The 132,859-nt window shown below is 41.6% G+C and overlaps 27 non-coding genes and 1 pseudogene across 27 annotated transcripts; 23 read left to right on the top strand and 5 right to left on the bottom strand.

The window, feature by feature from the left end:
- Positions 1-1,767: 1,767 nt before the first annotated feature.
- On the bottom strand, positions 1,768-1,840 carry TRNAV-CAC (transfer RNA valine (anticodon CAC)). The gene has a single exon. It is a non-coding gene; the product is annotated as a tRNA-Val (tRNA).
- A 649-nt stretch (positions 1,841-2,489) lies between these two features.
- TRNAV-CAC (transfer RNA valine (anticodon CAC)) lies at positions 2,490-2,562 on the bottom strand. Its single transcript has one exon. It is a non-coding gene; the product is annotated as a tRNA-Val (tRNA).
- Positions 2,563-4,658: 2,096 nt separating this feature from the next.
- Positions 4,659-4,731, bottom strand: TRNAV-CAC (transfer RNA valine (anticodon CAC)). Its single transcript has one exon. It is a non-coding gene; the product is annotated as a tRNA-Val (tRNA).
- Positions 4,732-16,691: 11,960 nt separating this feature from the next.
- Positions 16,692-16,832, top strand: LOC142469339 (U4 spliceosomal RNA). Its single transcript, XR_012789023.1, has one exon. It is a non-coding gene; the product is annotated as a U4 spliceosomal RNA (small nuclear RNA).
- Positions 16,833-17,970: 1,138 nt separating this feature from the next.
- On the bottom strand, positions 17,971-18,044 carry TRNAN-GUU (transfer RNA asparagine (anticodon GUU)). Its single transcript has one exon. It is a non-coding gene; the product is annotated as a tRNA-Asn (tRNA).
- Positions 18,045-18,690: 646 nt separating this feature from the next.
- Positions 18,691-18,831, top strand: LOC142469338 (U4 spliceosomal RNA). Its single transcript, XR_012789022.1, has one exon. It is a non-coding gene; the product is annotated as a U4 spliceosomal RNA (small nuclear RNA).
- Positions 18,832-19,969: 1,138 nt separating this feature from the next.
- On the bottom strand, positions 19,970-20,043 carry TRNAN-GUU (transfer RNA asparagine (anticodon GUU)). The gene has a single exon. It is a non-coding gene; the product is annotated as a tRNA-Asn (tRNA).
- Positions 20,044-21,169: 1,126 nt separating this feature from the next.
- On the top strand, positions 21,170-21,310 carry LOC142469356 (U4 spliceosomal RNA). The gene has a single exon (XR_012789039.1). It is a non-coding gene; the product is annotated as a U4 spliceosomal RNA (small nuclear RNA).
- A 15,462-nt stretch (positions 21,311-36,772) lies between these two features.
- Positions 36,773-36,845, top strand: TRNAV-CAC (transfer RNA valine (anticodon CAC)). Its single transcript has one exon. It is a non-coding gene; the product is annotated as a tRNA-Val (tRNA).
- A 646-nt stretch (positions 36,846-37,491) lies between these two features.
- Positions 37,492-37,564, top strand: TRNAV-CAC (transfer RNA valine (anticodon CAC)). Its single transcript has one exon. It is a non-coding gene; the product is annotated as a tRNA-Val (tRNA).
- A 1,176-nt stretch (positions 37,565-38,740) lies between these two features.
- Positions 38,741-38,813, top strand: TRNAV-CAC (transfer RNA valine (anticodon CAC)). Its single transcript has one exon. It is a non-coding gene; the product is annotated as a tRNA-Val (tRNA).
- A 1,006-nt stretch (positions 38,814-39,819) lies between these two features.
- Positions 39,820-39,892, top strand: TRNAV-CAC (transfer RNA valine (anticodon CAC)). The gene has a single exon. It is a non-coding gene; the product is annotated as a tRNA-Val (tRNA).
- A 646-nt stretch (positions 39,893-40,538) lies between these two features.
- On the top strand, positions 40,539-40,611 carry TRNAV-CAC (transfer RNA valine (anticodon CAC)). Its single transcript has one exon. It is a non-coding gene; the product is annotated as a tRNA-Val (tRNA).
- Positions 40,612-42,507: 1,896 nt separating this feature from the next.
- TRNAV-CAC (transfer RNA valine (anticodon CAC)) lies at positions 42,508-42,580 on the top strand. The gene has a single exon. It is a non-coding gene; the product is annotated as a tRNA-Val (tRNA).
- A 1,006-nt stretch (positions 42,581-43,586) lies between these two features.
- Positions 43,587-43,659, top strand: TRNAV-CAC (transfer RNA valine (anticodon CAC)). Its single transcript has one exon. It is a non-coding gene; the product is annotated as a tRNA-Val (tRNA).
- Positions 43,660-44,304: 645 nt separating this feature from the next.
- On the top strand, positions 44,305-44,377 carry TRNAV-CAC (transfer RNA valine (anticodon CAC)). Its single transcript has one exon. It is a non-coding gene; the product is annotated as a tRNA-Val (tRNA).
- Positions 44,378-45,745: 1,368 nt separating this feature from the next.
- Positions 45,746-45,818, top strand: TRNAV-CAC (transfer RNA valine (anticodon CAC)). The gene has a single exon. It is a non-coding gene; the product is annotated as a tRNA-Val (tRNA).
- A 2,805-nt stretch (positions 45,819-48,623) lies between these two features.
- On the top strand, positions 48,624-48,696 carry TRNAV-CAC (transfer RNA valine (anticodon CAC)). The gene has a single exon. It is a non-coding gene; the product is annotated as a tRNA-Val (tRNA).
- A 647-nt stretch (positions 48,697-49,343) lies between these two features.
- Positions 49,344-49,416, top strand: TRNAV-CAC (transfer RNA valine (anticodon CAC)). The gene has a single exon. It is a non-coding gene; the product is annotated as a tRNA-Val (tRNA).
- A 2,086-nt stretch (positions 49,417-51,502) lies between these two features.
- Positions 51,503-51,575, top strand: TRNAV-CAC (transfer RNA valine (anticodon CAC)). The gene has a single exon. It is a non-coding gene; the product is annotated as a tRNA-Val (tRNA).
- Positions 51,576-52,221: 646 nt separating this feature from the next.
- Positions 52,222-52,294, top strand: TRNAV-CAC (transfer RNA valine (anticodon CAC)). Its single transcript has one exon. It is a non-coding gene; the product is annotated as a tRNA-Val (tRNA).
- Positions 52,295-53,830: 1,536 nt separating this feature from the next.
- TRNAV-CAC (transfer RNA valine (anticodon CAC)) lies at positions 53,831-53,903 on the top strand. The gene has a single exon. It is a non-coding gene; the product is annotated as a tRNA-Val (tRNA).
- A 1,366-nt stretch (positions 53,904-55,269) lies between these two features.
- Positions 55,270-55,342, top strand: TRNAV-CAC (transfer RNA valine (anticodon CAC)). Its single transcript has one exon. It is a non-coding gene; the product is annotated as a tRNA-Val (tRNA).
- A 287-nt stretch (positions 55,343-55,629) lies between these two features.
- Positions 55,630-55,702, top strand: TRNAV-CAC (transfer RNA valine (anticodon CAC)). The gene has a single exon. It is a non-coding gene; the product is annotated as a tRNA-Val (tRNA).
- A 1,536-nt stretch (positions 55,703-57,238) lies between these two features.
- On the top strand, positions 57,239-57,311 carry TRNAV-CAC (transfer RNA valine (anticodon CAC)). Its single transcript has one exon. It is a non-coding gene; the product is annotated as a tRNA-Val (tRNA).
- Positions 57,312-58,677: 1,366 nt separating this feature from the next.
- On the top strand, positions 58,678-58,750 carry TRNAV-CAC (transfer RNA valine (anticodon CAC)). The gene has a single exon. It is a non-coding gene; the product is annotated as a tRNA-Val (tRNA).
- A 4,390-nt stretch (positions 58,751-63,140) lies between these two features.
- LOC142469215 (DDB1- and CUL4-associated factor 7 pseudogene) lies at positions 63,141-90,457 on the top strand (annotated as a pseudogene).
- On the top strand, positions 68,030-68,102 carry TRNAV-AAC (transfer RNA valine (anticodon AAC)). The gene has a single exon. It is a non-coding gene; the product is annotated as a tRNA-Val (tRNA).
- Positions 90,458-132,859: the final 42,402 nt, after the last annotated feature.

A 132,859-nucleotide genomic window follows, 5' to 3' on the forward strand; every position in this document is an offset into this window, starting at 1 on the left:
TGTTAAGCAGATGTGATAACCACTACACTATGGAACTCTTAAAATTGTTTCCTGAAACAGCTTTTCTGTCCGCAAGAAAGCACATCAGATTCATTTGTGTGTGCTCGAAACCTTGCTTAAATTGAGCTTACATTTTCTGTTTAATAATATATATTTCAAAAAGTGCACTTGAACAAACAAGAATCTTACTCTATTTGTTAAAGAAAAAATTGTATAAAAGGATTCTAAAACCATAACCAATATTTCTGGATACAAGATTTCTGTTGCCGTCACAATATCTTGTTTGAAAACGTACATTTATGCATTAAAGACCAGACAACTACATAGTTCCACTGGGTTTAGAACCCAGGACCTTCTGCGTGTGAAGCAGACGTGATAACCACTACACTATGGAACTCTTAAAATTGTTTCCTGAAACAGCTTTTCTGTCCGCAAGAAAGCACATCAGATTCATTTGTGTGTGCTTGAAATCTTGCTTAAATTGAGCTTACGTTTTCTGTTTAATAATATATATTTCAAAAAGTACACTTAAACAAAAAAGAATCTTACTCTATTTGGTAAAGAAAAAATTGTCTGAAAGGATACTAAAACTATATCCAATATTTCTGGATACAAGATTTCTGTTGCCGTCACAATATCTTGTTTGAAAACGTACATTTATGCATTAAAGACCAGACAACTATATAGTTCCACTGGGTTTTTAACCCAGGACCTTCTGCGTGTTAAGCAGACGTGATAACCACTACACTATGGAACTCTTAAAAATGTTTTCTGAAACAGCTTTTCAGTCCGCAAAAAAGCACATCAGATTCATTTGTGTGTGCTTGAAATCTTGCTTAAATTGAGCTAACATTTTCTGTTTAATAATATATATTTCAAAAAATACACTTGAACAAAAAAGAATCTTACTCTATTTGGTAAAGAAAAAATTGTCTGAAAGGATACTAAAACTTTATCCAATATTTCTGGATTCAAAATTTCCGTTGCCATTACAGTATCTAGCTTTCGAAAACGTACATTTATGCATAAAAGACGAGAAAACTACATAGTTCAACTGGGTTTTGTACCCAGGACCTTCTGCGTGTTAAGCAGATGTGATAACCACTACACTATGGAACTCTTAAAAATGTTTTCTGAAACAGCTTTTCAGTCCGCAAAAAAAGCACATCAGATTCATTTGTGTGTGCTTGAAATCTTGCTTAAATTGAGCTAACATTTTCTGTTTAATAATATATATTTCAAAAAGTACACTTGAACAAACAAGAATCTTACTCTATTTGGTAAAGAAAAAATTGTATGAAAGGATTCAAAAACCATAACCAATATTTCTGGATTCAAGATTTCTGTTGCCGTCACAATATCTTGTATGAAAACGTACATTTATGCATAAAAGACAAGACAACTACATAGTTCCACTGGGTTTTGAACCCAGGACCTTCTGCGTGTGAAGCAGACGTGATAACCACTACACTAAGGAAATCTTCAAAATGTTTTCTGAAACAGCTTTTCTGTCCGCAAGAAAGCACATCAGATTCATTTGTGTGTGCTCGAAACCTTGCTTAAATTGAGCTTACGTTTTCTGTTTAATAATATATATTTCAAAAAGTACACATGAACAAAAAAGAATCTTACTTTATTTGGTAAAGAAAACATTGTATGTAAGGATGGTAAAACTATAACCCATATTTCTGGATTCAAGATTTCCGTTGCCGTCACAAAATATTGTTTGAAAACGTACATTTATGCATAAAAGACAAGACAACTACATAGTTCCACTGGGTTTTGAACCCAGGACCTTCTGCGTGTGAAGCAGACGTGATAACCACTACACTATGGAACTCTTAAAATTGTTTCCTGAAACAGCTTTTCTGTCCGCAAGAAAGCACATCAGATTCATTTGTGTGTGCTCGAAACCTTGCTTAAATTGAGCTTACGTTTTCTGTTTAATAATATATATTTCAAAAAGTACACTTGAACAAAAAAGAATCTTACTCTATTTGGTAAAGAAAAAATTGTCTGAAAGGATACTAAAACTATATCCAATATTCCTGGATTCAAAATTTCCGTTGCCATTACAGTATCTTGTTTTCGAAAACGTACATTTATGCATAAAAGTCGAGAAAACTACATAGTTCAACTGGGTTTTGAACCCAGGACCTTCTGCGTGTTAAGCAGATGTGATAACCACAACTCTATGGAACTCTTAAAATTGTTTCCTGAAACAGCTTTTCTGTCCGCAAGAAAGCACATCAGATTCAATTGTGTGTGCTCGAAACCTTGCTTAAATTGAGCTTACGTTTTCTGTTTAATAATATATATTTCAAAAAGTGCACTTGAACAAACAAGAATCTTACTCTATTTGGTAAAGAAAAAATTGTATGAAAGGATTCTAAAACCATAACCAATATTTTTGGATTCAAGATTTCTGTTGCCGTCACAATATCTTGTTTGAAAACGTACATTTATGCATAAAAGACAAGACAACTACATAGTTCCACTGGGATTTGAACCCAGGACCTTCTGCGTGTGAAGCAAACGTGATAACCACTACACTATGGAACTCTTAAAATTGTTTCCTGAAACAGCTTTTCTGTCCGCAAGAAAGCACATCAGATTCATTTGTGTGTGCTCGAAACCTTGCTTAAATTGAGCTTACGTTTTCTGTTTACTAATATATATTTCAAAAAGTACACTTGAACAAAAAAGAATCTTACTCTATTTGGTAAAGAAAAAATTGTCTGAAAGGATTCTAAAACTATATCCAATATTTCTGGATTCAAAATTTCCGTTGCCATTACAGTATCTTGTTTTCGAAAACGTACATTTATGCATAAAAGACGAGAAAACTACATAGTTAAACTGGGTTTTGAACCCAGGACCTTCTGCGTGTTAAGCAGATGTGATAACCACTACACTATGGAACTCTTAAAAATGTTTTCTGAAACAGCTTTTCAGTCCGCAAAAAAGCACATCAGATTCATTTGTGTGTGCTTGAAATCTTGCTTAAATTGAGCTAATATTTTCTGTTTAATAATATATATTTCAAAAAGTACACTTGAACAAAAAAGAATCTTACTCTATTTGATAATGAAAAAATTGTCTGAAAGGATACTAAAACTATATCCAATATTTCTGGATTCAAAATTTCCGTTGCCATTACAGTATCTAGCTTTCTAAAACGTACATTTATGCATAAAAGACGAGAAAACTACATAGTTCAACTGGGTTTTGAACCCAGGACCTTCTGCGTGTTAAGCAGATGTGATAACCACTACACTATGGAACTCTTAAAATTGTTTCCTGAAACAGCTTTTCTGTCCGCAAGAAAGCACATCAGATTCATTTGTGTGTGCTCGAAACCTTGCTTAAATTGAGCTTACGTTTTCTGTTTAATAATATATATTTCAAAAAGTGCACTTGAACAAACAAGAATCTTACTCAATTTGGTAAAGAAAAAATTGTATGAAAGGATTCTAAAACCATAACCAATATTTCTGGATTCAAGATTTCTGTTGCCGTCACAATATCTTGTTTGAAAACGTACATTTATGCATAAAAGACAAGACAACTACATAGTTCCACTGTGTTTTGAACCCAGGACCTTCTGCGTGTTAAGCAGATGTGATAACCACTACACTATGGAACTCTTAAAATTGTTTCCTGAAACAGCTTTTCTGTCCGCAAGAAAGCACATCAGATTCATTTGTGTGTGCTCGAAACCTTGCTTAAATTGAGCTTACGTTTTCTGTTTACTAATATATATTTCAAAAAGTACACTTGAACAAACAAGAATCTTACTCTATTTGGTAAAGAAAAAACTGTCTGAAAGGATACTAAAACCATATCCAATATTTCTGGATTCAAAATTTCCGTTGCCATTACAGTATCTTGTTTTCGAAAACGTACATTTATGCATAAAAGACGAGAAAACTACATAGTTCAACTGGGTTTTGAACCCAGGACTTTCTGCGTGTTAAGCAGATGTGATAACCACTACACTATGGAACTCTTAAAAATGTTTTCTGAAACAGCTTTTCAGTCCGCAAAAAAGCACATCAGATTCATTTGTGTGTGCTTGAAATCTTGCTTAAATTGAGCTAACATTTTCTGTTTAATAATATATATTTCAAAAAGTACACTTGAACAAAAAAGAATCTTACTCTATTTGATAATGAAAAAATTGTCTGAAAGGATACTAAAACTATATCCAATATTTCTGGATTCAAAATTTCCGTTGCCATTACAGTATCTTGTTTTCGAAAACGTACATTTATGCATAAAAGACGAGAAAACTACATAGTTCAACTGGGTTTTGAACCCAGGACCTTCTGCGTGTTAAGCAGATGTGATAACCACAACTCTATGGAACTCTTAAAATTGTTTCCTGAAACAGCTTTTCTGTCCGCAAGAAAGCACATCAGATTCAATTGTGTGTGCTCGAAACCTTGCTTAAATTGAGCTTACGTTTTCTGTTTAATAATATATATTTCAAAAAGTGCACTTGAACAAACAAGAATCTTACTCCATTTGGTAAAGAAAAAATTGTATGAAAGGATTCTAAAACCATAACCAATATTTTTGGATTCAAGATTTCTGTTGCCGTCACAATATCTTGTTTGTAAACGTACATTTATGCATAAAAGATCATGACAACTACATAGTTCCACTGGGTTTTGAACCCAGGACCTTCTGCGTGTGAAGCAAACGTGATAACCACTACACTATGGAACTCTTAAAGTTGTTTCCTGAAACAGCTTTTCTGTCCGCAAGAAAGCACATCAGATTCATTTGTGTGTGCTCAAAATCATGCTTAAATTGAGCTTACGTTTTCTGTTTAATAAAATATATTTCAAAAAGTAAACTTGAACAAACAAGAATCTTACTCTATTTGGTAAAGAAAAAATTGTCTGAAATGATTCTAATACCATAACCAATATTTCTGGATTCAAGATTTCTGTTGCCGTCACAATATCTTGTTTGAAAACGTACATTTATGCATTAAAGACCAAACATCTACATAGTTCCACGGTGTTTTGAACAACGGACCTTCTGCGTGTTAAGCAGATGTGATAACCACTACGCTATGGAACTCTTAAATTTTTTTTCTGAAACAGCTTTTCTGTCCGCAAGAAAGCACATCAGATTCAATTGTGTGTGCTCGAAATCTTGCTTAAATTGAGCTTACGTTTTCTGTTTAATAAAATATATTTCAAAAAGTACACTTGAACAAACAAGAATCTTACACTATTTGGTAAAGAAAAAATGGTATGAAAGGATGGTAAAACCATAACCCATATTTCTGGATTCAAGATTTCTGTTGCCGTCACAATATCTTGTTTGAAAACGTATATTTATGCATTAAAGACCAGACAACTACATAGTTCCACTGTGTTTTGAACAACGGACCTTCTGCATGTTAAGCAGATGTGATAACCACTACACTATGGAACTCTTACAAAAGTTTTCTGAAACAGCTTTTCAGACTGCAAAAAAGCACATCAGATTCATTTGTGTGTGCTTGAAATCTTGCTTAAATTGAGCTTACATTTTCTGTTTAATAATATATATTTCAAAAAGTACACTTGAACAAACAAGAATCTTACTCTATTTGGTAAAGAAAAAATTGTCTGAAAGGATTCTAAAACCATTACCAATGTTTCTGGATTCAAGATTTCTGTTGCCGTCACAATGTCTTGTTTGAAAACGTACATTTAAGCATAGAAGACAAGACAACTACATAGTTCCACTGTGTTTTGAACAACGGACTTTCTGCGTGTGAAGCAGATGTGATAACCACTACACTATGGAACACTTAAAATTGTTTCCTGAAACAGCTTTCTGTCCGCAAGAAAGCACATCAGATTCATTTGTGTGTGCTCGAAACCTTGCTTAAATTGAGCTTACGTTTTCTGTTTAATAATATATATTTCAAAAAGTACACATGAACAAAAAAGAATCTTACTCTATTTGTTAAAGAAAAAAATGTATGAAAGGATGGTAAAACCATAACCCATATTTCTGGATTCAAGATTTCCTTTCCCGTCACAAAATCTTGTTTGAAAAGGGCCATGCAAGTAGCACAAATTAATTAAGTTGACTGTACAAAAATAATTCCACTTATTTCTGTTTCCGTAAAACTGAAATACTTCAGACGAATGTTTTTGAGCAGAAAAAGTTAGTTTATTCTTACTATTGTTACTAAAACATAGGAAGGGTGTTGATCCAGGGAGATATTCCGATTGCCAATTCTTGGAGTCAGGAAGGAATTAATTTTTACCCTTAAGAGATTACATTGGATAATTTGTCACAGGGTTTTTTTGTTTCCCTTCCTCTGGATCAATATACCGTAAGTAGAAAAAAGATATGTCGACTAAATTTGTTATTGGTTAAACTTTATGTATGCATGTCATTTTCTAATCTCATGCTCTATGTTACTATGTGTAGCCCTTTTTCTGAACACTCCCAAAGGAACTACTGGTCGCTGTACAACACCTGCGGCTCCAGGAGATCTGAGCCTCCGCTAGCTGGGAGCGTGGGGTAATACTCATACATTATCACTTAGCACAGCGCCTCCACTTACCCAGGATCCCCGTGATGTGAGATTCCCCTGGGCAAGAAACATACAAATAACTAGCACACCGTGTGTATGATAACCAATACCTTTTACTTGAGAACATACACACATATATCAGCAATAGAATAACAGGTGCCCCTCTACAGAGGAGACACTAATAACCAAGGCGTCTCACCAAACGCTTCCCCCAACACTGAGTGATCGAACCCAGTGTTTCTAGAAGGTCTGTGAGCAACTTTTTTACACAACGTTAACAACACATTTGAAGCTCAATATTTCTGGGCTGAAGCGGGAAGGATAGAGCAAGTGTGCACTGTAAAGGGGAAGTCTGTGGCAACAACAGGGGTGGAGAAAAAGTACTTTCTACCCATGTTTAGGTTCAGCGGTAAAACTGCAAGTTTCTATGGAACTGAAGCTCGGCTTGTGACTGTGGTTTTCCCGTCATACAAAAATGCTGAAATTCGACTTATACAGTGTTGGTGCTTATTAAACTTGGTGAATTCTCTCCTCTTGGCTGTATAACAGTTTGTACAGCAAAGGACAATACATTGCTATTTGTAGAAGCAAAGATATACGCGATTTCACAATGTTTCCCTAGAAGGTCTGTGAACAACTTTTTTACACAACGTTAACAACACATTTGAAGCTCAATATTTCTGGGCTGAAGCGGGAAGGATAGAGCAAGTGTGCGCTGTAAAGGGGAAGTCTGTGGCAACAACAGGGGTGGAGAAAAGTACTTTCTACCCATGTTTAGGTTCAGCGGTAAAACTGCAAGTTTCTATGGAACTTCAGCTCGGCTTGTGACTGTGATTTTCCCGGTCATACAAAAATGCTGAAATTCGACTTATACAGTGTTTGTGCTTATTAAACTTGATGAATTCTCTCCTGTTGGAAGGTCTGTGAGCAACTTTTTTACACAACGTTAACAAAACATCTGAAGCTCAATATTTCTGGGGGAAACTTGCAGTTTTACCGCTGAACCTAAACATGGGTAGAAAGTACTTTTCTCCACCCCTGTTGTTGCCACAGACTTGCCCTTTACAGCGCACACTTGCTCTATCCTTCCCGCTTCATCCCAGAAATATTGAGCTTCAAATGTGTTGTTAACGTTGTGTAAAAAAGTTGCTCACAGACCTTCTAGGGAAACATTGTGAAATCGCGTATATCTTTGCTTCTACAAATAGCAATGTATTGTCCTTTGCTGTACAAACTGTTATACAGCCAAGAAGAGAGAATTCATCAAGTTTAATAAGCACAAACACTGTATAAGTCGAATTTCAGCATTTTTGTATGACCGGGAAAACCACAGTCACAAGCCGAGCTGCAGTTCCATAGAAACTTGCAGTTTTACCGCTGAACCTAAACATGGGTAGAAAGTACTTTTTCTCCACCCCTGTTGTTGCCACAGACTTCCCCTTTACAGCGCACACTTGCTCTATCCTTCGCGCTTCATCCCAGAAATATTGAGCTTCAGATGTGTTGTTAACGTTGTTTAAAAAAGTTGCTCACAGACCTTCTAGGGAAACATTGTGAAATCGCGTATATCTTTGCTTCTACAAATAGCAATGTATTGTCCTTTGCTGTACAAACTGTTATACAGCCAAGAGGAGAGAATTCATCAAGTTTAATAAGCACAAACACTGTATAAGTCGAATTTCAGCATTTTTGTATGACTGGGAAAACCACAGTCACAAGCCGAGCTGCAGTTCCATAGAAACTTGCAGTTTTACCGCTGAACCTAAACATGGGTAGAAAGTACTTTTTCTCCACCCCTGTTGTTGCCACAGACTTCCCCTTTACAGCGCACACTTGCTCTATCCTTCCCGCTTCATCCCAGAAATATTGAGCTTCAGATGTGTTGTTAACGTTGTGTAAAAAAGTTGCTCACAGACCTTCTAGGGAAACATTGTAAAATCGCGTATATCTTTGCTTCTACAAATAGCAATGTATTGTCCTTTGATGTACAAACTGTTATACAGCCAAGAGGAGAGAATTCATCAAGTTTAATAAGCACAAACACTGTATAAGTCGAATTTCAGCATTGCTCTCAAATCACACCCCGCTCCTCCACCCAGAAATAAAGAAATCACGACATTTAATGAAGACATGTTGAATCTTTATAGCAAAGTTGTGTATGTGTGATCAGATGAGACGGTGCAGTCTCCCACCCCATCCCTCCATGCTGATTGGTCACAGTATGGTCATGTGTGCATGCTCAGCGCTTTGGGGGGGGGAAATTGTCTCTCCAAGCGCTGAGCTTTTGTGAACGTTGCATCATCATTTGCTTTCACTACATTGAATGGGCATAGCGCGCTCAGCGGCACCGTGGTCGCAGCCTTAGGATACGGGTGGTGTGGTGGGTGTGGGTGAGCTAATCCGCAGTGAAGCTAATTCTTGATTGTGATTGTGCTTCTTCCCAGTGACCAAATACAGGCATGTTTGCAAATATAAGTGATTATTAACAATCCCACGAGAAAATTAAAGCATAACTGTCAGCAAATACACACGAGTGCATGCATTCCCTACCTGTCTTTGGAGTTAGGGGGTATTCCGAGGTCTACTGTTTGAAGCTTTCTAGTCAGATCTGGAACAAAGCAGGTTAGAAATTGTTTTAAAGCCTCAATACATTATTATGTGTAGAGCGCTGGCTACTTGTTTGAATTTATAGTAGCCTATTATAGGGTTTTCAAAAGGAGTTTGGTTAAGTACCACATGTGAGTCCTTGTGAGCTCAGAACGGAATCTGTTAGAGCAGCGGTGCCCAAAGTGGAGACCGCTGGATTTTTTGGGGTGGTCGTGTGCAGTTGCAGATGCCACGCGCTCTTCCCCGAGGCATTTAAATGAAATGCCGGGGGGATCGTGTGAGGCCTCTGCAACTCACTTACCGGGATTCAGAAGAGTTTCTGTGACGTGTCGCCATGTCAACGCGGTGTCAAATGACACCGCGGTGTCATGCGGAGTGACGTCATATCTGTCTCCATGGCAAGGTGGTCACGTAACCCTGCACCGTCATTCGACGCCGCCAAACAAGTTAAGGGGTGCGCGACAGGTAGCGGTTTAAAAATGTTTTTGCTTAGGGAACACAATTATATTTTGCTATTCTGCTGAACCCCAACCATCGCCCCTGTAGACACACTGTAATGCGTAGCTCACCACAAACGAAGCGCGACCGCGGTGTTGAGGCAGGGAATTGAGATACGCTGACCCACAGCCACGCGGGCACATCTAGAGTGTAGAGTAGTCATTCAGGCCAGGTCAGGATTATAGATATTAGAGTAGTTGAGGTACTTTCCAGGTTCAGGAGTGGAGAATTGCGGATCGTCAGTGTGCGTAGTCAGGTTCAGGATTGGAGAGTATCGGATAGTCGGGGTAAGTAGCCAGGTGCAGGATAGGAGATAGTCGGATCGTCGGAGTACTTAGCCAAGGTCAGGACAGGAGCCAGGAGAGAGGTCAACAAAGCCGGATCAGGAGTAGAGAGAAGCGGAGTCCAAAGTACAAACAGGGTTCAGGCAACAAGAGGTTAACAGCAACATGGTCAGGCAAGGCAAGATTCAGGAACTAGAAGGGGCAAGGCACGGCGTCACAACGACTATGCTCAGCAAAGGTAAGCTATAAGTGCAGGGTATATAAAGGAGGAGGCTCCAATAGCAAGCAGGGGTGGAACCAGGAAGTGAAACCTAATAGGCTGCTGGCGCACGCAAGTGTGCCCAATGATGCAGCCTGATCAGGTAGGAGGTTGCTTGCAGCCCGCGAGTGTCACAGCTTTCAGAGGGCAGGGTTTAGGGAGAGTGTTACTCCCACGCCGGTTCTGCGAGCCGTCAGAGCGGGGGCGGAGCCTGAAGCGCGTGTCACACACACAAAGGAGAAGCTTGCAAATTGTAAGTGAATTAAAATGGTGATTCTAACGGTTTATTTTGTCTCTGCACTGAGAAATTAATTCTGCTTTAGGTATCATGTAGGTGAGTGACTGGGTGGGTAGGTGACTGCCAGGGTGGGTAAGTTTGACTGCCTGGGTGGGTGAGTGAGTGAGTGACTGGGTGACTGAGTTACTGGGTGGGTGAGTGACTGGGTGGGTGAGTGAGTGATTGCCAGGGTGGGTGAGTGACTGGGTGGATGAGTGAGTGATTACCAGGGTGGGTGAGTGAGTGATTGCCAGGGTGGGTGAGTGACTGAGTGACTGGGTGGGTTGGTGACTGAGTGACTGCCAGGGTGGGTGAGTTGGGTGGGTGGGTGACTGCCAGGGTGGGTGAGTTGGGTTGGTGACTGCCTGGGTGGGTAAGAGAGGTAAGTGGGTAAGTGAGTGCCTTGTGAGTGCCTAGGTGGGTGAGTTAGTGATTGGGTGGGTGAGTGACTGCCTGGGTGGGTTATTGAGTGACTGGGTAGGTGAGTGAGTGACTGCCTGCCTGGGTGAGTGACTGACCTTGACCGGATGGATTCTGCTTCCTGGTTCCTTGCTCGCCAGATGCATGGGGAGGGTGGGGGGGGAGAGGCATGGGAGGGGGGCAGCTGGGGGGGGGGCGATACTGGTGGGCTAGTTCCATGGCTGTAGGTGGGCAAGCGGGGGGAGCTGGGTTGGCGCACACGGGCTCCCAATGGCGCTTCCCCTCCATCCCATATTGGGGGCGAGGGGAAGCAGGGGGGGGAAGCAGGCCCACAGGCAGCAGGCCGGACACCCTGCTTGCCCTGCGCATGCGCGCCGGGACCTTGACTCTGCGCATCCGCACGGGGAATCGCCGCCATTTTTTTAAAAATATAACTGGCCCGGCCGGGCCCCTGATTCACATGACCCGGGACACCAACCCCGGCAGACCCCCCCTGTTGGCGGGCCCGTCTGGAGGGAGGGTTAATCGATCAGACATGGGAATTTTTTTTTCTTCTCCTGAGTGCTGAAGGGTTGACCTCTCGTTAGCAGCGATATGTATAGGTATGTAGGAGCTCAAATGCTTGGTCCCATCATTTGTCCATGTAGACGTAGACAAGTGGGGGGATATATGCGTTAAGAGTGTAGTACTCGGTCTTGGCATAAATTGACTTAATAATACCTTAGGGTGTGGGACAAAAGTATTATAACTTTTCCCCCTCCTTGGGATGGCCCATAGAAAAAGATTGAGTACTGTACTCACTGTTACCCCTTAGTGTCCACAGGCGTGCAGCCTCATTAGAAGTCCAAAGATATCCAAGAGTAGTTGTGTATAGGCGCACAGCAAACAAGGAACAGGTCACGTGGCGAATGAAAAATATTTATTGATGCTGCATTAAAAAAAATACAGAGTATTGTACCCTCCACTGTTTTTTTAATGCAGAATCAATAAATATTTTGAAGTGAAACTTCTTTAGTGGCACCTATCTAATGGGGTAAAACGGGAGAGTTGGGTGCGAAATGTGAAACGGAAGTGACGTCACGGCTCCCCTCCACCCCCCCGTGTCTACTGTGACATGCGGCGGATGCGGCGACAGCCGCCGGCGCCGCACCTAACAGCCGCCGCTCCCCGACACACACCCGCTGTGACATGCCGCCCACACACCCGCTGTGACATGCGGCGGCGGCGGCGCTCCTAACAGCCGCCGTTACCCGCACACGTCCGCTGCCATGGGTGTAGCAAGATGGCTGCCACAGTGCTTCCGGTGCTAGAGTGAAAGGTGTACTGTAGCAAGAAGGCAGGCGCGGGGATTTTAAATCAGTCAGCCACTGCTCACAGCCTTTCTCCTCCCTACCTCCGCTTTCCTGTGTCCCGCTGACTGAGCGCCGCCGGGGTCGGAGGAGGAGAGGAGCCCAGGGATCATGGAGGGTAACCGGGAGGAAGCAGAGCGGTGTGTGCGGATCGGGCGGGCAGCGCTGGAGGCCGGAGATTGGAAGAGAGAGCCCGGCGCTTTCTGAGCAAAGCGGGTAAACTGTCAGTGTGAGGGCATTTGTGGGTGAAGGGGGAGGGAGCTGCTTACCTTACGGCAGCCCGAGCCGAGAAAAGGGGGGGGGGAGGAAGGGGAAGAGTAGCAGGTCCCGGGTCCCTCCGCTCAAGCCGCACCCTCCTGCTGACTGAGGGAGCGGGGCCTAATTAGCCTCACCGAGCAAAGCAGGAGGAGGCCGGCGTTCTGCTCTGCCGCCGTGATCTGATGTGCAGGGGGGAGGGGAGGTGATGTGAGGTGAAGTGGTGCAGGGGGGGGGTGATGTAAGGTGCAGGGGGGGTGATGTAAGGTGCAGGGGGGGGTGATGTAAGGTGCAGGGGGGTGATGTAAGGTGCAGGGGGGATGTGTGATGTGCAAGGGGATATGTAAGGTGAAGGAGGGTGATGTGCAGGGGGGGAGATGTACAGGGGGGATGATGTGGAGGGGGGGTGATGTGCAGGAGGGGTGATGTGCAGGAGGGGTGATGTGCAGGAGGGGGGGTGATATGCAGGAGGGGTGATGTGGAGGAGGGGTGATGTGGAGGGGGGGTGATGTGCAGGAGGGGGGGTGATATGCAGGAGGGGTGATGTGGAGGAGGGGTGATGTGTAGGAGGGGTGATGTGGAGGGGGGGTGATGTGCAGGAGGGGTGATGTGCAGGAGGGGTGATGTGGAGGGGGGGTGATGTGCAGGAAGGTGATGTGCAGGAGGGGTTATGTGCAGGAGGGGTGATGTGCAGGAGGGGTGATGTGCAGGAGGGGTGATGTGCAGGGGGATATGTAAGGTCACACTCAGTCACACGCACACAGTCACGCGCAGTCACACGCTCGGTCACACGAGCAAACTCGATCACGCGCGCACACTCGGTCACGCGCGCACACTCGGTCACACGCGCACACTCGGTCACACGCGCGCACAGTCGGTCACACGTGCGCACACTCGGTCACACGCGCGCACACTCGGTCACACGCATGCACACGGGGTCACACGCGCGCACACGCGGTCACACGCGGTCACACGCGGTCACATGCGCGCACACGCGGTCACACGCGCGCACACGCGGTCGCACGCATGCACTCGGTCACACGCGCGCACTCGGTCACATGCGCGCACTCGGTCACACGCGCACACGGTCACACGCACACACTCAGTCACACGCGCACACTCAGTGCAAATAGCTAATACAGGGTATGTGTGCCGAGCACGCGCATTCTAAGTAAAATTTATTTGCGTTTTTTCAATGAACTTGTATTTTGATTTTTAATTAAAACATCACCAACACAAATACAATTTCTGTGACAAAATTCAAAGAAGTTTCACTTACTATGCGCGTGCACAGCACACACAGCTGTTCGCCACGTGACCTGTTCCTTGTTTGCTGTTGGATATCTTTGGACCTCTCGTTAGTCTGGAGGTTAGCCTCCTTTTTGGTGCTCTTTCTGCTGTGTCTGAATAGCTTGTGTGTGCACCCTCAAAAAATACACACTTTTATGGGAGTATTTTTCCGCTAGGGGTTAGTTTGGCCTTTCCATTAATGGCGAGCATCATTTGCATTCAGCCATGAAAAATTCAGCAGTGAAGAGCCTTCTGCAGTTTGACTAATTCTGGGTCTCTTTGTGCCAGAATGGTATTTAAAGCTATTCCTATCTGGTATCACTGTACTCAGTGGGCCCAGGGCAATAACATCTTGTTTTCCTTTCTATGATTAGACAGGTGGGAAGAATTTTGTTGCAAACTCACATTAAATAAGTTACAGTCTGTAAAAAGTAACATAAACCCTCTACTGTACAGTGTACAGCAAATGCAAATATCACTTGTGAGCACAGTCACATGTACAGACAGGTCTGCATCCCTTCTTTTCACCATTGTTAGTGATGTAAACTCCAAAGTTAGCATAAAATGATGAGAAAAATGTAAAGACTGTTGTGTTCAATAAAAATTCCTGGTCAGCATTTTTCTTGGGAGAGATATGAGTAACCCATGGCAGAGTCAACTTTGCAGTTTAAGATGACTTGTTAAAATAAAATGAAGAAAATATATTTTATATATTTTCATACATGCAAATGAGCACACTGTGTCACTTTTTGCCTCAATAACCATTTTTAACATGGTTCCCTATAGGCTTAAGCTTGCTGCATGGTCACAGCTTTGAGCACAGCCAGGGTGACACAGTGACACAGTGTACTCATTTGCATGTCATTTCCCAGAATCCCTTGCTGCAGTGGAAGTGCTGTATGCTGGGTGATAATGGGGAAAGGCGGGGATGCAGACCTGCCTAAGACATGCAGGTGAGCATACAGTTATATTTGCTTTCCTGTGGAGGGTTTTTGTCACTTTTTTTACTCACCGTAACTTAACTCAGTATGTGTACATATATGTGTACATATATGTGTACATATATGTGTACATATATGTGTGTATTATACTAGTACCTAATAATAATAATAATAAAAAAAGAATATTACGGCATTGTATAATGGTGAAACTAATCTCTACACACGTTTAACATCACACACACCAAAATGCAATGAATTCAATGTATATTAATTTTACAATAGCTGCTTTTTTAACTATTTGTGTGTCTTATTTCCTAAAAAATATTTTGTGGTAGTTTAAAAATTAGGATTTATAAATTTATATTCATAACCATCACATTTTATCTATTTACATTTTTAACACACAAACTATATACTGTAGTGTCGAATAAACTCGGCTATTTCCTATGAATAAATCAACCCTAGAACCATTTGTAAACCAGCAGTGCCATCGTGTGGTCTTTCAGTGAAGTGCACATTTGTAATTTATTGAAACCTGGAGTTTACTGTATTTTCATTGTGTCCCTTAATTTATATTTTTGACCAATTTAATTATTTTTAAAGGGGATTTTTAACTAATTTTTTTTTAAGAAAAGAGAATTTATGATCACTGAAAAGAAGACATCACACTTACAAACTAAAAGACAGGGTAAAGCAACGGACATAAACTTAAAATAAGACAATGTGCACTAAGGTAAACGCTAGCGTATTTAACTCTTGCTGGTTAATTTAGATATATTCACTGATCTCTTATTCATAAGCATAAAATTTTATCTTTCAAAACACAACAGAGACCAGTTACCAATTGCAAATACAAATCATTCCCAGAAGATAGATACACACAGAGGACTGACATGATGGGAAAAATATTCAGAAAAGATCAGAGAAAGTGTGTACCACATTCAGTCATATGTAACCTGAAGTAACTAATTAGGGAAGCTACAGAAATCATCAGTATTCGGTTCTACTAAGGTGCATACATGCACATCTCTTTCCTGATAATATTACAATAAAATGAACAAAGAATAATAACACAGTGAATTTTATTAGTGCCAGAAATAAATGATACTTCTATTTCAAACACAAACACCATCAGAAGAGAATCAGAAGAGTGGTACTGTTAGAAAGTTGTACTGACTTATTGCTGCATTTGTTTAATAAAACATAGTGTGAAATTTGTGTGGGAAAGATAATCCTCTACCTAACTATATACAAATCTCTTTCTAGATAGATTACCCTAATCCTTATCAATCTCCTTATCAATCTCCTTATCAATCTCCTTATCAATCTCAATTTCTACAAATAATTATTGCAGCAAATATGGAGCAAATACAACCGAAGCAGATATTTAATAGAAAACAGCAAATTATTATGTGTTAATATGGATTTTGTTTAATTTTGGTAGATCTGGGGATTTTTTGTCACTATCTAAATACAAGGTTACATTTTTATTTATTTATAAAATGTTTTACCTCCTGGTAAAACATTTCTTATAAATACATTAATAAATAAAATAAAAATACATTTAAAGACAGAAAAAACGAAAATAATGTATTTATCCGCCTTTATATTTTTACAAATGTGCCCTTTATTTACTTCTCTCTAAACTATTGTTACTATGCAGCATAGTGAGCAAAATGAAGGAGCACCTGGAATAAATACATATTGTTAAATAATTTTATCTTCCTGCATGGTGTACACTGTAATTGGTTCTTAATGACTGACTTCTTGTTAGCCTTTACATGCAGTTACAATGCAAGTGGTAGTTTTGCAAACTGCAAGAGAGTCTTTACAATTCACACTTTAAAATTACCATATTAACTCCCACAATGCATAGAGCTGAATCAGTGTCTGCATTTGGCTAGCCACCAGTGTAATGAGGGCTTCTTGTGGGCTGGTGGTTACTAAGCCAGTAGAAAGTTAACTTTGTGCAGTGGCAGTATCATAGCCCATGAGGTTAATCCGAGGCGTGATTATTGCTAGTTGAAAACTTTTCCCAATACCCCGCTGTGATGACTTGCAATATAGTCAGCATTAGCAATTTTTGACAGTCTCACGAGAGACTGATATTTGTGTCTAAATATAGATAATGCCATTCTTTAGGAAACTGTGTAAAGCTGGAACCAGGCAAGATGATAACCACCTACCCCTATGATGCAAAGTATCACTAACAAGAGAATAAAATGCCCTTATGGAGTATGCCCCAAGAAAAAGAATTGGCCAAACATTTGTGGAAGACTGTATGGATTACCGCGCTCCTCTTCCCTTTACAAGGGTAACTGCTGCTGGTAAAACCAAAACAAATCCTGCTCTCCTACCAATTTGGGCTCAAATATACTAGTATCAGGTTTACATTTACAAGGTATGTCTCTTTGACAAAGGAGTCATCAGGTTGCATCTTTTGACCAAAACATGATTCAAGCCTGCCCACCTCATCAAGGTCTTGAGCAAGAACCTAAACGGAACATATGTCATTTCTTAATGTCCTGTGGACTAAACTTTGTGAGATACGTGAAAATGCCCTGAAGACTGGCATACAAATGAAAAATGTAGGAGGAGCCCCTGGAATAAGTATGCATTGTAAAATAATTCAATAATAATTGTTATTGCGCAGTCAGGCTTTCAGGTCAAACCAATGAAACATATACCTAATGATGAAATTAGTGTCATGTATAAGGATATATTAGAGTACTGAGTGTTATCACAGGATTGCAGTTATTAACTGTTAACGCATCTTTCTATCTATAAATTGACATATCTATCACATGTGAGGCAATCTTAGGTGGGAAATAATTGTACGCTCTCAATGACCACACTCGACCTATTGTCCCCAGATGTTTCCAATCCCATCTTGGTTTGCAGATAATCCTGTGCTCTTCACTAGGATTCATCTATCACCAAATATTTCTATTTCCACCACAACAAAAGCAGTATTAATATAGTTCTTGTTCTGGCATCACGTTTCTCAAGCAACTTCACTTAATAGATACCAACACTGATGCATAGAAAAAGAAGTCTTTTGTTTAGTGCATGAAACGACAATTAGTCATCAGACATTCTATTTTAAAATCTCATTAAATGTCTTGAAGGAGATAAGTGGGTATAATATAATCAGGGATGTGAATGTTTTCGGGGTTTTCCCGGCTACTTGATTCCATGGGCGGAACTAGTCAAGAAAAGAGCTGTCGGGTGGAAAACAGACGTCCCTGGGTGGGCTTGAACCACCAACCTTTCGGTTAACAGCCGAACGCGCTAACCAATTGCGCCACAGAGACCTTGGGTGTTATGTCGAAAGTGGTTATAATAATGTTCATAATGCACAAACCATGTTGATGATATATTTCCCTACCAAACCTACCATGAATGAGTCCATACTATCTGCATGACGAGTGTGTATATCTGATATGATCTCGTTGGTGTTAAGAGGGGGTTACCCACCCGGGTGCTGAAGATTTACATATATAAAAGCAAGTACATGCCATGTCCCTGAGCTACTGAAGTTGCTCATTTGATCTGTATGGATTTTATTTTTTGAAGTCTAAATGTGTGACTTTCACATTTGACATGAATATCACTGCGAGAAAACATTTCTTTTTCATATGAGATCATGTTTTCGAGCAACTTCCAGTAGGTTTGAAATAGCAATATTCAATCATAATTGTTATTTCACAGTCAGGTCACTGGTAAGAGAGGAGAGATCATGTATTTGGTCCCAAATACACCTCTGGCTGAAGCGTTTGCATGCAGATACACTGCAAGTGGTTGTTTGTGGAACTGCAAGAGAGTCTTTCTAGTTCACAGTTGAATTACCATATTAACTCCCACAATCCATAGCACTGAACCAGCTCCTGCATTTGGCTAGCCACCATTGTAATGAGGGCTTCTTGTGGGCTGGTGGTTTCACTAAGCCAGTAGAAAGTTAACTTTGCGCAGTGGCAGTATCATAGCCCATGAGGTTAATCCGAGGCGTGATTATTGCTAGTTGAAAACTTTTCCCAATACCCCGCTGTGATGACTTGCAATATAGTCAGCATTAGCAATTTTTGACAGTCTCACGAGAGACTGATATTTGTGTCTAAATATAGATAATGCCATTCTTTAGGAAACTGTGTAAAGCTGGAACCAGGCAAGATGATAACCACCTACCCCTATGATGCAAAGTATCACTAACAAGAGAATAAAATGCCCTTATGGAGTATGCCACAAGGAAAAGAATTGGCCAAACATTTGTGGAAGACTGTATGGATTACCGCGCTCCTCTTCCCTTTACAAGGGTAACTGCTGCTGGTAAAACCAAAACAAATCCTGCTCTCCTACCAATTTGGGCTCAAATATACTAGTGTCAGGTTTACATTTACAAGGTATGTCTCTTTGACAAAGGAGTCATCAGGTTGCATCTTTTGACCAAAACATGATTCAAGCCTGCCCACCTCATCAAGGTCTTGAGCAAGAACCTAAACGGAACATATGTCATTTCTTAATGTCCTGTGGACTAAACTTTGTGAGATACGTGAAAATGCCCTGAAGACTGGCATACAAATGAAAAATGTAGGAGGAACCCCTGGAATAAGTATGCATTGTAAAATAATTCAATAATAATTGTTATTGCGCAGTCAGGCTTTCAGGTCAAACCAATGAAACATATACCTAATGATGAAATTAGTGTCATGTATAAGGATATGTTAGAGTACTGAGTGTTATCACAGGATTGCAGTTATTAACTGTTAACGCATCTTTCTATCTATAAATTGACATATCTATCGCATGTGAGGCAATCTTAGGTGGGAAATAATTGTACGCTCTCAATGACCACACTCGACCTATTGTCCCCAGATGTTTCCAATCCCATCTTGGTTTGCAGATAATCCTGTGCTCTTCACTGGGATTCATCTATCACCAAATATTTGTATTTCCACCACAACAAAAGCAGTATTAATATAGTTCTTGTTCTGGCATCACGTTTCTCAAGCAACTTCACTTAATAGATACCAACACTGATGAATAGAAAAAGAAGTCTTTTGTTTGGTGCATGAAACGACAATTAGTCATCAGACATTCTATTTTAAAATCTCATTAAATGTCTTGAAGGAGATAAGTGGGTATAATATAATCAGGGATGTGAATGTTTTCGGGGTTTTCTCGGCTACTTAATTCCATTGGCAGAACAAGTCAAGAAAAGATCTGTCGGGTGGAAAACAGACGTCCCTGGGTGGGCTTGAACCACCAACCTTTCGGTTAACAGCCGAACGCGCTAACCAATTGCGCCACAGAGACCTTGTGTGTTTTGTCGAAAGTGGTTATAATAATGTTCATAAATAACTTACCATGTTGATGATATATTTCCCTACCAAACCTACCATGAACGAGTCCATACTATCTGCATGACGAGTGTGTATATCTGATATGATCTCGTTGGTGTTAAGAGGGGGTTACCCACCCGGGTCCTGAAGATTGACATATATTAAAGCAAGTACATGCCATATCCCTGTGCTACTGAAGTTGCTCATTTGGGGGCCTATGCAGAGAGCAGCGCTATTTCGAAATTCGCCATTTTTTGGAGAAAATCGCGCAGAAAGCAGCAGAAAATGGCGAGTTCCGAAAAACACGCCAATTTTTCTTTTCTAGTTATAAAACTCGCCTCGCGGCTGGCGAGAACCTCAATCTCGCCAGTTTTAAAAATATCCGTATGCAGAGAGGCGCGAACGGCATCTAGCGGCTGTTCGCGCCAATAAAATGGCGCGATTGTCTCAGTTTTAACTCGCCAGAAAAAACTGCCGCTCGCGGCCATTGCAAAGGGAAAAAAAAAGCCGCGAATTTGTTTTAACACATTTCTGAAGCGCGCATCTCGCCAATTTAAACTCGCCACACGCATCCATGTTAAACATAGCAGAATTCGCACTTTTCTGCATATGGAGATTAAAACTCTCCAAAAAAGCTACTTTTTAATAAATTCGCCAATTTTAAAATTCGCTGCTCTCTGCATAGGCCCCACAATCTGTATGGATTTTATTTTTGAAGTCTAAATGTGTGACTTTCACATTTGACATGAATATCGCTGCGAGAAAACATTTTTTTTTCATATGAGATCATGTTTTCGAGCAACTTCCAGTAGGTTTGAAATTGCAATATTCAATCATAATTGTTATTTCACAGTCAGGTCACTGGTAAGAGAGGAGAGATCATGTATTTGGTCCCAAATACACCTCTGGCTGAAGCGTTTGCATGCAGATACACTGCAAGTGGTTGTTTGTGGAACTGCAAGAGAGTCTTTCTAGTTCACAGTTGAATTACCATATTAACTCCCACAATCCATAGCACTGAACCAGCTCCTGCATTTGGCTAGCCACCAGTGTAATGAGGGCTTCTTGTGGGCTGGTGGTTACTAAGCAAGTAGAAAGTTAACTTTGCGCAGTGGCAGTATCATAGCCCATGAGATTGATCTGAGGTGTGATTATTGCTAGTTGAAAACTTTTCCCAATACCCCGCTGTGATGACTTGCAATATAGTCAGCATTAGCAATTTTTGACAGTCTCACGAGAGACTGATCTTTGTGTCTAAATATAGATCATGCCATTCTTTAGGAAACTGTGTAAAGTTGGAACCAGGCAAGATGATAACCACCTACCCCTATGATACAAAGTATCACTAACAAGATAATAAAATGCCCTCATGGAGTATGCCGCAAGGAAAAGAATTGACCAAACATTTGTGGAAGACTGTACGGATTACCGCGTTCCTCCTCCCTTTACAAGGGTAACTGCTGCTGGTAAAACCAAAACAAATCCTGCTCTCCTACTAATTTGGGCTCAAATATACTAGTGTCATGTTTACATTTACAAGGTACGTCTGTTTGACAAAATAGTCATGTGGTTGCATCTTTTGACCAAAACATGATTCAAGCCTGCCCACCTCATCAAGGTCTTGAGCGAGAACCTAAACGGAACATATGTCATTTCTTAATGTCCTGTGGACTAAACTTTGTGAGATACGTGAAAATGCCCTGAAGACTGGCATACAAATGAAAAATGTAGGAGGAGCCCCTGAAATAAGTATGCATTGTAAAATAATTCAATAATAATTGTTATTGCACAGTCAGGCTTTCAGGTCAAACCAATGAAACATATACCTAATTATGAAATTAGTGTCATGTATAAGGATATGTTAGAGTACTGAGTGTTATCACAGGATTGCAGTTATTAACTGTTAACGCATCTTTCTATCTATAAATTGACATATCTATCGCATGTGAGGCAATTTTAGGTGGGAAATAATTGTACGCTCTCAATGACCACACTCGACCTATTGTCCCCAGATGTTTCCAATCCCATCTTGGTTTGCAGATAATCCCGTGCTCTTCACTGGGATTCATCTATCACCAAATATTTGTATTTCCACCACAACAAAAGCAGTATTAATATAGTTCTTGTTCTGGCATCACGTTTCTCAAGCAACTTCACTTAATAGATACCAAAATTGATGAATAGAAAAAGAAGTCTTTTGTTTGGTGCATGAAACGACAATTAGTCATCAGACATTCTATTTTAAAATCTTATTAAATGTCTTGAAGGAGATAAGTGGGTATAATATAATCAGGGATGTGAATGTTTTCGGGGTTTTCTCGGCTACTTGATTCCATTGGCAGAACAAGTCAAGAAAAGATCTGTCGGGTGGAAAACAGACATCCCTGGGTGGGCTTGAACCACCAACCTTTCGGTTAACAGCCGAACGCGCTAACCAATTGCGCCACAGAGACCTTGGGTGTTATGTCGAAAGTGGTTATAATAATGTTCATAATGCACAAACCATGTTGATATATTTCCCTACCAAACCTACCATGAAGGAGTCCATACTATCTGCATGACGAGTGTGTATATCTGATATGATCTCGTTGGTGTTAAGAGGGGGTTACCCACCCCCGTGCTGAAGATTTACATATATAAAAGCAAGTACATGCCATGTCCCTGAGCTACTGAAGTTGCTCATTTGATCTGTATGGATTTTATTTTTTGAAGTCTAAATGTGTGACTTTCACATTTGACATGAATATCACTGCGAGAAAACATTTCTTTTTCATATGAGATCATGTTTTCGAGCAACTTCCAGTAGGTTTGAAATAGCAATATTCAATCATAATTGTTATTTCACAGTCAGGTCACTGGAAAGAGAGGAGAGATCATGTATTTGGTCCCAAATACACCTCTGGCTGAAGCGTTTGCATGCAGATACACTGCAAGTGGTTGTTTGTGGAACTGCAAGAGAGTCTTTCTAGTTCACAGTTGAATTACCATATTAACTCCCACAATCCATAGCACCGAACCAGCTCCTGCATTTGGCTAGCCACCAGTGTAATAAGGGCTTCTTGTGGGCTGGTGGTTTCACTAAGCCAGTAGAAAGTTAACTTTGCGCAGTGGCAGTATCATAGCCCGAGATTAATCTGAGGCGTGATAACCTACCCCTATGATGCAAAGTATCACTAACAAGAGAATAAAATGCCCTTATGGAGTATGCCGCAAGGAAAAGAATTGGCCAAACATTTGTGGAAGACTGTACGGATTACCGCGCTCCTCCTCCCTTTACAAGGGTAACTGCTGCTGGTAAAACCAAAACAAATCCTGCTCTATGCATAAAAGACAAGACAACTACATAGTTCCACTGGGTTTTTAACCCAGGACCTTCTGCATGTTAAGCAGACGTGATAACCACTACACTATGGAACTCTTAAAAATGTTTTCTGAAACAGCTTTTCAGTCCGCAACAAAGCACATCAGATTCATTTGTGTGTGCTCAAAATCATGCTTAAATTGAGCTTATGTTTTCTGTTTAATAAAATATATTTCAAAAAGTAAACTTGAACAAACAAGAATCTTACTCTATTTGGTAAAGAAAAAACTGTCTGAAAGGATACTAAAACCATATCCAATATTTCCGGATTCAAGATTTCCATTGCCGTTACAATATCTTGTTATCGAAAACGTACATTTATGCATAAAAGACCAGACAACTACATAGTTCCACTTTGTTTTGAACCCAGGACCTTCTGCGGGTTAAACAGACGTGATAACCACTACACTATGGAACTCTTAAAAATGTTTTCTGAAACAGCTTTTCTGTCCGCAAGAAAGCACATCAGATTCATTTGTGTGTGCTCGAAATCTTGCTTAAATTGAGCTTACGTTTTCTGTTTAATAATATATATTTCAAAAAGTACACTTGAACAAACAAGAATCTTACTCTATTTGGTAAAGAAAAAATTGTATGAAAGGATTCTAAAACAATAACCAATATTTCTGGATTCAAGATTTCTGTTGCCTTCACAATATCTTGTTTGAAAACATACATTTATGCATTAAAGACCAGACAACTACACAGTTTCACTGTGTTTTGAACAACGGACCTTCTAAATGTTAAGCAGATGTGATAACCACTACACTATGGAACTCTTAAAATTGTTTCCTGAACAGCTTTTCTGTCCGCAAGAAAGCACATCAGATTCATTTGTGTGTGCTCAAAATCAAGCTTAAATTGAGCTTACGTTTTCTGTTTAATAATATATATTTCAAAAAGTACACTTGAACAAACAAGAATCTTACTCTATTTGGTAAAGAAAAAATTGCCTGAAAGGATTGTAAAACCATAACCAATTTTTCTGAATTCAAGATTTCCGTTGCCGTCACAATACCTTGTGTAGAGTGGCGGCCGAACTGAGTCTGAGGGCCTCATGCAGTAAGCGCCGATAAGGCTTTTTTGGCATTTTCCCGCTAAAATTGGATTTGAGATTCAGTAAGCGCCGATAAGTGCTCAAAATCGGCAGTTTTGCGTGCTGAAAATTTTTTATCGCCATGCGGCTGCCGATAAGCCACTTATCTGCATTTTTCGGCACTTTTAGAAATCGGCTGTATTCAAGTAGCCCCGATCAGCTTTTCGGGGCTGATCGGCACTCAGAAATGGAGATTTTATCGGCAATTGGTCCCGCCAACTAAAGTTGGCAAGTTGGAGGGGAGAACGATCGGCAAGGTTGCCGGAACGGCACTTAGAAACAAAACCTCTTCTCTACATCAATGGAGTCAATGGAGCGGGGACTTATAACATTATAGTAATGTTTACGTTCTATTGCTCATAATACAAATGTGCTTGGCATTACAGTGTCGAGGTCATTCACTTCATCGTGTGACCCCTTACGTTTATTATTTGCATAACATTGTACTTTTATATGTTATGATGATTTGCGTGTCACATTAGTCTTCATGTTATGATTTGTCAAGGGAAAATCCTATACTCAACCCTTAAGGAGCAGCTCACATCATATCAAACATGTTACTTAAGTGTGCTTCAATTTATTATATGATGTACTGTAACACATTTCACACATCTAACACATCCAGCGTATAGTAATGTTGTTATACATCATACAATGCTTGTAATGTATAACGCATGATCAAACGTAAATGTAGCTGTTTGTTTTCATGTTTACATGTACTTTGTGACCTCCCTCTTTTCATGACGTCCGCAATTGGACACTCAATAACATTGCATGTTTACATTGTACACGATGCATTACAATCACTTCATGCTAACTTATACACACATCTAGAATAGTTACTCATTTTTACACGTTTGAAACTTAATCAATAGCAACTATCCTGATGGCATTAAATTATGCATATGCACGTTAGAATTACTTCATGTGAACATGTGTCAATAACATGCCAAATTAGACATGTTGCAACGTAGTTTTTCAACGTCAATGTCATGGTTGTAAACTAATTAGATGACAGAATGTTGCGTTCAGAAGTGGTACATGCATTACACATTCCACAAATACTTTCCAATAAATGCTTGTACAAAGCTTAACGTTACATCATTCTCAAATATCATGATTGCTTGGTGAACACACATAAATAATACTTTTAATTGCAAATGGATACACGTTGGGAGTCAACTACTTGGATATGTTAATGTAACACCTTGCACTTTAGCAAGTCACCTGACATCATCACAAAGGTATTTAAAGGAGGGCAATTACCTGCTCATTGACAGCTGCAGACCTGAAAATGATGCAAATGTTTATGAGACGGAGGAACATTCTATTGCACGAGTGGCTTGCTGATGGAGAGGGTGTCACAGGCCAAGGAAGGGACAGAGGCAGGGACAGTGGCAGGGACAGTGACAGGGACAGGCACGCGGACAGGAGAGGGAGAGGGAGAGAACGAGGGAGAGGGAGAGGGCAAGGAGATGAGAGGAGAAGAGAGAGGAGAGAAGTTGTGCCTCGTCCTCGTTTGTACAAGGAGAGAACCCTGTTAGATGGGATGAGTGAGGAGGAGATTGTAAGTCGCTATCGTTTGAGTTCAGCAGCAATCTTAGCTCTTTATGAAGAGATATGGGGAGATTTAGATTTTGTGACAGCCAGAGATCGTGCAGTCCCTGGGCTTGTTAAAATGCTGTGCTCATTACATTATCTTGCTTCCGCGTCATTCCAGACAACTGTGGTCATAGTGGGCGGGGTCTCGCAATCTACATTCTCGCAGGCCTTTACCCAGTTTCTATGTGCACTCAATAGACGCGCTAGGAATTATATTCATTTTCCTACAGAGCATAAAGAGTGGCTGGAAATCAGGAATGGCTTTTATACCATAGCCGGGATACCATGTGTGATGGGTGCAATCGATTGCACCCATGTTGCTTTGATCCCGCCTAGTCAGAGTGAGCATGCTTACCGCAACCGTAAGCACTACCATTCACTGAATGTACAGGTGGTATGCGATGCCACGATGACGATTATGCATGTGGTAGCCAAATTCCCTGGTTCCAGTCACGATTCCTCTATCCTGAGAAACTCATCAGTCTTCCATGCTTTCGAAGAAGGCTATTTTGGACCTGGTTGGCTGGTGGGTGAGTACATATTATGATGTGTTAACAAACAACTCTTGTTTTTCTAGGAAATGTTGTATGTTATAATGTTAACACTAATTGTTTCATATGTGTGCACGATGGATTATAGGTGACTCAGGATACGGAATTAAGCCGTGGCTGTTGACCCCGGTGCCAAACCCTCAAAGTGAAGCAGAGGAGAGGTACAATGTTGCCCATATATCTACACGATCCGTCAGAGAGGACATTTGGGCTTCTCAAAACAAGATTTAGGTGTCTCAATGGAACTGGTGGGGCACTTCAATATAAGCCTGCTAAAGTGTCTGATATTATAATTGCATGTTGCATTTTGCACAATGTGGCACTCAGAAATAATGTTCAAACAGAAATATGTCAGGGTTTGGAGGAGGAGCATCCCGTCAATTTACCAGCTGACACTGAGCAAACAGCCAGTGGTGTTGAGACACGTCTGAATGTCATAAACACATTTTTTTCATGTAAGCAAATACATATATGTTCATAGTACTACATAAATGTATTCATTCTTTGTTATGATAAATACATTTCTCCAAATACCAATCACTTAGGAAACAGATGAATATGGTTCGTTCACCTTTATCTTCTCTGCTGTGTGGACAAATGCATGTCATTCATCAACAGGTTGTATTATACTTCTTACCAATAAAAGTTGTTGTGTGTACGTGAAGAAATAATGTGTACAAAATGTATGTAGATAGAAAAAAAACGAATGGCGCACAGCCAGGGAGTCAGGTGTACAGCAAAAAGTTTACATTTATTCAGTGCATGGTAGCAGACAAATTCACCCCTTGGGGGACAAAAGCAGGAACCTCCTACGCGTTTCAGACCAGCAGGTCCTTTATCAAGGAGTCTGGGGTGTGCAGGGATGAGGTGCATTATATACCTAGCTGTTAATAAGGTTAATTGCACGAAGCTGAGTGAAATTGCGCCCCACGCCCAGTGCGCATGCGCATGACGTCACCCGGGGCGCCGATCCACCATCCCTAAGGATTCTGGGTATGGACCGCCCCCTGCTGTCGTCCGCGCATGCTCACATCAGTCGTGAAGCCAGGGCAACCAGGTTAATCTCTGCCTCCATTTCCGCCCATCGTGACATCACTGCGGACCCGTGATAGGTTGAGGCACATCGCTGCACCACCAATGAATGCGGTGAGCAGACGATGCAGCCCCAATCACCGAGGCTCCTGCAGGCATCTGTAAATGGACTTCACAAAGAGCAAAGTCTTAGGAAAACATAGAAATAATTGTATACACAGTGCGAGCAAGCTAATAAAAAGTCATTTTCCTAAATGCTCACATTGTGAAGAATACACCTCCTCACTGCACATCCCACAGATACAAAGACATACAGTGTATAAAAACGGACCACAACATTGGTCCACATTAATAATAGACGTAGTGTCACAACATCTCACGTCTCACTTAAAATGTACACAAAAACAATAATAAAAGCAAAATAGTATAATCCTAAGACTATTTAAGCTAAGTCTTTTTTATCTCTTCAATTGCCTCCAAGGGGAGGAAGAATCAACTGTGTTTATAGCATGTATTCATCAATATACATCCACATAACATAAATTTTAGTTATAGTGAACCATAACAAGTGATGTAAAAACATTTTTGGTAACATTCACATTCATTACTATGATTGAGGGCAACTATGGTTTTTGGGAATGGCCCCTGATGTTTGCCATATAAATCATGAAGGCTCAGCAATATACCAGGACATAATACAACTCTGACAGAAATAGTGGCTCTAGTACATCCCATTTAGAGAACAGCATTCTAATAAACTGATAATTATGGCCTAGGATTTCAAGAAATGGCCTAAGTTCCATTCTATGTTTAGACCGCAGGGTGCTCTGGCCTGGAGCATAAAGATCCAGTATGCCTCCCTGCGGTCCAAAAGGTTGAGAAAATCTCCCCCTTTTTCTCTCAAGAAGATTTTTTCAATTCCCTGAACTTTTAACCCCCTGATGTCACCTTTTGGGCAAATTGAAAAGTGTTTAGAGACGGGGGGAGATATGTCCCCCTTTTTTATTAATCTGACATGTTCAAGTATCCTGTTCTTGAGGGGTCTGATTGTCCTACCCACGTAATTAATTCCACACCCACAGGTTAGGAGGTAAATCACATATTGTGTATTACAGTTTATAAAAGATTTTATCGAAAATTCCGGTTTGGACATACAACCCCTGAAATGTTGTGATGGAGTCATAAACTGACAAATTTTACAGCCTCCACAACTGTATGAGCCTTTTGTTACAAATTTTCTAATAGATGGAGGAGAAGAAGCAACATAACTTGGTGATATATAGGTTGCAATGGTTTTCGCTTTACGGTAAATGGGGCCCTTCTTAACACAGTCTTTTAGACTCCCATCCATCAGGAGGATGTTCCAATGCTTACGGATTATGTTCTGAACACCCTGACTGCATTTATTGTATTGTGTAATCATAAGGGGAACTTCCTGTTTTGAGATGTCGGTACCTTTATTATTGTTAATAGGTACAACTGCATCCTTACATGGATCACCCTGTCTTATTTTAAAGAGATCCTCCCTGTTAGTTAACGCCACTTCTTGGCGAGTATTAGTTAGGTGCTTCATATTGTATCCCCTCTGTTGGAAGCGGTGGCACAATTCCTCAGACTGATGAGAAAAACCCTCCTCTGTGGAGCAGTTTCTCCTCAGTCTGAGGAATTGGCCCTTAGGTATCCCCCTAATCACAGCAGGTGGGTGACAGCTGTCTGCTCTTAATAACATATTCCTTGAATTGGGTTTTCTAAATGTCTCGGTTTGGATTTGACCTTCAATATCAATGAACAACCGAAGGTCCAGATAGTCAATGTGGTGTGTGTTGATATTGTGAGTGAAAGCTAAATTTAAATCATTGGAGTTAATATATGTAAGGAAATTGTGCAGTGTATCTAAATCCCCATCCCAAATCATAATCAAATCATCGATAAACCTTCTATAAAAAGTGATATATTTCCGAAAAGGATTTGTGCTTGTGAAAATAAAAAGTGACTCCCACCACCCCATAAATAGATTAGCGTACACCGGTGCAAAGCTCGTGCCCATTGCCGTACCCCATTGCTGAAGATAAAAAGTGTGATCAAATAAGAAATAATTGTGTGTCAGCAGAAATTTTATGGCATCCAAAATAAATGCTGTGTGAAATTGATTGCTATCTGGACCCCCGATAAAGTGATTGACAGCTGCCACGCCCTGATCGTGTCTGATGACTGAATAGAGGGACGTGACGTCCATGGTTACCCAAATAGAATGTGGGCTCCATGTTACATTCCTTAATTTAGTAATGAGATCCCCTTAATCCAACAGAAAGGAGGGTAGATCCCTGACAAAGGATTGCAGGAATTGATCAATGTATTTGGATAAGCCATCTCCCAAAGATCCAATAGACGAAATGATTGGTCTCCCCGGGGGGTCGTCCAATGTCTACAGTAATTCCATTAGTTTGAAACTGCACTGGTCCAATGTTGAAATCCAGTGCTGTTCAAACTGAGGGGTAGTGAACCCAAATGTTGGTATCTTTTTTACACGCAAACCCCTGGGTATCCTCTTATTTAGTATGTAATTTTCCAGGGAAATGATATCCCACCAGGCTCTGATGTTTAAGATTAAAAGTTCTCCAATCTTTATTTAGAGGAGAAACAGGCACTTTTTTCTTTGCAGAAGAATTCTAAGATTGTAATAAAAAATGCCGACAAGGGAGGAGCTGTGGAGGTGCAGAGTAGGGCTGTCTACATCAAGGAGGCCTATCGGCAACTTGGGGATGCCACCACCTACTCTGCACTACCAAGTGATCCCACAGAGGGTTTTTTGGAATCCTATAAAGAATTGCTAGAATTAGGGGTTATCACACAAGTTTTGAGCAAGACGGAAAGTGTATTTTTGGGGAATCCAAATCCGACTATACCAGTCTTTTACCATCTCCCAAAGGTCCATAAGACATTGGTTGACCCCCCGGGGAGACCAATCATTTCGTCTATTGGATCTTTGGGAGATGGCTTATCCAAATACATTGATCAATTCCTGCAATCCTTTGTCAGGGATCTACCCTCCTTTCTGTTGGATTCAGGGGATCTCATTACTAAATTAAGGAATGTAACATGGAGCCCACATTCTATTTGGGTAACCATGGACGTCACGTCCCTCTATTCAGTCATCAGACACGATCAGGGGGTGGCAGCTGTCAATCACTTTATCGGGGGTCTAGATAGCAATCAATTTCACACAGCATTTATTTTGGATGCCATAAAATTTCTACTGACACACAATTATTTCTTATTTGATCACACTTTTTATCTTCAGCAACGGGGTACGGCAATGGGCACGAGCTTTGCACCGGTGTACGCTAATCTATTTATGGGGTGGTGGGAGTCACTTTTTATTTTCACAAGCACAAATCCTTTTCGGAAATATATCACTTTTTATAGAAGGTTTATCGATGATTTGATTATGATTTCGGATGGGGATTTAGATACACTGCACAATTTCCTTACATATATTAACTCCAATGATTTAAATTTAGCTTTCACTCACAATATCAACACACACCACATTGACTATCTGGACTTTCAGTTGTTCATTGATATTGAAGGTCAAATCCAAACCGAGACATTTAGAAAACCCAATTCAAGGAATATGTTATTAAGAGCAGACAGCTGTCACCCACCTGCTGTGATTAGGGGGATACCTAAGGGCCAATTCCTCAGACTGAGGAGAAACTGCTCCACAGAGGAGGGTTTTTCTCGTCAGTCTGAGGAATTGTGCCACCGCTTCCAACAGAGGGGATACAATATGAAGCACCTAACTAATACTCGCCAAGAAGTGGCGTTAACTAACAGGGAGGATTTCTTTAAAATAAGACAGGGTGATCCATGTAAGGATGCAGTTGTACCTATTAACAATAATAAAGGTACCGACATTTCAAAACAGGAAGTTCCCCTTATGATTACACAATACAATAAATGCAGTCAGGGTGTTCAGAACATAATCCGTAAGCATTGGAACATCCTCCTGATGGATGGGAGTCTAAAAGACTGTGTTAAGAAGGGCCCCCGTTTCGTTTACCGTAAAGCGAAAACCATTGCAACCTATATATCACCAAGTTATGTTGCTTCTTCTCCTCCATCTATTAGAAAATTTGTAACAAAAGGCTCATACTGATGTGGAGGCTGTAAAATTTGTCAGTTTATGACTCCATCACAACATTTCAGGGGTTGTATGTCCAATCAGGAATTTCCGATAAAATCTTTTATAAACTGTAATACACAATATGTGATTTACCTCCTAACCTGTGGGTGTGGAATTAATTACGTGGGTAGGACAATCAGACCCCTCAAGAACAGGATACTTGAACATGTAAGATTAATAAAAAGGGGAACATATCTCACCCCGTCTCTAAACACTTTTCAATTTGCCCAAAAGGTGACATCAGGGGGTTAAAAGTTCAGGGAATTGAAAAAATCTTCATGAGAGAAAGAGGGGGAGATTTACTCAACCTTTTGGACCGCAGGGAGGCATACTGGATCTTTATGCTCCAGACCAGAGCACCCTGCGGTCTAAACATAGAATGGAACTTAGGCCATTTCTTGAAATCCTAGGCCATAATTATCAGTTTATTAGAATGCTGTTCTCTAAATGGGATGTACTAGAGCCACTATTTCTGTCAGAGTTGTATTATGTCCTGGTATATTGCTGAGCCTTCATGATTTATATGGTAGACATCAGGGGCCATTCCCAAAAACCATAGTTGCCCTCAATCATAGTAATGAATGTGAATGTTACCAATTTTTTTTTACATCACTTGTTATGGTTCACTATAACTAAAATTTATGTTATGTGGATGTATATTGATGAATACATGCTATAAACACAGTTGATTCTTCCTCCCCTTGGAGGCAATTGAAGAGATAAAAAAGACAGCTTAAATAGTCTTAGGATTATACTATTTTGCTTTTATTATTGTTTTTGTGTACATTTTAAGTGAGACGTGAGATGTTGTGACACTACGTCTATTATTAATGTGGACCAATGTTGTGGTCCGTTTTTATACACTGTATGTCTTTGTATCTGTGGGATGTGCAGTGAGGAGGTGTATTCTTCACAATGTGAGCATTTAGGAAAATGACTTTTAATTTGCTTGCTCGCACTGTGTATACAATTATTTCTATGTTTTCCTAAGACTTTGCTCTTTGTGAAGTCCATTTACAGATGCCTGCAGGAGCCTCGGTGATTGGGGCTGCATCGTCTGCTCACCGCATTCATTGGTGGTGCAGCGATGTGCCTCAACCTATCACGGGTCCGCAGTGACGTCATGATGGGCGGAAATGGAGGCAGAGATTAACCTGGTTGCCCTGGCTTCACGTCTGATGTGAGCATGCGCGGACGACAGCAGGGGGTGGTCCATACCCAGAATCCTTAGGGATGGTGGATCGGTGCCCCGGGTGACGTCATGCGCATGCGCACTGGGTGTGGGGCGCAATTTCACTCAGCTTCGTGCAATTAACCTTATTAAAAGCTAGGTATATAATGCACCTCATCCCTGCACACCCCAGACTCCTTGATAAAGGACCTGCTGGTCCGAAACGCATAGGAGGTTCCTGCTTTTGTCCCCCAAGGGGTGAATTTGTCTGCTACCATGCACTGAATAAAGGTAAACTTTTTGCTGTACACCTGACTCCCTGGCTGTGCGCCATTCGTTTTTTTCTATCTGCTGTATCTGGATCCTGGATCATCTGTGGCTGGCACGCCAGCAATCACCCCTGGAGATGACGTGAGTGGGTTTCAATGGTTTAGACTGTTATAGTTAAGTTGTGGCTGACGTCATTTGGTTACTTACTAGACTTACTAAGTCTATGGTTACCTACCCACTCCCACTGGTATCTCCAGGGTTAGTGCTTTATTGCAATTTGCACTGGATGTTATCACCTGGGGTTCGAGCACCCTACAACCCTTTTACCTACAAAATGTATGTACATGCAGTTTTTGGTTATGCAGACACAATAAACCTACTATGTCCATAGTCATTAGCTAGTGCAGTATGGTTACATACAATGTTATTTTTGCAGTGTGACATGTGAGTCACAATGATGTGTACATCATTATGTATTTCATATCATATTTTTTGTATTCTACATGGTGTTTCATATCTAACACAAAATGGTCAATTTTGTGTGTAGCTTACCTTAATGAACATGTCATGACAATGATTTATATTCCTTCATGTTTTCTTTTTCAAGGTATATCACTTCAATGACTGCTCATGGTATGTATTTCAATTTACATCTGTCATACGGTGTGCAAACCTCGATATAGGTATAGTTACAGGATGTATTAACAGAACGTACTGAAAAAGATGTGACTATTGAAACATGTCGTTTCTGTATTGTGTACGTGCGTTTAGCTACACTTGGTGGTTAATGTGCAGTGTATTTGAAAATCATTAGGGACATTACATAACATGTAATGTAGCAAACGTAACAACTTCCATTCATGTAATATAGGAGTGGGGGGAGAGAAGGGGATAAACCCTGCTCAACTATTGATTATGGGAGGAGAACATCCACTGATGCACATGAGTGATCTTAACACCAATGTTTTCAACATCATTAACATTGCAATGTATGTGATTAGTTGTTGTATCACTGCATCTTCATGTTGATTACTACATTGTCACATGTGTATGTATAAGTCAAAGATGTGTGTTGACTTGACGTACATGTAACATGTGTCAAAATGTTAACACCATTCCAAAGTATAGTTCTTTGGATTCTCAACTTTTCCTAATTCATTCTACACAATGACAATGTTGTTAATATAATTTTAATTTCATTCACGTTAGTTATTCATAATGATCATGATCCTTTACAACTAATGTCAACATATGAACGTAAATGAAGTGGACATTTGCATACAGATACAATGTCTACGAGTTGTTATGTAGCATTAACATTCTTTGACAAGTCACACGTGAGATTATACTATATAGTAGATTAATGTGTTTGCTGAGTGATAATGTTGGTTGCATATATCACAGGGCAATACATATAATGTTAGTAGGAAATAACCAAAAAACAATATAAGTTCTAACTTCAGTGCTTAGCAACATCATTATGTTAATTAAGTGCATAGTAAATATTGGCATAACAGGATAACATTATGTATTGATTGTTAATCTGCGCACCAAGCATTGAAAGCATTGTTACATATGTATTATAATAGTTGTTCGGTCGTCGTCACAATCATCTAATATAACGATTAGCTCATCTGAATTCATACATTGTTCCCATGTATTCATCCGTGACATCTGTGAAATACAGCAAACACATGATGTTCAAAGATGGCACATTTATCTATGTCTCAGCATGACAACGCGTAACACATCTCTATATGATTGTGGATATTCACGCATAAGTAACGTATATGTTGAAAGTGCAAGGATAAAACCACAGATACAGAACTGTAATTTTTATAAAGGCGTTGCTGCCATTACTACGGATATGATATTTCCGGTGCCTGTATACATAATAATGTGCGCGCACAACGTCTGTTGCGTGCTCAATTCACGAATGTGTGGACTAAGTCTTAGCACATGCGCTAAACGATGTGTATGCTGTGCGTTCAATACATGTCCCTCCATGGTGCTGCTAGCAGCAAGCATTTCATGGCTGGAAGTTATGATATGTAAGCGAAACAAAATCACTTCTACACACGTACATATGTAAACTTTGTAAACGGACGTGTGTCCACGGAAACAACGGACGATCAGCCAATGAGCGAACAAAAGACGTGTGACGTCATGTTAAGGCACCGTGAAATGCACGCTAACACTCCTCCCACTGAATTAACATTGGCCTCCAGCGCTGTGCACGCACCGCCCCACCGACGCGCGCACATTACACACTGCACTGACCGTAACAATACGCTACGGGCACAGCCAATATGGTTTCACGCGTGCATGTCGGCTTGCGGTACCGACCACACTTCAATAAAGTGTGTCGGTAGTGTATCACGTCTGCTTCACAAGCAGAAGGTCCTGGGTTAAAAACCCAGTGGAACTATGTAGTTGTCTCGTCTTTTATGCATAAATGTACTTTTTCAAACAAGATATTGTGACGGCAACGGAAATCTTGAATCCAGAAATATTGGTTATGGTTTTAGAATACTTTCAGACAATTTTTTCTTTACCAAATAGAGTAAGATTCTTGTTTGTTCAAGTGTACTTTTTGAAATATATATTATTAAACAGAAAAGGTAAGCTCAATTTAAGCAAGATTTCGAGCACACACAAATGAATCTGATGTGCTTTCTTGCGGGCAAAAAAGCTGTTTCAGAAAACATTTTTAGGAGTTCCATAGTGTAGTCGTTATCACGTCTAATTAAAACGCAGAAGGTCCTGGGTTCAAAATCCAGTGGAATTATGTAGTTGTCTGGTCTATTATGCATAAATGTACGTTTTCAATCAAGATATTGTGACGGAAACGGAAATCTTGAATCCAGAAATATTGGTTATGGTTTTAGAATCCTTTAAGACAATTTTTTCTTTACCAAATAGAGTAAGATTCTTGTTTGTTCAAGTGTACTTTTTGAAATATATATTATTAAACAGAAAAGGTAAGCTCAATTTAAGCAAGATTTTGAGCATACACAAATGAATCTGATCTGCTTTCTTGCGGTCAGAAAATCTGTTTCAGGAACCGATTGTAAGAGTTCCATATTGTAGTGGTTATCACATCTGCTTAACAAGCAGAAGGTCCGTTGTTCAAAACACAGTGGAACTCTGTCGTTGTCTTGTCTTTTATGCATAAATGTACGTTTTCAAACAAGATATTGTGACGGCAACAGAAATCTTGAATCCAGAAATATTGGTTATGATTTTAGAATCCTTTCATACAATTTTCTCTTTACCAAATAGAATAAGATTCTTGTTTGTTCAAGTGTACTTTTTGAAATATATTTTATTAAACAGAAAACGAAGCTCAATTTAAGCATGATTTTGGGAACACACAAATGAATCTGATGTGCTTTCTTGTGGACAGAAAAGCTGTTTCAGGAAACAATTTTAAGAGTTCCATAGTGTAGTGGTTATCACGTCTGCTTCACAAGCAGAAGGTTCTGGGTTCAAAACCCAGTGGAACTATGAAGTTGTCTGGTCTTTAATGCATAAATGTACATTTTAAACAAGATATTGTGACGGCTACGGAAAACTTGAATCCAGAAATATTGATTATGGTTTTAGTATCCTTTCAGACAATTTTTTCTTTACCAAACAGTGTAAGATTCTTGTTTGTTCAAGTGTACTTTTTGAAATATATATTATTAAACAGAAAACGTAAGCTCAATTTAAGCATGATTTCGAGCACACACAAATTAATCTGATGTGCTTTCTTGCGGACAGAAAAGCTGTTTCAGGAAACAATTTTAAGAGTTCCATAGTGTAGTGGTTATCACGTTTGCTTAACACGCAGAAGGTCCTGGGTTCAAAACCCCGTGGAACTATGTAGTTGTCTGTTCTTTTATGCATAAATGTACTTTTTCAAACAAGATATTGTGACGGCAACGGAAATCTTGAATTCAGAAATATTGGTTATGGTTTTAGCATTCTTTCAGACAATTTTTTCTTAACCAAATAAAGTAAGATTCTTGTTTGTTCAAGTGTACTTTTTGAAATATATATTATTAAACAGAAAAGGTAAGCTCTATTTAAGCAAGATTTCGAGCATACACAAATGAATCTGATGTGCTTTCTTGCGGACAGAAAAGCTGTTTCAGAAAATATTTTTAGGAGTTCCATAGTGTAGTGGTTATCACGTCTGCTTCACAAGCAGAAGGTCCTGGGTTAAAAACCCAGTGGAACTATGTGGTTGTCTCGTCTTTTATGCATAAATGTACTTTTTCAAACAAGATATTGTGACGGCAATGGAAATCTTGAATCCAGAAATATTGGTTATGGTTTTAGAATCCTTTCAGACAATTTTTTCTTTACCAAATAGAGTAAGATTCTTGTTTGTTCAAGTGTACTTTTTGAAATATATATTATTAAACAGAAAAGGTAAGCTCTATTTAAGCAAGATTTCGAGCACACACAAATGAATCTGATGTGCTTTCTTGCGGACAAAAAAGCTGTTTCAGAAAACATTTTTAGGAGTTCCATAGTGTAGTCGTTATCACGTCTAATTAAAACGCAGAAGGTCCTGGGTTCAAAATCCAGTGAAATTATGTAGTTGTCTGGTCTTTTATGCATAAATGTACGTTTTCAATCAAGATATTGTGACGGAAACGGAAATCTTGAATCCAGAAATATTGGTTATGGTTTTAGAATCCTTTAAGACAATTTTTTCTTTACCAAATAGAGTAAGATTCTTGTTTGTTTAAGTGTACTTTTTGAAATATATATTATTAAACAGAAAACGTAAGCTCAATTTTCAAACAAGATATTGTGACGGCAACGGAAATCATGAATCCAGAAATATGGGTTATGGTTTTAGAATCCTTTCATACAATTTTTTCTTTACCTAATAGAGTAAGTTTCTTGTTTGTTCAAGTGTACTTTTTGAAATATATATTATTAAACAGAAAACGTAAGCTCAATTTAAGCATGATTTCGAGCACACACAAATGAATCTGATGTGCTTTCTTGCGGTCAGAAAAGCTGTTTCAGGAACCGATTGTAAGAGTTCCATAGTGTAGTGGTTATCACATCTGCTTAACAAGCAGAAGGTCCTGGGTACAAAACCCAGTGGAACTATGTAGTTGTCTGGTCTTTTATGCATAAATGTACGTTTTCAAACAAGTTATTGTGACGGCAATGGAAATCTTGAATTCAGAAATATGGGCTATGATTTTAGCATTCTTTCATATTATTTTTTCTTTACCAAATAGAGTAAGATTCTTGTTTGTTCAAGTGTACTTTTTGAAATATATATTATTAAACAGAAAACGTAAGCTCAATTTAAGCAAGATTTCGAGCACACACAAATGAATCTGATGTGCTTTCTTGCGGACTGATAAGCTGTTTCAGGAAACAATTTTAAGAGTTCCATAGTGTAGTGGTTATCACGTCTGCTTCACAAGCAGAAGGTCCTGGGTTAAAAACCCAGTGGAACTATGTAGTTGTCTCGTCTTTTATGCATAAATGTACTTTTTCAAACAAGATATTGTGACGGCAACGGAAATCTTGAATCCAGAAATATTGGTTATGGTTTTAGAATCCTTTCACACAATTTTTTCTTTACCAAATAGAGTAAGATTCTTGTTTGTTCAAGTGTACTTTTTGAAATATATATTATTAAACAGAAAAGGTAAGCTCAATTTAAGCAAGATTTCGAGCACACACAAATGAATCTGATGTGCTTTCTTGCGGGCAAAAAAGCTGTTTCAGAAAAGATTTTTAGGAGTTCCATAGTGTAGTCGTTATCACGTCTAATTAAAACGCAGAAGGTCCTGGGTTCAAAATCCAGTGGAATTATGTAGTTGTCTGGTCTTTTATGCATAAATGTACGTTTTCAATCAAGATATTGTGACGGAAACGGAAATCTTGAATCCAGAAATATTGGTTATGGTTTTAGAATCCTTTAAGACAATTTTTTCTTTACCAAATAGAGTAAGATTCTTGTTTGTTCAAGTGTACTTTTTGAAATATATATTATTAAACAGAAAACGTAAGCTCAATTTAAGCATGATTTCGAGCACACACAAATGAATCTGATGTGCTTTCTTGCGGACAGAAAAGCTGTTTCAGGAACCGATTGTAAGAGTTCCATAGTGTAGTGGTTATCACATCTGCTTAACAAGCAGAAGGTCCGTTGTTCAAAACACAGTGGAACTATGTCGTTGTCTTGTCTTTTATGCATAAATGTACGTTTTCAAACAAGATATTGTGACGGCAACAGAAATCTTGAATCCAGAAATATTGGTTATGATTTTAGAATCCTTTCATACAATTTTCTCTTTACCAAAGAGAATAAGATTCTTGTTTGTTCAAGTGTACTTTTTGAAATATATTTTATTAAACAGAAAACGAAGCTCAATTTAAGCATGATTTTGGGAACACACAAATGAATCTGATGTGCTTTCTTGTGGACAGAAAAGCTGTTTCAGGAAACAATTTCAAGAGTTCCATAGTGTAGCGGTTATCACGTCTGCTTCACAAGCAGAAGGTTCTGGGTTCAAAACCCAGTGGAACTATGAAGTTGTCTGGTCTTTAATGCATAAATGTACATTTTCAAACAAGATATTGTGACGGCAACAGAAATCTTGAATCCAGAAATATTGGTTATGATTTTAGAATCCTTTCATACAATTTTCTCTTTACCAAATAGAATAAGATTCTTGTTTGTTCAAGTGTACTTTTTGAAATATATTTTATTAAACAGAAAACGAAGCTCAATTTAAGCATGATTTTGGGAACACACAAATGAATCTGATGTGCTTTCTTGCGGACAGAAAAGCTGTTTCAGGAAACAATTTTAAGAGTTCCATAGTGTAGTGGTTATCACGTTTGCTTAACACGCAGAAGGTCCTGGGTTCAAAACCCAGTGGAACTATGTAGTTGTCTGGTCTTTTATGCATAAATGTACTTTTTCAAACAAGATATTGTGACGGCAACGGAAATCTTGAATTCAGAAATATTGGTTATGGTTTTAGCATTCTTTCAGACAATTTTTTCTTAACCAAATAAAGTAAGATTCTTGTTTGTTCAAGTGTACTTTTTGAAATATATATTATTAAACAGAAAACGTAAGCTCAATTTAAGCAAGATTTCGAGCATACACAAATGAATCTGATGTGCTTTCTTGCGGACAGAAAAGCTGTTTCAGAAAATATTTTTAGGAGTTCCATAGTGTAGTGGTTATCACGTCTGCTTCACAAGCAGAAGGTCCTGGGTTAAAAACCCAGTGGAACTATGTAGTTGTCTCGTCTTTTATGCATAAATGTACTTTTTCAAACAAGATATTGTGACGGCAACGGAAATCTTGAATCCAAAAATATTGGTTATGGTTTTAGAATCCTTTCAGACAATTTTTTCTTTACCAAATAGAGTAAGATTCTTGTTTGTTCAAGTGTACTTTTTGAAATATATATTATTAAACAGAAAAGGTAAGCTCTATTTAAGCAAGATTTCGAGCACACACAAATGAATCTGATGTGCTTTCTTGCGGACAAAAAAGCTGTTTCAGAAAACATTTTTAGGAGTTCCATAGTGTAGTCGTTATCACGTCTAATTAAAACGCAGAAGGTCCTGGGTTCAAAATCCAGTGAATTAATGTAGTTGTCTGGTCTTTTATGCATAAATGTACGTTTTCAATCAAGATATTGTGACGGAAACGGAAATCTTGAATCCAGAAATATTGGTTATGGTTTTAGAATCCTTTAAGACAATTTTTTCTTTACCAAATAGAGTAAGATTCTTGTTTGTTCAAGTGTACTTTTTGAAATATATATTATTAAACAGAAAACGTAAGCTCAATTTTAAAACAAGATATTGTGACGGCAACGGAAATCATGAATCCAGAAATATGGGTTATGGTTTTAGAATCCTTTCATACAATTTTTTCTTTACCTAATAGAGTAAGTTTCTTGTTTGTTCAAGTGTACTTTTTGAAATATATATTATTAAACAGAAAACGTAAGCTCAATTTAAGCATGATTTCGAGCACACACAAATGAATCTGATGTGCTTTCTTGCGGTCAGAAAAGCTGTTTCAGGAACCGATTGTAAGAGTTCCATAGTGTAGTGGTTATCACATCTGCTTAACAAGCAGAAGGTCCGTTGTTCAAAACACAGTGGAACTATGTCGTTGTCTTGTCTTTTATGCATAAATGTACGTTTTCAAACAAGATATTGTGACAGCAACAGAAATCTTGAATCCAGAAATATTGGTTATGATTTTAGAATCCTTTCATACAATATTTTCTTTACCAAATAGAGTAAGTTTCTTGTTTGTTCAAGTGTACTTTTTGAAATATATATTATTAAACAGAAAACGTAAGCTCAATTTAAGCATGATTTCGAGCACACACAAATGAATCTGATGTGCTTTCTTGTGGACAGAAAAGCTGTTTCAGGAAACAATTTTAAGAGTTCCATAGTGTAGTGGTTATCACGTTTGCTTAACACGCAGAAGGTCCTGGGTTCAAAACCCAGTGGAACTATTTAGTTGTCTGGTCTTTTATGCATAAATGTACTTTTTCAAACAAGATATTGTGACGGCAACGGAAATCTTGAATTCAGAAATATGGGCTATGGTTTTAGCATTCTTTCAGACAATTTATTCTTAACCAAATAAAGTAACATTCTTGTTTGTTCAAGTGTACTTTTTGAAATATATATTATTAAACAGAAAACGTAAGCTCAATTTAAGCAAGATTTCGAGCATACACAAATGAATCTGATGTGCTTTCTTGCGGACAGAAAAGCTGTTTCAGAAAATATTTTTAGGAGTTCCATAGTGTAGTGGTTATCACGTCTGCTTAACACGCAGAAGGTCCTGGGTACAAAACCCAGTGGAACTATGTAGTTGTCTGGTCTTTTATGCATAAATGTACGTTTTCAAACAAGTTATTGTGACGGCAATGGAAATCTTGAATTCAGAAATATGGGCTATGATTTTAGCATTCTTTCATACAATTTTTTCTTTACCAAATAGAGTAAGATTCTTGTTTGTTCAAGTGTACTTTTTGAAATATATATTATTAAACAGAAAACGTAAGCTCAATTTAAGCAAGATTTCGAGCACACACAAATGAATCTGATGTGCTTTCTTGCGGACTGATAAGCTGTTTCAGGAAACAATTTTAAGAGTTCCATAGTGTAGTGGTTATCACGTCTGCTTCACAAGCAGAAGGTCCTGGGTTAAAAACCCAGTGGAACTATGTAGTTGTCTCGTCTTTTATGCATAAATGTACTTTTTCAAACAAGATATTGTGACGGCAACGGAAATCTTGAATCCAGAAATATTGGTAATGGTTTTAGAATCCTTTAAGACAATTTTTTCTTTACCAAATAGAGTAAGATTCTTGTTTGTTCAAGTGTACTTTTTGAAATATATATTATTAAACAGATAACGTAAGCTCAATTTAAGCATGATTTCGAGCACACACAAATGAATCTGATGTGCTTTCTTGCGGACAGAAAAGCTGTTTCAGGAAACAATTTTAAAAGTTCCATAGTGTAGTGGTTATCACGTTTGCTTAACACGCAGAAGGTCCTGGGTTCAAAACCCAGTGGAACTATGTAGTTGTCTGGTCTTTTATGCATAAATGTACTTTTTCAAACAAGATATTGTGACGGGAGCGGAAATCTTGAATCCAGAAATATTGGTTATGGTTTTAGAATCCTTTCAGACAAATTTTTCTTTACCAAATAGAGTAAGATTCTTGTTTGTTCAAGTGTAATTTTTGAAATATATATTATTAAACAGAAAAGGTAAGCTCAATTTAAGCAAGATTTCGAGCACACACAAATGAATCTGATCTGCTTTCTTGCGGTCAGAAAAGCTGTTTCATGAACCGATTGTAAGAGTTCCATAGTGTTGTGGTTATCACATCTGCTTAACAAGCAGAAGGTCCGTTGTTCAAAACACAGTGGAACTATGTCGTTGTCTTGTCTTTTATGCATAAATGTACGTTTTCAAACAAGATATTGTGACAGCAACAGAAATCTTGAATCCAGAAATATTGGTTATGATTTTAGAATCCTTTCATACAATTTTCTCTTTACCAAATAGAGTAAGATTCTTGTTTGTTCAAGTGTACTTTTTGAAATATATTTTATTAAACAGAAAACGAAGCTCAATTTAAGCATGATTTTGGGAACACACAAATGAATCTGATGTGCTTTCTTGTGGACAGAAAAGCTGTTTCAGGAAACAATTTTAAGAGTTCCATAGTGTAGTGGTTATCACGTCTGCTTCACAAGCAGATGGTCCTGGGTTAAAAACCCAGTGGAACTATGTAGTTGTCTCGTCTTTTATGCATAAATGTACGTTTTCAAACAAGATATTGTGACGGCAACGGAAATCTTGGATCAAGAAATATTGGTTATGGTTTTAGAATACTTTCAGACAATTTTTTCTTTACCAAATAGAGTAAGATTCTTGTTTGTTCAAGTGTACTTTTTGAAATATATATTATTAAACAGAAAAGGTAAGCTCAATTTAAGCAAGATTTCGAGCATACACAAATGAATCTGATGTGCTTTCTTGCGGACAGAAAAGCTGTTTCAGAAAATATTTTTAGGAGTTCCATAGTGTAGTGGTTATCACGTCTGCTTAACACGCAGAAGGTCCTGGGTACAAAACCCAGTGGAACTATGTAGTTGTCTGGTCTTTTATGCATAAATGTACGTTTTCAAACAAGTTATTGTGACGGCAATGGAAATCTTGAATACAGAAATATGGGCTATGATTTTAGCATTCTTTCATACAATTTTTTCTTTACCAAATAGAGTAAGATTCTTGTTTGTTCAAGTGTACTTTTTGAAATATATATTATTAAACAGAAAACGTAAGCTCAATTTAAGCAAGATTTCGAGCACACACAAATGAATCTGATGTGCTTTCTTGCGGACTGATAAGCTGTCAGGAAACAATTTTAAGAGTTCCATAGTGTAGTGGTTATCACGTCTGCTTCACAAGCAGAAGGTCCTGGGTTAAAAACCCAGTGGAACTATGTTGTTGTCTCGTCTTTTATGCATAAATGTACTTTTTCAAACAAGATATTGTGACGGCAACGGAAATCTTGAATCCAGAAATATGGGTTATGTTTTTAGAATCCTATCATACAATTTTTTCTTTACCTAATAGAGTAAGTTTCTTGTTTGTTCAAGTGTACTTTTTGAAATATATATTATTAAACAGAAAACGTAAGCTCAATTTAAGCATGATTTCGAGCACACACAAATGAATCTGATGTGCTTTCTTGCGGTCAGAAAAGCTGTTTCAGGAACCGATTGTAAGAGTTCCATAGTGTAGTGGTTTATCACATCTGCTTAACAAGCAGAAGGTCCGTTGTTCAAAACACAGTGGAACTATGTCGTTGTCTTGTCTTTTATGCATAAATGTACGTTTTCAAACAAGATATTGTGACAGCAACAGAAATCTTGAATCCAGAAATATTGGTTATGATTTTAGAATCCTTTCATACAATTTTTTCTTTACCAAATAGAGTAAGTTTCTTGTTTGTTCAAGTGTACTTTTTGAAATATATATTATTAAACAGAAAACGTAAGCTCAATTTAAGCATGATTTCGAGCACACATAAATGAATCTGATGTGCTTTCTTGCGGACAGAAAAGCTGTTTCAGGAAACAATTTTAAGAGTTCCATAGTGTAGTGGTTATCACGTTTGCTTAACACGCAGAAGGTCCTGGGTTCAAAACCCAGTGGAACTATGTAGTTGTCTGGTCTTTTATGCATAAATGTACTTTTTCAAACAAGATATTGTGACGGCAACGGAAATCTTGAATTCAGAAATATGGGCTATGGTTTTAGCATTCTTTCAGACAATTTATTCTTAACCAAATAAAGTAACATTCTTGTTTGTTCAAGTGTACTTTTTGAAATATATATTATTAAACAGAAAACGTAAGCTCAATTTAAGCAAGATTTCGAGCATACACAAATGAATCTGATGTGCTTTCTTGCGGACAGAAAAGCTGTTTCAGAAAATATTTTTAGGAGTTCCATAGTGTAGTGGTTATCACGTCTGCTTAACACGCAGAAGGTCCTGGGTACAAAACCCAGTGGAACTATGTAGTTGTCTGGTCTTTTATGCATAAATGTACGTTTTCAAACAAGTTATTGTGACGGCAATGGAAATCTTGAATTCAGAAATATGGGCTATGATTTTAGCATTCTTTCATACAATTTTTTCTTTACCAAATAGAGTAAGATTCTTGTTTGTTCAAGTGTACTTTTTGAAATATATATTATTAAACAGAAAACGTAAGCTCAATTTAAGCAAGATTTCGAGCACACACAAATGAATCTGATGTGCTTTCTTGCGGACTGATAAGCTGTGTCAGGAAACAATTTTAAGAGTTCCATAGTGTAGTGGTTATCACGTCTGCTTCACAAGCAGAAGGTCCTGGGTTAAAAACCCAGTGGAACTATGTAGTTGTCTCGTCTTTTATGCATAAATGTACTTTTTCAAACAAGATATTGTGACGGCAACGGAAATCTTGAATCCAGAAATATGGGTTATGGTTTTAGAATCCTTTCATACAATTTTTTCTTTACCTAATAGAGTAAGTTTCTTGTTTGTTCAAGTGTACTTTTTGAAATATATATTATTAAACAGAAAACGTAAGCTCAATTTAAGCATGATTTCGAGCACACACAAATGAATCTGATGTGCTTTCTTGCGGTCAGAAAAGCTGTTTCAGGAACCGATTGTAAGAGTTCCATAGTGTAGTGGTTATCACATCTGCTTAACAAGCAGAAGGTCCGTTGTTCAAAACACAGTGGAACTATGTCGTTGTCTTGTCTTTTATGCATAAATGTACGTTTTCAAACAAGATATTGTGACAGCAACAGAAATCTTGAATCCAGAAATATTGGTTATGATTTTAGAATCCTTTCATACAATTTTTTCTTTACCAAATAGAGTAAGTTTCTTGTTTGTTCAAGTGTACTTTTTGAAATATATATTATTAAACAGAAAACGTAAGCTCAATTTAAGCATGATTTCGAGCACACATAAATGAATCTGATGTGCTTTCTTGCGGACAGAAAAGCTGTTTCAGGAAACAATTTTAAGAGTTCCATAGTGTAGTGGTTATCACGTTTGCTTAACACGCAGAAGGTCCTGGGTTCAAAACCCAGTGGAACTATGTAGTTGTCTGGTCTTTTATGCATAAATGTACTTTTTCAAACAAGATATTGTGACGGCAACGGAAATCTTGAATTCAGAAATATGGGCTATGGTTTTAGCATTCTTTCAGACAATTTATTCTTAACCAAATAAAGTAACATTCTTGTTTGTTCAAGTGTACTTTTTGAAATATATATTATTAAACAGAAAACGTAAGTTCAATTTAAGCAAGATTTCGAGCATACACAAATGAATCTGATGTGCTTTCTTGCGGACAGAAAAGCTGTTTCAGAAAATATTTTTAGGAGTTCCATAGTGTAGTGGTTATCACGTCTGCTTAACACGCAGAAGGTCCTGGGTACAAAACCCAGTGGAACTATGTAGTTGTCTGGTCTTTTATGCATAAATGTACGTTTTCAAACAAGTTATTGTGACGGCAATGGAAATCTTGAATTCAGAAATATGGGCTATGATTTTAGCATTCTTTCATACAATTTTTTCTTTACCAAATAGAGTAAGATTCTTGTTTGTTCAAGTGTACTTTTTGAAATATATATTATTAAACAGAAAACGTAAGCTCAATTTAAGCAAGATTTCGAGCACACACAAATGAATCTGATGTGCTTTCTTGCGGACTGATAAGCTGTTTCAGGAAACAATTTTAAGAGTTCCATAGTATAGTGGTTATCACGTCTGCTTCACAAGCAGAAGGTCCTGGGTTAAAAACCCAGTGGAACTATGTAGTTGTCTCGTCTTTTATGCATAAATGTACTTTTTCAAACAAGATATTGTGACGGCAACGGAAATCTTGAATCCAGAAATATTGGTTATGGTTTTAGAATCCTTTCAGACAATTTTTTCTTTACCAAATAGAGTAAGATTCTTGTTTGTTCAAGTGTACTTTTTGAAATATATATTATTAAACAGAAAAGGTAAGCTCAATTTAAGCAAGATTTCGAGCACACACAAATGAATCTGATGTGCTTTTTGCGGACAAAAAAGCTGTTTCAGAAAACATTTTTAGGAGTTCCATAGTGTAGTCGTTATCACGTCTAATTAAAACGCAGAAGGTCCTGGGTTCAAAATCCAGTGGAATTATGTAGTTGTCTGGTCTTTTATGCATAAATGTACGTTTTCAATCAAGATATTGTGACGGAAACGGAAATCTTGAATCCAGAAATATTGGTTATGGTTTTAGAATCCTTTAAGACAATTTTTTCTTTACCAAATAGAGTAAGATTCTTGTTTGTTCAAGTGTACTTTTTGAAATATATATTATTAAACAGAAAACGTAAGCTCAATTTAAGCATGATTTCGAGCACACACAAATGAATCTGATGTGCTTTCTTGCGGACAGAAAAGCTGTTTCAGGAAACAATTTTAAGAGTTCCATAGTGTAGTGGTTATCACGTTTGCTTAACACGCAGAAGGTCCTGGGTTCAAAACCCAGTGGAACTATGTAGTTGTCTGGTCTTTTATGCATAAATGTACTTTTTCAAACAAGATATTGTGACGGGAGCGGAAATCTTGAATCCAGAAATATTGGTTATGGTTTTAGAATCCTTTCAGACAAATTTTTCTTTACCAAATAGAGTAAGATTCTTGTTTGTTCAAGTGTAATTTTTGAAATATATATTATTAAACAGAAAAGGTAAGCTCAATTTAAGCAAGATTTCGAGCACACACAAATGAATCTGATCTGCTTTCTTGCGGTCAGAAAAGCTGTTTCATGAACCGATTTTAAGAGTTCCATAGTGTTGTGGTTATCACATCTGCTTAACAAGCAGAAGGTCCGTTGTTCAAAACACAGTGGAACTATGTCGTTGTCTTGTCTTTTATGCATAAATGTACGTTTTCAAACAAGATATTGTGACAGCAACAGAAATCTTGAATCCAGAAATATTGGTTATGATTTTAGAATCCTTTCATACAATTTTCTCTTTACCAAATAGAGTAAGTTTCTTGTTTGTTCAAGTGTACTTTTTGAAATATATTTTATTAAACAGAAAACGAAGCTCAATTTAAGCATGATTTTGGGAACACACAAATGAATCTGATGTGCTTTCTTGTGGACAGAAAAGCTGTTTCAGGAAACAATTTTAAGAGTTCCATAGTGTAGTGGTTATCACGTCTGCTTCACAAGCAGATGGTCCTGGGTTAAAAACCCAGTGGAACTATGTAGTTGTCTCGTCTTTTATGCATAAATGTACGTTTTCAAACAAGATATTGTGATGGCAACGGAAATCTTGAATCCAGAAATATTGGTTATGGTTTTAGAATACTTTCAGACAATTTTATCTTTACCAAATAGAGTAAGATTCTTGTTTGTTCAAGTGTACTTTTTGAAATATATATTATTAAACAGAAAAGGTAAGCTCAATTTAAGCAAGATTTCGAGCATACACAAATGAATCTGATGTGCTTTCTTGCGGACAGAAAAGCTGTTTCAGAAAATATTTTTAGGAGTTCCATAGTGTAGTGGTTATCACGTCTGCTTAACACGCAGAAGGTCCTGGGTACAAAACCCAGTGGAACTATGTAGTTGTCTGGTCTTTTATGCATAAATGTACGTTTTCAAACAAGTTATTGTGACGGCAATGGAAATCTTGAATTCAGAAATATGGGCTATGATTTTAGCATTCTTTCATACAATTTTTTCTTTACCAAATAGAGTAAGATTCTTGTTTGTTCAAGTGTACTTTTTGAAATATATATTATTAAACAGAAAACGTAAGCTCAATTTAAGCAAGATTTCGAGCACACACAAATGAATCTGATGTGCTTTCTTGCGGACTGATAAGCTGTGTCAGGAAACAATTTTAAGAGTTCCATAGTGTAGTGGTTATCACGTCTGCTTCACAAGCAGAAGGTCCTGGGTTAAAAACCCAGTGGAACTATGTAGTTGTCTCGTCTTTTATGCATAAATGTACTTTTTCAAACAAGATATTGTGACGGCAACGGAAATCTTGAATCCAGAAATATGGGTTATGGTTTTAGAATCCTTTCATACAATTTTTTCTTTACCTAATAGAGTAAGTTTCTTGTTTGTTCAAGTGTACTTTTTGAAATATATATTATTAAACAGAAAACGTAAGCTCAATTTAAGCATGATTTCGAGCACACACAAATGAATCTGATGTGCTTTCTTGCGGTCAGAAAAGCTGTTTCAGGAACCGATTGTAAGAGTACCATAGTGTAGTGGTTATCACATCTGCTTAATAAGCAGAAGGTCCGTTGTTCAAAACACAGTGGAACTATGTCGTTGTCTTGTCTTTTATGCATAAATGTACGTTTTCTTACAAGATATTGTGACAGCAACAGAAATCTTGAATCCAGAAATATTGGTTATGATTTTAGAATCCTTTCATACAATTTTTTCTTTACCAAATAGAGTAAGTTTCTTGTTTGTTCAAGTGTACTTATTGAAATATATATTATTAAACAGAAAACGTAAGCTCAATTTAAGCATGATTTCGAGCACACACAAATGAATCTGATGTGCTTTCTTGCGGACAGAAAAGCTGTTTCAGGAAACAATTTTAAGAGTTCCATAGTATAGTGGTTATCACGTTTGCTTAACACGCAGAAGGTCCTGGGTTCAAAACCCAGTGGAACTATGTAGTTGTCTGGTCTTTTATGCATAAATGTACTTTTTCAAACAAGATATTGTGACGGCAACGGAAATCTTGAATTCAGAAATATGGGCTATGGTTTTAGCATTCTTTCAGACAATTTATTCTTAACCAAATAAAGTAACATTCTTGTTTGTTCAAGTGTACTTTTTGAAATATATATTATTAAACAGAAAACGTAAGCTCAATTTAAGCAAGATTTCGAGCATACACAAATGAATCTGATGTGCTTTCTTGCGGACAGAAAAGCTGTTTCAGAAAATATTTTTAGGAGTTCCATAGTGTAGTGGTTATCACGTCTGCTTAACACGCAGAAGGTCCTGGGTACAAAACCCAGTGGAACTATGTAGTTGTCTGGTCTTTTATGCATAAATGTACGTTTTCAAACAAGTTATTGTGACGGCAATGGAAATCTTGAATTCAGAAATATGGGCTATGATTTTAGCATTCTTTCATACAATTTTTTCTTTACCAAATAGAGTAAGATTCTTGTTTGTTCAAGTGTACTTTTTGAAATATATATTATTAAACAGAAAAAGTAAGCTCAATTTAAGCAAGATTTCGAGCACACACAAATGAATCTGATGTGCTTTCTTGCGGGCAAAAAAGCTGTTTCAGAAAACATTTTTAGGAGTTCCATAGTGTAGTCGTTATCACGTCTAATTAAAACGCAGAAGGTCCTGGGTTCAAAATCCAGTGGAATTATGTAGTTGTCTGGTCTTTTATGCATAAATGTACGTTTTCAATCAAGATATTGTGACGGAAACGGAAATCTTGAATCCAGAAATATTGGTTATGGTTTTAGAATCCTTTAAGACAATTTTTTCTTTACCAAATAGAGTAAGATTCTTGTTTGTTCAAGTGTACTTTTTGAAATATATATTATTAAACAGAAAAGGTAAGCTCAATTTAAGCAAGATTTCGAGCACACACAAATGAATCTGATGTGCTTTCTTGCGGACAGAAAAGCTGTTTCAGGAACCGATTGTAAGAGTTCCATAGTGTAGTGGTTATCACATCTGCTTAACAAGCAGAAGGTCCGTTGTTCAAAACACAGTGGAACTATGTCGTTGTCTTGTCTTTTATGCATAAATGTACGTTTTCAAACAAGATATTGTGACGGCAACAGAAATCTTGAATCCAGAAATATTGGTTATGATTTTAGAATCCTTTCATACAATTTTCTCTTTACCAAATAGAATAAGATTCTTGTTTGTTCAAGTGTACTTTTTGAAATATATTTTATTAAACAGAAAACGAAGCTCAATTTAAGCATGATTTTGGGAACACACAAATGAATCTGATGTGCTTTCTTGTGGACAGAAAAGCTGTTTCAGGAAACAATTTTAAGAGTTCCATAGTGTAGTGGTTATCACGTCTGCTTCACAAGCAGAAGGTTCTGGGTTCAAAACCCAGTGGAACTATGAAGTTGTCTGGTCTTTAATGCATAAATGTACATTTTAAACAAGATATTGTGACGGCTACGGAAAACTTGAATCCAGAAATATTGATTATGGTTTTAGTATCCTTTCAGACAATTTTTTCTTTACCAAACAGTGTAAGATTCTTGTTTGTTCAAGTGTACTTTTTGAAATATATATTATTAAACAGAAAACGTAAGCTCAATTTAAGCATGATTTCGAGCACACACAAATTAATCTGATGTGCTTTCTTGCGGACAGAAAAGCTGTTTCAGGAAACAATTTTAAGAGTTCCATAGTGTAGTGGTTATCACGTTTGCTTAACACGCAGAAGGTCCTGGGTTCAAAACCCAGAGGAACTATGTAGTTGTCTGGTCTTTTATGCATAAATGTACTTTTTCAAACAAGATATTGTGACGGCAACGGAAATCTTGAATTCAGAAATATTGGTTATGGTTTTAGCATTCTTTCAGACAATTTTTTCTTAACCAAATAAAGTAAGATTCTTGTTTGTTCAAGTGTACTTTTTGAAATATATATTATTAAACAGAAAACGTAAGCTCAATTTAAGCAAGATTTCGAGCATACACAAATGAATCTGATGTGCTTTCTTGCGGACAGAAAAGCTGTTTCAGAAAATATTTTTAGGAGTTCCATAGTGTAGTGGTTATCACGTCTGCTTCACAAGCAGAAGGTCCTGGGTTAAAAACCCAGTGGAACTATGTAGTTGTCTCGTCTTTTATGCATAAATGTACTTTTTCAAACAAGATATTGTGACGGCAACGGAAATCTTGAATCCAGAAATATTGGTTATGGTTTTAGAATCCTTTCAGACAATTTTTTCTTTACCAAATAGAGTAAGATTCTTGTTTGTTCAAGTGTACTTTTTGAAATATATATTATTAAACAGAAAAGGTAAGCTCTATTTAAGCAAGATTTCGAGCACACACAAATGAATCTGATGTGCTTTCTTGCGGACAAAAAAGCTGTTTCAGAAAACATTTTTAGGAGTTCCATAGTGTAGTCGTTATCACGTCTAATTAAAACGCAGAAGGTCCTGGGTTCAAAATCCAGTGAAATTATGTAGTTGTCTGGTCTTTTATGCATAAATGTACGTTTTCAATCAAGATATTGTGACGGAAACGGAAATCTTGAATCCAGAAATATTGGTTATGGTTTTAGAATCCTTTAAGACAATTTTTTCTTTACCAAATAGAGTAAGATTCTTGTTTGTTCAAGTGTACTTTTTGAAATATATATTATTAAACAGAAAACGTAAGCTCAATTTTAAAACAAGATATTGTGACGGCAACGGAAATCATGAATCCAGAAATATGGGTTATGGTTTTAGAATCCTTTCATACAATTTTTTCTTTACCTAATAGAGTAAGTTTCTTGTTTGTTCAAGTGTACTTTTTGAAATATATATTATTAAACAGAAAACGTAAGCTCAATTTAAGCATGATTTCGAGCACACACAAATGAATCTGATGTGCTTTCTTGCGGTCAGAAAAGCTGTTTCAGGAACCGATTGTAAGAGTTCCATAGTGTAGTGGTTATCACATCTGCTTAACAAGCAGAAGGTCCGTTGTTCAAAACACAGTGGAACTATGTCGTTGTCTTGTCTTTTATGCATAAATGTACGTTTTCAAACAAGATATTGTGACAGCAACAGAAATCTTGAATCCAGAAATATTGGTTATGATTTTAGAATCCTTTCATACAATTTTTTCTTTACCAAATAGAGTAAGTTTCTTGTTTGTTCAAGTGTACTTTTTGAAATATATATTATTAAACAGAAAACGTAAGCTCAATTTAAGCATGATTTCGAGCACACACAAATGAATCTGATGTGCTTTCTTGCGGACAGAAAAGCTGTTTCAGGAAACAATTTTAAGAGTTCCATAGTGTAGTGGTTATCACGTTTGCTTAACACGCAGAAGGTCCTGGGTTCAAAACCCAGTGGAACTATGTAGTTGTCTGGTCTTTTATGCATAAATGTACGTTTTCAAACAAGTTATTGTGACGGCAATGGAAATCTTGAATTCAGAAATATGGGCTATGATTTTAGCATTCTTTCATACAATTTTTTCTTTACCAAATAGAGTAAGATTCTTGTTTGTTCAAGTGTACTTTTTGAAATATATATTATTAAACAGAAAACGTAAGCTCAATTTAAGCAAGATTTCGAGCACACACAAATGAATCTGATGTGCTTTCTTGCGGACTGATAAGCTGTGTCAGGAAACAATTTTAACAGTTCCATAGTGTAGTGGTTATCACGTCTGCTTCACAAGCAGAAGGTCCTGGGTTAAAAACCCAGTGGAACTATGTAGTTGTCTCGTCTTTTATGCATAAATGTACTTTTTCAAACAAGATATTGTGACGGCAACGGAAATCTTGAATCCAGAAATATTGGTTATGGTTTTAGAATCCTTTCAGACAATTTTTTCTTTACCAAATAGAGTAAGATTCTTGTTTGTTCAAGTGTACTTTTTGAAATATATATTATTAAACAGAAAAGGTAAGCTCAATTTAAGCAAGATTTCGAGCACACACAAATGAATCTGATGTGCTTTCTTGCGGACAAAAAAGCTGTTTCAGAAAACATTTTTAGGAGTTCCATAGTGTAGTCGTTATCACGTCTAATTAAAACGCAGAAGGTCCTGGGTTCAAAATCCAGTGGAATTATGTAGTTGTCTGGTCTTTTATGCATAAATGTACGTTTTCAATCAAGATATTGTGACGGAAACGGAAATCTTGAATCCAGAAATATTGGTTATGGTTTTAGAATCCTTTAAGACAATTTTTTCTTTACCAAATAGAGTAAGATTCTTGTTTGTTCAAGTGTACTTTTTGAAATATATATTATTAAACAGAAAACGTAAGCTCAATTTAAGCATGATTTCGAGCACACACAAATGAATCTGATGTGCTTTCTTGCGGACAGAAAAGCTGTTTCAGGAAACAATTTTAAGAGTTCCATAGTGTAGTGGTTATCACGTTTGCTTAACACGCAGAAGGTCCTGGGTTCAAAACCCAGTGGAACTATGTAGTTGTCTGGTCTTTTATGCATAAATGTACTTTTTCAAACAAGATATTGTGACGGGAGCGGAAATCTTGAATCCAGAAATATTGGTTATGGTTTTAGAATCCTTTCAGACAAATTTTTCTTTACCAAATAGAGTAAGATTCTTGTTTGTTCAAGTGTAATTTTTGAAATATATATTATTAAACAGAAAAGGTAAGCTCAATTTAAGCAAGATTTCGAGCACACACAAATTAATCTGATCTGCTTTCTTGCGGTCAGAAAAGCTGTTTCATGAACCGATTGTAAGAGTTCCATAGTGTTGTGGTTATCACATCTGCTTAACAAGCAGAAGGTCCGTTGTTCAAAACACAGTGGAACTATGTCGTTGTCTTGTCTTTAATGCATAAATGTACGTTTTCAAACAAGATATTGTGACAGCAACAGAAATCTTGAATCCAGAAATATTGGTTATGATTTTAGAATCCTTTCATACAATTTTCTCTTTACCAAATAGAGTAAGATTCTTGTTTGTTCAAGTGTACTTTTTGAAATATATTTTATTAAACAGAAAACGAAGCTCAATTTAAGCATGATTTTGGGAACACACAAATGAATCTGATGTGCTTTCTTGTGGACCGAAAAGCTGTTTCAGGAAACAATTTTAAGAGTTCCATAGTGTAGTGGTTATCACGTCTGCTTCACAAGCAGATGGTCCTGGGTTAAAAACCCAGTGGAACTATGTAGTTGTCTGGTCTTTAATGCATAAATGTACATTTTCAAACAAGATATTGTGACGGCAACGGAAATCTTGAATCCAGAAATATTGGTTATGGTTTTAGAATCCTTTCAGACAATTTTTTCTTTACCAAATAGAGTAAGATTCTTGTTTGTTCAAGTGTACTTTTTGAAATATATATTATTAAACAGAAAACGTAAGCTCAATTTAAGCAAGATTTCGAGCATACACAAATGAATCTGATGTGCTTTCTTGCGGACAGAAAAGCTGTTTCAGAAAATATTTTTAGGAGTTCCATAGTGTAGTGGTTATCACGTCTGCTTCACAAGCAGAAGGTCCTGGGTTAAAAACCCAGTGGAACTATGTAGTTGTCTCGTCTTTTATGCATAAATGTACTTTTTCAAACAAGATATTGTGACGGCAACGGAAATCTTGAATCCAGAAATATTGGTTATGGTTTTAGAATCCTTTCAGACAATTTTTTCTTTACCAAATAGAGTAAGATTCTTGTTTGTTCAAGTGTACTTTTTGAAATATATATTATTAAACAGAAAAGGTAAGCTCTATTTAAGCAAGATTTCGAGCACACACAAATGAATCTGATGTGCTTTCTTGCGGACAAAAAAGCTGTTTCAGAAAACATTTTTAGGAGTTCCATAGTGTAGTCGTTATCACGTCTAATTAAAACGCAGAAGGTCCTGGGTTCAAAATCCAGTGAAATTATGTAGTTGTCTGGTCTTTTATGCATAAATGTACGTTTTCAATCAAGATATTGTGACGGAAACGGAAATCTTGAATCCAGAAATATTGGTTATGGTTTTAGAATCCTTTAAGACAATTTTTTCTTTACCAAATAGAGTAAGATTCTTGTTTGTTCAAGTGTACTTTTTGAAATATATATTATTAAACAGAAAACGTAAGCTCAATTTTAAAACAAGATATTGTGACGGCAACGGAAATCATGAATCCAGAAATATGGGTTATGGTTTTAGAATCCTTTCATACAATTTTTTCTTTACCTAATAGAGTAAGTTTCTTGTTTGTTCAAGTGTACTTTTTGAAATATATATTATTAAACAGAAAACGTAAGCTCAATTTAAGCATGATTTCGAGCACACACAAATGAATCTGATGTGCTTTCTTGCGGTCAGAAAAGCTGTTTCAGGAACCGATTGTAAGAGTTCCATAGTGTAGTGGTTATCACATCTGCTTAACAAGCAGAAGGTCCGTTGTTCAAAACACAGTGGAACTATGTCGTTGTCTTGTCTTTTATGCATAAATGTACGTTTTCAAACAAGATATTGTGACAGCAACAGAAATCTTGAATCCAGAAATATTGGTTATGATTTTAGAATCCTTTCATACAATTTTTTCTTTACCAAATAGAGTAAGTTTCTTGTTTGTTCAAGTGTACTTTTTGAAATATATATTATTAAACAGAAAACGTAAGCTCAATTTAAGCATGATTTCGAGCACACACAAATGAATCTGATGTGCTTTCTTGCGGACAGAAAAGCTGTTTCAGGAAACAATTTTAAGAGTTCCATAGTGTAGTGGTTATCACGTTTGCTTAACACGCAGAAGGTCCTGGGTTCAAAACCCAGTGGAACTATGTAGTTGTCTGGTCTTTTATGCATAAATGTACGTTTTCAAACAAGTTATTGTGACGGCAATGGAAATCTTGAATTCAGAAATATGGGCTATGATTTTAGCATTCTTTCATACAATTTTTTCTTTACCAAATAGAGTAAGGTTCTTGTTTGTTCAAGTGTACTTTTTGAAATATATATTATTAAACAGAAAACGTAAGCTCAATTTAAGCAAGATTTCGAGCACACACAAATGAATCTGATGTGCTTTCTTGCGGACTGATAAGCTGTGTCAGGAAACAATTTTAAGAGTTCCATAGTGTAGTGGTTATCACGTCTGCTTCACAAGCAGAAGGTCCTGGGTTAAAAACCCAGTGGAACTATGTAGTTGTCTCGTCTTTTATGCATAAATGTACTTTTTCAAACAAGATATTGTGACGGCAACGGAAATCTTGAATCCAGAAATATTGGTTATGGTTTTAGAATCCTTTCAGACAATTTTTTCTTTACCAAATAGAGTAAGATTCTTGTTTGTTCAAGTGTACTTTTTGAAATATATATTATTAAACAGAAAAGGTAAGCTCAATTTAAGCAAGATTTCGAGCACACACAAATGAATCTGATGTGCTTTCTTGCGGACAAAAAAGCTGTTTCAGAAAACATTTTTAGGAGTTCCATAGTGTAGTCGTTATCACGTCTAATTAAAACGCAGAAGGTCCTGGGTTCAAAATCCAGTGGAATTATGTAGTTGTCTGGTCTTTTATGCATAAATGTACGTTTTCAATCAAGATATTGTGACGGAAACGGAAATCTTGAATCCAGAAATATTGGTTATGGTTTTAGAATCCTTTAAGACAATTTTTTCTTTACCAAATAGAGTAAGATTCTTGTTTGTTCAAGTGTACTTTTTGAAATATATATTATTAAACAGAAAACGTAAGCTCAATTTAAGCATGATTTCGAGCACACACAAATGAATCTGATGTGCTTTCTTGCGGACAGAAAAGCTGTTTCAGGAAACAATTTTAAGAGTTCCATAGTGTAGTGGTTATCACGTTTGCTTAACACGCAGAAGGTCCTGGGTTCAAAACCCAGTGGAACTATGTAGTTGTCTGGTCTTTTATGCATAAATGTACTTTTTCAAACAAGATATTGTGACGGGAGCGGAAATCTTGAATCCAGAAATATTGGTTATGGTTTTAGAATCCTTTCAGACAAATTTTTCTTTACCAAATAGAGTAAGATTCTTGTTTGTTCAAGTGTAATTTTTGAAATATATATTATTAAACAGAAAAGGTAAGCTCAATTTAAGCAAGATTTCGAGCACACACAAATTAATCTGATCTGCTTTCTTGCGGTCAGAAAAGCTGTTTCATGAACCGATTGTAAGAGTTCCATAGTGTTGTGGTTATCACATCTGCTTAACAAGCAGAAGGTCCGTTGTTCAAAACACAGTGGAACTATGTCGTTGTCTTGTCTTTAATGCATAAATGTACGTTTTCAAACAAGATATTGTGACAGCAACAGAAATCTTGAATCCAGAAATATTGGTTATGATTTTAGAATCCTTTCATACAATTTTCTCTTTACCAAATAGAGTAAGATTCTTGTTTGTTCAAGTGTACTTTTTGAAATATATTTTATTAAACAGAAAACGAAGCTCAATTTAAGCATGATTTTGGGAACACACAAATGAATCTGATGTGCTTTCTTGTGGACAGAAAAGCTGTTTCAGGAAACAATTTTAAGAGTTCCATAGTGTAGTGGTTATCACGTCTGCTTCACAAGCAGATGGTCCTGGGTTAAAAACCCAGTGGAACTATGTAGTTGTCTCGTCTTTTATGCATAAATGTACGTTTTCAAACAAGATATTGTGACGGCAACGGAAATCTTGAATCCAGAAATATTGGTTATGGTTTTAGAATACTTTCAGACAATTTTTTCTTTACCAAATAGAGTAAGATTCTTGTTTGTTCAAGTGTACTTTTTGAAATATATATTATTAAACAGAAAAGGTAAGCTCAATTTAAGCAAGATTTCGAGCACACACAAATGAATCTGATGTGCTTTCTTGCGGACAGAAAAGCTGTTTCAGAAAACATTTTTAGGAGTTCCATAGTGTAGTCGTTATCACGTCTAATTAAAACGCAGAAGGTCCTGGGTTCAAAATCCAGTGGAATTATGTAGTTGTCTGGTCTTTTATGCATAAATGTACGTTTTCAATCAAGATATTGTGACGGAAACGGAAATCTTGAATCCAGAAATATTGGTTATGGTTTTCGAGTCCTTTAAGACAATTTTTTCTTTACCAAATAGAGTAAGATTCTTGTTTGTTCAAGTACACTTTTTAAAATATATATTATTAAACAGAAAACGTAAGCTCAGTTTTCAAACAAGATATTGTGACGGCAACGGAAATCATGAATCCAGAAATATGGGTTATGGTTTTAGCATCCTTTCATACAATTTTTTCTTTACCAAATAGAGTAAGATTCTTGTTTGTTCAAGTGTACTTTTTGAAATATGTATTATTAAACAGAAAACGTGAGGGGCGCATGCGCGACGGCAACGGAGATGGCAGCATAGGAATCTAGCTCCGTGCCGCGCGACACATAAAACAACTTAAAAACACCCAAATAATAAAGATCTTTACAATAATCAGTGCCAGCAGCCTGTCTGAACATCCCAGGATGGCACCGAAGAAACCGGGGGCGCAGAAAAAACCGAAAACGGTTGATGTAAGGAATTACTTTGGCGGCGCTAGCACAAGCGGGAGCAGAGAAGAAATGGCGCCAACTTCAACCCCCGGCACAGATAATGAAACGGAAGGTGAGGATGACTCCCCCAGCGACCATGCACTATTACCAGTCAGAAGGTGCGATTTTGAGAGGTTATATAATGACCTTAAATCGCTCCTGCAAGCGGACATAAAAGAAATTAAACGGGATGTGGGGAAGCTGGGCACCAGAACTGATGACTTGGAACGGAAGGTGGACCAGACCATAAAGGCAGTACAAAGGACTGACAAAAAATCGGGGGACTTACAGAAACAAATCGACGAGCTGCGGGAGAGACAGGAAGATGCTGAGAACCGGGATAGAAGGAACAATCTACGGATCCGGGGAGTCTCAGAGGGGATAGAGGATTGCAATGACTATGTCACCCGCTGGATTGAGACCCTTCTCCCCGACCTAAACAAGGAGGCCCGGGCAATGGACAGATGCCACAGAGCCCTCCGGGCTTGTCTAGTACATAATGAGCAGCCCAGAGACATTATAATTAGGTTACACTACTTCACCACGAAGGAAGCTATCCTACGACTGACGAGGCCCCTGCCATCTGTGGACTTTGAGGGGAACAGGATGCTGATCTTCCAAGATCTATCCCCAGCCACGCTTCTCAGGCGCCGCGGCCTGTTCCCCATTACAAGGGCCCTCAGGGAGCAGAATGTGCGGTACAGGTGGACCTTTCCGTTCGGGTTGCAGGTAACCAGGAACGGGAGGGCACTCCACATAAAAGACCCCGCAGACGGCCCGGAATTCTTAAGCAAACTGGGCCTCAAAGGTGCCCCGGCACCCCCAACGGAGGAGGCAGAAGTGCTGGAGCCGGAGTGGAGTGGAGGGCCTGGATCCCCTCGGACAAAAGGGAAGCGCTGAAATATGGCACCGGTCTTCCCACACTAGCGCACAGTTGCGCAGTTTTCAAGTTATCATGCTGTTATAAACTATCTAGCCCCACTGCTTGTTATCTACCTGCCCACTGGACACACTAACCGGAGGGGTGGGTAAACCGGCCATTCATCAGCCTAATATCGCCCAGTTATGCCTCTGACCCGGACGGGTCATACAGACGCGCCCTCACCAAATGGCACGGCCAGGGGGGAAGCAAGAAGATCACATCCGCACTGGAACGGGGGGTGACCGACCCAGGGTAATCGGATGGGCAGCTCAATCCCTGCAAAAAGTAAACGGACTTACCTCCATTCAGCAAAAGATGGCGCTGAGGCCGGAGCATGGTGAGTTCCAGCGTGAGACGCAGACGGCAGCGGCTCTCCTAAGGCGGGAAGAAGCAGCGCGCCACACCTCCTCCTCATGGCGGAGCACTCCTCAAAATGGCGTCCGGTCACAGGAAACAGGAAACCAGCTGACAGCCGAGGGCGGATGCACAGTGACGGGCGCCATCTTGGAGGTGGCAAAGGAATCAGACGACGTCATCAGACAGAGACGCACCGCACCGGAAGGCGCGAAAGATCTGCAGAATGCCGCGGAAGTCTCCCACTCAGAACAGGAGGGCAGATACGATATATGGGACTTGCAGGCCTTGGGAAAGGGGGTACATTAAGCGGAGAGCCGACTGGATTGTAGAAGAAGGGAGCTTCAGATATAGTAATAACAGGAGGTAGCCGAGAGGGGCTCAGGGAAGTAGATTTCAGACTAGATATGGGAGCAAGGAAGGCTAAAATAATAGGAAGGAGAAAAAAGAGGGCGTACGTAAGTAGGCGAGGGGGAAAGGCAGAGTGAGGGAATATAAGAGTGAGAATTAAAAATAAAGGTATCAGAGACAGAGAAGAGAGCAAGAGATGGGGGGCGGAGAGGTCGCAGGGGAGGAGAATGAGGATGTGCAGGCTCGGGAAAGTTGGAAGCAGGTGGGGGGAAGTAAGCAGATAGGAGAGAGGTAGCATGGGTAGAGCGAAGCAGGGTTAAGTATAGTAAGCTGGGAATCTGAAGAACATGGTTGGTGACTCGGAGAGAGAGGCAAGGGGCAACAGGATAGAGAATTGATTCTTAAAAGTTGGATTGGCAAACACAGTCACATTAGGCTAAGTTGCGCAGTTAACAAGTTAGGGGATATATCCCCATTTACCATTTAGGGTGTATGAGATGCGCGGACACGGGGTGGGAACCGGCTGGTCTACCCCGAAGTCGGCATAAGCCTCAAGCAGGGGGTGATGGGGGGGGGTCTCCCAGAACCACCTAAAGACCTTCGGAGAGAGGGAGGGGGGCAGGGTCCGGGACTCGCCAGGTCCTCAATCCGAAAGGCAGTGATGCGGGAAGTAGGTCAGGGAAGGCCTGGTTCCGGTATCAGTTACATGTGTATAACCGTTTATATGTTTGAGTGTTTTGATTTGTATGTATCCTCTCCTAATGTTTTTTCCCTTTGTACCACTCTCCCTTTTCGCGTACCCTACCCACCCATCAAGAGGCAGATGAGGAGACGCTCCGCAAAGAGAGTTGCTGAAACTGAAATCCATGCACCTCCCAGAGGGCCCCGAAGGGCGCAAGAAGTCAACGACAGAATCAGGTCATCAATAAAACACTATGAGTAATGAGGTCAGATGCATATCTCACAATGTGAAGGGGTTCAACGGCCCAGCAAAACGCAAGCTGGCCTTGCGGGACTACAAACGTCTCAGGGCCGATATACTGTTTCTCCAGGAAACGCATTTTTCTAGAGATAGTTACCCAAAATTCTGGGACAAAGATTTCAGAGTAGTACACATGGCATCCGCACAAGTTAAAAAAAGAGGGGTTGCAATAGCCATACATAACAGGTTACATTTTCTAGTTGAGAAGAAGGTTGTAGATAGAGAGGGCAGATTCTTAATCTTAGTGGGGTCACTACAAGGAAACCCGCTTACGTTAGCATCGGTCTATGCACCTTGCGAAGCTTCGGCAGATTTCTTCTCCCTCTTCTTTAGAAAGCTCCACAGGGAGGCTAAGGGAAAGATGATAATAGCAGGTGACCTAAACAGGACCCTAAATCCCAAATTAGACAGATGCACGTTTACGGATGCCCCCCCTAAAATGGACATTCGGCAAATCATACAGGGGTTAAAAGAATGCCAATTAGTAGACATATGGCGGGAACAACACCCCAGCAGTAGAGACTACACCTTTTTCTCTCACCCCCACAACCGATACAGCCGGCTGGACTACTTCCTTGTATCCAATAGATTGGTTCCGGTGGTCTCCCACTCAGGGATCCACGATATTTCGTGGTCCGACCACGCACCCATTGAGCTGCGGTGCTCACTAGACCTGCGAGCCAGACCTGGAGCAAATTGGAGGCTTAATGAATTATTGCTCAAAATCCCAGACATACAGAGAGAGATAGGAGACAGAATCACAGACTTCTTTGCTGAGAACGTAGGGAGTGTCTCGTCCAACACTACCTTGTGGGAGGCCCATAAGGCAACGCTCAGAGGCTCCCTCATGTGCCTGGCTGCTAGGCGCAGGAGGGATCAAGAGAAGCAAATCAAGGTCCTACAGGACAAGCTGGCGTCCTTATCAAAGGCGCATAAACTATATAGAAACGCGGACACGCTGCGAGCATTAGCAGATATCAAACAGCAATTGAACATCAAACTAGCCTCCCAGGCAGAAAAGGAGATGAGCTGGTCCAGGCGTAGGTACTTTGAAAAGGCGAACAAACCAGACACCCTACTGGCAAACAAACTGAGAAACAAAATCCCTAATTACCATATACAAACTATTCGCACACAAGGGGGAGACCTCACTTCCAATCCTGAGCGGATCGTGGCGGAATTCAAAAACTACTACGAGACACTGTACGATGGAGGTAAGGTCATACACAATCAAAAGACGAGGGATAATCTAGGGGAATTCTTAAAAGAAGCCAAATTGCCGACACTGAGCATGGTGGAGAAAGAAGCGTTACAGTCGGACTTCTCTTTAGAAGAGTTAACAGAAGTTGTAAAGTCACTTAAACCGGCCAAGGCGCCCGGGCCAGATGGCTTCTCCAACTTATACTATAAAAAATATTTGAAAAAATTAGCCCCACACCTATTGAAGCTCTTTAACTCTATACTACATGGGGCCTCATTCCCAGCCCAGATGCTGCAGGCGTCAATCTCCCTGATCCATAAACCTGGCAAGGACCCGGCAGACTGCAAGAGCTACCGGCCCATCTCATTGATTAACACGGATAACAAAATTTTCTCCAAATTACTAGCCAATAGAGTGGGTACCGTCCTGCCCAGGTTAGTTCATCCGGATCAGGTCGGGTTTATCGGAGGAAGGCAAGCGGCAGACAATACCAGACGGATAATAGATCTGATAGATTTGGCACAGAAACAAAACATCCAGTCAATGGTATTAAGTCTGGACGCTGAAAAAGCCTTCGATAGAATAGATTGGCCCTATCTGAGGAAGACGCTTGGAGCATTCGGCTTTGAGGGACGCCTCTTGGAGGCCATTATGGCACTCTACGAGGGGCCAGCGGCAAGGGTAAGGCATCAGGGTTTCTCCTCCGAGCAATTCCTAATTAAGAGCGGCACGCGCCAGGGATGCCCGTTGTCCCCCTTGTTGTTCGCCCTATGCGTGGAACCCTTGGCGGCACATATCAGAAACAACCCGGATATTACGGGACTAACTGTAAAAGGGCAATCACACAAAGTGGCGCTCTACGCAGATGATGTGATCCTGACATTGTCACAACCTCTCACCTCCCTGCCCAACGTCTTCTCAATTCTGGGGACCTTTAGACAAATTTCAGGGTTCAAAATTAATCAGGCCAAATCGGAAGCCCTCAATATAAATTTACCCAAACAAGTAGAAAAATTAATCGCTCTAAATTTCAATTTTATGTGGCAACCCTCTATGATCAAATATTTAGGGGTATACATCACAAAAGAATATAAGGCTTTGTACAAAGCTAACTATCCCAGGTTGTTTCGGACTCTTCGTGAGGATATCGGGAAATGGGCGGAGTGCAGTATCTCGTGGATAGGCCGCATACACAGTGTTAAGATGAATCTCCTGCCACGGGTGCTGTACTTTTTCCAGGCCCTCCCGATCCCCCTGGTAAGAGAAGATATCCTCTCGCTACAGTCCCTGATAACAAAATTTATCTGGAATAGGAAAAACCCGAGAATTAATAGAGCAATCTTGAGGAGGCCGACCTTGAGAGGAGGGTTGGGGGTGCCATGTCTGTTCGCCTACTACAAAGCAGCGCAACTGAGCCAAATTGTGCAGTGGCACACAGACCCGAATCTTCACCGGTGGGTAGCATTAGAAAAAGAATGTTGCTCACCAATAGATATTAAGAATCTAATTTGGCTGCCCTGTAAGAGTCGGGCCATAATGCAGACACCTCTGCAGACCATGGCTAGCTCCTTGAAGGTCTGGGACGCAGTTAAGCTCAAATGCCATCTCACGTCCCTACACTCTCTAATGACCCCTATCTGGGGGAGCCCAAACTTTGCTCCAGGGATGGATAGTACGATCTTTTCAAAATGGATCCAAGCAGGATATCTCCGTCTGAAAGATCTGGAGGGCAGACTACACATAAAAACATTTGATCATATTAAAGAAGAGAAAAATTTGCCTAACACGGAATTTTTTAGATACCTCCAGATTAGGGCCTTCTACAATGAAGCCCCTATTCGGCCTCAGAGAACAAATTTTGAGCAGCTCTGTTCAAGAGATACGGACACAAGGGGACTAACGTCTAGAATGTACAGGGAAGTAGTGTGCCCGGAGACGGACGATCAACCCAGACTTTCATACATGAGACAGTGGGAGGCAGACCTAGGTGGGACTTTAGAGGACGAAGACTGGGACAGGATCCTGCAGGTGGCGGCCAAAAGCTCCATCTGTACCACATTAAAGGAGAATGCATATAAGGTCCTGATGAGGTGGTATTATACGCCCGCTAAATTATCTAAATTTGTCAAAGGCTACTCCCCACTCTGCCCCAAACAGTGCGGGGAGAGAGCGGACCTGTTTCATATGCTGTGGTCTTGCGCAATGATAACCCCCATTTGGGAGGAAATTAAGGATTGGCTCCAAAGACTATTGGATGTGGAGATCCCCTTAGACCCGTGGCTATTCCTATTAGGCAGACGAGTCGAGGGGCTCTCAAACGCCACACATAAATTAATAGCACATCTGGCCACTGCCACCAGATGCGAGATCGCAGCAGTATGGAAACAAACAGAGATTCCAATTCTCCCGAAGATTAGAAACAGAATTTGGTTTGTGTGTCGGATGGAACAGTTGACGAGTCTGGTCAACGACACCGGCTCAAATTTTCTAAAAGTCTGGGAGCCTTGGTTGGCACAGACAGACATCCCGGGAATAGATATCACCACAATTCTGCAATGATTACCGGTAAATGCATTCTCCGGTAATGAACGGGATCCTTGACAGCTTAGTGACCGTAGGCCCAGAGCGGGTGTGAGACCCAGGCAATGGGAGATATATGGAGGTGAAGGCGACCGGTGGGGTCTCAGGGGGAGCAAAAGAAGCATAGTACACGGTAGCCCACCTGACAGCGGCAGTTTGGATCGTTCACGGAGCATCCCCCCCCTCCTCCTCTCCCTTCCCCAGCCCTCCCTTCCCCCCTCCCTGCCCCAGTATCCATTGGGCATGTCTTCCCCCCCTGTTCGTCTTGTGAGTCTAGTTCGTCAAAATTTTGGAAGGTTTGTATAAAACAAAAATGAAAGCTTTTATTATGGTGATATATTTGGAGATAATGGAGAGTGTTACCATGTAAGATGTATTTCACCCAATAAAACCAAAGTTATAAAAAAAAAAAAACAGAAAACGTAAGCTCAATTTAAGCTAGATTTCAAGCACACACAAATGAATCTGATCTGCTTTCTTGCGGTCAGAAAAGCTGTTTCAGGAACCGATTGTAAGAGTTCCATAGTGTAGTGGTTATCACATCTGCTTAACAAGCAGAAGGTCCGTTGTTCAAAACACAGTGGAACTATGTCGTTGTCTTGTCTTTTATGCATAAATGTACGTTTTCAAACAAGATATTGTGACGGCAACGGAAATCTTGAATCCAGAAATATTGATTATGGTTTTAGTATCCTTTCAGACAATTTTTTCTTTACCAAACAGTGTAAGATTCTTGTTTGTTCAAGTGTACTTTTTGAAATATATATTATTAAACAGAAAACGTAAGCTCAATTTAAGCATGATTTCGAGCACACACAAATTAATCTGATGTGCTTTCTTGCGGACAGAAAAGCAGTTTCAGGAAACAATTTTAAGAGTTCCATAGTGTAGTGGTTATCACGTTTGCTTAACACGCAGAAGGTCCTGGGTTAAAAACCCAGTGGAACTATGTAGTTGTCTGGTCTTTTATGCATAAATGTACTTTTTCAAACAAGATATTGTGACGGCAACGGAAATCTTGAATTCAGAAATATGGGTTATGGTTTTAGCATTCTTTCAGACAATTTTTTCTTAACCAAATAAAGTAAGATTCTTGTTTGTTCAAGTGTACTTTTTGAAATATATATTATTAAACAGAAAACGTAAGCTCAATTTAAGCAAGATTTCGAGTATACACAAATGAATCTGATGTGCTTTCTTGCGGACAGAAAAGCTGTTTCAGAAAATATTTTTAGGAGTTCCATAGTGTCGTGGTTATCACGTCTGCTTCACAAGCAGAAGGTTCTGGGTTCAAAACCCAGTGGAACTATGAAGTTGTCTCATCTTTAATGCATAAATGTACATTTTAAACAAGATATTGTGACGGCAACGGAAATCTTGAATCCAGAAATATTGATTATGGTTTTAGTATCCTTTCAGACAATTTTTTCTTTACCAAATAGTGTAAGATTCTTGTTTGTTCAAGTGTACTTTTTGAAATATATATTATTAAACAGAAAACGTAAGCTCAATTTAAGCATGATTTCGAGCACACACAAATGAATCTGATGTGCTTTCTTGCGGACAGAAAAGCTGTTTCAGGAAACAATTTTAAGAGTTCCATAGTTTAGTGGTTATCACGTTTGCTTAACACGCAGATGGTCCTGGGTTCAAAACCCAGTGGAACTATGTAGTTGTCTGGTCTTTTATGCATAAATGTACTTTTTCAAACAAGATATTGTGACGGCAACGGAAATCTTGAATTCAGAAATATGGGCTATGGTTTTAGCATTCTTTCAGACAATTTATTCTTAACCAAATAAAGTAACATTCTTGTTTGTTCAAGTGTACTTTTTGAAATATATATTATTAAACAGAAAACGTAAGCTCAATTTAAGCAAGATTTCGAGCATACACAAATGAATCTGATGTGCTTTCTTGCGGACAGAAAAGCTGTTTCAGAAAATATTTTTAGGAGTTCCATAGTGTAGTGGTTATCACGTCTGCTTAACACGCAGAAGGTCCTGGGTTCAAAACCCAGTGGAACTATGTAGTTGTCTGGTCTTTTATGCATAAATGTACGTTTTCAAACAAGTTATTGTGACGGCAATGGAAATCTTGAATTCAGAAATATGGGCTATGATTTTAGCATTCTTTCATACAATTTTTTCTTTACCAAATAGAGTAAGATTCTTGTTTGTTCAAGTGTACTTTTTGAAATATATATTATTAAACAGAAAACGTAAGCTCAATTTAAGCAAGATTTCGAGCACACACAAATGAATCTGATGTGCTTTCTTGCGGACTGATAAGCTGTTTCAGGAAACAATTTTAAGCGTTCCATAGTGTAGTGGTTATCACGTCTGCTTCACAAGCAGAAGGTCCTGGGTTAAAAACCCAGTGGAACTATGTAGTTGTCTCGTCTTTTATGCATAAATGTACTTTTTCAAACAAGATATTGTGACGGCAACGGAAATCTTGAATCCAGAAATATTGGTTATGGTTTTAGAATCCTTTCAGACAAATTTTTCTTTACCAAATAGAGTAAGATTCTTGTTTGTTCAAGTGTACTTTTTGAAATATATATTATTAAACAGAAAAGGTAAGCTCAATTTAAGCAAGATTTCGAGCACACACAAATGAATCTTATGTGCTTTCTTGCGGACAAAAAAGCTGTTTCAGAAAACATTTTTAGGAGTTCCATAGTGTAGTCGTTATCACGTCTAATTAAAACGCAGAAGGTCCTGGGTTCAAAATCCAGTGGAATTATGTAGTTGTCTGGTCTTTTATGCATAAATGTACGTTTTCAATCAAGATATTGTGACGGAAACGGAAATCTTGAATCCAGAAATATTGGTTATGGTTTTAGAATCCTTTAAGACAATTTTTTCTTTACCAAATAGAGTAAGATTCTTGTTTGTTCAAGTGTACTTTTTGAAATATATATTATTAAACAGAAAACGTAAGCTCAATTTTCAAACAAGATATTGTGACGGCAACGGAAATCATGAATCCAGAAATATGGGTTATGGTTTTAGCATCCTTTCATACAATTTTTTCTTTACCAAATAGAGTAAGATTCTTGTTTGTTCAAGTGTACTTTTTGAAATATGTTTTATTAAACAGAAAACGTAAACTCAATTTAAGCTAGATTTCAATCACACACAAATGAATCTGATGTGCTTTTTTGAAGACTAAAAAGCTGTTTCAGAAAACTTTTTGAAGAGTTCCATAGTGTAGTGGTTATCACGTCTGCTTAACACGCAGAAGGTTCTGGGTTCAAAACCCAGTGGAACGATGTAGTTGTCTGGTCTTTTATGTATAAATGTACGTTTTCGAAAACAAGATATTGTGACGGCAACGGAAATCTTGAATCCAGAAATATTGGATATGGTTTTAGTATCCTTTCAGACAATTTTTTCTTTACCAAATAGAGTAAGATTCTTGTTTGTTCAAGTTTACTTTTTGAAATATATATTATTAAACAGAAAACGTAAGCTCAATTTAAGCAAGATTTCAATCACACACAAATGAATCTGTTGTGCTTTTTTGAAGACTGAAAAGCTGTTTCAGAAAACTTTTTAAAGAGTTCCATAGTGTAGTGGTTATCACGTCTGCTTAACACGCAGAAGGTTCTGGGTTCAAAACCAAGTGGAACTATGTAGTTGTCTGGTCTTTTATGTATAAATGAACGTTTTCGAAAACAAGATATTGTGACGGCAACGGAAATATTGGATATGGTTTTAGTATCCTTTCAGACAATTTTTTCTTTACCAAATAGAGTAAGATTCATGTTTGTTCAAGTGTACTTTTTGAAATATATATTATTAAACAGAAACCGTAAGCTCAATTTAAGCAAGATTTCGAGCACACACAAATGAATCTGACGTGCTTTCATGCGGACAGAAAAGCTGTTTCAGAAAACATTTTTAGGAGTTCCATAGTGTAGTGGTTATCACATCTGCTTAACACGCAGAAGGTCCGTTGTTCAAAACACAGTGGAACTATGTAGTTGTCTTGTCTTTTATGCATAAATGTACGTTTTGCCTGTTTGCGGCCCTCAGGGACTGGAATTGTGCAAGTCCTGTGTGTGTACACATAGTTAAAACATTCTATATAAATACAAGTTAAAAAACACACAACAACATCTCCTTTATTTAAGTACAGCAGGTCAAAACATGTACAATACAGTTCAGCACAACAGTATGGTCTTACCTGTGATTAAAAAAAATCTTTATTCATAAAATACAGTATACAAAACGCAACATCTCCTTTATTAAAGAAACATACAGTATACAGTACAGTGGGATGGTGTGCAAAACAGTCAGTCAGGCCTGCACCACTACAGTCCTCGAGGGCAGCAAACAGGCCCAGTTTTCAGGACAACCTTGAAAACCGTGCCTGTTTGCGGCCCTTAGGGACTGGAATTGTGCAGGTCCTGTGTGTGTACAGCAAGTTAAACAGTAAGTTAAATACAGTACAGCAGGTCAAAACATCTCCTTTATTTAAGTTCAGCAGGTCAAAACATGTACAGTACAGCACAGTTCAACACAACAGTATGGTCTTACAGTTCCCGTGATTAAACCAGAAAGTCCACCACATTGTCCGTCCACGGCCGATTCCTTGCATGGCGCAAAACGCCATTAATGCAGTCTTGAACGCCTTTCATTACAGGATCTGTAATTGGATAAAAGCACCGCATTTCATCCAGAATGTTCTTTCTTAAATTGGCAGGAAGCGCCTTTTTTACGTGATTTCCTTCGTAGTTCACTCTGATGGCCCAGTCCCAGTACAACGAGTAGGGAACATGGTGCTTAAAAAGTAACAAGGCATACTTGTGGGGTGCACCAGCACTCATCACCCTATACTTCTCCCTGAGCGCCGGTGGCAGATCGCACAGGGTGATGTCGGGAACCGTATTGATGCGAGCAAATGTAGGTCTTCTGCGTGCGCGTGTGCTTGAGGCGACGAGCGATGGTAGGTTGTCTGGGAGGAAGCTTTCCTCCGGTCTTGGTCGCCGTGTTGTCTCCTGGTGTGGTCTTGACGGGGTTGTCATGTCCTCCTCAACGGCATACATGTACACTACATCTTCTGGTGGAGGGGGTGGGCTTGGTGATGAAAGGGGGTCGATGCTCCCATTCATCACACCATGTCACCCCCCTACTCCGGCGTTGGGGAAACAGAGGCATTAACACCGAGCAAATGATGTATACCCGCTATGTCAGCCTCTATCTTCTCCATCCGTCGATCCATCCGTTGATACATATGTTGCATCCGTTGATCTATATCTAGCATCTGTCGATCCTTATGTATCATCCGTTGATCCATATGTAGCATCTGTTGCTCCACATTTAGCATGGTCTTCAGAAGCAAATCTATCTTTGCTAGCACAATAGAGTTCCCGGGGAGATCCACACTTATCCCATTCAGCATCCAGTCTAACGAGCCGCTTCTTGTACATGGCGTGTGGACATCTGGGTGGATGGGTGCAACAGAGGATGAGATGAGGATTCCATGGAGAGAAGCGGCAGCGTCGTCGAAGAAGGGTGGAGGAGGTGACCTGTGGATATCCGGTAGAGGAGAAGCGGCAGCGTCGTCGAAGAGGGATGAAAAAAGTGACCTTTGGATTTCCGGGCGAGAAGTAGAGTCATCTAAGAGCAAAGGAGAAAGTGACCCGTGGATTTCAGAGGTAGCGTCGTTGGATAGAACTGGAGATGATAGCCTGTGGGTTTCCGGGAGGGCGGCGGCAGAGTCGTCGAAGCGCATGTGAGGAAGTGGTCTGTGGATTCGATGGGTTGGCTGCCATTCGTTTTGCGTCGCGAGTACATCACCGTATATCTTCTTGACATAATAAGGCTGACGTCTATGAAAACCCTTAGCCTTTGGGTCAGCAGAAGGTTTTCTTTATTGGCCTTAGCCTGTCGCTTTTGCCTTGGCATGGAAACGGCAACCGCCTTTTGCTTTTTCTGCTTGACAGGCACGGCAGAGGCGAGTGGGTTCCTGCATCCGTAGAATCGGGGTTGATCCATGGAAGCAGATGGCATACAGTAATGCAGTATCTGGACAAGGGAAAGTTCAGATAAAGATCATCGAGTGGTGGGCTATGCAAAGTGTATAACCTTTTATGCATGGCGGCGAGGTACAGGTGTTGAAAGTTGGCATACTCTAATGTGAGTCATTACAGTATAAATACACCCTCCATTTTGTGGATTCACTGCACATTGAATACACATCGACTAAACATCGAATATACATTCCTGTGTTTGTATTTCTTTCTACTCGCAGCAATGGATATGTATAAACCAAGTATCATCTGCAGATTATAGTATTGGCAGATATACCCTGCTCAAGCGAATGAAGAGGGATTAATACCCCAAACAGTATAGGGGAAGGGTGGTGCTCACAGGGAATAAATGATAGACTAAGTGAGAGGAAAGAAAGAATCCCTATATTGTGGCACTTAGGGAGTGCACCCAAGCTAAAACTTAATATTTATTGATTAATCTTAAAATGATAACTGTTTGGAATAACCATAGATGCAGGACAAATTGTTATTAAAATAAATAAAAAACCGGAGAGGTGGGGTAGTACATAGGGGAATTATATATAAACCCTCTTGTCAGTCTGTTAGCCCTTGAATGGTTTGTAAGTGTTAGAGAAGTATCACACAGGTAAGTAAGGTGAGGATAATGTTATATCACTGATCCCTTGTGGGAGCAACCATAAGCTTACAAAGGAGAGAATGAATATAGCTATACAGATAGACACATATGTTTAGGGAAGCTATAGAAATAGCCCCAAGTCTATCTTCAACAGTTTTATTTTGCCGCATACTGTATTAATAGAACAATATATTGTATCCTCTTGATCTACTGTCTCTAATTTTTTTACTTACCGGAATGTTTTTCTTTACATTGTAGGGAGACAACTCTTCTGGTGGACAAAATAAGTGAGGAGAATGACGAGAGGAGTGCATTAAGGGTCAAATACACTCTGCAGGAAAAACACAATCTCATTGTATCCGAGACAAGCATAAAGAAGATGAGACGCAGCATTGGACGGAAATATGGACGTGTGAGGTTAGTACTGGACAGTACAGAAGGTAAAAGTGTTGTTTAGGAAACTGTACTGTACCGCTAAAATTATTTATTCCTTGTCATTACAGAGCGTACCCCATGATAAGGGACGCAAACAAAATCAAAAGAGTGGTCCAGGCCCAGGCATGGATCGACAGTGGGGAAACATTCCAGGATTGCATCTTCACTGACGAGTCTACTGTGTCACTGGAGAGATTTGCACGATTTGCATTCCTCAAAAAAGGCCGCATATCTTTGAAGCCGTGGCCAAAACACCCCGTGAAGCTGCATGTGTGGGGTGCCATCTCTAGGCGTGAACCAGGATGCATTGTCATCTTTGAAGGTAAAATATATCAAATATAATGTAGCCTTATGCACTGTACTTTACTAGTGTAGCCTTACTGTATGCACTGTACTGTACTATTGTGCAGTTTTTTGAGCACTTTTCTTTTCTTGCTATAGGAATCATGAATAAAGCTTTCTTCCACGACAACATTGTCCCTGAGATAGTGCAATTCATCACACGCGAGTTCCCGAATGATCACTGCTACTACCAGGACAACGATCCGAAGCACACCGCGTCAACAGCGCATATCCTTGAGCGCGGTATCAACTGGGTGAAGTCGCCAGCGGAGTAAGTGCGGTAACCGTGCCTCATTTGTATCCGACAGTTTTTACTGTGTACTGTATCTCTTAAACTAATTGTCCTTTTTTTCCAATGACAGATCGCCAGACTTCAATCCGATCGAAATGGTCTGGCATCAGCTGAAGGACCATATCCGGAAAGTGACGAAACCCTCCAAAAAGGACGAGTTGTTGAAAGGCATAATGAGTTTTTGGAACGATGTACTCACCGTTGAACGCTGCAATAAATATATAGACCATATTGTCACTGTGTTGCCCATTGTGATCGCGCGTAATGGGCAAGCATCAGGAAAGTAGTACTGTGCTGTAGTATTGTAAGTACAGTATGATACAGGTAAGTATGGCACAGATTTTTTCTTTCCCAATAGTCAGAGTATACAGTAGCTACAGTTTTTCCTTTACAGAGAGAGCAGCACCAGCCATCAGGTTACAGTACAGAGTATACAGTAGTTCCAGTATAGACTAGTTTGACAGTAATTCAGTAACTGCCTACTAACTGCTCCATTTTTTTCTTTCCAGAGAAAGCAGCACCAGCCATCTACTGTAGTACTACACATCACACAATGCCATAATACAGTACGCACATAACTGCACTAATTTTTTGTTTTCTTGTCGATTCAGGAAAAAAGGGTGGCCTGGGAGGAGATGGTTTTGTGTCCAGTCTAATCTGTTTGTACAGTAAAATGTACAGTATATAAACAGCAGTAATGATGTACACAAAACCTCTCCTCTCTCAGTGAAATACTGTACTGTACACAGAATGAGGAACAAGATAAAGACGGAAAAAACAATATATATATATATATATATATATATACATATATATATATTGTTTATATATTGTATATATATATATTGTATATAATACATTACAGTATATATTATTAAATAATATTCTTATAAATGTGCATTATTCATGTTTCCCCATGTTTTAGAAATGTTTTAGAAATGTTTATCCAATTTCAATCTGCCAAAAGAACTTAATAAAGACTGCATTATGTATTATTCATGATTATTTTTTAATTTGTATTTTTTGGTTCCTGATAAAATAAAATAAATATTTATTCACATTTCTGCTAGTCATAATCATTTACAACAACCACAGCCCCCCCCCCACCCCTACAGTACACCATTGAATCAGTTAATGGTTTATTTAACTCTCAATTCTCACAATGCTGTGCAAATCGGATTTACATTTCAAAATCGAGAAGGGATTTTCCAAAGCGTTACCGTAAACAAAGCCTCAAAGGGTTGGGGGGGGGGGGGTGATTACATGCAGGCACACTGAGGCTTTGTAGGTCGGCTATGGACGGATAAAGAACACAATGGCAATATTCAGAAAATTAACGACTCTGTGGAGAGAGGGGGTTGGGTGACTCATGCGCCGTAAGCAGCAAGCTCCCATCTCTAAAAGGATTAGAGTACACGCAGGCGCAGTGAGGCGATTGACGCTCGGCTAGGGATGGATTAAAAACACAATGACTAACTAACTTCAGAAAATGAAAGACTGTGGAGGTGTCTGTCAATAAGAGTTTGTGTGTGCGTGGGGGAGGGATGAAGGATTAGTTGTGCAGCAGTTCAAAGAATTAACATACTGTACTGTACGGTAGAGTACAGTAATTTCAAAAGGCAGTTCATCATAATAGTGTAATTTGATCCCTACACCCCCCAAATACAGTACATAAAAAGCACACAAATCAACCATGTGCAGACCAACGCACAGATTTAATATAGCAATATCAAGATTGTTTTTGCAGGCTTGGGGATAAAATAACAGTTAAAAAATCATAATTTAAATTTTTTCGGGGGGCACTCAAGCAAGCAGTGGTGGGTGAAGTTACAGGCGCATCTCAAAGAGAATTACACGCAGGCGCAGTGAGGCTTTGTAGGTCGGCTTTGAATGGATTCAGAACAGAATGGCAATATTCAGAAAATTAACGACTCTGTGGAGAGAGGGGGTTGGGTGACTCATGAGCAGTAAGCAGCAAGCTCCCATCTCTAAAAGGATTAGAGTACACGCAGGCGCAGTGAGGCGATTGACGCTCGGCTAGGGACGGATTAAAAACACAATGGCAAGATTCAGAAAATTAACGACTCTGTGGAGAGGGGGGGGTTGGGTGACTCATGCGCAGTAAGCAGCTAGCTCCCATCTCAAAGACAATTACACGCAGGTGCAGTGAGGCTTTGTAGATCGGCTATGGACGGATTAAGAACACAATGGCAAGATTCAGAAAATTAACGACTTCGTGGAATTTCAAATCCTTGAGCTAGTGTTCGTGGGGGTGGGGGCTGCAGGGTACAGCTGCATGAAGTTCAAAGATAAAGACATACTTTGATTTCAAAAGGCAGTTCATCATAATAATACACCCCTAAATACAGTACGTAAAAAGCACATAAATCAACCACGTGCAGGGTCGCAGTCAAAAGCTACAGCACAGATTGAATATCGTAATACAGTAAGATGGGTTTTGCAGTCTCTTGTGAAGAAAAAAAAAATTACAATGAAAATTTGAAAAAAAAATTTGGTCACTCACTCAGGCAAGCAAGCAGTGGTGGGCGAAGTTACAGGCGCATGCACAGTAAATTCCTGCTGTCAAGCAGGAATGTGATTGAAACCAGACACACGTTCAAAGGTATGGTGTGGGAGAGATGTACTGCATTGCACAGAAGATAAGAAGTTGAAATACCCTGAAGTGCAGTTAATTATCCTGAGCGAGGGGAGAGCGCTGTATATGCTGAAATGTGACACTGTTACAGTACTGTACACGCCTATGCGTTTCAACAATTTTCAAATGTGACATACCGTACAGCAGCACAGAACTGCAAATGCATGTATACTTTAAATATGCAAATTTACAATTACTGCGCGCGCACACACAGACTGTGTACTGACGTAGGTTGAACCGCGAAGGTATTAGACTTCCAAGACAACAGCTCGCAAACGCCCCCCTGAGTTTTTACACGGCATTGCAGTATTGCAGACAGCGAGAATAAAATGCTAATATCACGAGCTCGAAAATAACGTAGTTCACTCCGGGCGAAAACGACAAAAAAACGCACCTAATCGGGATAATCTGAGAACCGCAGATCTAGCCGTCTTAGACTCAGATCGGCCGCACTGTATATTACAACAGTATACATATTTTGTATATTTATATTTATATTACAACAGTATATATATTTTGTATATTTATATTTATATTACAACAGTATATATATTTTGTATATTTATATTTATATTACAACAGTATATATATTTTGTATATTTATATTTATAAAACAACAGTTTTATATTGCTGCATATTAATAGAACAATATATTGTATCCTGTTCATCTACTGTCTCTAATATTTTTACTTACCGGAATGTTTTTCTTTACATTGTAGGGAGACAACTCTTCTGGTGGACAAAATAAGTGAGGAGAATGATGAGAAGAGTGCATTAAGGGTCAAATACACTCTGCAGGAAAATCACAATCTCACTGTATACGAGACCAGCATAAAGAAGATGAGACGCAGCATTGGATGGAAATATGGACGTGTGAGGTTAGTACTGGACAGTACAGGAGGTAAAAGTGTTGTTTAGGAAACTGTACTGTACTGCTAAAATTATTTATTCCTTGTCATTAGAGAGCGTACCCCATGATAAGGGATGTAAACAAAATCAAAAGAGTGGTCCAGGCCCAGGCATGGATCGACAGTGGGGAAACTTTCCAGGATTGCATCTTCACTGACGAGTCTACTGTGTCGCTGGAGAGATTTGCAAGCTTTGCATTCCACAAAAAAGGCCACATATCTTTGAATCCGCGGCCAAAACACCCCGTGAAGCTGCATGTGTGGGGTGCCATCTCTAAGCGTATACCAGGATGCATTGTCATCTTTGAAGGTAAAATATATGAAATATCATGTAGCCTTATGCACTGTACTTTACTAGTGTAGCCTTACTGTATGCACTGTACTATTGTGCAGTTTTTTGAGCACTTTTCTTTTCTTGCTTTAGGAATCATGAATAAAGTTTTCTTCCAAGACAACATTGTCCCTGAGATAGTGCAATACATCACACGCGAGTTCCCGAATGGTCACTGCTTCTACCAGGACAACGATCCGAAGCACACCGCGTCAACAGCGCATATCCTTGAGCGCGGTATCAACTGGGGGAAGACGGGGGGTTGGGTGAGTCATGTGCAGTAATCAGCTAGCTCCCATCTCAAAGAGGATTACACGCAGGCGCAGTGAGGCTTTGTAGCTCGGCTTTGGATGGATTAAGAACACAATGGCAAGATTCAGAAAATTGACGACTCTGTGGAATTTCAAATCCTTGAGCTAGCATTCGTGGGGGGGGGGCACATGGTACAGCTGCATGAAGTTCAAAGCTAAAGACATACTTTAATTTCAAAAGCAGTTCATTATAATAATACACCCCTAAATACAGTACGTAAAAAGCACATAAATCAACCATGTGCAGGGTCGCAGTCAAAAGCTACAGCACAGATTGAATATCGTAATACAGTAAGATGGTTTTTGCAGGCTTGTAGAGAAAATAAAAATAAAATTACAATAAAAAAAATGTTTTAATTTTTTTTTGGTCACTCACTCAGGCAAGCAAGCAGTGGTGGGCGAAGTTACAGGCGCATGCACAGTAAATTACTGCTGTCAAGCAGGAATGTGATTGAAACCAGACACACATTCAAAGGAATGGTGTCGGAGAGATGTACTGCATTGCACAGAAGATAAGAAGTTGAAATACCCTGCAGAGCAGTTAATTATCCTGAGCGAGGGGAGAGCGCTGTATATGCCGAAATGTGACACTGTTACAGTACTGTACACGCCTATGCATTTCAACAATTTTCAAATGAGACATACTGTACAGTACAGCACTGCAAATGCATGTATACTTTGAATATGCAAATTTACAATTACTGCGAGCGCGAAAATAACGCAGTTCACTCCGGGCGAAAACGACAAAAAAACGCACCTAACCGGGATAATCTGAGAGCCGTGGATCTAGCCGACTTAGGGCTCTATGCAGTAAGCGCCAAAAAAGTGCAATCGCCAAGGGTACCTTATCGGCATGATTCTGGCGATTTTCCCTCTCCGTATGCAATAAGTGCCGAATCCCTTCCGAATCAAGCAAAAAACATTTGCTCCCACTTTGCCGATGATTTGCCGATCACACACAGGTGTATCGGCGTGCATGGCGAGGTGGTGTTAGGTTCGCCAATGAAACTTCTTGCTGAATCTGCCGAAGCAAGCATGTTTTTGATTGAGCGGTCCATTTAAAGGCAGCGTGTATTTTTATTCATTCTCTGTGTTGCTGGGAGTGCGAGTGGTGCGAGTGGTGTTGCTGTGAGTGTGACTGGTGTTGCTGGGAGTGCAAGTGGTGTTGCTTGGAGTGCGAGTGCGAATGGTGGCTCTGTTGCTGGTGCTGCTGGGGTGTCTGGTGGTGGGGTGGTTGCTGCTGGCCCGCTTTTGGAGTCTCTTCCATTGGAAAAAGGAGAGTCCAGTCAGAAGCAGCCAAGCTCTGGGTCTGCACGTATTCGGAAGAAACGTGTGGAACGGCCACGTAATCCTCGGTTCAATGAACAGGAAAACACAGTTCTTGTCACAGGGATTCTCTAAGTCTATCTTTGCATTCATTCTTCAAAGACATGTTATCCTAGGTCATGTGAGATGTCTTAATATCAAAAGATTATTATCTCTATCTATCAATAAAAGTAAATTGTTACACACATATTCCTTCATGCTTTAGAACGACCATAACAATCGGTCTCAAAATGTTGCCAAAGTTCATACAATATTCATGCAAGCTTCCTTACATTTCTATGTTTACACGTAAATGCTCATGTGGTACACATATTACACCTAAACCAGCATGTTTGTTATCTCTTGGAACAGGTAGCAGTTTAGGAAACTGATCGTTTTTATAATAATAATTTACGTCATATATTTTGTATGTATTTCAAGGGCGGACAAGTTCAGCATCAAAAAAAGAAATGTGGGATCAAATAACCTTGGCTGTGTCTGCGTGGGAATCATGTCAGGGACCGGGCGAATTGTCGGAAGAGATTCGATGATATCAGGGCAAACTTAAAGAAAAAAATACAAGCACAACGGATGCATGCTTCTGGCACTGGAGGTGGGCCGCCAGCACAAGCTCTAATCTTAACACCATTGGAGGAGCAGATGCGGGAAAATTTTCTTCCTGTCGTCGTGGAGGGTTTGCCCGGGGACAGAGATATCGGAATTTATTCTGCTCCATTTCCACCAGGTGACAAATTTGACTGTACTAGGCGTGTCGTAGGATACAGTTCTAATCTATATTTCCGCTGCTACGTATACTTTCTTCCCAATATAAGCATACCTACATATATATCTGTATATATGTCTCTCTCTCTATATCTATATATCTATCTATCTATATAGATTTATATCTAGTTGTCCTACAAAAAGTAACAATTAATATATATGGTGGCAAAAGGTGGCACTGAGTGCTCATTTGCATGTCATTTCCCAGAATCCCTTGCTGCAGTGGAAGTGCTGTATGCTGAGCGATGATGGGGAAAGACAGGGTTGCAGACATGCAAATGAGCATAAGACATGCAAAAGACATGCAAATGAGCATACAGTAATATTTACAGTTGCTATATATATATATATATACATAAATTAGTGATAATCTATGTTACACCTATAAACAGGCCATTGCTGCCTCATCAAGTCTTGCATGGAAGATAGTGCATTCAAAGGCGAACATTTATAATTTGCACAAACACATTTCATTATGTTTAATTAAAGCTCTTTTTTTGCTTCATGTAGTATACTGAGAGCATAAATAGGAACATGTACCATATGGTATTTAATTGTGTTCATATGTAGCTCACTTCAGATTTGACTTTCGCTCATGTACCTGTGTGTGAAACCAGCAGTAATTAATATGTCATCACAGCATAGAGGAGAAAACAGGGGGTGGGGTTGGGCACCGAGCCAGATCACAGGGTCATGTTACAGTCAAGTCTTTTGGGACGCCTTACAGGTGGTAGAAACAAATAAAAGGTCAGGGTGCTGTCACGTCTTGGGGGAGGGACTACAGTTGTTAGAAGCTGACAAGGTGAACAGAAGTTCATCACATTCATTTGAAATGGTAATTCTATGAAGACTTTCACCCACCAGCCCACTATATGCACTGGCGACACACTTTATTCGAGCTCGGCTAGTCCCACGAATTCGGGTATACCCGGGTGTATTGAGGTTTGTGACTGTTTTCTGCCCGAGTGCATTGAGGTATTTTCCAAGCAGGGATTGAAGCATTTTATTCCCCCTGGCTGCAATACTGCACAGTATATATATATATACTGCATTACAATTCATGAATTTATGCCATCTGGTAGACACGCGAAGCATTGCAGCCTATTAAATCATAATCATTATCATTTAACAGATCAGCCGCCCGTCAGCCAGGCATGAACCCAGGCTGGGAAGGCAAACGCAACGGGGCTTGTCAGAGGTGAGGAGCGGCGCATTCCAGGTATCTGCCAGGTACATACTGGGTATTTGCTCGAATAAAGTGTGTCGGTGCAGTATGAAAACGTACGTTACTCATATCTAACTCACATCTCGTAACCTTATAGAAACGCCACATTATCACACCAGTAGCATCTGTGAGCGACACATTGCATGTGTTGATGAGTGTCAGCCACATTGAGCGCTACACCTGCTTCTCTTAAATGTTCCCACAGATCACTAAAAACATTCATTCACATTTCCACAATTAGGTACTGAATTATAAGCAGAGTCAACTTTGCTGTCATGGTAGTGATGTATATTATTATTGTTAGATTACTACACAACATATGCAGTGTATGTACAACAGAACACTTAATTTTGCAACGCATTCCTGCATGAACATTGTATGTTGTATGGTGTATGATTTTTACAATAAATGTGCCAATTAGGTTCACATGTACATTGATGTTAAGATAGATAATGTACAGCTTGCCAGAAACATCTTTTCATTTCATTATGTGATGCTGATATTTAGCCATAAATACTCCAACTACACAAACTGTATGTTAATTATGTACACATGTCAATAAAATTCTTATGTTATTCTTCTATATAGTTGCTCCTGAAGCTCATTTGTCACCTGACACTGAACAAGTCTCATCACCTGGCTCATCAAGCTCATCATCAAGCCTGGAAGGGAAGTGTATGAGGTGCAGGACATCTAATGTGTACATTTCTAGATGTTATTTTGCCATGCGAAATAAATGCCTTTCACATGGAATTAACTTCAAATCAGTTATTGTCACACAATATGTAGTTTTTAATGTCAACATGTATTGTGTGTGATGTAAACTATCAGCTACGAGTTGTGAGGTTACAACAACCTTTCATTCATTCTTCTTTCACACTGAGTCGAAACATAATTGTTACTTCAAACAAACTTTTAATTTGACACAACTGAAAACTTATGGAAACATGTTATGTGTTACACTGTGAGAACAACTCTCATTATATTGATAAACAACAGAAAGTTCCATGGCAGTTCATAATGTCTTCATTTATTTGTAGAAGCAGATGTTGCCACTGAAGGACAAATTCACTCAAGTGACCATGAAGATGTTCCCACTCGTCGATTAACCCAGCATTCAAGTCCTCCTGCTCGTGACACCTACTCAGCTATTGCAGCTTCTGAAGAAAGAATCTTGCTTGAAGAAAATCGTCGCCATTCAGAAATGATGTCAGTGCTTGAAAGGATGATATCACAGCAGGAAAGGACAATATCACAATTGTCACAACTAGAAAGAGTCATCATCCAAGTTCCTAAAGAAATACAAAATGTAAACAGGACATTACAAGCAATAGTTGTGAATCTAAGCCAAGCTAATCAGTTGAGAATTACTGCAAGAGAACAACAATTCCACTTTACCCCATCTGAGTATGGATCTTTACATGCTGCTAGTTTTTCTCCTGAGTCATCAGTTCTTCATTCCCCAGTTCTGGATGATACCGGTACAGTAGGTGCAAGTTCTGTGCAGGTCCCTGTCAACATCCAAACGCTTACATCAGTTCAAAATCTGGAACGGACACCTACAAATGACACACGAAAAAGAAAGTTAGGCCAACAATTACTACTAACCAGCTTTTGGAACAAGATTAAAACACCAAAAAAGGAAACTGCTCCACCATCAGTCATGCAATGTTTACCAACTGGTTCACAACTGGCACAGCCCACACCCAGTGCCCCTGAAGTGCCACAGCCCACACCCAGTGCCACAGAACTGCCACAGCCCACACCCAGTGCCACAGAACTGCCACAGCCCACACCCAGTGTCACAGAACTGCCACAGGCCAGTACAAGTCGTACAGTTAAGGCCAAATTACTTGGCAAAGGGAAAAGGCAAAGACAACAGCCAACAAGCAGGCCTGTGACTCGCTCTCAAAAGGATAAACAGAAATAAAGAATCAAATTCACTAAATGTTTTTCTTGTCCTGGTGGTGTTTACTGCAGAATATTTCATGCATACTGTATATATGATCATGTACAGATGCTTGATAACATTCAAGTATGTCCTTGTACACATGAAGGTTTAGAAATATTCACTGTCTGAATTAAGGCATATTTTAAAACATATGATTATGTATTAATCATCAGTTGAATAATGGTACAACATTACACAGTTGCCATGTTTATAGAAGCTGATATTCACTTAGCTCTTGTTCAACATTAGATGTATGTGGGTTTGTTTGGTAATGTAGATAGTCATTGCATGCTAATATTATTGACATACAACTTTAAGTAACTATCCATATAACAGCTGTGACAGAAACCAGGGGTTGGTAATAAACTCCATATACAGGGCTCCCAGGATACTGAACAGTTTCTGTCCTGTCTAAGCTGAACAGGGCAGCCTCGTGGTACAGGCACTCCATTCCACAGTTTGTCTGCTGCCTGTTTTCTGTCACCTGTCATGCTGATTAGAGTTCAGGTATATAAGACCTGTTTCCTGTTTCCTCTGGGCCCCGCCCAAGAGCCTGGAAGGCTGCTGAACTGCAGAGGGGTGAGAAAGCCTCTTTCCCAAATCGCTTCATTCATTCTGTTAGTTTGTCTAAAGACTGCAAAGGTACTTATTTTGTTGGTGGAAGTGGACAAGCCACTTCCAACTCTGAGTCAGGGACATCTAAGTTTAAGTTATCGCTCAGACGAGCAGCTTTTTGTTTGGCTTTGTTTTCTGTTTAAACTGTGGCAGTCTCAGTGCCTGGGACTGAATAAACCAGGCATAGCCTGTTTAAAGGAACAGTACGTGACGTCTCATCATTTAACCTACCCTAAAAGACCGTGTTCTAACAGTCCCGGACAGACGGCGGAGCCCCGGAGTAAGCCGTTTGTCACATATGGTGGAGAATGCGGGCAGAACACTAAAAGGTCTGGGGGTTAAAGAACTTTAAAGGAAAAAAAAAAAAAAAGGGTTTTTTTTTCTCTCTCTCCAAACAAGATGGAAGACGTGGTGAGTGCGCTGGTACGCAATGTCGCTGTCCAGAGAGACGCGAATGAAGCCCTGCAACAGGCGAATGCAAACCAGCAAGAGACAAACCGCTTGCTGAAAGAGGAGCAACAGCGGTTCGCTCAGGGCTTACAGCAGGAACTCGAGATCCTGAGGGAGACTATCAGTAACCTTCCACTGGCAGCGGCAGCCCCAGTTCCGAAAATGACCAGGGCAAGCCACTACCTTCAGAAGATGGGACCCTCGGATGATGTGGAAGCCTATCTTCTCACGTTTGAACGCATGGCACAGAGAGAGGGATGGCCAGAAGCTGAGTGGGCTGGTCTAATCGCACCCTTCCTAAGCGGCGAACCCCAGAAGGCTTACTTTGATCTAGAGCCAGCCGAAGCTAACGTCTATGCCAAATTGAAGTTCGAGATCCTCGCCCGCCTCGGCGTAACCACGGCTGTTCGCGCCCAAAGGTTTCACGCATGGTCCTTCACGATGGATAAAGCCACCCGAAGCCAGATGTATGACCTCATCCACCTCGCCCGGAAGTGGCTACAACCCGAGATCAACTCAGCAAGCCACATCGTGGAACGGTTGGTCATGGACCAGTTCTTGAGGAAACTTCCCTCTGCCTTACGCCATTGGGTCAGTCGGAGTGACCCCCACAATGCGGATGAGCTTGTGGCCCTCGTAGAAAGGTACAATGCAGCAGGAGAGCACCCGCAACCCACAGTTGTGGAGCAACCCCACTACCCGAGGTTCCAGGACTCTTCCAGAGACGGTAAAAGGGTACCGGGGTTAAGGGGAGCTGAAGAGCGGCGACCACCTTCACGCAGCACCAGCAACAGTGGTTCGCACACTAAGGGCAATAGCCAACATGGGGAGCCGGGAAAAGGCTCTAAGTGGGACACAGACTATGTACCTAAATGTGTAAATTGTCATGAGAGGGGCCACACAGCAAAAATCTGCCCACTAAATGAGGAGCCCATGCAATGCAACAGCGTGGAACCTTATTCGCTGTTGTCCCAATGTATGGGCCCTAGCCCAGAGGACCCCTTGAATAACCATCTGTGGGCATTTGTAAAGGTTAATGGTAAGAGGGTTCGGGCACTTCTTGACTCTGGGAGTATGGTCACACTAGTGTCCGAATACCTATTGCCCATTAAGAAGAAACAGGTAAACAGTTCACAAAGAGTGGCAATTTGTTGTATACATGGGGATAATCATGAATATTCCACTGTTGATGTTTTTTTTGAAACAGAATTTGGTTCTTTAGATTTCAAGGTGGGTGTTGTACCCAAACTGGCACATGATGTGTTAATAGGGACCGACTTTCCCCATTTTCTAAAAATGTGGTCCCCAGCTCAGAATAGCGCCCAGAGTTCAATAGCAGACCATAACGAAGTGTTAGAAGAAACAAATCCTTTCCCTTTTTCAGAAATGGAGGTTGACGAGGGCCCAAATAAGAAAGGGGAAAAGGAGGAGTGCTGTGAAATTCCCTTCCCCATCACTACTTTGGTAGGGAATACCCCAAATCAAGATGTTGATCAGGCACTTACCACCCCAGTACAGGATAAGACCCTCGCTGACCTAGAGGTCAGTCCTGGGAGTTTTAAGAAGGCCCAGTGGGAGGACCCCACATTAGCGGTAGCAAGGGGAAATATACGGGACCAGAATAGTACTCATGGCCAACCAGATAGGTCACTTGCTTACCCCTACTTCGAGGTAGAGAACGACCTAGTATATCGGGTTGATAAAAGAAAATCAGTTACAACTAAACAATTGTTGGTACCACGGACATTCCGTAACGTAGTATTACACCTCGCACATAGTCATCCATTGGGGGGACACCTAGGGGTGGAAAAGACAAAAGAAAAGGTTCTCCGAAGCTTTTATTGGCCTGGGGTTCTGGCAGAAATTACAAACTATTGTTCCTCATGCCCAGAATGTCAGATCACCGCCCCGTTCAAAGCATACCGCAGCCCATTGGTACCCCTTCCCATAATAGAGGTACCATTTGACCGGATTGCTATGGATCTAGTAGGACCCCTAATAAAGTCTGCTAGGGGACATCAGCATATATTGGTAATATTAGATTATGCTACCCGATATCCGGAGGCAGTTCCCCTACGTAGCACCTCTGCTAAAAACATAGCAAAAGAGTTAGTACTTCTGTTTTCCCGGGTCGGAATTCCTAAAGAGATCTTATCTGACCAGGGAACACCATTTATGTCCCAAGTAACAAAAGAGCTATGTAAACTCCTAAAAATCAAGCATCTCAGAACCTCAGTCTATCATCCACAAACAGATGGTTTAGTGGAAAGGTTCAATAAAACCTTAAAGAGCATGTTACGCCGGGCGGTCGATAAGGATGGGAAAAACTGGGACTGTTTGTTACCATACCTGTTATTTGCCATTAGGGAAGTTCCCCAGTCATCCACAGGCTTCTCCCCGTTTGAACTATTGTATGGCCGACATCCAAGGGGCTTACTGGATATAGCCAAAGAAACTTGGGAACACGAGGTTACCCCTTACAGAAGTGTAATAGAGCATGTTGCCCAAATGCAGGACCGCATTGCTGCAGTCCTACCCATAGTGAGGGAACACATGGAGAAAGCTCAAGAAGCACAAAGGAATACGTATAATAAGGGTGCTAGGGTCAGAATTTTTTTTCCAGGTGATAGGGTACTAGTTCTGGTTCCCACCGTGGAGAGTAAATTCCTTGCTAAATGGCATGGGCCATATGAGGTCTTGGAAAGAGTGGGAGAAGTAAATTATAGGGTAAGGCAGCCAGGTAGGAGGAAACCTGAGCAAATTTACCATATAAACCTACTCAAGCCCTGGAAAGATAGAGAGGTCTTGTTAACCCTAGTACCCCCAGGTCCGTCAGAGAATCAAGAAACTGACCCAGAGGTTAGCATAGCTGAAACACTGTCCGTGCATCAGAAACGAGAGGTCCAGAGTTTAGTGAGAAGGAACAAAGAAATCTTCTCTACACAGCCAGGTAAAACTAACGTAATTAAACATGACATAGTCTCTGAACCGGGGGTCCGAGTTAACCTTAAACCGTACCGAATCCCAGAGGCCAAGAGAGAGGCTATAAGTTTAGAGGTTAAAAAAATGCTAAAACTAGGCGTAATTGAGGAATCCCAAAGTGGGTGGAACAGCCCTATAGTTTTAGTCCCAAAGCCAGACGGTACAACAAGGTTTTGTAATGACTACCGGAAACTAAACGCGGTGTCAAAATTTGATACTTATCCTATGCCCAGGGTGGATGAACTTGTAGAGAGACTGGGCAAAGCCCGATATCTCACAACCCTAGACCTAACAAAAGGGTACTGGCAGGTTCCCCTCACAGAAAGGGCAAAAGAAAAAACAGCCTTCTCAACCCCAGACGGCCTCTTTCAATATAAGGTGCTGCCTTTTGGCTTACATGGAGCTCCCGCCACATTCCAAAGAATGATGGATAAAATTTTAAAACCACATGTTCGATACGCTGCCGCCTACCTGGATGATGTGGTAATCCATAGTGAAGATTGGCAGTCCCACCTTCCAAAGGTCCAAGCTGTGCTCGACGCAGTTCGGTCTGCTGGACTAACTGCTAACCCCGCTAAATGCACTATTGGTCTGGAGGAGGCCAAGTATCTGGGGTATTCTATTGGTAGAGGGTTACTCAAACCACAAACACTCAAAGTAGAGGCGATACAAAATTGGCCAAGGCCAGTCACAAAAAAACAAGTAAGAACCTTTTTGGGGTTAATTGGCTACTATAGGAGGTTTATTCCCAATTTTGCAACTAAGGCAACCCCACTAACCGACCTCACAAAAGCAAGAGGACCTCTAATGGTAAAGTGGTCCCCCGAAGCCGAACAGGCCTTTAGAAGCCTGAAAGAAGCTCTCTGTGCCCAACCAGTGTTGGTCACACCTGACTTCTCCAAAGAGTTCGTAGTCCAAACCGACGCATCTGAGGTAGGGCTGGGGGCGGTACTCTCCCAGGAGTCTCAAGGGGAGGAGCACCCCATCCTTTATTTAAGTAGGAAACTAAATCCCCAGGAGAAAAATTACTCCATAGTCGAGAAAGAGTGTCTCGCAATAAAGTGGGCTGTAGAGACACTCAAGTATTATCTGTTGGGGAGAAAGTTCCGATTGGTCACAGATCATGCACCCCTTACCTGGATGTGTCAAAATAGGGAGAAGAACGCTAGGGTGACCAGGTGGTTCCTAAGCCTACAGCCCTTTAAATTTTCTGTGGAACACAGGTCGGGGCACAAACATGGCAATGCCGACGGGTTGTCAAGGATGCACTCCCTAATATCCATGGTCGCTCACCCCTCGAGGTCTGAGCTGGGGGGGAGGATATGTGACAGAAACCAGGGGTTGGTAATAAACTCCATATACAGGGCTCCCAGGATACTGAACAGTTTCTGTCCTGTCTAAGCTGAACAGGGCAGCCTCGTGGTACAGGCACTCCATTCCACAGTTTGTCTGCTGCCTGTTTTCTGTCACCTGTCATGCTGATTAGAGTTCAGGTATATAAGACCTGTTTCCTGTTTCCTCTGGGCCCCGCCCAAGAGCCTGGAAGGCTGCTGAACTGCAGAGGGGTGAGAAAGCCTCTTTCCCAAATCGCTTCATTCATTCTGTTAGTTTGTCTAAAGACTGCAAAGGTACTTATTTTGTTGGTGGAAGTGGACAAGCCACTTCCAACTCTGAGTCAGGGACATCTAAGTTTAAGTTATCGCTCAGACGAGCAGCTTTTTGTTTGGCTTTGTTTTCTGTTTAAACTGTGGCAGTCTCAGTGCCTGGGACTGAATAAACCAGGCATAGCCTGTTTAAAGGAACAGTACGTGACGTCTCATCATTTAACCTACCCTAAAAGACCGTGTTCTAACAGTCCCGGACAGACGGCGGAGCCCCGGAGTAAGCCGTTTGTCACACAGCATACATCTTGATGTTGTGTTTTTTGGTGTCTTAACTCTGTAACACATTACTTACTTTCATCTTCTTTTATACTTCATAATGTTGCCATGTGATCATGTATGAGTTTTGGTTAGAATAACAGATCTGTTAGTGTGTATTAATATATCTGTAGTCTCTATGGATATATGTACACACACACACACACACACACAGTGTGTGTGAGTTTAATATATACAGGTAAACCCCGTTATAGCGCGACCCGTTATAACGCGAAATCGGTTATAACGCGGTTTTCACGTGGCTCCCGTTTAAAAAAAAAAAATTAAAGAAAAAAAATGTAATTTTTTTTTTTGCACACTGCACACACTACACTCTCTCACTGCACACACTCTCACTGCACACTGTGCAGCCGGAGTTTATTTGCAGAAACACTTTCGACCACCCGTATCCCATCACCAAGCTCATGTGGATCCCTGACACCAAGGGGGTGTGTCCCGACCTGCTAGCCACCAGCGGGTACTACCTGCGCGTCTGGAGGGTGGGGGAGACAGAGACGCACCTGGAGTGTTTACTGAACAACAACAAAAACTCCGACTTCTGCGCCCCCCTGGCCTCCTTCGATTGGAACGAAGTGGACCCCAACCTGCTGGGCACGTCCAGCATTGACACAACCTGCACTATCTGGGGCCTGGAGACCGGGCAGGTGCTGGGCAGAGTGAACCTGCTGTCCGGCCACGTGAAGACACAGCTGATCGCCACGACAAAGAGGTGTACAACATCACGTTCAGCCGCGCGGGCGGGGGCCGGGACATGTTCGCCTCGGTGGGGGCCGACGGTTCGGTGCGGATGTTTGACCTGCGGCACCTGGAGCACAGCACCATCATCTACGAGGATCTGCAGCACCACCCGCTGCTCCGGCTGTGCTGGAACAAGCAGGACCCCAACTACCTGGCCACCATGGCCATGGACGGGATGGAGGTCGTCATCCTGGACGTTCGCATACCGTGCACCCCCGTGGCGAGGCTCAACAACCACCGCGCCTGCGTCAACGGCATCGCCTGGGCCCCGCACTCCTCCTGCCACATCTGTAACACAGCTGACTATCACCAGGCCCTGATATGGGACATACAGCAGATGCCGCGGGGCATCGAGGACCCGATCCTGGCGTACACCGCGGAGGGCGAGATCAACAACGTGCAGTGGGCCTCCACCCAGCCCGACTGGATCGCCATCTGCTATAACAACTGCCTGGAGATCCTCCGATATTTTAAGTAGGAAGGGGGGTCATTCCTGCTCAACCTTAATATCCATCATTAAATAGTTGTAGTGGCGGTGCAATGGGAAGAAAACGATATATTTCCAAAAAAGGTGTTCGAGAGATGATCACCAAAAAAGATTCCCAGTTAAGTTGCACTCAGCCTATTGTTTATTTTTCTTATAATTAAACAGTAGGTGTCTTAAGGTTACTTATATTTCAAAAAACCCCAAGGAGATAAGTACAAAGGGAAATACTAACATTTAAAATCATTTTATTAAACTCATCTATCAAAAATAAACCCAAATAAACACTGGATGCAGAGACACGGAGTTAACAAGGTTGTATATACCTATATCCAATTACAGTGTGATAATGCCACTAAGCTACTGTATACTCTAACCCAGCATTAAGTGATGTATACACGGGTACTTTACCCAGTATGAAAAGGTAACTGAAGTGGTTTATAATTACAGTGTATTTTGAAGTGCAATTACTGACTCATATGAAGTACCTGACCTGGGTTAAAACACATGGTGCTATTATTGTATGCATATATGTGTTGATAAGGCATTTACCCTTTGCTTTATCCATGTGAGATCAGAACCACATTTGTACTATACTCTGTCTATGGTGAATAAGCACATATAGCTAAGACATAAGAAGTGAGAATTAAATATATATAATTCCTAGTAGGGCTGTATTGACCTTTAGGGCAGCCTACCCAGCTAGCTCACAGTCCTACACGATACCATATGCAAACGTAACATCTGGTGTTAATATTGTATGTGCTTATAAGGCATTAACCCCTTGTTTAACCAGTGTAAAATCAGAGCCGCATTTTATCCTGTTCATGGATACTAATTACATAGCTAAGACAGCAAAAATAATTCTTAGTAAGGCTGCATTGACCCTAGGGGCAGCCTACAGAGCGAGTTCACAGTCCTACACAATACACAATATACACTGATACTCACCTTCTGTAAGGAATAACTGTGTTCTGACTATTGCTGTGTTTGCAACTTAGCAGTGTTACAATAGTAACCATCCACCATTGAGAAAAGTATTCCATTTCATAGATTGATACTTTGTGCGACTGATACTCTGTACAACTGAGAGTGATAAACCTAGGATTAAGGTGCTTCACTTCTGCATATACTAGCGTCTGTAGACTGTGTGATAACCAAACTACTAAGATATAATTATCACTGGTGTAACAATTAGCACATACTGTGTAAAAAAGAGAAGCAAGAATTTTAATATAGTATAGTTTATTTGGGTTTATTTTTGATAGATGAGTTTAATAAAATGATTTTAAATGTTAGTATTTCCCTATGTACTTATCTCCTTGGGGTTTTTTGAAATATAAGTAACCTTAAGACACCTACTGTTTAATTATAAGAAAAATAAACAATAGGCTGAGTGCAACTTAACTGGGAATCTTTTTTGGTGATCATCTCTCGAACACCTTTTTTGGAAATATATGGAGATCCTCCGAGTCTGACCCTAATTTATTCCGACCGCCCTCTCCCCCCCCTTCTGAAAAGTCTCACCCTCCCCCCCACCCTCACCGCTCCCGTCTCTGGGATCTCCCATCAGACTGGGATTTTTATACGCCTTTTCCATATCCTGTTTCTCTCTTCTCTCCCCCCCCCCACCAGCCTCCGTACAAAGACCCTCTAAATAAACTTTGTAGGGTTTTGGACAGAGCTTGCTAAGCAATGCGATAACAGATACCCCCCATCTGACACACTCCTTCCCCCCCTGTGTGACAGATGGCACCCTCCCCCCTGTGACATAGATGGACCCCCCGTGGATGCGCTGCACACCCCGGCCGGTAGGTGTGGGGGCCTGGGGGGGGAGGAAATGGATGCCGGTGGTGGGAGGTAAGGAGCAGGTTGCGACTGGACTCGCCGTTGCTAGGTGTAGGGCTTCCGGCCACCTCTTCCTTCCTTCCTTCCCTCCTCACTCCCTCCCTCCCTGCCGATCAGGCGCGCGGCAGCCAATTTTTTTTTAAATTAGCGCAACCCCGGGTCTAGCGCGGTCGGATCGGGTGGCCCCCGAGGACCGCGCTATAACGGGGTTTACCTGTATATATATATATATATATATATATACATGTAGAGGTATCAGTACCGTGTTAGCCGAGCTTCAATAATCAAAAAATAAATAGATGATACCGTTCTGTGGCTAACGAAATGCTTTTATTTGTGCGAGCTTTCGAGATACACTGATCTCTTCTTCCGGCGATCTTACAATGAATGAAGCAAGCAAAAGCTATACTATAAACAGTGTCTATTGGAATGTTATCTGTGCTGTAACGCGGTCTTTGGGTTGTGGACCCCAAGGACCGCGTTATAACGGGGTTTAGCTGTATATATATATATATATATATATACATATACATATACATATACACATATATATATATATAGATACACACACACATATATATATATATATATATATACACACACACACACACACACACACAAATATATATATATATATAGACATACACATAAACACACAATATATAGTTAATGATATATAAAATTAATTATATATATATATTTTATATATATATATCTATGTATATATCAAGAGAGACTAACAGAGACAGTCAAAGAGAGAGAAAGACAGAGACAAACAGAGAGAGAAAGAGAGAGAAACAGAGAGAGAGAAAAACAGACAAACAGATGTGTGTGTGGGGGTAATTATAGGTTAGTGTAAGCCGAAAACAGTTCATTCTACCACTGTACAAGATTTCACACACATTGTTATTTTAATTAAAATCGTCAACTTGTTTTGCACATGTTGATTGAATAAGCCGTAATACAAGTTTCGATTCCTGTGAAAAGAGTATCTTAGACAAAGAATTTCAGCCAATTATTGTAACACATTTCTGGTGAGAGAAAACCTAGGCGTATAACAGTGAGGTTGTATTATAACCTTGGACCAAACCGCGAAGATAACATTCACACATTCACACATTCACACATTCAGCAGACATCTGTATGCTCTCAACTTAGACACTGTACAGTTCAACAGAGAAGAAATGGCAGAAGCTTCCACATTGCACAGCCATCCACGTAAATCATACAAATTTATGACTTATGAAGCTATCGAATCAACAGATGAGAAGAGGGCAACCGTTGCCCTAATCTATGACTTGATCCAAAAGAAATATCCATACTACCAAGAACCAGCCAGACAAACAAATTTTAAAACTTCTGTACGATTCACTTTATCCGCAAATGAATGATTTGAGCGTGTCCATGATCGGCTAGATCAACGATATGGATGTTGGCATGTTGCACCATCATTTAAAATTACCATGGAACATGGAACATATCTTCTGTTAAATAGCATATATTTGCCTAATACCAGTTACACTGAAGCCGCACCGACTGTCGCGTCTGCTGCTGTACCTGCACACTCCATTCATCAAGACCAGATGCAAGATGGACAAAACTACTATGATATGTATCCAAACTTATATGGGTAATACCAATGTGGATGGGAAAACAACCAACAACTGTACGTACCTCCGGACGTCTTGTTTGAAGAAGCCACTGCAGATCCATATGACCACCTCATGGAGATGTGTGTGATTCAGGATTCAACGGTTGCCTCAACCATGGATGATACTGTTGTGCCTTCCTGGAGCGAGCAGTTGCAGCCAAATCAGTTTTGACTTCTACAGTACAAGAATGGTAAATACAAATTTCGTTATGCCTTTACTCACATTATATATGTCTACATTTATAATATACACCATTTGTTAGCCAAATGTGTGGATACAGGCCAACATTGCAGACAGGCTTACATGTAGCGTGCACAAAGACATTATTTCCTATAACAATATACTACATGACGAACCATTACTACACATTGTTGATGGAGTCACAAAACCTAGATTATTATCACTTTTAAATTATCATTTCTACATGTTACACTAACTGTAACACACACACACCTCATTGTTTAGCATTCAACATCGAAAAACAAAGTGTCGCCAACATATGACGTGGGACCGTTGTCATGTTCTAAGGCGTCCTTAAAAAGGTTTACGGATGGTGGCCAGGACGCCGACAGAGATGGACGTGTAGCAGAGGAGCTCCCCAGACCCTCTCATAAATAAACGAATAGAGGCACTTTCCCCCCAAAATTCCCCCTCTAAAAGCACATCTCCAGATCCACAGACCTGGCCGGCATGGCGAGCAAGCAAAAAACCCAGACAGCACAGGCAGTAACTAAACTATTCTCCCCGCGGAGTTCAGAGACGACTGCGAGAAGCCAAGATGGCGTGGGACCATCAAGCGCACGCAGCCCCAAACAAAATGCCCCAACGCAGGACCGGCAGGAAGCACCAGCACAGGCGGCTGAAGCACTCACTTCGGAGGGCATGAAAGAACTCATGGCAGAAATGCTAAACGAACTGCACGCCTCGTTAAAGGCCGATCTCAGAGCGGCAGTTACAGAGTTAAAACAGGAGATAACAAGCCTCAAGGAGCGCACGGAGGCCCTAGAAGTCAAAATGGTGGACACCACACAGGCCCAAGAACTAGCCGCAAACGAGATCTACCGGCTCAGGGCTGAGGTAGAAAATCTCCGGGAATGCCTAGAAGATCAGGAAAATCGCGACAGGAGACAGAACATATGAATCAGAGGTATCCCCGAGTCGGTTCTCCCGGGCCAGCAAAAGACCTACCTCCTGGACTTCTTCGCCTCACTAAGTGGAGACCTGGGTCAGAAGGACCTCAAAATGGACAGGGCTCACCGCTCCCTTGGCCCACAGTCAGAGGATCCAAAAAGGATGAGAGACGTAATAGTCAAGCTCCATAGATTCTCAGTGAAAGAGAAAATAATGGAGATTGCCCGAACCAAAGAGCTCATCACGTTTGAGGACAGCCCACTACAACTTTATAACAATCTCTCCAAATGCACCGTGGATCGCCGGAAAGAATTAAGACCGTTAACCATACTACTGCGGGACAGCGGTGTAAAATATAAATGGGGTTTCCCATTCAGGCTAATGGTTCAGCGCAATGGCAAGATGCTCTCAATTAAGCACCAGGAGGACATGGAACATTTTGCAAAGGCATTAAGCCTCACTCCCCCCTCCAGCTGGAGAACCCGAAGGACCCAGGCCAGAAGAGCCCCCGATCAGGGCATCGGAAAGGCTTGCAGGTCAGCGGGGCCAGCGGCATAAATAAGGAACCCACACTCACAGCTCATACAAAGGCACCGTTTCCAAGAATGGCCCAAAGACCCCACCATGACAGCACCGCAGGGAGGAAGCAAGCGCCGCCGGGGATGGTCACACTGACACGCCAAAGGAAAAGAAGCAACCGGCAAAAGAACAGCATCGCTCTCAAATCCTCGCAGCCACTCACATCACCCACTTCACTCACCTGAAACGAGAGACGAGGTCCAGGACGTCGGGAGACGAGTGGCCCAGCTTCACGCAGGGGAGGGAGTTGGAGGGAGTTTGGGGGGGAGCAGAAGAGCACCTGCCCCCCCCCCCGTGTCTCCTTGTTGTCGGCCCCCCCGGCTTTTCGGCTTTTTGGCCCCCAGCCCCCCCCCCGTGTGGGGTTCCTGACCCAGAGAGTCGGAGCTCCCCAATATCATGGTCTCCCGGGCACAGGACGAATTGCCCCAGCAAGCGTAAGTAACCCAAATCCCCGGGTTAAATTGACAGAGCCAGGCGGGTCGGCAGCGGCGGGCTCGGTCGGGGGAGGTAGGGGGGGGGGGTCACACAACGAGCTAAAATGGAACCGTACCCAGCGGCCCCCTCTCACTATCTAGACAACAGCGGCCATTTTGGGCCCAACAGCTAGAGGAACCTCTAGACCAACCCCACAGTCCAGAGATGGGGCCAATGATCCAACCCCCACTGGCCGATTCAGTTGAAGCCCGGGTGGATCAGAGAACCATGCCCCCCCCCCATAGATGGTCCCCCTCAGCCGGTGCCGCGCAGCCGGGGGGGGCCTGGCAGGGAGGAGACAATAACCGAAACGGGACAACTGTGTATAAAGCTGTTACCTCCACCCACACACTTAACCATGAGGAACGGTGACCTAAGATTAATGAATGCCCGCGGAATAATATGTATGCTGTGAAAATGCAGATAACCAGAGGCTAATATATGCAAAACAAAACAAGCTCCAGTGGCTTATCACTAAGAGATCTGCAGCGCCACCTGTCAATTCACACACGCAAATGAACGTAGACCCAAGGTTGCGACAATCAGGAACAAATGCCACACGCAGTGATAAAGAACACAATATGATCAGACACATAAATAGAAAGCAAGTAACACTAACACAATATAATTAGATCCCCCCCTCCCCCCATCCCCCCCCACCTCCCCAGTCCAACCTCCCCCTAACCCCCCCCTTCCCCGGCCCCCCAAGGGACTGCCCCCTCCCCCTCTCCCCCCCACGGACCTACCCCTCCCCCCTTCCCCCTTCCCCTCTCCTCCCAACAAAGGCCCCCCTCCCCCCCACCCTAGCACACCATCTAACATCCCCTCTGCCCCCCACCACCTCACCCCCAAGCAGCACCCAGTCACCCCTGAAATGACCAAGGAAGGTCTGAACAAGAGAACTCCCCCCCCCCACCACACGGCCAGCTGCAGCCACAACCCTCCCCCAGGGAACACATAGTATACAGCCTATAGAATGAGTTAATAAAAATTAAAAAAGTAATATTACACTCTGTTTGCATACTGCTGCGAGGTACAGAGGGATATAAAACCCTGCTGACACTGACAAACAAAAACCAAAAAAAAGCCCAGGGCAATGTCAAAGCCTGCTTAAATCTGTTCAAGAATGTTATGCGGCACAAGTCGATGTTATGTTATGTTATGTTATGTCCTGCCAACAATGTGAGGCTATTCAAGGAACTGTTTCTCCTGATCAAAAATGTGATGATGCTTAGGAAATGCAACCGCCCACCCCCCTTCCTTCCCCTTCCCCTCCCTCCACCCCCTCGCCCCCCACTCCCCCCCCCACTCACTCCCCCACCCCCCTTCCTCACATCCCTCACCCCCTTAACCCCCTCCCTCCCTACTCCTTTAGCACCCTACCCCTTTAACCCCCCCCTCCCCTCCCCCGCCCCCACTTCCCTTCCTCTCTACCCCCACCCCCCTCAACAAACTGGTCCCCCCTCACCACCAGGCCACTGCGTACAAAGCAAGGTTGTTTATATGAGAACTCTATCTTTCCACACAAATGTAATAACCCCACTGATATTGTACTATGTAAGGTGAAATAAGACAGAACCAACATTAACCCCCCCCATTCTCCTCCCTCCCCTATCTCTCCCCCCCCCCTATCCTCCCTCCCCCCCCCTATCCTCCCTCCCCCCCCCTATCCTCCCTCCCCCCCTCCCCCCCTAGTCACCAACAAATATAGTTCATGACGGGGTTCAAACTTTGAACGGGGGAGTTGAATGGGGAAAGAGCCACGCAAAAGCAACTCAGGGTCTGGCCCCCCTCAGTTGCGGCCCGATCGTCAGAGCCAGACACACCCCAGAAGGGCATCCAAGCCCAAATGCCGGTCGTCCAAAGACCAGGCGACACCACTTTAGGACCAAAACAGGCCCTACTCCTATCTTTTCTCCATCTGCTGGTCCTGTCCCAGCAGATCTTTACCCCCCCTCCCCCTCCCCCCTCCCCCCTCCCCCTGCCCCCCTCCTCAATGGCAAGCTCAGTACATCCCCCCAGGAAGGAGGTTCAGCCCAATGGGCGGCCTAAGTCACAAAGGGACTTTAGAACATAAAAACAAGGTCTCCCCTAGTGGGAAAGGAGGGACCCCAAGACCCCGAACTACTACAAATTTATAATGACCACCACGGCCCCAATTAAAGTCCGTTCATTAAACGTCAAAGGATTACAAAATAACCGAAAAAGAAGGCTAGCCCTTCTGGACATGAAAAAATCAGGGGGAGACATTATATTCTTGCAGGAGACCCACTTCACATCACAGGACCCCCCAAATTTATTCAAAAAATTGTTCCCAATGTGCTTTTTTGCATCATTCAGTAGTAAGAAAAGGGGTGTGTCTATCCTGATCAGACAAGGCACCCCATTCAATCATGTCAAAACAACGGTGGACCCAGAGGGTAGATTCCTAATGGTATATGGCTCCATAGCGGGCTCAGCAAATGCTCTAATCAATGACGCCCCAAACGAGAACCAAACAGAATTCTTACAAACCGTTCTCGAGGGCGTTGACCCGGGATATCTGTCATCGATGATAGTGGGAGGAGACCTAAACATGGTCTTAAACCCCACCAAGGACAGATCAACCACAGTGGGCCCATCCCGCACAACCCACTCCCAGATCAAGGGGAAAAGGTTCAGGGAAATCTTAAGCGAGTTCTCACTGATAGACGTATGGAGATCCCAACATCAGGGTCAGAGAGACTACACCTTTTTCTCAGCACCTCACCAGACCTACTCTCGTATCGACCACTTCCTGACCACTAATAATGTGATGGCGGCAGCCATTGAATCAGACATTGGCTCAATCACTTGGTCCGACCACGCCCCAATCACTCTCACACTGTCAATCCCTTTCGAAAAAACAACAAACTACTCCTGGAGACTAAATGATTCGCTACTTAATCACCCAGAGATAGAAAGGGAAGTTAGATCCTCACTTAAGGACTACTTCTCCTTCAACACAGGAACGGTCTCCTCTCCAGCAATCCTATGGGAAGCCCATAAGGCAACCATTAGAGGGAAATTTATTTCCATCGCATCCCACAGGAAAAAAGCCCTCCAAGCACTAATCAAAGAGCTCACGGATAGTATCAAAACAATAGAACAAGCCCATAAGGCTAACTCCTCAAAAAAAATATACAAAACATTGATAACAGCCAGAACCAAACTTAGACAAACTCAGCTGGAGGATGTTTAGAAGGCCCTCAAATGGACCAATCAACAATATTACGATAAGTGTAACAAGGCCGATAGACTACTAGCCAGTAAACTAAGAGGGGTACAAAAAAGGTCCCAAATTACAGCGATTAAGAGCAGGTCTGGTGAGATACAATATAATGACAACAAAATCGCAGCAGAATTCACAAAATACTATAAGGAACTCTACTGTATAACTTAAGATCCAAAAATGGCCGACCTGCACCAATAGCGACAGAACTAATAACCCAATACCTAGACAAATGCCAACTCCCCACCTTAACGGAGGAGGAAAACACAGTCCTCAACGCTGAGATCTCAAAAGAGGAACTGGAAGAGGTCGGTCAAATCACTAAAGAATACTAAGTCACCTGGCCCTGACGGCTTCACCAACGTCTATTATAAGAGATTCTTGTCTACCCTATCCACGCATCTCCTAAAAACATTTAACTATTTTATAGAAGGGAACCAAATCCCCCCATCAATGTCTCTCGCCAATCTGGCTATTATACATAAGGAAGGCAGGGACCCGATGCAATGTGGAAGCAATCGCCCAATCTCCTTTCTCAACAGTGATCTCAAATTATATAGTAAAATACTTGCAAACAGACTACACCCCATCTTACCGAGATTAATCAATAACGACCAAGTAGGATTTGTCGCAGGCAAGCCTCGGACAATACTCGGAAGATAATCAATATTATTGATCAGGTCCACCTCACAGGCACCAAAGCTTTACTTTTAAGCCTAGACACACACAAGGCATTCGATAGAATAAACTGGCAATTCCTGGACCATACTATGTGCAAATTCGGCTTCAAAGACGCATACCTAGAGGGGGTCCGTAGACTATATCAAAACCCATCAGCAACGGTAAAACTTCCAGGGGGCAATAACCAGAGATTCGAGATTACAAATGGAACTCGTCAGGGATGCCCCCTATCTCCTCTCCTCTTTGCACTAACCATAGAACCACTGGCATCAGCTATACGACTCAATATAGACATCCAAGGAATAGAAATTGGACACAGGCAGCACAAAATATCCCTATTCGCGGATGATGTTATTTTGACCCTTTCCAAACCTCAAATCTCCCTTCCCAATCTTCAAAAGGAACTCCGGGATTTTGGAAAAATCTCAGGATATAAAATAAATAACGATAAATCAGAAGCCCTGAATCTAAGCCTGCCAGAGCCAGAGGTGAAACTCCTCAAATTAAACTTTAATTACCGTTGGAGCTCCTCTTGTATCAAATACTTGGGAGTTAAGATATCGAGGACCTACCAAACCTTGTACAAGCATAATTATCCGACCCTGTTCCAAAAAATTAAACAAGATTTAGATAAATGGGGAGGATACCAGATATCATGGATCGGGAGAATGATCTCAGTCAAAATGAACGTACTCCGTAGGTTACTATACTATTTCCAAACCCTCCCGGTCCACATCCCTGGCTCGGAGTTGAAAAATATACAAAAACTAATCCTCCAATTCATCTGGCAGGGTAAAAAACCCAGAGTCGCCAGAACAGTTCTCTTGGCCTCAAGGGGGAGAGGAGGACTTGGTGTTCCAGACATCACAAGATACTACCTGGCCGCCCAACTACGACAGGCAGTAGTCTGGAACACCAACCCAAATAAATACTGTTGGCTAGCTATAGAAACACAATATGCCGGGATGCCTTCGCTGCCAGCCTGCCTTTGGTCCCTGAGCAGGGAAGACATGCAGAATAGCAAATTCAAATTAGGATCGATGAGACACACATGGGAGACCTGGATGAAAAGCAAATTCAAATATAAGCTCACAACACCTCAATCCCAACTAACACCAATTCATAAAAAGCCAAAATTCCCTCCTGGCTGTGAGCCCAGACAATTTGATCAATTCAAAGCAAAAAATATTGGAGCGGTTGCCGACCTCTTGAGCTTCGGGGAGTTCCTGAGCTATCAAAATTTGCAAAACAAATATGAAATAGTAGGACTGAACGCTTTCAAATACCTACAAATTCGGCACTTTATTCAAACATTATCCCCAACGTTGGAATTTCCCCCTCTCACAGGTTTCGAGCGGCTCTGTAGAGAAACAGCTCACCAGAAAGGTCTGATAACGCAAATTTGTGCAGAACTAGAGAGGGCCACAGAAGCCCCCACACATGACTATATGCTACATTGGGCAGCAGAATTGGGCATAGTTATAGACCGAGAGGACTGGGAAAGTATCTGGGAAAATGCCTCAGGGACCTCTATATGTACCACAATCAAAGAAAACATATACAAAATAATGTTTCGCTGGTATCTTACCCCAGTTAGAATAAATCAAATCTACCCTCTGGCCTCCGACCTATGCTGTAGAGGCTGCAGTCAAAAGGGGGACATGGCCCACATTTGGTGGACATGCCCGGAAATTCAGAGGTATTGGGAAACCGTACAAAATTTGATAAAAGAGGTCACGGACCTAACGATACCTATTGACCCGCTAACCTACCTGTTGGCCAGGCCCCTAGAGACGCTGGACCGACCAACAGGTAAATTCATCTCCTTCATCCTCACAGCGGCCAGATGTGCGGTGGCAGCCGCCTGGAAGAAAGTGTCCCCCCCCCCCAAGCGAACAATAATACAAAGAGTGCAGGAGGTGATGGAGATGGAGAGACTCTCAGCTTTCCTAAGGCAGTCCTGTTCCTCCTTTAACGATATATGATTGTCATGGCAAACCTACATGACTCTTATGAGCCGAAATGCCACATGACACTACCCGAGCTGCAAATGCAGGGAAAAAGGGGTACAAGCTCCCTTACCTGCCACCCCCCCATCCCCCCCACTCTCTCTACCCCCCGCTCCCCCCTCTCTGTTTCCACACTCACGCCTCCCCGGCAGACCCAGGTGGGTCAGGGGGACGTTGAGTCTTTCTCCCCCCTCTCCAGTTAAAAAGTTGGAAAAAAAACCTGAATTAGGCCGACGTATTGTAAATAACTGTAATAATGTGAAATGTTGTAATTGCCTAATAAAAAAATTTGAAACAAAAAAAAAGGTTTACGGATGCAAGCCCCAACCCAGCCGACATGCGTGCGTGAAACCATATTGGCTGTGCCCGTAGCGTATTGTTACGGTCAGTGCAGTGTGTAATGCGCGCGCGTCGGTGGGGCGGTGCGTGCACAGCGCTGGAGGCCAATGTTAATTCAGTGGGAGGAGTGTTAGCGTGCATTTCACGGTGCCTTAACATGACGTCACACGTCTTTTGTTCGCTCATTGGCTGATCGTCCGTTGTTTCCGTGGACACACGTCCGTTTACAAAGTTTACATATGTACGTGTGTAGAAGTGATTTTGTTTCGCTTACATATCATAACTTCCAGCCATGATATGCTTGCTGCTAGCAGCACCATGGAGGGACATGTATTGAACGCACAACATACACATCGTTTAGCGCATGCGCTAAGACTTAGTCCACACATTCGTGAATTGAGCGCGCAACAGACGTTGTGCGCACACATTATTATGTATACAGGCACCGGAAATATCATATCCGTAGTAATGGCAGCAACGCCATTATAAAAATGACAGTTCTGTATCTGTGGTTTTATCCTTGCACTTTCAACATATACGTTACTTATGCGTGAATATCCACAATCATATAGAGATGTGTTACGCGTTGTCATGCTTAGACATAGATAAATGTGCCATCTTTGAATATCATGTGTTTGCTGTATTTCACAGATGTCACGGATGAATACATGGGAACAATGTATGAATTCAGATGAGCTAATCGTTATATTAGATGATTGTGACGACGACCGAACAACTATTATAATACATATGTAACAATGCTTTCAATGCTTGGTGCGCAGATTAACAATCAATACATAATGTTATCCTGTTATGCCAATATTTACTATGCACTTAATTAACATAATGATGTTGCTAAGCACTGAAGTTAGAACTTATATTGTTTTTTGGTTATTTCCTACTAACATTATATGTATTGCCCTGTGATATATGCAACCAACATTATCACTCAGCAAACACATTAATCTACTATATAGTATAATCTCACATGTGACTTGTCAAAGAATGTTAATGCTACATAACAACTCGTAGACATTGTATCTGAACGTACACAATAACAATAGGGAGGTGATAGAAACTGTGTAGTCATGTGTTTTGTTTTTTTAACTAAGTTGTCGTGCTAACCTTGCATGCATGAGCTACTGAATGTTAGTTCAAGATCATGAAAAGATTAACATTTGTGTGTAAATTTTATTCTCACGACTAACTATAGTTTAGTTTTTTTATTAAATGTTCAACACATACACAGCTAAGTGTGTCCAATGATAAAAGCAACATTAGTATGTTTGTTTATATTATTTCACGTAGAAAATCATGCATCACACAAAAACTGCAACACACACAAACACTGTTGCTGAAATGTGTGCGTATGCAAATGTCCACTTCATTTACATTCATATGTTGACATTAGTTGTAAAGGATCATGATCATTATGAATAACTAACGTGAATGAAATTAAAATTATATTAACAACATTGTCATTGTGTAGAATGAATTAGGAAAAGTTGAGAATCCAAAGAACTATACTTTGGAATGGTGTAAACATTTTGACACATGTTACATGTACGTCAAGTCAACACACATCTTTGACTTATACATATACATGTGACAATGTAGTAATCAACATGAAGATGCAGTGATACAACAACTAATCACATACATTGCAATGTTAATGATGTTGAAAACATTGGTGTATTTTCAGGCAAACATGCATTGAGTGTTAAGATCACTCATGTGCATCAGTGGATATTCTCCTCCCATAATCAATAGTTGAGCAGGGTTTATCCCCTTCTCTCCCCCCACTCCTATATTACATGAATGGAAGTTGTTACGTTTGCTACATTACATGTTATGTAATGTCCCTAATGATTTTCAAATACACTGCACATTAACCACCAAGTGTAGCTAAACGCACGTACACAATACAGAAACAACATGTTTCAATAGTCACATCTTTTTCAGTACGTTCTGTTATACATCCTGTAACTATACCTATATCGAGGTTTGCACATCTTATGACATATGTAAATTGAAATACATACCATGAGCAGTCATTGAAGTGATATACCTTGAAAAAGAAAACATGAATGAATATAAATCATTGTCATGACATGTTCATTAAGGTAAGCAACACACAAAATTGACCATTTTGTGTTAGATATGAAACACCATGTAGAATACAAAAAATATGATATGAAATACATAATGATGTACACATCATTGTGACTCACATGTCACACTGCAAAAATAACATTGTATGTAACCATACTGCACTAGCTAATGACTATGGACATAGTAGGTTTATTGTGTCTGCATAACCAAAAACAGCATGTACATACATTTTGTAGGTACACTGGCGACACACTTTATTCGAGCTCGGCTAGTCCCACGAATTCGGGTATACTCGGGTGTATTGAGGTTTGTGACTGTTTTCTGCCCGAGTGCATTGCGTTATTTTCCAGGCAGGGATTGAAGCATTTTATTCCCGCTGGCTGCAATACTGCACAGTATATATATATATACTGCATTACAATTCATGAATTTATGCCAACTGGTAGACACGCGAAGCATTGCAGCCTATTAAATCCTAATCATTATCATTTAACAGATCAGCCGCCCGTCAGCCAGGCATGAACCATGGCTGGGAAGGCAAACGCAATGGGGCTTGTCTGAGGTGAGGAGCGGCGCATTCCAGGTATCTGCCAGGTACATACTGGGTATTTGCTCGAATAAAGTGTGTCGCAGCAGTAAAAGGGTTGTAGGGTGCTCGACCCCCAGGTGATAACATCCAGTGCAAATTGCAATAAAGCACTAACCCTGGAGATACCAGTGGGAGTGGGTAGGTAACCATAGACTTGTAAGTAACCAAATGACGTCAGCCACAACTTAACTATAACAGTCTAAACCATTGAAACCCACTCACGTCATCTCCAGGGGTGATTGCTGGCGTGCCAGCCACAGATGATCCAGGATCCAGATACAGCAGATAGAAAAAAACGAATGGCGCACAGCCAGGGAGTCAGGTGTACAGCAAAAAGTTTACCTTTATTCAGTGCATGGTAGCAGACAAATTCACCCCTTGGGGGACAAAAGCAGGAACCTCCTACGCGTTTCGGACCAGCAGGTCCTTTATCAAGGAGTCTGGGGTGTGCAGGGATGAGGTGCATTATATACCTAGCTTTTAATAAGGTTAATTGCACAAAGCTGAGTGAAATTGCGCCCCACACCCAGTGCGCATGCGCATGACGTCACCCGGGGCGCCGATCCACCATTCCTAAGGATTCTGGGTATGGACCGCCCCCTGCTGTCGTCCGCGCATGCTCACATCAGACGTGAAGCCAGGGCAACCAGGTTAATCTCTGCCTCCATTTACGCCCATCGTGATGTCACTGCGGACCCGTGATAGGTTGAGGCACATAGCTGCACCACCAATGAATGCGGTGAGCAGACGATGCAGCCCCAATCACCGAGGCTCCTGCAGGCATCTGTAAATGGACTTCACAAAGAGCAAAGTCTTAGGAAAACATAGAAATAATTGTATACACAGTGCGAGCAAGCTAATAAAAAGTCATTTTCCTAAATGCTCACATTGTGAAGAATACACCTCCTCACTGCACATCCCACAGATACAAAGACATACAGTGTATAAAAACGGACCACAACATTGGTCCACATTAATAATAGACGTAGTGTCACAACATCTCACGTCTCACTTAAAATGTACACAAAAACAATAATAAAAGCAAAATAGTATAATCCTAAGACTATTTAACCTAAGTCCTTTTTATCTCTTCAATTGCCTCCAAGGGGAGGAAGAATCAACTGTGTTTATCGCATGTATTCATCAATATACATCCACATAACATAAATTTTAGTTATAGTGAACCATAACAAGTGATGTAAAAAAAAATTGGTAACATTCACATTGATTACTATGATTGAGGGCAACTATGGTTTTTGGGAATGGCCCCTGATGTCTACCATATAAATCATGAAGGCTCAGCAATATACCAGGACATAATACAACTCTGACAGAAATAGTGGCTCTAGTACATCCCATTTAGAGAACAGCATTCTAATAAACTGATAATTATGGCCTAGGATTTCAAGAAATGGCCTAAGTTCCATTCTATGTTTAGACCGCAGGGTGCTCTGGTCTGGAGCATAAAGATCCAGTATGCCTCCCTGCGGTCCAAAAGGTTGAGTAAATCTCCCCCTCTTTCTCTCATGAAGATTTTTTCAATTCCCTGAACTTTTAACCCCCTGATGTCACCTTTTGGGCAAATTGAAAAGTGTTTAGAGACGGGGTGAGATATGTCCCCCTTTTTTATTAATCTGACATGTTCAAGTATCCTGTTCTTGAGGGGTCTGATTGTCCTACCCACGTAATTAATTCCACACCCACAGGTTAGGAGGTAAATCACATATTGTGTATTACAGTTTATAAAAGATTTTATCGGAAATTCCTGATTGGACATACAACCCCTGAAATGTTGTGATGGAGTCATAAACTGACAAATTTTACAGCCTCCACATCTGTATGAGCCTTTTGTTACAAATTTTCTAATAGATGGAGGAGAAGAAGCAACATAACTTGGTGATATATAGGTTGCAATGGTTTTCGCTTTACGGTAAACGAAACGGGGGCCCTTCTTAACACAGTCTTTTATACTCCCACCCATCATGAGGATGTTCCAATGCTTATGGATTATGTTCTGAACACCCTGACTGCATTTATTGTATTGTGTAATCAGAAGGGGAACTTCCTCTTTTGAGATGTCGGTACCTTTATTATTGTTAATAGTTACAACTGCATCCTTACATGGATCACCCTGTATTATTTTAAAGAGATCCTCCCTGTTAGTTAACGCCACTTCTTGGCGAGTATTAGTTAGGTGCTTCATATTGTATCCCCTCTGTTGGAAGCGGTGGCACAATTCCTCAGACTGACGAGAAAAACCCTCCTCTGTGGAGCAGTTTCTCCTCAGTCTGAGGAATTGGCCCTTAGGTATCCCCCTAATCACAGCAGGTGGGTGATAGCTGTCTGCTCTTAATAACATATTCCTTGAATTGGGTTTTCTAAATGTCTCGGTTTGGATTTGACCTTCAATATCAATGAACAACTGAAGGTCCAGATAGTCAATGTGGTGTGTGTTGATATTGTGAGTGAAAGCTAAATGTAAATCATTGGAGTTAATATATGTAAGGAAATTGTGCAGTGTATCTAAATCCCCATCCCAAATCATAATCAAATCATCGATAAACCTTCTATAAAAAGTGATATATTTCCGAAAAGGATTTGTGCTTGTGAAAATAAAAAGTGACTCCCACCACGCCATAAATAGATTAGCGTACACCGGTGCAAAGCTCGTGCCCATTGCCGTACCCCATTGCTGAAGATAAAAAGTGTGATCAAATAAGAAATAATTGTGTGTGAAATTGATTGCTATCTGGACCCCCGATAAAGTGATTGACAGCTGCCAACCCCTGATCGTGTCTGATGACTGAATAGAGGGACGTGACATCCATGGTTACCCAAATAGAATGTGGGCTCCATGTTACATTCCTTAATTTAGTAATGAGATCCCCTGAATCCAACAGAAAGGAGGGTAGATCCCTGACAAAGGATTGCAGGAATTGATCAATGTATTTGGATAAGCCATCTCCCAAAGATCCAATAGACGAAATGATTGGTCTCCCCGGGGGGTCAACCAATGTCTTATGGACCTTTGGGAGATGGTAAAAGACTGGTATAGTCGGATTTGGATTCCCCAAAAATACACTTTCCGTCTTGCTCAAAACTTGTGTGATAACCCCTAATTCTAGCAATTCTTTATAGGATTCCAAAAAACCCTCTGTGGGATCACTTGGTAGTGCAGAGTAGGTGGTGGCATCCCCAAGTTGCCGATAGGCCTCCTTGATGTAGCCAGCCCTACTCTGCACCTCCACAGCTCCTCCCTTGTCGGCATTTTTTATTACAATCTTATAATTCTTCTGCAAAGAAAAAAGTGCCTGTTTCTCCTCTAAATAAAGATTGGAGAGACTTTTAATCTTAAACATCAGAGCCTGGTGGGATATCATTTCCCTGGAAAATTACATACTAAATAAGAGGATCCCCAGGGGTTTGCGTGTAAAAAAGGTACCAACATTTGGGTTCACTACCCCTCAGTTTGAACAGCACTGGATTTCAACATTGGACCAGTGCAGTCTCAAACTAATGGAACTCATTGTAGACATTGGTCGACCCCCCGGGAAGACCAATCATTTCGTCTATTGGATCTTTGGGAGATGGCTTATCCAAATACATTGATCAATTCCTGCAATCCTTTGTCAGGGATCTACCCTCCTTTCTGTTGGATTCAGGGGATCTCATTACTAAATTAAGGAATGTAACATGGAGCCCACATTCTATTTGGGTAACCATGGACGTCACGTCCCTCTATTCAGTCATCAGACACGATCAGGGTTTGGCAGCTGTCAATCACTTTATCGGGGGTCCAGATAGCAATCAATTTCACACAGCATTTATTTTGGATGCCATAAAATTTCTGCTGACACACAATTATTTCTTATTTGATCACACTTTTTATCTTCAGCAACGGGGTACGGCAATGGGCACGAGCTTTGCACCGGTGTACGCTAATCTATTTATGGGGTGGTGGGAGTCACTTTTTATTTTCACAAGCACAAATCCTTTTCGGAAATATATCACTTTTTATAGAAGGTTTATCGATGATTTGATTATGATTTGGGATGGGGATTTAGATACACTGCACAATTTCCTTACATATATTAACTCCAATGATTTAAATTTAGCTTTCACTCACAATATCAACACACACCACATTGACTGTCTGAACCTTCGGTTGTTCATGGATATTGAAGGTCAAATCCAAACCGAGACATTTAGAAAACCCAATTCAAGGAATATGTTATTAAGAGCAGACAGCTGTCACCCACCTGCTGTGATTAGGGGGATACCTAAGGGCCAATTCCTCAGACTGAGGAGAAACTTCTCCACAGAGGAGGGTTTTTCTCGTCAGTCTGAGGAATTGTGCCACCGCTTCCAACAGAGGGGATACAGTACAATATGAAGCACCTAACTAATACTCGCCAAGAAGTGGCATTAACTAACAGGGAGGATCTCTTTAAAATAAGACAGGGTGATCCATGTAAGGATGCAGTTGTACCTATTAACAATAATAAAGGTACCGACATCTCAAAACAGGAAGTTCCCCTTATGATTACACAATACAATAAATGCAGTCAGGGTGTTCAGAACATAATCCGTAAGCATTGGAACATCCTCCTGATGGATGGGAGTCTAAAAGACTGTGTTAAGAAGGGCCCCCGTTTCGTTTACCGTAAAGCGAAAACCATTGCAACCTATATATCACCAAGTTATGTTGCTTCTTCTCCTCCATCTATTAGAAAATTTGTAACAAAAGGCTCATACTGATGTGGAGGCTGTAAAATTTGTCAGTTTATGACTCCATCACAACATTTCAGGGGTTGTATGTCCAATCAGGAATTTCCGATAAAATCTTTTATAAACTGTAATACACAATATGTGATTTACCTCCTAACCTGTGGGTGTGGAATTAATTACGTGGGTAGGACAATCAGACCCCTCAAGAACAGGATACTTGAACATGTAAGATTAATAAAAAGGGGAACATATCTCACCCCGTCTCTAAACACTTTTCAATTTGCCCACAAGGTGACATCAGGGGGTTAAAAGTTCAGGGAATTGAAAAAATCTTCATGAGAGAAAGAGGGGGAGATTTACTCAACCTTTTGGACCGCAGGGAGGCATACTGGATCTTTATGCTCCAGACCAGAGCACCCTGCGGTCTAAACATAGAATGGAACTTAGGCCATTTCTTGAAATCCTAGGCCATAATTATCAGTTTATTAGAATGCTGTTCTCTAAATGGGATGTACTAGAGCCACTATTTCTGTCAGAGTTGTATTATGTCCTGGTATATTGCTGAGCCTTCATGATTTATATGGTAGACATCAGGGGCCATTCCCAAAAACCATAGTTGCCCTCAATCATAGTAATGAATGTGAATGTTACCAATTTTTTTTTACATCACTTGTTATGGTTCACTATAACTAAAATTTATGTTATGTGGATGTATATTGATGAATACATGCTATAAACACAGTTGATTCTTCCTCCCCTTGGAGGCAATTGAAGAGATAAAAAAGACAGCTTAAATAGTCTTAGGATTATACTATTTTGCTTTTATTATTGTTTTTGTGTACATTTTAAGTGAGACGTGAGATGTTGTGACACTACGTCTATTATTAATGTGGACCAATGTTGTGGTCCGTTTTTATACACTGTATGTCTTTGTATCTGTGGGATGTGCAGTGAGGAGGTGTATTCTTCACAATGTGAGCATTTAGGAAAATGACTTTTAATTTGCTTGCTCGCACTGTGTATACAATTATTTCTATGTTTTCCTAAGACTTTGCTCTTTGTGAAGTCCATTTACAGATGCCTGCAGGAGCCTCGGTGATTGGGGCTGCATCGTCTGCTCACCGCATTCATTGGTGGTGCAGCGATGTTCCTCAACCTATCACGGGTCCGCAGTGACGTCATGATGGGCGGAAATGGAGGCAGAGATTAACCTGGTTGCCCTGGCTTCACGTCTGATGTGAGCATGCGCGGACGACAGCAGGGGGTGGTCCATACCCAGAATCCTTAGGGATGGTGGATCGGTGCCCCGGGTGACGTCATGCGCATGCGCACTGGGTGTGGGGCGCAATTTCACTCAGCTTCGTGCAATTAACCTTATTAAAAGCTAGGTATATAATGCATCTCATCCCTGCACACCCCAGACTCCTTGATAAAGGACCTGCTGGTCCGAAACGCATAGGAGGTTCCTGCTTTTGTCCCCCAAGGGGTGAATTTGTCTGCTACCATGCACTGAATAAAGGTAAACTTTTTGCTGTACACCTGACTCCCTGGCTGTGCGCCATTCGTTTTTTTCTATCTGCTGTATCTGGATCCTGGATCATCTGTGGCTGGCACGCCAGCAATCACCCCTGGAGATGACGTGAGTGGGTTTCAATGGTTTAGACTGTTATAGTTAAGTTGTGGCTGACGTCATTTGGTTACTTACTAGACTTACTAAGTCTATGGTTACCTACCCACTCCCACTGGTATCTCCAGGGTTAGTGCTTTATTGCAATTTGCACTGGATGTTATCACCTGGGGTTCGAGCACCCTACAACCCTTTTACCTACAAAATGTATGTACATGCAGTTTTTGGTTATGCAGACACAATAAACCTACTATGTCCATAGTCATTAGCTAGTGCAGTATGGTTACATACAATGTTATTTTTGCAGTGTGACATGTGAGTCACAATGATGTGTACATCATTATGTATTTCATATCATATTTTTTGTATTCTACATGGTGTTTCATATCTAACACAAAATGGTCAATTTTGTGTGTAGCTTACCTTAATGAACATGTCATGACAATGATTTATATTCCTTCATGTTTTCTTTTTCAAGGTATATCACTTCAATGACTGCTCATGGTATGTATTTCAATTTACATCTGTCATACGGTGTGCAAACCTCGATATAGGTATAGTTACAGGATGTATTAACAGAACGTACTGAAAAAGATGTGACTATTGAAACATGTCGTTTCTGTATTGTGTACGTGCGTTTAGCTACACTTGGTGGTTAATGTGCAGTGTATTTGAAAATCATTAGGGACATTACATAACATGTAATGTAGCAAACGTAACAACTTCCATTCATGTAATATAGGAGTGGGGGGAGAGAAGGGGATAAACCCTGCTCAACTATTGATTATGGGAGGAGAACATCCACTGATGCACATGAGTGATCTTAACACCAATGTTTTCAACATCATTAACATTGCAATGTATGTGATTAGTTGTTGTATCACTGCATCTTCATGTTGATTACTACATTGTCACATGTGTATGTATAAGTCAAAGATGTGTGTTGACTTGACGTACATGTAACATGTGTCAAAATGTTAACACCATTCCAAAGTATAGTTCTTTGGATTCTCAACTTTTCCTAATTCATTCTACACAATGACAATGTTGTTAATATAATTTTAATTTCATTCACGTTAGTTATTCATAATGATCATGATCCTTTACAACTAATGTCAACATATGAACGTAAATGAAGTGGACATTTGCATACGCACACATTTCAGCAACAGTGTTTGTGTGTGTTGCAGTTTTTGTGTGATGCATGATTTTCTACGTGAAATAATATAAACAAACATACTAATGTTGCTTTTATCATCGGACACACTTAGCTATGTATGTGTTGAACGTTTAATAAAAAAACTAAACTATAGTTAGTCGTGAGAATAAAATTTACACACAAATGTTAATCTTTTCATGATCTTGAACTAACATTCAGTAGCTCATGCATGCTAGGTTAGCACGACAACTTAGTTAAAAAAAAAACACACGACTACACAGTTTCTATCACCTCCCTATTGTTATTGTGTACGTTCAGATACAATGTCTACGAGTTGTTATGTAGCATTAACATTCTTTGACAAGTCACACGTGAGATTATACTATATAGTAGATTAATGTGTTTGCTGAGTGATAATGTTGGTTGCATATATCACAGGGCAATACATATAATGTTAGTAGGAAATAACCAAAAAACAATATAAGTTCTAACTTCAGTGCTTAGCAACATCATTATGTTAATTAAGTGCATAGTAAATATTGGCATAACAGGATAACATTATGTATTGATTGTTAATCTGCGCACCAAGCATTGAAAGCATTGTTACATATGTATTATAATAGTTGTTCGGTCGTCGTCACAATCATCTAATATAACGATTAGCTCATCTGAATTCATACATTGTTCCCATGTATTCATCCGTGACATCTGTGAAATACAGCAAACACATGATGTTCAAAGATGGCACATTTATCTATGTCTCAGCATGACAACGCGTAACACATCTCTATATGATTGTGGATATTCACGCATAAGTAACGTATATGTTGAAAGTGCAAGGATAAAACCACAGATACAGAACTGTAATTTTTATAAAGGCGTTGCTGCCATTACTACGGATATGATATTTCCGGTGCCTGTATACATAATAATGTGCGCGCACAACGTCTGTTGCGCGCTCAATTCACGAATGTGTGGACTAAGTCTTAGCGCATGCGCTAAACGATGTGTATGCTGTGCGTTCAATACATGTCCCTCCATGGTGCTGCTAGCAGCAAGCATTTCATGGCTGGAAGTTATGATATGTAAGCGAAACAAAATCACTTCTACACACGTACATATGTAAACTTTGTAAACGGACGTGTGTCCACGGAAACAACGGACGATCAGCCAATGAGCGAACAAAAGACGTGTGACGTCATGTTAAGGCACCGTGAAATGCACGCTAACACTCCTCCCACTGAATTAACATTGGCCTCCAGCGCTGTGCACGCACCGCCCCACCGACGCGCGCACATTACACACTGCACTGACCGTAACAATACGCTACGGGCACAGCCAATATGGTTTCACGCGCGCATGTCGGCTAGGGTGGGGCTTGCATCCGTAAACCTTTTTTTTTGTTTCAAATTTTTTTATTAGGCAATTACAACATTTCACATTATTACAGTTATTTACAATACGTTGGCCTAATTCAGGTTTTTTTTTCAACTTTTTAACTGGAGAGGGGGGAGAAAGACTCAACGTCCCCCTGACCCACCTGGGTCTGCCGGGGAGGCGTGAGTGTGGAAACAGAGAGGGGGGAGCGGGGGGTAGAGAGAGTGGGGGGATGGGGGGGAGGGGGGGTGGCAGGTAAGGGAGATTGTACCCCTTTTTCCCTGCATTTGCAGCTCGGGTAGTGTCATGTGGCGTTTCGGCTCATAAGAGTCATGTAGGTTTGCCATGACTCCCATATGTCGTTAAAGGAGGACCGCCTTAGGAAAGCTGAGAGTCTCTCCATCTCCATCACCTCCTGCACTCTTTGTATTATTGTTCACTTGGGGGGGGGGACACCTTCTTCCAGGCGGCTGCCACCGAACATCTGGCCGCTGTGAGGATGAAGGAGATTAATTTACCTGTTGGTCGGTCCAGCGTCTCTAGGGGCCTGGCCAACAGGTAGGTCAGTGGGTCAATAGGTATCGTTAGGTCCGTGACCTCTTTTATCAAATTTTGTACGGTTTCCCAATACCTCTGAATTTCCGGGCATGTCCACCAAATGTGGGCCATGTCCCCCTTTTGACCGCAGCCTCTCCAGCATAGGTCGGAGGCCAGAGGGTAGATTTGATTTATTCTAACTGGGGTAAGATACCAGTGAAACATTATTTTGTATATGTTTTCTTTGATTGTGGTACATACTGCTGCGACACACTTTATTCGAGCAAATACCCAGTATGTACCTGGCAGATACCTGGAATGCGCCGCTCCTCACCTCTGACAAGCCCCGTTGCATTTGCCTTCCCAGCCATGGTTCATGCCTGGCTGACGGGCGGCTGATCTGTTAAATGATAATGATTAGGATTTAATAGGCTGCAATGCTTCGCGTGTCTACCAGATGGCATAAATTCATGAATTGTAATGCAGTATATATATATATATACTGTGCAGTATTGCAGCCAGCGGGAATAAAATGCTTCAATCCCTGCCTGGAAAATAACGCAATGCACTCGGGCAGAAAACAGTCACAAACCTCAATACACCTGAGTATACCCGAATTCGTGGGACTAGCCGAGCTCGAATAAAGTGTGTCGCCAGTGTATAGAGGTCCCTGAGGCATTTTCCCAGATACTTTCCCAGTCCTCTCGGTCTATAACTATGCCCAATTCTGCTGCCCAATGTAGCATATAGTCATGTGTGGTTGCTTCTGTGGCCCTCTCTAGTTCTGCACAAATTTGCGTTATCAGACCTTTCTGGTGAGCTGTTTCTCTACAGAGCCGCTCGAAACCTGTGAGAGGGGGAAATTCCAACGTTGGGGATAATGTTTGAATAAAGTGCCGAATTTGTAGGTATTTGAAAGCGTTCAGTCCTACTATTTCATATTTGTTTTGCAAATTTTGATAGCTCAGGAACTCCCCGAAGCTCAAGAGGTCGGCAACCGCTCCAATATTTTTTGCTTTGAATTGATCAAATTGTCTGGGCTCACAGCCAGGAGGGAATTTTGGATTTTTATGAATTGGTGTTAGTTGGGATTGAGGTGTTGTGAGCTTATATTTGAATTTGCTTTTCATCCAGGTCTCCCATGTGTGTCTCATCGATCCTAATTTCAATTTGCTATTCTGCATGTCTTCCCTGCTCAGGGACCAAAGGCAGGCTGGCAGCGAAGGCGTCCCGGCATATTGTGTTTCTATATCTAGCCAACAGTATTGATTTGGGTTGGCGTTCCAGACTACTGCCTGTCGTAGTTGGGCGGCCAGGTGATGTCTGGCCATCTTGTGATGTCTGGAACACCAAGTCCTCCTCTCCCCCTTGAGGCCAAGAGAACTGTTCTGGCGACTCTGGGTTTTTTACCCTGCCAGATGAATTGGAGGATTACACTACCGACACACTTAATCACACTGCGGCCAGATCCGCAAGCCGGGAGATTTCCCGGCTTGCTAGTGGCCGCCCCTCGGCGTGCCGCGCGTCATAGACGCGCGGTCACGCGTCTTTGGGAGCGTGCGCCCCCTGCACGCGCGTCCAAGGGCTCCCCGAGGGAGCCCTGGTGTCCCGCGATCGCGGGACAGCGGCAGGGGGTTCCGGGGGACCCGGCGGACCCGGCAGCGGTAGGGAGAGCGCCCCGATCGGAGGGCGCTCTTCCGCTGCTTCGGCGCGCGCCCGTCTCTCTCGGGCGCGCGCCAGGCTACTGCTGCGGCCAAGAACGGGCAAATGCTCGAATAAACTTGGCCGCAGCAGTAGTTTTTGTATATTTTTCAACTCCGAGCCAGGGATGTGGACCGGGAGGGTCTGGAAATAGTATAGTAACCTAGGGAGTACGTTCATTTTGACTGAGATCATTCTCCTGATCCATGATATCTGGTATCCTCCCCATTTATCTAAATCTTGTTTAATTTTTTGGAACAGGGTCGGATAATTATGCTTGTACAAGGTTTGGTAGGTCCTCGATATCTTAACTCCCAAGTATTTGATACAAGAGGAGCTCCAACGGTAATTAAAGTTTAATTTGAGGAGTTTCACCTCTGGCTCTGGCAGGCTTAGATTCAGGGGTTCTGATTTATCGTTATTTATTTTATATCCTGAGATTTTTCCAAAATCCCGGACTTCCTTTTGAAGATTGGAAAGGGAGATTTGAGGTTTGGAAAGTGTCAAAATAACATCATCCGCGAATAGGGATATTTTGTGCTGCCTGTGTCCAATTTCTATTCCTTGGATGTCTATATTGAGTCGTATAGCTGATGCCAGTGGTTCTATGGTTAGTGCAAAGAGGAGAGGAGATAGGGGGCATCCCTGACGAGTTCCATTTGTAATCTCGAATCTCTGGTTATTGCCCCCTGGAAGTTTTACCGTTGCTGATGGGTTTTGATATAGTCTACGGACCCCCTCTAGGTATGCGTCTTTGAAGCCGAATTTGCGCATAGTATGGTCCAGGAATTGCCAGTTTATTCTATCGAACGCCTTCTCTGCGTCTAGGCTTAAAAGTAAAGCTTTGGTGCCTGGAGGTGGACATGATCAATAATATTGATTATCTTCCGAGTATTGTCCGAGGCTTGCCTGCCTGCGAGAAATCCTACTTGGTCGTTATTGATTAATCTCGGTAAGATGGGGTGTAGTCTGTTTGCAAGTATTTTACTATATAATTTGAGATCACTGTTGAGAAGGGAGATTGGACGATAGCTTCCACATTGCATCGGATCCCTGCCTTCCTTATGTATAATAGCCAGATTGGCGAGAGACATTGATGGGGGGATTTGGTTCCCTTCTATAAAATAGTTAAATGTTTTTAGGAGATGCGTGGATAGGGTAGGCAAGAATCTCTTATAATAGACGTTGGTGAAGCCGTCAGGGCCAGGTGACTTAGTATTATTTAGTGATTTGACCGACCTCTTCCAGTTCCTCTTTTGAGATCTCAGCGTTGAGGACTGTGTTTTCCTCCTCCGTTAATGTGGGGAGTTGGCATTTGTCTAGGTATTGGGTTATTAGTTCTGTCGCTATTGGTGCAGGTCGGCCATTTTTGGATCTTAAGTTATAGAGTTCCTTATAGTATTTTGTGAATTCTGCTGCGATTTTGTTGTCATTATATTGTATCTCACCAGACCTGCTCTTAATCGCTGTAATTTGGGACCTTTTTTGTACCCTCTTAGTTTACTGGCTAGTAGTCTATTGGCCTTGTTACCCTTATCGTAATATTGTTGATTGGTCCATTTGAGGGCCTTCTCAACATCCTCCAGCTGAGTTTGTCTAAGTTTGGTTCTGGCTGTTATCAATGTTTTGTATATTTTTTTGAGGAGTTAGCCTTATGGGCTTGTTCTATTGTTTTGATACTATCTGTGAGCTCTTTGATTAGCGCTTGGAGGGCTTTTTTCCTGTGGGATGCGATGGAAATAAATTTCCCTCTAATGGTTGCCTTATGGGCTTCCCATAGGATTGCTGGAGAGGAGACCGTTCCTGTGTTGAAGGAGAAGTAGTCCTTAAGTGAGGATCTAACTTCCCTTTCTATCTCTGGGTGATTAAGTAGCGAATCATTTAGTCTCCAGGAGTAGTTTATTGTTTTTTCGAAAGGGATTGACAGTGTGAGAGTGATTGGGGCGTGGTCGGACCAAGTGATTGAGCCAATGTCTGATTCAATGGATGCCGCCATCACATTTTTAGTGGTCAGGAAGTGGTCGATACGAGAGTAGGTCTGGTGAGGTGCTGAGAAAAAGGTGTAGTCTCTCTGACCCTGATGTTGGGATCTCCATACGTCTATCAGTGAGAACTCGCTTAAGATTTCCCTGAACCTTTTCCCCTTGATCTGGGAGTGGGTTGTGCGGGATGGGCCCACTGTGGTTGATCTGTCCTTGGTGGGGTTTAAGACAATGTTTAGGTCTCCTCCCACTATCATTTATGACAGATATCCCGGGTCAACGCCCTCGAGAACGGTTTGTAAGAATTCTGTTTGGTTCTCGTTTGGGGCGTACACATTGATTAGAGCAATTGCCGAGACCTCTAGGGAGCCATATACCATTAGGAATCTACCCTCTGGGTCCACCGTTGTTTTGACATGATTGAATGGGGTGCCTTGTCTGATCAGGATAGACACACACCTTTTCTTACTACTGAATGATGCAAAAAAGCACATTGGGAACAATTTTTTGAATAAATTTGGGGGGTCCTGTGATGTGAAGTGGGTCTCCTGCAAGAATATAATGTCTCCCCCTGATTTTTTCATGTCCAGAAGGGCTAGCCTTCTTTTTCGGTTATTTTGTAATCCTTTGACGTTTAATGAACGGACTTTAATTGGGGCCGTGGTGGTCATTATACATTTGTAGTAGTTTGGGGTCTTGGGGTCCCTCCTTTCCCACTAGGGGAGACCTTGTTTTTATGTTCTAAAGTCCCTTTGTGACTTAGGCCGCCCATTGGGCTAAACCTCCTTCCTAGGGGGATGTACTGAGCTTGCCATTGGGGAGGGGGGCAGGGGGAGGGGGGAGGGGGAGGGGGGGGGTAAAGATCTGCTGGGACAGGACCAGCAGATAGAGAAAAGATAGGAGTAGGGCCTGTTTTGGTCCTAAAGTGGTGTCGCCTGGTCTTTGGACGACCGGCATTTGGGCATTTGGGCTTGGGTGCCCTTCTGGGGTGTGTCTGGCTCCGACGATCGGGCAGCAACTGAGGGGGGCCAGACCCTGAGTTGCTTTTGCGTGGCTCCTTCCCCGTTCAAAGTTTGAACCCCGTCATGTACTATATTTGTTGGTGACTAGGGGGGGGGAGGGGAGATAGGGGGGGAGGGATAGGGGAGGGAGGAGTATGGGGGGGGGGGTTATTGTTGGTTCTGTCTTATTTCACCTTACATACTACAATATCAGTGGGGTTATTACATTTGTGTGGAAAGATAGAGTTCTCATATAAACAACCTTGCTTTGTACGCAGTGGCCTGGTGGTGAGGGGGGACCCGTTTGTTGAGGGGGATGGGGGTAGAGAGGAAGGGAAGTGGGGGCGGGGGAGGGGAGGGGGGTGAAGGGGGGGTGGAAGAAGGTAGAGGGGGAGGGGGAGTAGATGGGAGAGGGGGGAGAGGAATGGGGGGGATGGAGGGGGGGAACGGAGGGGGGGATGTATAGGGAAGGGGGGGGTGGGGCGAGGGGGTGGGGGGAGGGAGGGGTGGAGGGGGGCTATGGGGGGAGGGGTGTGGAGGAAGGGGGGGTGGAGGGAGGGGGGGGTAAGGGGGGAGGAGGGAGGGGGGTTGGGGGGGAGAGGGAAGGGGAGGGGAGAAGGAGAGGGGTGATGGGTGTCCCTGGAATCAGCCTTATTTGGTGTCTGCCGCCTGGGCGGTTGCTTTAGTTGAACGTCTCCACATGTTTAATAAGGAAAAGCCTTTCCTTGAACTCCCCGACATTGTTGACAAGACTTAACATCACCCTGTACATCATAACCTTCTTGAACAAATTTTAGCAGGATTTGACATTCTCCTGGGTTTCTTGACAGTTTCATCAGGGCTTAATGTCCTCCTAAACCTTGTAACAATTTTAAACTGATCTTAACATTGCGTTTATACACACTTTATGTAGCTGTGTATTTTTTTCATTCCCTGGGAGAGGGTTGTGATCGAGATAGACCTTATGGTGGGGGGGGGCTTTGTGGGGGAGAGGGGGGGGGCTGGGGGTGCTGGGAGAGGGGGGGGGTTGAGGATGGTGGGACCGGGGAGGTGGGGGGATGGATGGGGGGGAGGGGGAAAAGGTGGGGGGGGGGGAGGGCGCTAAAGGAGTAGGGAGGGAGGGGGTTAAGGGGGTGAGGGATGTGAGGAAGGGGGGTGGGGGAGGGAGTGGGGGGGAGTGGGGGGCGAGGGGGTGGAGGGAGGGGAAGGGGAAGGAAGGGGGGTGGGCGGTTGCATTTCCTAAGCATCATCACATTTTTGATCAGGAGAAACAGTTCCTTGAATAGCCTCACATTGTTGGCAGGACATAACATAACATCGACTTGTGCCGCATAACATCCTTGAACAGATTTAAGCAGGCTTTGACATTGCCCTGGGCTTTTTTTTTTTTTTTTTTTGGTTTTTGTTTGTCAGTGTCAGCAGGGTTTAATATCCCCCTGTATCGCGCAGCAGTATGCAAACAGAGTGTAATATTACATTTTTTATTTTTTATTAACTCATTCTATAGGCTGTATACTATGTGTTCCCTGGGGGAGGGTTGTGGCTGCAGCTGGCCATGTGGGGGGGGGGGGGGAAGTTCTCTTGTTCAGACCTTCCTTGGTCATTTCAGGGGTGACTGGGTGCTGCTTGGGGGTGAGGTGGTGGGGGGGCAGAGGGGATGTTAGATGGTGTGCTAGGGTGGGGGGGAGGGGGGCCTTTGTGGGGGGGAGAGGGGAAGGGGGAAGGGGGAGGGGTAGGTCCATGGGGGGGAGAGGGGGAGGGGGCAGGCCCTTGGGGGGCCGGGGAAGGGGGGGGGGATAGGGGGAGGTTGGACTGGGGAGGTGGGGGGGGATGGGGGTAGGGGGGATCTAATTATATTGTGTTAGTGTTACTTGCTTTCTATTTATGTGTCTGATCATATTGTGTTCTTTATCACTGCGTGTGGCATTTGTTCCTGATTGTCGCAACCTTGGGTCTACGTTCATTTGCGTGTGTGAATTGACAGGTGGCGCTGCAGTTCTCTTAGTGATAAGCCACTGGAGCTTGTTTTGTTTTGCATATATTAGCCTCTGCTTATCTGCATTTTCACAGCATACATATTATTCCGCGGGCATTCATTAATCTTAGGTCACCGTTCCTCATGGTTAAGTGTGTGGGTGGAGGTAACAGCTTTATACACAGTTGTCCCGTTTCGGTTATTGTCTCCTCCCTGCCAGGCCCCCCCCGGCTGTGCGGCACCGGCTGAGGGGGACTGCCTAGGGGGGGAGGGGGGGGCTTAGTTCTCTGATCCACCTGGGCTTCAACTGAATCGGCCAGTAGGGGTTGGATCATTGGCCCCATCTCTGGACTGTGGGGTTGGTCTAGGGGTTCCTCTAGCTGTTGGGCCCAAAATGGCCGCTGTTGTCTAGATAGTGAGAGGGGGCCGCTGGGTACGGTTCCATTTTAGCTTGTTGTGTGACCCCCCCACTACCTCCCCCGACCAGGCCCGCCGCTGCCGACCCGCCTGGCTCTGTCAATTTAACCCGGGGATTTCGGTTACTTACGCTTGCTGGGGCAATTCGTCCTGTGCCCGGGAGACCATGATATTGGGGAGCTCCGACTCTCTGGGTCAGGAACCCCACACGGGGGGGGGGGGCTGGGGGAAACAAAAAGCCGAAAAGCCGGGGGGGGGGGGGGGCGACAACAAGGAGACACAGGGGGGGGGGGGCATGTGCTCTTCTGCTCCCCCCCCAATTCCCTCCCCTGCGTGAAGCTGGGCCACTCGTCTCCCGATGTCCTGGACCTCGTCTCTCGTTTCAGGTGTGTGAAGTGGGTGATGTGAGTGGCTGCGAGGATTTGAGAGCGATTCTGTTCTTTTGCCGGTTGCTTCTTTTCCTTTGGCGTGTCAGTGTGACCATCCCCGGCGGCGCTTGCTTCCTCCCTGCGGTGCTGTCATGGTGGGGTCTTTGGGCCATTCTTGGAAACGGTGCCTTTGTATGAGCTGTGAGTGTGGGATTGGGTTCCTTATTTATTCCGCTGGCCCCGCTGACCTGCGAGCCTTTCCGATGCCCTGATCTCGGGCTCTTCTGGCCTGGGTCCTTCGGGTTCTCCAGCTGGAGGGGGGAGTGAGGCTTAATGCCTTTGCAAAATGTTTCATGTCCTCCTGGTGCTTAATTGAGAGCATCTTGCCATTGCGCTGAACCATTAGCCTGAATGGGAAACCCCATTTATATTTTACACCGCTGTCCCGCAGTAGTATGGTTAACGGTCTTAATTCTTTCCGGCGATCCACGGTGCGTTTGGAGAGATCGTTATAAAGTTGTAGTGGGCTGTCCTCAAACGTGATGAGCTCTTTGGTTCGGGCAATCTCCATTATTTTCTCTTTCACTGAGAATCTATGGAGCTTGACTATTACGTCTCTCATCCTTTTTGGATCCTCTGACCGTGGGCCAAGGGAGCGGTGAGCCCTGTCCATTTCGAGGTCCTTCTGACACAGGTCTCCACTTAGTGAGGCGAAGAAGTCCAGGAGGTAGGTCTTTAGCTGGCCCGGGAGTACCGACTCGGGGATACCTCTGATTCGTATGTTCTGTCTCCTGTTGCGATTTTCCTGATCTTCTAGGCATTCGCGGAGATTTTCTACCTCAGCCCCGAGCCGGTATATCTCGTTTGCGGCTAGTTCTTGGGCCTGTGTGGTGTCCGCCATTTTGACTTCTAGGGCCTCCGTGCGCTCCTTGAGGCCCGTTATCTCCTGTTTTAACTCTGTAACTGCCGCTCTGAGATCGGCCTTTAACGAGGCGTGCAGTTCGTTTAGCATTTCTGCCATGAGTTCTTTCATGCCCTCTCGGGTGAGTGCTTCAGCCGCCTGTGCTGGTGCTTCCTGCCGGTCCTGCATTGGGGCATTTTGTTTGGGGCCGCGTGCGCTTGATGGTCCCGCGCCATCTTGGCTTCTCGCGGTCGTCTCTGAACTCCGTGGGGAGAATAGTTTAGTTACTGCCTGTGCTGTCTGGGTTTTTTGCTTGCTCGCCATGCCGGCCAGGTCTGTGGATCTGGAGATGTGCTTTTAGAGGGGGAATTTTGGGGGGAAAGCGCCTCTATTCATTTATTTATGAGAGGGTCTGGGGAGCTCCTCTGCTACACGTTCATCTCTGTCGGCGTCCTGGCCACCATCCATAAAACTTTTTAAGGACGCCTTGGAACATGACAACGGTCCCACGTCATATGTTGGCGACACTTTGTTTTTCGATGTTGAATGCTAAACAATGAGGTGTGTGTGTGTTACAGTTAGTGTAACATGTTGAAATGATAATTTAAAAGTGATAATAATCTAGGTTTTGTGACTCCATCAACAATGTGTAGTAATGGTTTGTCATGTAGTATATTGTTATAGGAAATAATGTCTTTGTGCACGCTACATGTAAGCCTGTCTGCAATGTTGGCCTGTATCCACACATTTGGCTAACAAATGGTGTATATTATAAATGTAGACATATATAATGTGAGTAAAGGCATAACGAAATTTGTATTTACCATTCTTGTAGAAGTCAAAACTGATTTGGCTGCAACTGCTCGCTCCAGGAAGGCACAACAGTATCATCCATGGTTGAGGCAACCGTTGAATCCTGAATCACACACATCTCCATGAGGCGGTCATATGGATCTGCAGTGGGTACTTCAAACAAGACGTCCGGAGGTACGTACAGTTGTTGGTTGTTTTCCCATCCACATTGGTATTGCCCATATAAGTTTGGATACATATCATAGTAGTTTTGTCCATCTTGCAACTGGTCTTGATGAATGGAGTGTTCAGGTATAGCAGCAGACGCGACAGTCGGTGCGGCTTCAGTGTAACTGGTATTAGGCAAATATATGCTATTTAACAGAAGATATGTTCCATGTTCCATGGTAATTTTAAATGATGGTGCAACATGCCAACATCCATATCGTTGATCTAGCCGATCATGGACACGCTCAAATCATTCATTTGCGGATAAAGTGAATCGTACAGAAGTTTTAAAATTTGTTTGTCTGGCTGGTTCTTGGTAGTATGGATATTTCTTTTGGATCAAGTCATAGATTAGGGCAACGGTTGCCCTCTTCTCATCTGTTGATTTGATAGCTTCATAAATCATACATTTGTATGATTTACTGCACCGACACACTTTATTCGAGCAAATACCCAGTATGTACCTGGCAGATACCTGGAATGCGCCGCTCCTCACCTCTAACAAGCCCCGTTGCATTTGCCTTCCCAGCCTGGGTTCATGCCTGGCTGATGGGCGGCTGATCTGTTAAATGATAATGATTAGGATTTAATAGGCTGCAATGCTTCGCGTGTCTACCAGATGGCATAAATTCATGAATTGTAATGCAGTATATATATATATACTGTGCAGTATTGCAGCCAGTGGGAATAAAATGCTTCAATCCCTGCCTGGAAAATAACTCAATGCACTCGGGCAGAAAACAGTCACAAACCTCAATACACCCGGGTATACCCGAATTCGTGGGACTAGCCGAGCTCGAATAAAGTGTGTCGCCAGTGTACGTGGATGGCTGTGCAATGTGGAAGCTTCTGCCATTTCTTCTCTGTTGAACTGTACAGTGTCTAAGTTGAGAGCATACAGATGTCTGCTGAATGTGTGAATGTGTGAATGTGTGAATGTTATCTTCGCGGTTTGGTCCAAGGTTATAATACAACCTCACTGTTATACGCCTAGGTTTTCTCCCACCAGAAATGTGTTACAATAATTGGCTGAAATTCTTTGTCTTAAATACTCTTTTCACAGGAATCGAAACTTGTATTACGGCTTATTCAATCAACATGTGCAAAACAAGTTGACGATTTTAATTAAAATAACAATGTGTGTGAAATCTTGTACAGTGGTAGAATGAACTGTTTTCTGCTTACACTAACCTATAATTACCCACACACATCTGTTTGTCTGTTTTTCTCTCTCTCTGTTTATCTCTCTTTCTCTCTCTGTTTGTCTCTGTCTTTCTCTCTCTGTTTGTCTCTCTCTTTGACTGTCTCTGTTAGTCTCTCTTGATATATACATATATATATATATATATATAAAAAATATATATATATAATTAATTATATATATAATTAACTATATATTGTGTGTTTATGTGTATGTCTATATATATATATTTGTGTGTGTGTGTGTGTATATATATATATATATAGATATATATATATCTACATTGAAGGCCTTGTGTGCCTTGTGTGCAAACAGGCCTTGTTGTAATTATCTTAACAGTTCATTACAGATGTTAACATTACTGGGTGAGTATGTTTGGGGGCCTATTTGAGTCAGCTGTGTATACGTAGTAGTTAACAGCAAACAAGGCCTCTATTGAGCCATGAAGGCCTGTACTGTTAATTCAGATAATATATATATTTTATAGAGTGCTAAACTGAAGCCATTGCTGGTGTAAGTAGGCCTTGTTGTAATCATAATCAAAGTTTAATACAGGTGATCTAATTATATTGTGTTAGTGTTACTTGCTTTCTATTTATGTGTCTGATCATATTGTGTTCTTTATCACTGCGTGTGGCATTTGTTCCTGATTGTCGCAACCTTGGGTCTACGTTCATTTGCGTGTGTGAATTGACAGGTGGCGCTGCAGTTCTCTTAGTGATAAGCCACTGGAGCTTGTTTTGTTTTGCATATATTAGCCTCTGCTTATCTGCATTTTCACAGCATACATATTATTCTGCGGGCATTCATTAATCTTAGGTCACCGTTCCTCATGGTTAAGTGTGTGGGTAGAGGTAACAGATTTATACACAGTTGTCCAGTTTCGGTTATTGTCTCCTCCCTGCCAGGCCCCCCCCGGCTGCGCGGCACCGGCTGAGGGGGACCGCCTAGGGGGGGGGGGCTGGTTCTCTGATCCACCCGGGCTTCAACTGAATCGGCCAGTGGGGGTTGGATCATTGGCCCCATCTCTGGACTGTGGGGTTGGTCTAGGGGTTCCTCTAGCTGTTGGGCCCAAAATGGCCGCTGTTGTCTAGATAGTGAGAGGGGGCCGCTGGGTACGGTTCCATTTTAGCTCGTTGTGTGACCCCCCCTACCTCCCCCGACCGGGCCCGCCACTGCCGACCCGCCTGGCTCTGTCAATTTAACCCGGGGATTTGGGTTACTTATGCTTGCTGGGGCAATTCGTCCTGTGCCCGGGAGACCATGATATTGGGGAGCTCCGACTCTCTGGGTCAGGAACCCCCCACGGGGGGGGGCTGGGGGCCAAAAAGCCGAAAAGCCAGGGGGGGGCCGACAACAAGGAGACACGGGGGGGGCAGGTGCTCTTCTGCTCCCCCCCCTAAACTCCCTCCCATGCGTGAAGCTGGGCCACTCGTCTCCCGATGTCCTGGACCTCGTCTCTCGTTTCAGGTGAGTGAAGTGGGTGATGTGAGTGGCTGCAAGGATTTGAGAGCGATGCTGTTCTTTTGCCGGTTGCTTCTTTTCCTTTGGCGTGTCAGTGTGACCATCCCTGGCGGCGCTTGCTTCCTCCCTGCGGTGCTGTCATGGTGGGGTCTTTGGGCCATTCTTGGAAACGGTGCCTTTGTATGAGCTGTGAGTGTGGGATTGGGTTCCTTATTTATTCCACTGGCCCCGCTGACCTGCGAGCCTTTCCGATACCCTGATCGGGGGCTCTTCTGGCCTGGGTCCTTCGGGTTCTCCAGCTGGAGGGGGGAGTGAGGCTTAATGCCTTTGCAAAATGTTCCATGTCCTCCTGGTGCTTAATTGAGAGCATCTTGCCATTGCGCTGAACCATTAGCCTGAATGGGAAACCCCATTTATATTTTACACCGCTGTCCCGCAGTAGTATGGTTAACGGTCTTAATTCTTTCCGGCGATCCACGGTGCGTTTGGAGAGATCGTTATAAAGTTGTAAGGGGCTGTCCTCAAACGTGATGAGCTCTTTGGTTCGGGCAATCTCCATTATTTTCTCTTTCACTGAGAATCTATGGAGCTTGACTATTACGTCTCTCATCCTTTTTGGAACCTCTGACCGTGGGCCAAGGGAGTGGTGAGCCCTGTCCATTTCGAGGTCCTTCTGGCCCAGGTCTCCACTTAGTGAGGCGAAGAAGTCCAGGACATAGGTCTTTAGCTGGCCCGGGAGTACCGACTCGGGGATACCTCTGATTCGTATGTTCTGTCTCCTGTCGCGATTTTCCTGATCTTCTAGGCATTCGCGGAGATTTTCTACCTCAGCCCCGAGCCGGTATATCTCGTTTGCGGCTAGTTCTTGGGCCTGTGTGGTGTCCGCCATTTTGACTTCTAGGGCCTCCGTGCGCTCCTTGAGGCCCGTTATCTCCTGTTTTAACTCTGTAACTGCCGCTCTAAAATCGGCCTTTAACGAGGCGTGCAGTTCGTTTAGCATTTCTGCCATGAGTTCTTTCATGCCCTGTCAGGTGAGTGCTTCAGCCGCCTGTGCTGGTGCTTCCTGCATTGGGGCATTTTGTTTGGGGCTGCGTGCGCTTGATGGTCCCGCGCCATCTTGGCTTCTCGCGGTCGTCTCTGAACTCCGCAGGGAGAATAGTTTAGTTACTGCCTGTGCTGTCTGGGTTTTTTGCTTGCTCGCCATGCCGGCCAGGTCTGTGGATCTGGAGATGTGCTTTTAGAGGGGGAATTTTGGGGGGAAAGCGCCTCTATTCGTTTATTTATGAGAGGGTCTGGGGAGCTCCTCTGCTACACGTCCATCTCTGTCGGCGTCCTGGCCACCATCCGTAAACCTTTTTAAGGACGCCTTGGAACATGACAACGGTCCCACGTCATATGTTGGCGACACTTTGTTTTTCGATGTTGAATGCTAAACAATGAGGTGTGTGTGTGTTACAGTTAGTGTAACATGTTGAAATGATAATTTAAAAGTGATAATAATCTAGGTTTTGTGACTCCATCAACAATGTGTATTAATGGTTCGTCATGTAGTATATTGTTATAGGAAATAATGTCTTTGTGCACGCTACATGTAAGCCTGTCTGCAATGTTGGCCTGTATCCACACATTTGGCTAACAAATGGTGTATATTATAAATGTAGACATATATAATGTGAGTAAAGGCATAACGAAATTTGTATTTACCATTCTTGTAGAAGTCAAAACTGATTTGGCTGCAACTGCTCGCTCCAGGAAGGCACAACAGTATCATCCATGGTTGAGGCAACCGTTGAATCCTGAATCACACACATCTCCATGAGGCGGTCATATGGATCTGCAGTGGCTTCTTCAAACAAGACGTCCGGAGGTACGTACAGTTGTTGGTTGTTTTCCCATCCACATTGGTATTACCCATATAAGTTTGGATACATATCATAGTAGTTTTGTCCATCTTGCAACTGGTCTTGATGAATGGAGTGTTCAGGTATAGCAGCAGACGCGACAGTCGGTGCGGCTTCAGTGTAACTGGTATTAGGCAAATATATGCTATTTAACAGAAGATATGTTCCATGTTCCATGGTAATTTTAAATGATGGTGCAACATGCCAACATCCATATCGTTGATCTAGCCGATCATGGACACGCTCAAATCATTCATTTGCGGATAAAGTGAATCGTACAGAAGTTTTAAAATTTGTTTGTCTGGCTGGTTCTTGGTAGTATGGATATTTCTTTTGGATCAAGTCATAGATTAGGGCAACGGTTGCCCTCTTCTCATCTGTTGATTTGATAGCTTCATAAATCATACATTTGTATGATTTACGTGGATGGCTGTGCAATGTGGAAGCTTCTGCCATTTCTTCTCTGTTGAACTGTACAGTGTCTAAGTTGAGAGCATACGGATGTCTGCTGAATGTGTGAATGTGTGAATGTGTGAATGTTATCTTCGCGGTTTGGTCCAAGGTTATAATACAACCTCACTGTTATATGCCTAGGTTTTCTCCCACCAGAAATGTGTTACAATAATTGGCTGAAATTCTTTGTCTAAGATACTCTTTTCACAGGAATCGAAACTTGTATTATGGCTTATTCAATCAACATGTGCAAAACAAGTTGACGATTTTAATTAAAATAACAATGTGTGTGAAATCTTGTACAGTGGTAGAATGAACTGTTTTCTGCTTACACTAACCTATAATTACCCACACACATCTGTTTGTCTGTTTTTCTCTCTCTCTGTTTATCTCTCTTTCTCTCTCTGTTTGTCTCTGTCTTTCTCTCTCTGTTTGTCTCTCTCTTTGACTGTCTCTGTTAGTCTCTCTTGATATATACATATATATATATATATATATAAAAAATATATATATATAATTAATTATATATATAATTAACTATATATTGTGTGTTTATGTGTATGTCTATATATATATATTTGTGTGTGTGTGTGTGTATATATATATATATATAGATATATATATATATATCTACATTGAAGGCCTTGTGTGCCTTGTGTGCAAACAGGCCTTGTTGTAATTATCTTAACAGTTCATTACAGATGTTAACATTACTGGGTGAGTATGTTTGGGGGCCTATTTGAGTCAGCTGTGTATACGTAGTAGTTAACAGCAAACAAGGCCTCTATTGAGCCATGAAGGCCTGTACTGTTAATTCAGATAATATATATATTTTATAGAGTGCTAAACTGAAGCCATTGCTGGTGTAAGTAGGCCTTGTTGTAATCATAATCAAAGTTTAATACAGGTGATCTAATTATATTGTGTTAGTGTTACTTGCTTTCTATTTATGTGTCTGATCATATTGTGTTCTTTATCACTGCGTGTGGCATTTGTTCCTGATTGTCGCAACCTTGGGTCTACGTTCATTTGCGTGTGTGAATTGACAGGTGGCGCTGCAGTTCTCTTAGTGATAAGCCACTGGAGCTTGTTTTGTTTTGCATATATTAGCCTCTGCTTATCTGCATTTTCACAGCATACATATTATTCTGCGGGCATTCATTAATCTTAGGTCACCGTTCCTCATGGTTAAGTGTGTGGGTGGAGGTAACAGATTTATACACAGTTGTCCAGTTTCGGTTATTGTCTCCTCCCTGCCAGGCCCCCCCCGGCTGCGCGGCACCGGCTGAGGGGGACCGCCTAGGGGGGGGGGGCTGGTTCTCTGATCCACCCGGGCTTCAACTGAATCGGCCAGTGGGGGTTGGATCATTGGCCCCATCTCTGGACTGTGGGGTTGGTCTAGGGGTTCCTCTAGCTGTTGGGCCCAAAATGGCCGCTGTTGTCTAGATAGTGAGAGGGGGCCGCTGGGTACGGTTCCATTTTAGCTCGTTGTGTGACCCCCCCTACCTCCCCCGACCGGGCCCGCCACTGCCGACCCGCCTGGCTCTGTCAATTTAACCCGGGGATTTGGGTTACTTATGCTTGCTGGGGCAATTCGTCCTGTGCCCGGGAGACCATGATATTGGGGAGCTCCGACTCACTGGGTCAGGAACCCCCCACGGGGGGGGGCTGGGGGCCAAAAAGCCGAAAAGCCAGGGGGGGGCCGACAACAAGGAGACACGGGGGGGGCAGGTGCTCTTCTGCTCCCCCCCCTAAACTCCCTCCCATGCGTGAAGCTGGGCCACTCGTCTCCCGATGTCCTGGACCTCGTCTCTCGTTTCAGGTGAGTGAAGTGGGTGATGTGAGTGGCTGCAAGGATTTGAGAGCGATGCTGTTCTTTTGCCGGTTGCTTCTTTTCCTTTGGCGTGTCAGTGTGACCATCCCTGGCGGCGCTTGCTTCCTCCCTGCGGTGCTGTCATGGTGGGGTCTTTGGGCCATTCTTGGAAACGGTGCCTTTGTATGAGCTGTGAGTGTGGGATTGGGTTCCTTATTTATTCCACTGGCCCCGCTGACCTGCGAGCCTTTCCGATACCCTGATCGGGGGCTCTTCTGGCCTGGGTCCTTCGGGTTCTCCAGCTGGAGGGGGGAGTGAGGCTTAATGCCTTTGCAAAATGTTCCATGTCCTCCTGGTGCTTAATTGAGAGCATCTTGCCATTGCGCTGAACCATTAGCCTGAATGGGAAACCCCATTTATATTTTACACCGCTGTCCCGCAGTAGTATGGTTAACGGTCTTAATTCTTTCCGGCGATCCACGGTGCGTTTGGAGAGATCGTTATAAAGTTGTAAGGGGCTGTCCTCAAACGTGATGAGCTCTTTGGTTCGGGCAATCTCCATTATTTTCTCTTTCACTGAGAATCTATGGAGCTTGACTATTACGTCTCTCATCCTTTTTGGAACCTCTGACCGTGGGCCAAGGGAGTGGTGAGCCCTGTCCATTTCGAGGTCCTTCTGGCCCAGGTCTCCACTTAGTGAGGCGAAGAAGTCCAGGACATAGGTCTTTAGCTGGCCCGGGAGTACCGACTCGGGGATACCTCTGATTCGTATGTTCTGTCTCCTGTCGCGATTTTCCTGATCTTCTAGGCATTCGCGGAGATTTTCTACCTCAGCCCCGAGCCGGTATATCTCGTTTGCGGCTAGTTCTTGGGCCTGTGTGGTGTCCGCCATTTTGACTTCTAGGGCCTCCGTGCGCTCCTTGAGGCCCGTTATCTCCTGTTTTAACTCTGTAACTGCCGCTCTAAAATCGGCCTTTAACGAGGCGTGCAGTTCGTTTAGCATTTCTGCCATGAGTTCTTTCATGCCCTGTCAGGTGAGTGCTTCAGCCGCCTGTGCTGGTGCTTCCTGCATTGGGGCATTTTGTTTGGGGCTGCGTGCGCTTGATGGTCCCGCGCCATCTTGGCTTCTCGCGGTCGTCTCTGAACTCCGCAGGGAGAATAGTTTAGTTACTGCCTGTGCTGTCTGGGTTTTTTGCTTGCTCGCCATGCCGGCCAGGTCTGTGGATCTGGAGATGTGCTTTTAGAGGGGGAATTTTGGGGGGAAAGCGCCTCTATTCGTTTATTTATGAGAGGGTCTGGGGAGCTCCTCTGCTACACGTCCATCTCTGTCGGCGTCCTGGCCACCATCCGTAAACCTTTTTAAGGACGCCTTGGAACATGACAACGGTCCCACGTCATATGTTGGCGACACTTTGTTTTTCGATGTTGAATGCTAAACAATGAGGTGTGTGTGTGTTACAGTTAGTGTAACATGTTGAAATGATAATTTAAAAGTGATAATAATCTAGGTTTTGTGACTCCATCAACAATGTGTATTAATGGTTCGTCATGTAGTATATTGTTATAGGAAATAATGTCTTTGTGCACGCTACATGTAAGCCTGTCTGCAATGTTGGCCTGTATCCACACATTTGGCTAACAAATGGTGTATATTATAAATGTAGACATATATAATGTGAGTAAAGGCATAACGAAATTTGTATTTACCATTCTTGTAGAAGTCAAAACTGATTTGGCTGCAACTGCTCGCTCCAGGAAGGCACAACAGTATCATCCATGGTTGAGGCAACCGTTGAATCCTGAATCACACACATCTCCATGAGGCGGTCATATGGATCTGCAGTGGCTTCTTCAAACAAGACGTCCGGAGGTACGTACAGTTGTTGGTTGTTTTCCCATCCACATTGGTATTACCCATATAAGTTTGGATACATATCATAGTAGTTTTGTCCATCTTGCAACTGGTCTTGATGAATGGAGTGTTCAGGTATAGCAGCAGACGCGACAGTCGGTGCGGCTTCAGTGTAACTGGTATTAGGCAAATATATGCTATTTAACAGAAGATATGTTCCATGTTCCATGGTAATTTTAAATGATGGTGCAACAT

The sequence above is a fragment of the Ascaphus truei genome, chromosome 18 (assembly GCF_040206685.1).
Source record: "Ascaphus truei isolate aAscTru1 chromosome 18, aAscTru1.hap1, whole genome shotgun sequence".
Taxonomy (NCBI): domain Eukaryota; kingdom Metazoa; phylum Chordata; class Amphibia; order Anura; family Ascaphidae; genus Ascaphus; species Ascaphus truei.